The sequence below is a fragment of the Vulpes lagopus genome, chromosome 8 (assembly GCF_018345385.1).
Source record: "Vulpes lagopus strain Blue_001 chromosome 8, ASM1834538v1, whole genome shotgun sequence".
NCBI lineage: Eukaryota > Metazoa > Chordata > Mammalia > Carnivora > Canidae > Vulpes > Vulpes lagopus.
The window spans coordinates 54,358,859-54,503,037 of record NC_054831.1 but is presented as its reverse complement, the minus strand read 5'-3'; the positions used below and the strand labels follow the sequence as shown (position 1 = coordinate 54,503,037).

At 40.3% G+C, this 144,179-nt stretch overlaps 2 protein-coding genes across 8 annotated transcripts; one reads left to right on the top strand and one right to left on the bottom strand.

The window, feature by feature from the left end:
* Positions 1 to 58,123: 58,123 nt before the first annotated feature.
* Positions 58,124 to 81,518, bottom strand: MAP3K8 (mitogen-activated protein kinase kinase kinase 8). 7 transcript variants are annotated; one of them, XM_041767924.1, is made up of 9 exons: positions 80,329 to 81,517; positions 77,545 to 77,770; positions 75,711 to 76,069; positions 70,176 to 70,343; positions 67,633 to 67,894; positions 66,078 to 66,184; positions 61,307 to 61,459; positions 60,419 to 60,665; positions 58,124 to 59,266 (listed from the first exon to the last, which is right to left on the bottom strand). In XM_041767924.1, the coding sequence occupies exons 3-9, from the start codon at positions 76,044 to 76,046 to the stop codon at positions 59,136 to 59,138; spliced, it is 1,404 nt and encodes a 467-aa protein (XP_041623858.1). In that variant the 5' UTR covers positions 76,047 to 76,069; positions 77,545 to 77,770; positions 80,329 to 81,517; the 3' UTR covers positions 58,124 to 59,135. The 7 variants fall into 7 exon arrangements, with proteins under 7 accessions (XP_041623858.1, XP_041623855.1, XP_041623857.1 ...); XM_041767921.1 differs by lacking the exon at positions 80,329 to 81,517 and adding an exon at positions 79,767 to 80,272; XM_041767923.1 differs by lacking the exon at positions 80,329 to 81,517 and adding an exon at positions 80,131 to 80,265.
* Positions 81,519 to 102,376: 20,858 nt separating this feature from the next.
* Positions 102,377 to 132,194, top strand: LOC121497257 (mitochondrial poly(A) polymerase). Its single transcript, XM_041766645.1, has 9 exons — positions 102,377 to 102,571; positions 108,128 to 108,300; positions 109,192 to 109,425; positions 110,519 to 110,743; positions 116,789 to 117,000; positions 118,899 to 119,125; positions 129,540 to 129,632; positions 129,725 to 129,798; positions 131,427 to 132,194. Exons 1-9 carry the CDS (start codon positions 102,418 to 102,420, stop codon positions 131,787 to 131,789), a joined length of 1,755 nt encoding a protein of 584 aa, XP_041622579.1. The 5' UTR covers positions 102,377 to 102,417; the 3' UTR covers positions 131,790 to 132,194.
* The last annotated feature ends 11,985 nt before the right edge of the window (positions 132,195 to 144,179 follow it).

The window sequence follows — 144,179 nt, the reverse complement described above, 5'->3', positions numbered from 1 at the left end:
CCAAAGCTGCACGAAGGGAACATTCATGTGAGCTTACTAGAGAGAAGGCAGTGACTCACCGGCTTTTCAGATGAGCACGAACGCTTCTTAAGCCAACGTAGCTCTAACTTACTCATCAGGCTAAACCTGAATCATGGCAACCAATGTAATACTAAAGAAATGGAGAAATACAGAAGTACAGTGAGATGATGGAGCATTTCCTTCTGTCCAGGGCTGTTTGTGCAACTGGCAGTGGGCACATACAATGATTGATGTCATGAGTAGTTCAGATAGCAAGCAACCAAGAGCATTTAAATGACCGTGGTACTACATGAAGAAGTTGTGTACAGCTAGACATGGTAAACTAACACACGGACACACCCAAAGGTGGGAATGGAAAGGAAAAGTATATCCCTTTTGTGATTTGGACCTGACCTGGTCCTATGACATCAAGAACTAAATTCTCGTTGTGTCCAAAGGAAAAGGAATGGTCAATCAGGGCTTAAAATTCCAAGAAGAATGTGACAGTGCTCAGCTTGGATAAAAGAAGACTGAGGCAAGACAGAAGTCTTCAAATGTTTGAAGAACTGCCATGCGAAAGAGAATTTGACTATGCTCAGAAGAGGGGGCAGGGGCCACTGTGAAATGAAGCAGGAGGATGTTAGCTCCCCAAATTCTCCAACAATTAGACCTCTTTGATATGGAAGGAGCCACCTTAAGAAGAGACCTTTTCTGCTGGTGAATGTGTGCTAGCAGAAGCTGGACACACATCATGATGACTGCAAAGGCCCCATTCACCCCTAACTGAAGCTAGGATTGAGAATTTGGCCTTCTGCCCTCCGGGATGACAGGTATCAGACTAATAAAATAAAATAAATAGAACTCTCCAGGTCTGGATTTCATCATTCCTTCTATATTACAGATGAAGAAACCGAGGCTCAGTGAGGCTAAATAATCTGCCTGAAGTTGCCACTATTACAGACCTATACTCAAATGTTGCGTGCTTTCCATCACACTAAAAAAAAGCGTTAGTCTCTAAGCTCTTAAGGAAGCAGAGGTATTATTTTAAAATGTTATCAAAAACCTACATTTCTAGAGCGATAAATAAAATTCTCTCAAGTATAAAATATAAAGATTCCCCTTGGGGCACTTGGGTGGCTCAGTGGGTTAAGCTTCCAACTCTTGGTTTCAGCTCAGGTCATGATCTCAGCATCATGAGATCAAGACCTACATGGGGCTCCATGCTTAGTATGGAGTCTGCTTGAGATTCTTTCTCTCCCTTGCCCTTCCTCCCCTCATAGGCACTCTCTGTCTCTCTTGAATAAATAAATAAAAATTTTAAAACAAAACAAAACCCCCTAATGATTCCCCAAGCATCCAGTGGCATGCCAACAGGTCTCCCTGCTGGAAGTTCATTGGTTTCATAATTAACAAAAGGAAATAGAATGGTTCTTTCTGATAATTCTACTAGGGATCTCAGAAGTTAAATTTTGTGTTATTCATACCATAAAATCAATGCAACACTCTTTCTTAAAATAGTGGTTTATAAGTTTTTGTTTCTACCATACTTGTTTTATCTTGTGACCATGCTGGCTCTACATCATTCTCAAAGTATGGTCTATGGATTCTTGGGATCCTCGAGATTCTTTTAGGGGACCTGCAAGCTCAAAGCTATTTTCTTTTTTTTTTTTAATTTTTAAAAATTATTTTAAATTTAAATTCAATTAGCCAACATTTAATACACACTTAGTTTCAGATGTAGTGTTCAGTAATTCATCAGTTGTGTATAACACCCAGTGCTCATCACATCACATGCCCTTCTTAATGCCCATCACACAATTACTCCATCCCCCCACCCCCTCCCCTGTAGCAACCCTCAGTTTTTTTCCTATAGCTTAAGAGTATCTCATGGTTTTTCTCCCTCTCTGATGACTTCCCATTCAGTTTTCCCTTCCCTTCCCCTATGATCCTCTGCACTGTTTCTTATATTCCACATATGAGTGAAACCATATGATAATTGTCTTTCTCTGATTGACTTATCTCTGTCAGTATAATACCCTCCTGTTCCATCCACATTGATGTAAATGGTTAAGTATTCATCCTTTCTGATGGCTGAGTAATATTCCATTGTGTGTGTGTGTGTATATATATATATATGTATATACATATATATATATATATCTCACATTTTCTTCACCATTCATCAGTCAAAGGACACTTGGGCTGCTTCCATATCTTAGACATAGTGCAATCTCTGAGTCATAAGCTAGGTCTAATTTTAAGGTCTTGAGGAACCTCCATACTGTTTTTCCAGAGTGGCTGTACAAGCTTTCGTTCCCACCAACACTGTAAGAGGGCTCCCCTTTCTCTGCATCCTTGCCAACATCTGTTGTTTCCTGCCTTGTTAATTTTAGCCATTCTCACTGGTGTAAGGTGGTATCTCATTGTGGTTTTGATTTGCATTTCCCTGATGGCAAGTGATGTGGAACATTTTTTCATGTTTGTTGGCCATTTCTATGTCTTCTTTGGAGAGATGTCTGTTCATGTCTTCTACCCATTTGTTGACTGGATTATTTGTTTTTTGGGTGTTGAGTTTGAGAAGTTATTTGTAGATCTTGGATATGGTCCCTTTATCTGATAGGTCATTTGCAAATATTGTCTCCCATTCTGTAGGTTGCCTTTAAATTTTGTTGAGTGTTTCTTTTGCTTTACAGAAGTTTTTTATCTTGATAAAGCCCCAATAGTTCATTTTTGCTTGTTTCCCTTGCCTTTGGAGACATGTCTAGCAAGAAGTTGCTGTGGCCAAGGTCAAAGAGGTTGCTGCCTATGTTTTCCTCTAAGATTTTGATGGACTCCTGTCTCACATTTAGGCCTTTTATCCATTTTGTGTTTATCTTCATGTGCGGTGTAAGAAAATAGTCCAGTTTCAAAAAAAAAAAAAAAAAGAAAATAGTCCAGTTTCATTTCTCTACATGTGGCTGTCCAATTTTCCCAATACCACTTATTGAAGAGACTGTCCTTTTTCATTGGATATTCTTTCCTGCTTTGTCAAAGATTAGTTGACTACAGAGCTGGGTGTCCATTTCTGGACCCTATTTTGTTCCATTGATCCATGTTTCTGTTCTTGTGCCTGTATATACTGTCTTGATGATCACAGTTTATAATAGAGCTTGAAGTCTGGTATTGTGATGCCACCAGTTTTGGTTTTCTTTTTCAACATTCCTCTGGCTATTCAGAGAGATCATGACCAAACCAAGGAAATATAAACAATTTTAAGAACATGTTATGAGCATCTATATGCCAACAAATTAGGCTATCTGAAAGAAATGGCTGCTTTCCTGGAAACTTAAAAACTACCAAAACTGAAATAGGAATAAATAGAAAATCTGAACAGACCCATAACCAGCAAGGAAATTGAAGCAGTCCTCCAAATACTCCCAAAGAACAGGGCCATATGGTTTCCCAGGGGGAATTTTGCCAAAAATTTAAAGAAGAAATAATATCTATTCTTCTGATAGAAGTAATAGAACTAGAAGATATAAGATATAAGAAAGATATAAAAGAAATAGTAGATAATAGAAGATATATAAGATATATATATAAGATATATATATCTTATATAAGATATAAGAAATAGTAGATAATAGAAGTTTTCCAAACTTGTTCTATAAGGCCATTGTTATCTTGATTCCCAAAATCAGACAAAGACCCTATCAAAAAGAAGAATTACAGATTAATATTCCTGATGAACATGGAGGCTAAAATAGTCACCATGACACTAGCTAATAGGATCCAACAATAACTTAAAAGGATCATTCATCAAGAACAAGTGAGATTTATTTCTGGGATGCAAAGGCAATTCAACATTCACAAATCAATCAGCATGATACATTACATTAATAAAAGAAAAGACAAGAACCATATGATCCTCTCAACTGGTGCAGAAAAAAGCATTTGACAAAATACAGCATCCTTTCTTGATTAAAATTCTCCACAATGTAAGGATAAAGAGAGCAAACCTCAATATCATAAAAGCCATCTACAAAAAGCCCACAGTGTATATCATTCTCAATGGGGAAAAACTGAAACTTTCCCCCCAAGGTCAGGAGGGGAAGGGGATGCTCATTCTCACCACTATTGTTCAACATTGTACTAGAAGTCCTAGCCACAGCAATCAGACAACAAAAGAAATAAAAGGCATTCAAACATCTTCACAGATGACATGATACTTTATGTGGAAAACCAAAAGACTCCACCCCCAAATTGCTAAAACTCATACAGCAATTCAGCAATGTGGCAGGATATAAAAATCAATGCACAGAAATCAGTTTCATTTCTATATACTAACAATGAGACAGAAGAAAGAGAAATTAAGGTAAATTTATAATTGTGCCAAAAGCTATAAGATACCTAGGAATAAACCTAACCAAAGAGGTAATGGATCTTTATTCTAAAAACTACAAAACACTTATGAAAAAATTGAGGAAGATACAAACAAATGGAAAAACATTCTATGCTCATGGGTTGGAAAAGTAAATATTGTTAAAATGTCTATGCCACTCAGAGCTATCTACACATTCAGTGCAATCCCTAACAAAATACCATCAACATTTTTCACAGAGCTGGAACAAATAATCCTAAAATTTGTATGGAATCAGAAAAACACCTCAAATAGCCAGAGGAATGTTGAAAAAGAAAACCAAAGCTATTTTCAAACAAATTTGAATATATTGTTTGCCCTTTTGACTCTCATTCTTTTCGCTCTGTGGTGGCTTTTTGCAGAGGTTACATGACCTAAGATACCTCAACAGATCAAATAAAGAAGCAGATGTGAGAATCCAGATGTCTTATATGAAGCCAGACATAAAGAGATTTTCAAAATCATAAAATAATGCCACTTTTTGCAATGATTTCTGTTTTGAAAAATAGTTACTTTCTGAGAGGTTAATTATACCAACATGTAATTGTTTTATTATTTTAAATAAATTAATGAATAAATATTTTGAAATTTCTCAGTTTTACATTCTATTACTATAAATATCAATAGACACAATGACCATAAACAGCTTTCTGATATACTCAATGAATTTTTAAGAGTATAAATGCATATGTGACATATATTTACAAACTAAGAATCAGTTAAATTAACAACAATTTAACTTACTTTATTCTGAATTTCGCACACCATAAAATGCCTTTACCTGGCTTCTAACTATTGATATCTGCCTTATAGGCATCCCTCTAATGGCTTCTAGGAAACCGGAATTCTCCCTGTCTCCTGCCAGATAGGGCTCAGTCAAGGCACCCCAACAGAATGGCAACCCAAAGGCCTGGCTGTCTAGTAACTGTACTTTTATTTCTGTTTTATAGATTACACTAACACTGGAAGGTTGGAAGGTTGTAATTTGTTCCTTGAGAATTTATCCATCTCATCTCATTGATGCCTTCCTGTGACTTGGACTTCTTGGCCATCTGAAGAATATGTCATTTGAATCACCATGTCACTGATGTTTCTTGTTATTCTATATGCTATATTCAAGAACTTGAAGAGTTTGAGATTTTACCCTATTTGCAAGCTAACAATTTGATGGATACTGACAGATGACATGAGACTCCTAGCTCAGAAACAAAGACCTGCATTACTCACAGTAATAGCAATAACCTGAATGTCAGCATTTGTGCCACTTCTTCAAGTCCAAATTCCCACAAGGCAACAAAAAGAGGGCCAGGTGATGCCTGTACACACACTGTGTTAGTTGAGTTACAGAAGAGGGGCACTGAGCTTAATGAATCCAAAACTTTTATAATGGGCGGTAAACTAGCTGATTTTTGTCCCAGAAGAAGACATTATTTTTATTTTACTGGACAGTAAATAAAGCTGACCTTTACTCCAGGAGATACTATCTTAATCTTATGAGGCTGTTTACTATAATATAAACATCCTTGAATAGATAGTATAACACAGAAGCAGTTGGTGCCTCTGCAGATAAGACATAGAGAAAAAGGAGAATTGTCTCTCAACAACCCCTGCTTTCATTTATACACAGTCATCAAACTTGAGCCTATATTTGCACTATTTTCTTCTCTCCCCCTGCAATCTTACAAACAAGCCATAAGTCCTTCCCCTACACTTACTTGGGTATGATTATACTTCTAAAGAGTTTTCTAGATTCCCCATCACCACCCTTCCTACACAACTTAAGGTAGATATTTGGACACACTCTCTATCCTCATAACAAAATTCAGAAACAGATTTTTTTTTTAGATTTTATTTATATGAGAGAGAGAGAGAGCACAAGTAGGGAGAGGGACAGAGAGAGAAAGAGAAGTAAACTCCACACTGAGCAGGGAACCTGACACAGGGCTTGATCCCAGGACCCCAGGATCATGACCTAAGTCAAAGACAGAGACTCAAACAACTGAGCCACCCAGAAAACCCCAAAAACAAATTTACACAAGTATCAAAGTAAGATCTAAGGAGTAAAAGAGGGGAAGGGTGATTGCAAAGCAAACACCAAATGAAAAACTCATTCTAGAGGGGTCTGGGAGGATATGGATAAAATGGCTCCTTGTCCTTTCCAGAAGGGGCATACTTAATTTAGTGTAAAGAAACTTTCTCCTAGGCCAATAAATATGATATTCAACCCAACACTGACCTTTTAAAATCTACTTAAATTTCTGGAAGCATACCCAAGGAACTGATAATACAATTTCTTCTGGGAAAAACAACTCTGGTCAGAGGATGGAGGAGTACTATCACTTTATTGCATTTTATCCTGTTGACTTATATGATAATAATTTAACATTATTGTTTGATATTTGCTTTATTGCTCCCATTGTGTAGGCTATCTGGCCACAGGTTTCCCAAACTGAAAACTGTCCCTTCTCTGCATCTTGACCCAGCAACCTCTCCACATCTTCCACTTGGCCTAGCAATAAGCAAAGCAGTAGATATCAAGAATATTTAAGGTGAAGAACCCTAACACAACAAATCCATTGGAGCAAGCCTGCCACTCAAAGTCGGCTGAGAAATGTTTCAAACCAATTTGTCCTGGATACTCTTCTTAAGCAGTCTAAAAAATGCAGATAGACCTTGCCAATACCAGGGGAGTGGAAAGTGAAAATACTGGGCAAAGATCTTTGTATTTGAGACAGAAATACCATGAATTTCAAATTACCTCTTAGAGCAAAGGCAACTCCTTGAAAATTGAATGGGACACTTGTGAAAGTCAAGGCTAGTTTACCTTTATCTCCTGTAAATTAGCAGCACATTACAGTGGAAAGAAGCTAAGATAAAGAGTCATTAACAGCTGTGTTTGCAACCCAGATTCACTACTAATCAGCTGTGTGACCATGAGCAAGTTACTTGACATCTCTGAGTTTCAATTTCTCATCTGAAGAAACAAAAATAAGACCATCTCTCCCCATTTGATTGCTGTAAGTAAAGAGGTTGGCACAGAGCCTGGTACACAGTGGCTGTTCAGTAAGGTGTTGCTGTGTTGACAGGTGGGGATTGTAACTTATTTGTTCTCCAAAGTGTCGGTTACAATGTGAGACATCATGTTCCCTGCTCATGTTTGCTGACGAAAACTTTTGCCTCAACCCAGAGCTCAACATCCATTTAGAACAGGATGCAAAGTTGGATGTTAAGAATATGGATTCTGGAATCACACTGCCTAGGTTCAAATCCCAAGTCCACCATTTCCTAGTTGATAATCCTGGACATACTATAACTTCTCTTTGCTTTAGTTCCCTCGTCTGTGAAGTAGGGGAAAATCAGCTTCGTACAGTAAAATGTTAGCTTGCTTGCTGCTTAGACAACAAAAAATAATAATATAAATAACACTATTAATGTGTATTATTAGAAGGGCAAGTCCAGGAGTTGAGCAGAATCATTCCCCAAACCTGAAATTCAAAATGAAACAGGAAATGCAGATGTCATTTTTAGAAACAGAAGGGTCTCAATGATTCGGTGTTTGGAAGAACTTTCTGAAAAGAAGCAGCTGCCAGAACGGAAAGGCTGGACTCCAAACATTTCCTGTGTTCTTTTGTGTGTGTGGAAAAATAAACTAGTTGTCTTTACAGCAAGTTTTTAATAGTCCTACGTATGAGCCTCATATTTTACAGCAGGTACTAATCAATCAGAATTTTGATCTGTTTTTCAAAATGCAGCAGAAGAGTTTAACCCCTTATCTGGTAATGGGAAGAAGCCCTTGGGAGACATCACTAATTTAAATAGAATCTTTCATAATAATGATACAGTAGATTCTTGTCGTTCATGAGTAATATAATAATAAGATCCACAGATCCCCAAACTGATGACAACACAAACAACACTAAAGCAGACGACAAGCTTTTTCATGTATCACATTTCTTTGAGGGTTATGTTCTCTTTGCAAATCCTCAATCCACTTGGTAATGGCATTTTAAATTTTAAATAAGTTTTGTCACATTCAGTGGAGATTTTTCACAAAGAAACATATCCTTTTACAATTCACAGAGCTACTGAATGCACTGTGGACCTGCAGCCAGGCTGCCTGAACTCAATCCCAGCTCACACTTCCGGCAGAGGGACTGTGGGCATATTACCCATAGTCTTAGGACATCAAGTCCCACATCCCAACATAAAATAATAGCCCCTACTTCTCAGGCTTATTGTGGGATCAAAGCACATAGGTCTGTGGCCAGTGCCCCACCTGTGTAAAAGTCTCACCTCTTAGTGAGACTTAGTTTACCATATGATGCAATCTTTTGCCAGGTCATAAAAATAAAAAGATTGTAAATCTGCAAATTTCATACGCTAACTAATATCATCTATTAGAGTATCGCATATGTTCCAGGTGCTACATTATTAGTTCTAATCTCTGCAGCGCTGCTCTAAGATTATTATCTTCATTTCACACCGAAGGCAATTGAGGTGCAGAAAGATTAATTACCTGCTAAAGGTCACCCAACCAGAAACAGCTGAAGCAGGGCTGCCCCATTTCTACAGCCTGACACCCTTTTGTTAGGTCACGTGGTCTTTCCATAAGGCTTCACTGAACAACCTGCACAGAACGCCTGCTTTGTAACAGGCCCCAGGGCCACAGAGATGCACAGAGCCAGGCCCTGACCTGAAGGAACCTTGTCCCCTCAGTCACCATTTGCTTTTCTTTCCTAACAATTCACCGATGACACAGGTGATAGACTTTTTCCATATCCCTGATTCATATGCTTGAAGATTTGTTTGCCTCATTAGCTGTTGTCCTGCAAGATATGTCACCACCTGCCAGCATGAATTCACAATGTCACACAGTGTTTGATAGGGAATAGGCTTTGTTGGGGTAAGGGAAAATTAAATAGGTCAAGGGTCAGCAAGAGAGAAGGCATGAGGCTTTATTTCAGGAAATACATACCAAAAAATAGATCAAACACAAACAGATTTCATAGATAATATAAGAAAGCCAAAGGTTTTGGAGGTTGGGATTTCCAAGAGCTTATTAAACAATACAAATTATTAAATCCAGTGCACCTCCACATCAATTGTACTCCCCAGAAGTGCTCCAAATCAGTGATTTTTACCAATGGCACCAAGAATCAAGAATTCACTCCACATATGCAAGAGTAGTTTAATATTTGCAAAATAACAACATGATACATCACATCGATAAGGGAAAGGATAAAAGCCATATGATCATTTCAACAGACGTAGAGAAAGCATTTGGCAAAGCGCAACATCCTGCATAGTAGGTCTAGAAGGAACATATTTCAGCATAATAAACACCTTATATGAAAAACCCTCAGCTAACATCATCCTTAATGGTGAAAAACTGAGAGCTTTACCCCTGAAGTCAGGAACAAGACAGGGTGTCCACTCCCACCACTTTATTCACTATAGTACTAGAAATTCTAGCCTCAGCAATCTGACAACAAAAAGAAAAGAAGGCATTCAAATCAGTAAGGAAGAAGTAAAGCTTTTACTATTTGTAGATGACATGATGCTATATACAGAAAACCTGAAAGACTCCACCAAAAAACTACTAGAACGGATACATGAATTCAGGTAAGTCACAAGATACAAAAATCAATGTACAGAAATCTCTTGCATTCCTATACAATAATACTGAAGTAGCAGAAACAATCCAGTTTCTAATTGCAATTAAAACAGTAAGATATCTAGCAACAAACTTAACCAAAGAAGTGAAAGACCAGTACTCTGAAAATTTTTAAACATTGATTTAAAAAATTTAAGATGACATAAAGAAATGGAAAGACATTCCATGCTCATTGGTTGAAAGAACAAATATTGTTAAAATGTCTGTACTACCCAAAACATCTACAGATTTAATGCAATCCCTATGAAAATACCAACAACATTTTTCACATAACTAGAACAAACAATCCAAAAATCTGTATGAAACCACAAAAGACCCCAAAAAACAAAGTAATTTTGAAAAAGAAAAACAAAATTGGAGGTATCGCAATTCCAGATTTCAACTTATATTACAAAACAGTAGTAATTACAATAGCATTGTACTGGCATAAAAATAGACACATAGATCAACAGAATAGGACAGAAAACCCAGAAATAAACTCACAACTACATGGTCGATTGAACTTCCACAAAGCAGGAAGGAATATCCAGTGGGGAAAAGACAATCTTTTCAACAAATGGTGCTGGAAAACTGAAAGCTACATGCAAAAGAATAAATCTGGACCACCTCCTTACACACCTCCTTACACCTCCACACAAAAATAAACTCAAAATTAATTAAAGTCTTAAATATGACTCCTGAAACCATAAAAAATCCTTGAAGAGAACACAGGCAGTAATCTCTCTGACACTGGCTATACCAACATTTTTCTACATATGTTTCCTGAGGCAAGGGAAATGAAAACAAAAACTATTGGGACTATATCAAAATCAAAAAGCTTCTGCACAGTGACAGAAACCATCAATAAAACTAAAAGACAACCTACTAAATGAGAGAAGATATTTGCAAATGCAAATATCCAAAATACATAAAGAACTATACAACTCAATATAAAAAAAAAACCCAAATAATCCAATTTAAAAGTGGGCAGAAGACATGAACAGACATTTCTCTGAAGAAGATATCCAGATGGCTAACAGACACATGAAAAAATGTTCAACATCACTCATCATCAGGGAAATGTAACTCAAGACTGCAATGAGCTCTATCACCTCACACCTCACACCTCACACCTGCTAAACTCAACAACACAAGAAACAATGGATGTTGGCAAAAAAGGAACCCTTTTGCACTGTAGATGGGAATGCAAATTGGTGCAGCCACTGTAGAAGATAGTGTGGAGGTTCCTCAAAAGTTTAAAATAGAGCTGTCCTATAATCCAGTAATTGTACTACTGGGTATTTACCCTCAAAATGCAAAAAAAAAAACTAATTCAAAGAGATAGATGCACCCCAATGTCTATTGTAGCATTATTCACAATAGCCATTGACAGATACATGGCTAAAGATGTGGGGGATATATATGTATATGTGTGTGTGTGTGTGTGTGTGTGTGTGTGTGTGTGTGTGTGGATAGATAGATAGATAGATAGATAGATAGATAGACGATAGATATATAGAGAGATTATTCCACTATAAAAAAAAGAGTGAAGTCTTGCCATTTGGAACGACATGGATAGAGGATAGAGGTATAGAGCATTACGCTAAGCAAAGTAAGTCAGCTGGAGAAAGACAAATACCATATTATTTAACTCATATGTGGAATTTAAGAAACAAAACAAACAAGCAAAGGAAAAGAGAGACAAACTGAGAAAGACTTTTAACTATAGAAAACAAACTGATGGTTACCAGAGGGGAGGTGGGTGGTGAGATGGGGGAAATAGAGGAGGGGGGATTAGAATTTACTACACTTTGAATGCAAGGTGTCTCTGTGGAAATCACCTGACCCCCCCCCCCCCCCCCCACTGATGAGACCTGCTTCTACTGAGTTCTAACTCATTGGTGTGACTCAAAACAATCAGGTTTTCTCCTCAACCCATTGTCTTTGCCAAAAGTAAATCTATTTTACTGTTACTTTCTGTCCCCCTGACTTTCATGGGACTAACCATCGTGCTTTTGCTTTTTCCCCACAACCCTGCGAGAGATTATGCTTTTGCATTCTGTTCTACTTCTTTTTTTTCTATCACAACCCACTATATGCTTTCACAATCCACTCTGAAAAAAATGCATCTATGGCAAAAGCTCCACTAGAGCAGGGGCTACATCCTTTTCATTCTCCATCACATGTGCAGCCTGGGGGCAGGGGGTATGTGTGTGTTGAATAAATGAATGAAGTCACATGAGTGAAAACCACATAAGGTCCTCTTAAACTTTAAAAGCCAAAGAGAAGGCAAATTTCACCACTGCATGGATCAGAGTTGGGCTTTGGGGGCTCATTTTCTTTTTCATCTCTTGCAATAAAAATGAAGAAATAAAACTTGATTTTGGTTTTCCACTCCCTAATACCTTCCCACGCACCCACTTCCCTAAAAGAGTTTTTGGTGGAGAATTAGGATATTCAAGGTTAATAATCACAACCTTAGGGGCACCTGAGTGGCTCTGTCGGTTCAGTATCTGACTCTTGATCTCAGCTCAGGTCATGATTTCAGGGTCGTGAGATTGAGCCCTGCATCAGGCTATGTGCTGGGCATGGAGCTTGTTTAGGATGCTCTCTCTCCCTCTCCCCTAGCCCCTCCCCCCAAGTCTTTCCTTCTCTAAAAAAGAAAAATTCATAATAATGATTACAGCCTTAACCCATCTCAGAACAGAAGTATATCAATCAAGTTTTTAAGGTACCAAGTGAAACACAAAACAAATTAAGACCTCAAGTAAAACTCCCATGGATACTCATGTGCATGAGCTGGTTAAGATGTGGTCAGGCTATCAAACAGAGGAGTGTGCCATTTGACTTCTCCAGGGACTTCTGGTGCTCTGATGTTCTTTAGCACAGGTTGTGCATGGCTTTGGCTGAGGTGGCTCCCTATGTTCCTAGGCTTTCCGGGACTGTGCTGGAGAGAGAGACTGGGAAAGTATGACAGTGAGCCTGAATTTTGAAAATTCAGCACTAGATGGCATCACATATTTGTCAAGTCACTCAAGGAACTGGTTTCTCTCTGTTTGGAACTCATCTCTAATAAAATGCCATCAAAGTTTTTGGTGCAATATTTTTTTAATTTGTTGGTATCCTGTTGTGACTATTTTTTAAAGGCTGATTCTAAAATCAGCAACACTGAACCTGAAGCAGATGTATGAGAAGCTCGTGAGAGCCTGGTGTTGGAAATATGATGTCCAGGTATGTGACCAGGCCAAAAAGCAGCTCTCCCTAAACCATGGTTATCAAATTTCTATACAACCCACTTTCATATGCAGACTTCAAAGGCCAGGAGCAGAAAGATGCATACAAATAAAAAAGGAGACGAAATTCAGTTCAGGGTAACACCATTCAGTGTTCAGAGTTTGTGACATTTTCAATGTTGAGTCTCTGCATTTCTGACAATAGAAGAAAGTCAGGTTTTAATTGGATCACAATATAATACGTGGGTTATTGCTACTGTTGTGTTTTCTCCTCCTCCTCCTCCTCCTCCTCCTCCTCCTCCTCCTCCTCCTCCTCCTCCTTCTCCTCCTCTTCCTCCTCCTCCTCCCCCCCCCCCCGCCCGCCCCAGACCCTGCCTGAATGGTGAATTTTAAGTGCATGAGTCAAGTCTAAAGACATGAGTCTCTAGTGGCCAACCAGACTTGGCCCCTGTCATTTACTTTGGGTGCAAAGAATGATACTCACCAAATAAGTGTGTAGCCCAAACTATCTATAACTTTTCAAGTCTCTTGCATGAGCCCAAATGCTCTCCAAGCTACAAACAGTAATAGCTAACATTTACTGAACACCTACTGCTGCCTGGTAATGTTTAAGTGCTCTGAATGCATGTTTCATCCTACGAGAAGCCTTTGAAGAAAGTACTACTAATATCACACCCATTTTATGGAAAATGAAGAGAGGCTTACTTACATAATTCTTCCAAGATCACACAGCTAAGAAGTAGTAGATCTGGGTTCAAATCCAGGTTTAAGGGACACTTAGGTGACTCAATGATTGAGCTTCTGCCTTTGGCTCAGGGCATGATCCCAGGATCCTGGGATCAAGTCCCACATTGGGCTCCCTGAATGGAATCCTGCTTCTCCCTCTGCCTGTATCTCTGCCTCTCTCTCTCTGTGTCTCTCATGAATAAATAAATAAAATCTTTTTAAAAAATCCACGTTTAACTAACCACTACATTATGCTACCCCCCAAGGCCAATAAATTGCCAACAAATTAAAAAAAATTCTTCATGGAATTTTCCTATAACACAAGGGAGGTTTATGGGGGCTGATGGACAGGGCTGATCTTGGAGTTTTTGTACATCTGTCTGCTGTGTGACCTCCAAGGGGCCCACTCACAGGGCCCTTTAAAGAAACCGTTATGGCACCTTAGATAAAGCTGTTTCCATAGAGCTGGAAAATGGATATTTACCTTGGAATGTGGGGTCCCTTACACTTGCCTACATGTCACATGAAGCCAATGTGATATCAGATGTGAGAAATCACTTTTTTGGTATATTTTTTTATTGGAGTTCAATTTGCCAACACATAGCATAACACCCAGTGCTCATCCCATCAAGTGCTCCCTTCAGTGCCCATCACCCAGTCACCCCATCCCCCCGCCCACCTCCCCTTCCACTATTCCTGGTTCATTTCCCAAAGTTAGGAGTCTCTCATGTTCTGTCTCCCTTTCTGATATTTTTCACTCATTTTCTCTCCTTTCCCCTTTATTCCCTTTCACTATTTTTTATATTCCCCAAATGAATGAGACCATATAATGTTTGTCCTTCTCCAACTGACTTACTTCACTCAGCATAATACCCTCCAGTTCCATCCACGTTGAAGCAAATGGTGGGTATTGGTCGTTTCTAATGACTGAGTAATATTCCACTTTATACATAGACCACATCTTCTTTATCCATTCATCTTTCGATGGACACCGAGGCTCCTTCCACAGTTTGGCTATTGTGGACATTGCTGCTAGAAACATTGGGGTGCAGGTACCTTGGTTTTTCACTGCATCAGTATCCTTAGGGTCAATCTCCAGCAGTGCAATTGCAGGGTCATAGGGTAATTCTATTTTTAACTCTTCGAGGGGGCAGCCCGGGTGGCTCAGTGGTTTAGCGCCATCTTCAGCCCAGGGCGTGATCCTGGAGTCCCAGGATCCAGTCCCACGTCGGGCTCCCTGCCTGGAGCCTGCTTTGCCCTCTGCCTGTGTCTCTGCCTCTCTCTCTCTCTCTCTCTCTAATAAATAAGAATAAAATCTTAAAAAAAAAAAAAAACTCTTTGAGGAACCTCCACACAGTTTTCCAGAGTGGCTGCCCCAGTTCACATTCCCACCAACAGTGCAAGAGGGTTCTCTTTTCAGACTTAAGTAATGGAGTGTCTGATGTCTCTCTATATACTTAGAGAGAGGGAGGGAGAGAGCACCTTACACTTTTCAAAACACTTCCTCTCTCTCCTCATTTGGTTCTCACAACATAGCTGTGTGGTAGAGAGAGAGGTATTATTATATCCATGTGATATACAAGGTAACAGCCTGGTGCAGGGCAGGCTTGATTCGTGTGTAGCCAGTGTGGTCACCCAGGGCTCCACACTCGGGGTTTAGTTAATTCCTAACTGAAATTGTTGCTGGTTTGATCTTTGAATTTGTGTTTTCTAAAGGAAAGCAGGCAGGACAGTGAAATGTGAGCCGGGGCTAGAGTCTGGGCTCAGCCAGAGCCCTGCCCTCTACTGGCTCCTGGCCTGCAAATCCTTGACCACCCCTGGTGCTACGGTTGCCCACCTTCACCACCACCACTGCCCACCTCCACCACCACCACTGAGAGAGGCCTGGCAGGGACATGGAAAGGGCTGGGGTAGGACATACATAATTTACATACCAAGTCACAATAGTGGGGCCCTAGGCATCTGACAGGGTCTGGGCTCACCCTGAAAGTATCCCCATGCCCAAGGGAATGGGGTATTAAAGGGGAAATAAGAAGCACCATGACAGGTTCACAGACTACAGAAGAAAGGAAACAGCTTTTTTTTTTTTTCCTGCTTTGAACAAGAGGCCTCACATTTTCATTTTGCACCTTGCCCTGGCTCTCTGAGCTGCCTGAGGCTCCAAAAGCAATGCAGAGCCAGATGGGCCTCCAAATTGCTGGCCTACTATGCTTTCCGTTGCAGCAAGTTAGAAGAGAGCTGTTGTCTTACAAAAGAATCTGATCAGGTTCTCCCCAAGCAACTCTCTTGGGCCATTTAAAAACTGGATTCAGTTAAAAAATGTATTCGTGCACATTTAGAACCAATGTTTTCCCTGACAGGGATCTTAGCCCGGTCTGGTCCCTGTCATCTCCCAAAATCCCAAAATGCTGGCAGCAGTGCCTTCCCCATGGTTGGTGCTCAAAAAAAAAATAATAATAATAATAATAATAATAATAAATAAAAATAAAAAAAATTCATGGAATAAAGGAATGATACTATTCAGCAATCTGTCTACTGAGAGGCATTTTCCAGAAGGCTAGGTCTGTATCCTTGCTCCTCTTCCTCTTTGAGCTAAGCATGAAGCCCCAGCACTGCAGGGGACCCAGGTTCATTCTTGATGATGAATCAACTGGTCATCTAATCAGACAGGCAGAAGCCAACAGACAATCTTTTTATCCAGTGAAGTCTCATTTGCTGTGTCTTTCTAGAAGCTCCTGCACATCCAAGAGCTGGCAAGGGCCCCATATAACATTGTGCACATGCTCACCAATGAATGGCCATGAAATCAGTGGTAGGGGGGAAACCTCCTCAAGAAGGAACATAAATTGCTGGCTCTACCCTCAGCATCTGTCTGGTCAAGTTCCTATTTGCCTTGGGGTGGAGGACTCTGGGGCCAGGCGCACCCAGCCACGTGAGGGCTCAGAGCAGAGCAGCCCTGGGTAGGAAGACAGGAAGTTGCAGTGGTGAGCCAGGGTAGTTCCAGTCTGCAGCATTTCACAGATTTCACAGAACATGGACGCAGCCTCTCGTAAAGAGCTGACCACAGAGCCATAGAGGCTTGCGTGTTTGCCCCGGTTACCTGAAATGTTGTGCCCAGAGGTCAGTGACGCACAGAGGAGTTTCAGCAAGAATGTCTGCTGGGTAAGCCACCTGGGCAAGTAATCCACTTCTATTGGAATGCATTCAGTTCCACAGAACTGTCAGAATAAAACCTTTGCTGTGCCACACCCAACTCCATGCAGAAATTTATTTCCCCACCACTTGGGGAATGAGGTTACTTACTCAGGAAAAGAGATATTAAAGGACCATGCTAATGGCATTTAGGTATCTAAAAACTTAACTTTTCAAAATGAGAAAATTGCTATCAATTGTCTTCCATATTCACAAAAGGCAAAACAGAAGGAAATAAACATTTTTGAGAAGAGACTGGGTAGATTGAGCAGAGTAAAATGGAGATGTTTTCAGGGAAAAAAAATGAGTATGATTACCATGAACAGATCCTCAAAAGGAAACTCTTAAATAGACTTTCAGACAAAAGGTATCATCATAGAGAGAAGGTCTGAGATACAAAAGTTTTGCGAGTAAATAAAGTGTAGGAAAATTATGTGGGGGAAATCTCAACCACATGAGCCAATAGAATTTTTAATATGTGAAGTTCAAAATGACTGAATGACAGACATTAGCATGTGAAGCAAGAGTGGATAGATTGGTGCTAAAGCATTCTAAGATTCTTGGATTTGAGAGAATAAAATGTATTAACTAACTTTGGGTTTTGTGAAGTATTCATGTTAAACCATTAAAGGCAACCGATAAAAGAACAGGTAACTTACCAACAGAGGAGAGAAATAAATGAAGAAAAGCGCTACTCCACATGAATGAGTCTCAAAAACATAATTTTGTGCCAAACCAAGTTAACACAGAAGTCAATTAGTTAAAAAAATAAACAAAACTAAGTAATTGCTTGAGGATACATAAAAAATTGGTAAGACTATACAGAAAGACAAAGAAGTGATGAACAAAATTAAGATGATAGCTCTGGGAAAAGAATGTGAAAAGATATTTGGTAATGTTTATTTCTTAACTTGGGGTAATACATGCATGTCCTTTTATTATTTTTAGTGTATCCGCATTATTATTTAAAATATACCATCCTTATAGAGCTGGTTCCCAGATTTGAAATGTGTTAATTCTTAAATTAGCTTAACCATTGCTGAGAAACACACCACACCAAAACTCAGTGGTTTTAAACAAGAATCTTTTCTAATTGTTCATGCATCTGCAGATTTTATGGGGGTTAGCCAATCTAGGCCGAGTTTGACAAGGGAAGAGAAATATGCTCTGTTGCTTGGGAGGAACTGTAAAGTCAGATGGCAAAAGTTATTAATAAAGGGAGAAGTGAAAACTTGAGGTCAATAATGTACCATATCACAACTCTTAAGAAATTTAAGAAGTTCAATAGCTCAACACATTTATTTCCTTCTTTATGTAAAACACACATAAAACTTACCATCTTAACCATGGTTTAAGTACACAATTCAGCAATATTAAGCACACTTACATTGTGTGCAGCCATCACCACCCTCCATCCCTAGGACTCCTTTCATCTTGAAAGACTGAAACTTTCTACCCATTAAGCAATAATTCCGCATTCCTCCATTCCTCCAGTCCTTGGAGGCCACCATTCTACTTTCTGCCTTAACAAATTTGACTACTCTAGGTACCTCGTATAAGTGAATCATATGCTTGGGGTTTTTTTTCTTTATGTGACTGGCTCATTTCACTTAGCATAATGTCCTCAAGACTCATCTGTGTTGTAGAGTGTCAGAATTTACTTCATTTTTAAGGCTGAGTACGTACATGTTACATTTTGTTTCTCTTTTCATCCATGGATGGAGATTTAGGTAGCTTCCACTTTGGGCTATTGTGATAATAACGCCGCTATGGAGAAGGGTGTGCAAATATTTCTTCAAATCCTTGATTTTATTTTTTTGGAGTGTATACCCAGAAGTGGAAATGTTGGGTCAGATAGTAATGCTGTTTTCTATTTTTTGGAGGAATCACCTTTGTGCTTCAAGTTGTAGCTGCACCATTTTACATTCTCACCAAGGGTGCACAAAACTTCCAATTTCTCCCCATGCTCACCAACACTTGTTACTTTCTGGTCTTTGTTTTTTTTTTTTTGTTTTTTTGTTTGTTTGTTTGTTTTTATAGTTGCCATCATAGTGAGTGTGAGGTAGTATCTCAGGGTGGTTTTAATTTGCCTTTAGCCAATGATTAGTGATTTTGAGCATTTTTTCACTTGTTTATTGACCATTTGCATATTTCTTTGGAGAAATGTCTATTCAAGTCCTTTGTGCATTTTTAAATCAGGTTTTGATGGAGTCTTTTGTTGTTGAATGGTAAGAGTTCTTTATATATTCTAGATATTAATCCCTTATCGGATAAATAATTTCCAAATATTTTCTCCCATTCTCTAGGTTGCCTTTTCATTGTGCTGATTATGTTATTTAATGCACAGAAGTTTTTAATTATATAGTTAACTTATCTGTTTTTTTTATATTTTGTTGTCTATGCTTTTCATGTCATGTCAAAAAAATTATTACCAAATCTAATGCTGTGATTTGGTAATAATTTATTTTTGATCTAAGCTTTTCCACTGTTTTCTCCTAGGAGTTTTATAGTTTAATTCTCATGTTTAGGTCTTTAATTTTTCTATATAATATAAAGGTCCTATTTTATTCTTTTAAATGTAGATATCCAGTTTTCCTGACATTTGTTTTACTGTTTTACTTAGTCCTTGGCTATGGACTTCCCCAGCAGGGGGAGGTGGGAGGGAGAGTTTATTACATCTATTACATTACATATTTTCTTAGGCCAAAAGTAGTGCTACCTGTTGAGGACATTACATCACATAATGATCACTGGTGAAAGGTATATGTGTCCAGAAGTATAGTAATCTAGTCTGACAGAGTGTCCACACTAAGTTGGCACCTGCTACTCGCTTCTGAATGGCACAGAATACAGTAGGACCTAAAGTTGTGTGGTTATTGTCTATGCTCATCATCACACCTACTGTGCTGTAAAATGAATCCCTTAGTCCAGGACAATGTCAAAAAGAATCCCGTATCTATAGATCAGACACTCTGTGAAATCTTGGATAGTGGTTCTGGCCAAAGTTCTATAAGTAAGAAAGGCAACATGATGCCCCAAATACATGACAGTCCCAGTCAGGGTGAATTATTGGCCTTTCTGGGATTAAGGAGGTTGGTTAATCAACTTGCCACCAGTGACTGGTGGTCTTTTCAAAGGGGAAATTTGGGACTTGTGGGAAAAAATCCTCTAAATAGACAGAGCTTCAAGCAGTCCACCTGGTGGTGCATATCCAGACATGCATATCTTCAATTTTTTAACCATGGTCCTTCAAAGCCCCTGAGCAATTATCAAAACCACTCGGTCCACATGCACTCTTTCCTTTTCATTTTTCTCTCCTCACAAAATGTAGATTTTGGACTGTAGGTTAGATTAGAAGCTCCAGTCTAATCTAAAATGTAGATTAGTAGCTCTGTCTCTGTGACTGGCAGGTCAGACACTCACCAGCAGTAGTGGCTGGTGAGAGGGAGTCCATTCTGTTGTACTAACATATAACCGGCATTTCTCCACCATCTCTACTCTGAGCCCATTGTACCACACTGTTGTGTCAAGGACAGAAACTAGTTGGCATCTACTGGCTAAGTCATCCTGTCCATGTGGTAGTGTAGTGCGTTTTCTATGGGAGACGCTGTTTTGAGAGCATTAACAAGTGACACAGAAATTCTCACACTCGGTGTCCCCTGCCACACATTCATTCATCCACATGCCTCCTCTCCAGACATGCATATCTTCAATTTTTTAACCATGGTCCTTCAAAGCCCCTGAGCAATTATCAAAACCACTCGGTCCACATGCACTCTTTCCTTTTCATTTTTCTCTCCTCACAAATAGATGTCCAGGTGGACTGCTTGAAGCTCTGTCTATTCAGAGGATTTTTTCCCACAAGTCCTCAGCCGCACTCCTGAATGTTACTCCAGAACATCAGCAGCCCATTCTCCAGTTGCCTCATGTTACTGAGCCAATCCCTCTATGAACTGACCCTAGGCTTTCTACTATAAGCTGGACATAGGAAACATCCGCCCATGGTGAGTTCTACAGGTGTGAGCTGAAAAGGAGATGTTTGGACCAGCCCTTGAAATAATGAGTATGTTTAAAATGCAATGATCAGTCATAAACATATTTCTTATTAAAATATTAATTGGTAGATGACATGAAACTTGCATGTGCCTATGGACTTTCTCTACCTCATCCCAGATGTACTATGTCCAATTTACAGAGGGTTTCTGCTGGCTTGTCTGACCTTAAGACTTGATGGGCCTGACTATGCTCAACTCGAGATGGAAAGTTTTGGCTTCATGATCATTTGGTGTCACATTTTGGACTCCTGTCTATCCCAGGAACCAGAAGCACATCAGAACTTGCTTTTCAAATGAGTATAACATCCTCTGATCTAGCTAGCATGTTCTTGCTCCAGAACCCTAGGAACCTTTGACTTCCTAGTAATACTTGCTAGAGGATCCAAAAGATGTTTTGAACAGTGACAGAGATTTCTAGTATACCAAAGAGCTTCTGTCATTTGTCCTAAATTCCAGGGCTGTATATAATGCATCCTAGACCTACTACAGATTATTTTCTGTATCTGGACTTTATTCAAAACCAGCAGCATTCCACATCATGTGGGTTGGAACAGCATTCTCAAACATGGAAAATGCTGACTCTAAATTTGAAGAGAGCTACAAAAGCTTTGTGCTCCTTCTGAGATAGGAAGTGCAAGGCACAATAGGTGTCTGTAGATTTAGAATGAATGTCCTGCCATGTTCTGGACCACGAACCACTGAAAACTGCACCAGTGTGTTAGTCCTTTTTATTTTTTTTTTTGTAGGGTTTTTCTTCTACCCTCTAGAGCACATATCCTTACCAAAGCATTCAGAATGTCTGCCACCTCTTGCTCATATGATTAACATGATGTCATCAAAATAATGAACCAATGAGATTTTCTGTCCAAATGGTCCAGGTCCCTTATGACAGAAAGCAGAGGAATTAAAGTAGCCCTAAGGCAAGACTGTTAATGAATGTATCCTGTTGTCCATTCTTAAGTGAACACAAAGTATTTATGATCCTGTTTTCCAATACATATCAGGAAGGATGCTTTCACTAGATCAATAACTGCATACCAATATCTATTAATCTGCTTTAATAAAGATGTCACATTTGGCCCAACAACTGAAGTTGGGACTTAAACTTGGTAAAGTTTGCAGTAGGTGACTGTCATCCATCATAATCCGTCAATTTTTTTTAGGGACTGGACTGGCAACATAAAAGATATTATGAGGACCACTATTCCTGCATTCTATCTCTGAGGATGTCACTGATCACCATCCCCCTCATGATTTTAAGGGAAAGTAGTTGGCTTTTCCTGTTAAATAGCTCTTACTCTAAAAATCAAGAGTGTGAGAGTGAGAGTTCCAAATACTACTAGGTGCATTCAGGAATCTAGGAAGTAGCCATTGGGTGAGTCTGTGTACTTTGTGGACCTACTGTGAGATGGATCCGGGCTAGGACTCCACTACCACCTAATCTCAATGCACCCCTACTCTAACACAGGTTCAGGATGGTAGAAACCAGTTCAACTTGGGTCTCTATCCAATAGTCTTCAAAAGATGTGAGCATACCATTTTCCTCAGTATATGATTACCCAAGTAGATACTTTGGGGGAAGGACTAGGGAAATCACTACTTTGTGCAGTTATCATGATGCTTCAGGATCCTTTATGGTGATGTGACCTCTCCATCAACTGATAAATTTTAAGTCTAAGGACATTTCAAGTCTAGAAACAGAGCAAGGGGCCCTGACTTTCCATTGTGGTGACTGAGCTCAACCTTCTGTCCACCTATTTTTGAGGTCCTTTGATTTTATATATTGAATAACACCCATCTCTCTTGTCTGAGGATCAACATATGCTATTAAACATCTTTATAGGTTTCAGTGGCTGAGGGCCATTCCAATTCTGCTGTCCATTCTGGTCATTACACTCACCTGTTTTCTGAGAGTGAAATGCCACCACCTGGCATCACCTTGCCTCCAAGAAATCGCTATTCTGGAACAGTATCTCCTCCCATCCACCCTGGCCCAAGCAACTAACCTCCATTGAGCTTCTCTGCTATGTCCATGCTCCCCTAAACAGCACATTCCTTATTATCTTGGTAAACAAGGAGTCCTCCAGAGCCTCTCAAGGAACAGTGGAAGCTAGTGGTTTCCCTGTTGTAGTCAGCAAATCCACAGCAGCAGTCCTGCCCCTCTAAGCTTTTTTTGGTCCCTTCCTCCATAGTCTCTACTTTAGTTAGCACTTTTCCTGAGCAAAGCCATACACTCAAGTCTTTGCTCTTGGGCCCTCACCAGGGTTTTCACTCCTCTATACAGGAGAGTTTCTTTGTATTGACAAACACTCCCTTTTCCAGACTTCCACGGATCCACCTTGATCTTGCACCCACAAGAACTCTTTCACAAAGTGCACCAAGAAACATGAAAAGAATGTTCGTAGCAACGTTATTAAAAAATCAGAAGACCAAAGGCAACTCAATTTCCCCTTAATGGGAGAATAGATAAAGAAAGAACAGTCTTTTCTTTTTAAATTTTTAAAAAGATTAAAGATTTATTTATTTGCGAGAAAGAGAGAGAGATCATGAGCGGGGGGAGGGGCAGAGGCAGAGGGAGAAGCAGACTCACTGCTGAGCAGGGAGCCCCACACAGGGTTCATCCCAAGAGCCTGTGGTCATAACCTGAGCCAAAGGCAGATGCTTAACCGACTGAGCCACCCAGGTGCCCCAACAGTATTTATTAAAATGAAATACTATCCATCACCAGACCAATAACGAAAATGAATGAACTACAGGTACATCAATAAGAATGAGTCTTCAGGGAATCCCTGGGGGGCTCAGCAGTTTAGTGCCTGCCTTTGGGCCAGGGCATGGTCCTGGAGTCCCCAGATTGAGTCCGGGCATAGGGCTCCTGGCATGGAGCCTGCTTCTCCCTCTGCCTGTGTCTCCGACCATCTCTCTCTCTCTCTCTCTCTCTCTCTCTCTCTCTCTGTCTGTCTATCATGAATATATAAATTTTTTAAAAATCTAAAAAAAAAAAGAATGAATCTTCAAAATGTTAAAAACAGATTGCTGAAGAATACATTCATCATCACATTGTTTTTATAAAGTTTAAAATCAAACAAAAAGAAACAATGCTTAGGGATTCACACAAACATGATAAAAACTAGAAGGAAAGCAAGGAAATTCAGGAAAGCAGTTAAGTCTGGGTGGAGGAAAGAACATGGGGTCAGAGAGGACCACACAGGATGTTTAATAATATCAAGCCCATTAATAACATATGTGTTAGATTGTTTTATATATACATATAATAGTTCATAAGTTTTAAATAAAAACAAAACTTATTAGACATAACCTTTTGCCTCAAACTGATCATAATCTAAGAAGAGAAGTCAGATATATAAAAACAAACCCTAGTACAAAATGTATAAGAAAATTTCATCAGGGAAAAAAAAAAGTAATTATAACTGGGAAGATCAGGACAAGCCGGTGACATCTGAGATGAGCCTTGAGTAGATTTCTAAGGAGTAGAGAGAAAGAAGAGAGTTCTGTCCGGGGCACAAGCATATTAGCACATTCCCTGCAGAGGAAGCTGTGAAATGAAGGAGATGGTCCATGATTCCGTACTTTGCTGCTCCTTCCACCCCCTACCCCTTCGAACAACTCTTACCATGTCCAGGATATACTCATTTTCTCCAGTGAAACAGAAAAAGCACAGCTTTTGAGCATTGAGAATGGTGGTTTGAATTACAGTTCCATCATTCAGCAGCTCTCAGACTGTACCCTATTCTCCTGTGTAAAATGGAGATGTCATAGTTACCAAAGAGTTATTTCAAGGGATGAAGGACATAGGTGACCATTAACTCCTTATTCTCAGAACACATTTCTGTCAGTGACTCGATTTTTGTCACTTTATCTCTAAATTCTAGGTAGAACAAATATTGTTTCCTTGGCCTCAGAGAGCAGCTGACCTCAAAGCCTACACAGCCATGACATATAGCGCTGGAGGAAAGCTTTTTGACCTCCCTGAGCTCCAGTCTCCTCACTTGAAAAGCAAGAGGAAGACTGATCGGGGGTAGATAAACAGATCTCGTCTCACTTGCCATCCACAGGCAGTGGCTGCCTGGCCAGAGCAAGTAAGGTTACTTCTGTGGGAAAGTCCTAGCCAGTACGAGTCTGATCAATGGGCCTGTGAGCAAGGGTGGCAGTATGTCCTCCTCTAAATGGCTGTGAAGTCAGAGGCAAAGTAAAACAGCTAGTCAGCTGGCCAGACAGTCTAAATAATGAAGGTTATGATGAATTCCCTGCTCGCCCAGCATTTCTTTCATTTAAGTAAACAAGTCAATTTATGGTTTAGGCTGATTTCATCCCTAAAATGAATGTTACCAAAAAAGCTGAGTGTACTTTTAGGAAACGTCCCCGCTTAAAGAGTTCATATTTAAGGTGACATCATGCAGAGTCTTCCAGATGGAGAGGAATCTTTTCTGGAGGAAAGTTCTGACCTTTAAAGAGGAATATTAAATAGCCTCTCTTCATTTCAACCAGGCCTTTGGGTTCCAACTTTGATAATCAATGCCCATCACACTTAGATGTGAAACTCTGATTTGGTATATGAGTCACCGTACATCAGCCTGGGGCAGGGGAATACCCTGTCCACTAGAGAGAAACCTCACTACAGCAACACGGTGCAGGGGGTGAGTCAGACCACAGCTGCTCCTGAGACTCTGTGCTGATGTTTCCCTCGCGTATCTCAAGTAACTGGGGGGCTTTTTCCTTTAAAAAGCCAAAAAAGTCACCAACACACTAATTCAGGATTTCAGGAGCTAATTTCCAAGTTGTTCCATTCCAAATGACCTTAAAAGAAGCACGTGTTTCTTTGGATTAACTATCTATCATGGAACAGTTTTAAACTACACAGAATCAGAGAAAATAATAAAATAAACTGCCATGTACTGATCACTCAGTTTCAGCAGTTATGAATTCAAGGACAGTCTTGTTTTATCTCTCTACCCCCATTTGCTGTCCCACCCCACCCACTGGGTTATTTTGAAGTAAATCCCACCTATATCATCTTATCAGCCAATTCAGTGAGGTTTTTATATTTGTGCTTCACAAGTTGAGGAACTTAAGGCCAAGGACGTCAGCTCTGCCAGCATTAATTACTCATCTGTTCCTACTCCCTCTACTCTCTAGGGCCAGACAGCAACTTGCCCTGGATCACAGGGTCTCAAACTCTGACTACAAGAATAACTCTTCCAATACAGGTCCTGTGTCTCTATCAGCTAAAAATTAAAGCCGGGAAAAGCAAAACGCATTGTACAGACATGGGTTATATGTCTCCCTCTTTACCAAAAAAAGATCTACCAGAAAGAACACATAAACAGTGAGCAGTGTTTCCCGGAGAGTCAGTAGAGTATCAATTCCTGAACTCTCTACAAATGACTTGGGAGTATCTAAAGGACTCATCTTGTGGATGACTGTACCAGCAATTCATACTGTGGTAATAAACTTAAGTCTGAGCAGATGAGATGTGCTCTAGAGAAAATGAGAGCCCCTATGGGAAATTCTGAATGACTGAAAACCACTTCTCTCCAGCTTGGCCCTACCCCACCCCAAGCCACGGGGCCTGGCCCATCCCGTGGGAGGAATGGGTTTGTTTGGATGTTAGACATTACACAAAGCCATGTGGAGAATATCTGTCTGAGGAGTAGCCTTGAGAGGAAAGAAAAATGGCAATAGATAAAAAAAAAAATCTCAAGAGGCTACAGAAAAAAAAAAAAAAATATATATATATATATATATATATATATATATATATATATATACTGAAATTACATTTCCTGCAGTTTCAAGGAAAGCATGTGCTGTCATTCTATGAAAATTGTCCTCTATTCGCTTGTGGGCAGGGAATACAAGGAGAAGGCTGTGGTGTTTCCTGCCATCTTCACTCCTGTGAACACACAAAACCACCCACCCAAATCTCGTACTTTGACGTCTCTCAACCAAAATATTTAAGTCACCCTTTCTACAAAGTACTCTTTCTGCACCCTGAAAAGCAATGCATGTGTTTTTCAGAGTACCCAAAGGAAAGCATCTATACTTCACTTGTGCTACTTAAGATGTGCTTCTTTGAATTGCTTTTGCATGAAATACCTAAAATATATTTCTAAATGATCAAAAATCTACTACAGGCACATTTTAAAGCAATTTAAGGCATAGTATGTTCTAGTGAATTATTTCCTATACTGCAGATTTAACTAAAAGAGTCTTTTGAAAAGTCATGGTTATTTTTTTTTAAATAAGAGCTAAATAGTTTGCTGAGTAACTTTGGTTATGATTTTTAACATATATATTTTTTAATTTTGACCTAGTTTTTCCCCAGATATAAGGCAGAAAAATCTGCTTACTTGGAGATGCTTCTAAAGCTATGGTAAAATTTCCAGTTCTACTGAGACAGATAAAACATAGTTTCTCCTATAAGAAGCGTCTAAGTTAAGATGTGTATCTTCCAGGAAGAGACCACAGGATGGGTGGGAGAATCAAAGCAAAGACATTGCCGGAAAGTCTACAATGATAATGAATCTTAGGTATGAGTGGCATGACCTTGCATGCATCATTGATTTTTGCTTCCAGTCCTTAGAGGGTCATCACCTGCTGGTTTCCTTAAAATTTAATGTCCAAGCTATCCTTACCTCGATCCCACCCCCAAAAAACTAATAGCCTAAATTTCAGTTTTATTGTCTCCTGTTATTCCATAGGATCTAATCAGACTTTGCCCGGAGAAGACTAATCAGACTTTTTTTCTTTCCTTTTTTTTTTTTTTTTTTTTTTTTTGTCACTTGAGCTTAGTAGATATTTGCTTGCTGCTGTGTTCTGGTTCTCCTGAGCCGTGGAACCAGCTGGGGACTCACTGCCTTGTGGATGTATGAAGGGTAATAAACATTTAATGAGGATATGGAGTTCAGGTTCTTTCCTGAAGCAAATTTATTTTTTTATGGTGAAAAAGTTATATTTATATATAGCCAGCTGGACTCAGTTTACATGATCCCAATTTTGTTGGCAACATTCAAAGTGTCATAGTCAGGAACCAGTTGTCTTCTTCTCTCTCTCAGGTTTGATCAATGTGTTTACATTGGCCATGCCAATGTCATAGAGTTTCTTCACAGCTGTTTGATCTGTTGCTTGTTGGTCTTGATGTCCACAACAAACACAAGTGTGTTGTCTTCTATTTTCTTCATGGCTGAGTAGGCAGTCAGGGGGAACTTGATGACAGCATCATGGTCAAGCTTGTTTCTCATGGGGGCCGTCTTCCAAGGATATATGGGCTGCCTTTGGAGAAACAGCGTCTTGGGCCATCAGACTGTAGGTGACATGTGGATCTTGTTTTTGTGACTATGGACGCCTCTCAGCATTGCTGTCCGGGCCTTCAAAGTCTTCACTTTGACTTCAGCTTCGGGGGAGGCAGGGGCTTCCTTCTTTACCTTCAGCACCATCTTTGTGAAAAGTATCTTAAAGTTTAGACTCTGTGGACCACAAATTTATTTTTTGAATATACTCTTAAGTAACAATCCAGATATTGTTTGTTTTGAAGAACAGAGCTCTAATGACTAACAAAAACACATATACCAGATGTATCTCTGCTCCAAAGGAAGCAGAATAAATTTTCCAACCACATCTCCTTAAATCCCCAAACAATGGAATGAATGAGTGATCTGGTATCCTTATTTTCCATGTGAGAGTCTGATGTTCCAAGTTTCCTCAGAGAGTTAAGTCAATCTCTAAAGCTATATCTATCCCATTATAAAACCTGGGTCTTAACCAAAGTGTAGACTGCTATACACTCTACACACTGAGTTTTGTGTACTTTATATATCTAGGCAATCTAACACCATGCACATAGAAATTACAGCAACATTTGTCTGGTCTTACAAATACAACCAAGAACAGGTAGCATATGACGAAGAAGGGATTTGGAAATTTTACTTTTTCATAGCCATCAAGAAGGATTCCAGGCTGAGGATTAAATTGTTATGAATAGTTATTTGTTGAATTATTTGTGTGTTCAGCTAATGCTTAACATAAGGAGCCATCATTTAATGGCAAGCCTAGGTAACAAATACAGTATATTCTACATACTATAATTCAGGTGGTCTCTACCTTACACCAAATACCTCTTTTGCTATTGTGAAATGAACTTGATAGAAAACAAAACCTACACATATATTAAAAAAATAATGCATAAAGATTTTTGAGGACTTAAGAGAAGTTATACTTATGTTGTTATAACAAAGGAGAGATTAACTGTGCTGGAAGAGTATCGTACTGACTTCCATTTAAAGATGGTGAGCTGAGCACACATTTCAGTCTCCATGCTTTCCTGAAGCTCAACTAATATAATAGCAAAGGAATGTTTTAAAGCATAAGCCATAAAGACCAAAACAAATGGGGGGAGTTGGAAAGTTATACGGTAACAGACTTTGCAGAACCAAGAAATTGAATACTAACCCAGTATTGGGAAAAGTCAAGAAATAACCTAATATAAATGATAGACCTCCAAAATGCTGAAGAAATAGCATCATCTGATACTTCCAGAAAGACTTAAAACACCAGATATTTGGTTAAAAGTTTGTTGAAGTAGCAGTAAAATCTCCATATCTACTCCTTTACTCCTGAGACTGCCTCTCCCTTCCATGGTGCAAGCATGGAGGTATATTCTCTGGAAAGGGTAGAACAGGGGGAGTCTCGGTTGGAGGAAGCCAAGCATCATAGAAGGTGATGCTTGGGTTCCAAGGAAAGAAGGATTCAGTGAAGACATACAAAATATTGAAACCCTGACCGCACTTGTCTCCCAGAGGCTGACAGCCGGAATTAAACCACCCAGACAGTAGACCAGCTAATCCAAAATCCACTTCAAAAGGGAAGACATATAAATACTGGTACAGAGTGAGTTTTTCCCAATGAAACAGCATATCTGGATCGTAGTAAGATGTACCCCACAGTTAAAAAAAATGCCCAGATGCCCAGCACTGTCAATCAACCCTGAGTGCCCAAGTGCTAACTATGAGTGGACAGCCAAGGAGTGGAAGATATTTGGTTTTTGCTTTTGTATTTTGTAAAAGATTTTATTTATTTATTCATGAAGGGTACAGAGAAGGAGAGGCAGAGACATATGTAGAGAGAGAAGCAGGATCCATTCAGGGGGCCCGATGCGGGACTCAATCCCAGGAGCACAGGATCATGCCCTGAGCCAAAGGCAGACATCTCAACCACTGAGCCACCTAGGTGCCCCATACATAAAATCTTTAAAAATTTTTTTAAAAATCTTCACCTTTAATATTGAGGAATCAGTAGATAATGCCTACAAACAGGAAAATAAAGAAGCAGCAAGTATGTTACATAGTGAAATAAGGTTAATGTTACCAAAAAAAATCAGAATTGTTGGAAGTAGTTGCCCCTAGAGAGCAGATAATGGAAGGAGGTAGTTCAGAGAACTAGGTTTTGGGGGGGGGGGGGGTTAAAAACATAAAGAACAATTTAACTCTTAAACTATGTACAACTATAACTTTCATAAAAAATACAAAAAAAATAAATTTATTATTAAAAAATACATTGTAAAACCAAAGAATGCATTGCAAGGAAGCTAATTGTGAAGCAAGAAGAAGGACCTAAGCAGATGGTGAGAGGGAAGGGTTAGCCATGAAAGGTGGGTGGAAAAGGCCTGGGGACTGGAACCTACAACCCATAAGCTGTGTCTGAAATAGAGTGGACTAGATTTCAGTGTGGCTGGAGTGTGCTGAGCAGTGAGGAGAAAGGCACTCAAGGAGCCTGGATGCCCAGATGGCGCCACACTGGGTCTTGTCAGCCACATTAGCTCAGGCCCTTCACTCAGGAAGACCAAGTGGGAGATTCTGAAAGGTTTTCAGTGGGAGGGTGTCTCACATTCATGTTTAAGCTCACTGTTGAGGCTACCAAGAATGTGTTGGAGGGAGACGGGAGAGGAACAGGGTAAGGAAGAGGGGGCAGTCCGGCATGATAGCCAGCTGTCTTCCTTGAGGCCCTTGGGGGGATTGGCTTTGAGTTATTGGGAAAGCACAGGAGGCATATTACTGAGGGGCAGCAGATGTGGGATCAGAGATAAGTTCAATTTTAGTTATGACAGGTTTAAGTCGTCTGAATCTAAGATGTCAAATGAGCAATTGGAGTCAGAAGTCATGGGCTTAACAGAAAGATATGGCTGAGGGCCACCTGGGTGGCTCAGTCAGCTAAGTGTCTGCCTTTGGCTCAGGCCAGGATCTCAGATTCCTGGGATCAAGTCCTGTGTCAGGCTCCCTGCTCAGTGAGGAGTCTGCTTCTCCCTCTGTTCTCTCTCTCTTTTGCTTCCTCTCACTTTCTCTCAGGCAAATAAATAAAATCTTTAGGAAAAGAAAGATCTGACCTAGGTGTGAAGATTTGAGGGTCGTTAACATAATAGATTGATTGTGATTGAAATCCGTGGAAGAAGGAAGATGGTTTAGGAAGAAAGCCCAGAGTGAAACCCTTGAGTTGAGCTGAATGTTGCACCACGATATAAAGATTAAGTATTGGAGGAGCTGCCAAAGGAGGCAGAGAAAGAATTGCCAGGGAGGGAGGGAGGAAGCCTGTGGAGGGTACACTGGACGCACTCAGAGATCCACTGGGTTCACTTAGACACATAATTCAGACATTCAGGACTGGACATCAGCCACACAAAGACAACAGCCTCAAGAGTAGACAGAACAAAACTTGACCAGAGGGCTGCAGGCTGAGCACCATGGGTAGAAAAAGCAAGAGAGAGTCCCCACCAGCTGTGATGCTGGTGACAAAGGCTGGGGCACAAGAAGGTTCAAATGATGCCAATGAAGAAAAAGAACAAGAAAAAAAAAGACATTATGACAAACTGGAAATTAGCTAAACTTCTGAGAGTGTCAACACTTGACTTCATGGGTGCAAAACTGTTGTAACCAACTGGTTAATTTGTTTGATGCGTGAAAACTAAACTGTGTAATTTCTTTGGTTTTTGTCATTCATTTGGTCAGACTGATGCAAATTCTCACGTTGCTTTACCTTAGCCACTGACATGTGTCATTTCTGGATGGTTCCTCCCATCAGTGGGTGGCCTGGGACGTGTGTTGTAAGAACCTCCTATCCTGCCATGTGTACTTATCACACTCTGTGACTGAGGTCTTTCCAACTGCTGAAACCACTTCCTAAGTATGCGAAATGAGATGTTTTTCTACTCAGGTAAAACATAAAATATAAACACAGGCCCTCTTGAAAGGGTAACTGAATAGTATATTATGCCAAACTGGAATACCTAGCTTAAAAGTGTGAAAATAACAAGTCTTATATTGAAAAAATCTTATCAAATGCTGTTTTTTCTACACACTGTCTTAATAAAACAACATCAAAAAACCTGATTGGAAAGTGCTCTAACATTTTCCTTCGGGAAAAAAAAAAAAACCAACACTGCTAAGTGCGCAAGTTCCAGGCCTTTGGAAGGGCCATGGGGGTATCCTCTGCATATTGGGGGATCCCTGGGTGGCTCAGCGGTTTAGCACCTGCCTTCAGCCCAGGCTATGATCCTGGAGTTCCGGGACTGAGTCCCACATCAGGCTCCCTGCATGGAGCCTGCTTCTCCCTCTGCCTGTCTCTCTCTCTCTCTCTCTCTCTCTCTCTCTCTCTCTCTCTGTGTGTGTCTCTCATGAATAAGTAAATAAAATCTTTAAAAAAAATCCTGTGTATTGTCTGATTGGCATGGATAGTAAGTAAATAGTAAATGCTTCAGGGGAAGACTGCTTCATTCTAATAAATGCTAACTGGTGGGAGTAAAAAATATTAGAAAAATCAAAGAATAGTGGTTTCAACCACATGAGCCACGATATTTATGGTCATGTGCTGTAATTAAAAGGAAATGCTTACTTCTTTTATTTGCCCTTCTCAAGACAATGCTCATTAAATAATCCTTTGGAAAAAAATACAGGAATATATATATTTTTCTCTTCTCATCTATTTCTTTACTTCTTCATTTGTATTCCATTATTTGCGAGGCTTGAAAATGTAGGCTCAGGAGATGGGTGAGTTACATCCAACGTTCACCTACCTGGAAAAATCTATGTATTTTAATCACAGTTCTTAGCTGTAAATGATAAAAAGTGACTCCAGTAAATTTTTGCAAAACTTATTGGAAACATAGTGAATGACTTGGCATCAGAAAGCAGGCCGCTGCCATAGAAGTCCAGGTGGCTGAGCACACCACAGCTTAGAATGCTGCCATTGGCCTTTGCTACAGATCCCTGTCACTTTCCACCTTTGACTGGTCGTCCTTCTGCCACTCACCCCCATCCGGTCACAGTAGTAATCTCTAACTGCCCTGAGTCTCTGCTTCAACCCCTCAAAATTCAAGGTTTTAGGTAAGAATATCCAATTGTGCTAGCCTTGGTAATGAAATCTTACTCTGGACTCCAAGGAGAGAAGCTACAGAATCCATTTTTCCATTTTGGATTCTGTAGAGGAAGACAGGACTCTGTCTTTATCAGGAGTCATACAATTAGGCATTCCTCAATACCAGAGAGGGTGTTTCAATGCTGGGCAACCAAAATGTGACATGACCTCCAGAGCAAGCTTCAATCTTTTTTCTCTGCGTTCCTAATAAGAAACACATTTACACCACACATCAAAACACACACACACACACACACACACACACACACACACACACACACTCCTTCACATAAAGAAAAGTTTCATGTGATACTTATCATTGCTTATCAGACCCACCGCCTTATGACCTGTGGGTGGTGCACAAAAAACACTAGGTGTGTCATCCACATAAACTAAAATGCAAGTGACATTCTTAAAGTGTGCAGTGGCACAACTTGCACAACCATATCTAGCAGCCTTGTGTGCAGTGCCCTTTCTTCTCTTTTTTCTTATTTAAATTTTTGTAACTGTTTATTGCAAACCACTAAACTGACTTCATAACTCATGTTATGGACTGATCGTGGCCCCACCACCACCACCACACACACCAAAATTCAGACGTTCAAGCACTAACCTAAAATGGAAATGCCACTGTACTGAGAGATAAGGTATTCATATGGTAATTAAGGTTAATAAGGCCATCAGAGTTAGGTCCTAATTCGATAGGACTGCTGGCCTTACAAGAAGAGGAAGAGATCTCTCTCCCATCTTTACCCAACAAACACACACTTAGGAAAGGCCATGTGACCACACAGCTGGAAAGTGAGAACGCATCCCTCTGCAAGCCAGGAAGAAAGCTCTCACCACACACCAACACTGCTGTCACCCTGATCTCAGACTGCCAACCTCCAAAACAGAGAGAAAATAGATTTCTACTGTTTAAGCCACTCAGTCTGTGGTATTTTGTCATGGTCACCCTAGTAGACAAAACAACCTCGCGGTTACACCGCACTTAGAGCAATGCATTAGAAACATGGGGACTCCCTTAGCAATCCACTTCTAGCTGCAGAGGTTCCTCATCATCCAGGCTGCAGCTGTTCCTGAGGAGAGCCTACCTATTGTGCAATTTCTCTCCCCAAGGGCTTTTTCTCTCTTTTGCATCCCATTGGACCACTTCATTAACTCAACATGGGCAAACTAAACAGGTCATCTTCCTTCTTTCCTGGCTTGCTTGCTTGCTTGCTTGTTTTTTCTTTTCTTCTTCCATTCTTTGCTCCCTCTTCCTCCATTACTTCCTTTGATAAATGATTCCTTAAGATCTCCACTCTTCCTTAAGCTATGCTATCTCTTGAAAGCATGTTCATTAACTCAGAGCAGATTTCAAGTGCCTCTGGATCAAGACTGGATATATATCTGGCTTTGAAAGCTTTGTTAAGCTTCTCTTAGCATGAGCCTTCTCTTATCCTTATGAGCAAAATGGGAGCTTTTACAAATAAAGAAGAGAAAGGCCTATTTTTTTCTCATTTTAAAAACAAGCCTAGTCCTACTAACTGCATAAAAACAAATCTGAGGTAGTCTAGATTAGAACGTAGCCAAGACCAGTCTCTATCAAAAGGAATAATAAATTAAGGGAAGTTACCTTAAAAATTGTGCTGTCTCCCCTGTACTCTGTTCCTGCTTGTCTTATCTCTCTCCTTTCAGCACCTAGTATTGGCTTGCACTCCAGATAAGAATGTATTTTCAATTGCCTCTTTCATCCAATCTCTCCTTTGCCTTCTTCTACTCCTTAAAATGTTGAAAGGCTGGAGAATTATCTTGCATTGACATTTACTATATTCCAGTTCCTTTGTATGTATTGTTACCTTATCTTCACACCTGTGGGGTAAATACTCTGAACCTTGCTTTATAGATGAGAACTTGAAGATTCAGACGGTTCAAGTTCACACTGGAGGAAGTTGCCGATTCATGTTTGTCCAATTCCAAAGTTTGCAATCCTTTGTTCTATACAATATTGTCTTCCAACTACATCTTTTTATTCAAATCCAACCAGAGTGCTGTCTTTCAAAAAATTCTGTGTTTGGACATCGGAGTGTCATAGATGTGGATACCATTGGCCTACTCCTCTCTAGGAGCTCCTAAGTCCACGTTCTGATGGTGGGAACTGCATGCAACCCCTGTGGGTGATAGTGTTCATCCCAGAAGAATTTATATTCTCCAGACAAATTGAAAATTCTGTTAAACTTCGAAGAGAAATTCACCAGGCTGAAAGCTTCATGGCTTTCCTATTACCGACCACATTAAACTTCTTACATCTTACTTTGAAAAATATCTACCCAACCTCATCCTCACATTGTAAACCATGACATAATACGCTCTTCAGTCTTTTGGACCATGTAGGACTAGGACAGGACCAACAGTCAGAAAAACTGAGCCTTTCCTTCTGGTTTTGACTCCTGGAAGCTCTGAGTCTTCTAGGCCATCAGCTTGCCTTCTGGAAAGATTGTCTCAAGCAGCTCTGAATTAACAGAATTCAACCAAATCCTTTCCAATGTCACCTTTTGCTTTGGAATGCAGTGATCTTTTCATGTTATTTACTTTTCAGGTTTTTGTAGCCATAAAACTTTTTTTTTTAAATGGTGCTATTCTCTTTAGTTCTGAATACCTCTATTAGTTTCAAATAGCTAATTCTAAATCTGGCAGTTTAGAATCAACACTATTTTCTGGATTGGGAAAACTCATTTCTCCAAAGACTTAGGTACTAATACTGTAGTCTTTCTATTTTTTTAAAGATTTATTTATTTATTCATGAGAGAGGCAGAGACACAGGCAGAGGGAGAAGCAGGCTCCTCGCAGGGAGCCTGATGTGGAACTCAATCCCCGGATGCTGGGATCACGCCCTGAGCCAAAGGCAGACGCTCAACCGCTGAGCCACCCAGGCATCCCTACTGTAGTGTGTCTAGATTGGCAGGGAAAGCAAAGGGAAGGTGTGGGAAGGAAGTGGTGAAGGCAAGGTGTCTGTAGTGAGCTCAAGGAGATAAACAGTGGTCAGTGAAGTGTGGGGAAATTTCTCTCTCTGGCCCTGCAAATAGTCACACGCTCGAGTGATTCCCCAAGACATCTCTATCAGAAGTGCCCTGGGGTGCCCTCCTCTGAGAGCTGGCTGTGGGCCTTGACTGGACCAACTAGTTTACATCAAGTGGCCTGGGAGCTCCTCTCACTCTTTCTCTTCTTCTCTCCTTTTGAAATGGAATTTCAGCTTTTCAAGCAGTAAAACCTTGAACAAAATATGGTATGAATCCAAGAGATCATGTACTTTATAAACTTTCAACTTCATAAAAATGCACACAAATCAGAACAACAGTGCACCAACATGCTTACAAGCTTAGCACAGTGGGGCCACTGAGAGCTCAAGTGTTCCAGTGACCTTTTTATGTACTTTGGCTAATCAAGCAAAGCCATTGCCTAGGTTACACCCAAGTTCAACATTTTGCACTTTAGGGAAATTTGAGGACCTAGGCCAGTGAGGAAATTGAAGGCAAAGGAAATCCATACAACTCTGGGCACTGGGCCTCAAGCCAGTGTAGTGCTAGATCTCTATTAGGGGTATCTAGGTACCTAGGGGTCCTAAAGGTGACTGGTAGAGGTCTGAGGTGCAACAAGACCACACAACACCTCCTTGCAGGTGGACAAGTCTTGCTGGTGGGTGGGGATACAGTTGCCTACACAGTGTGCTTTGAAGGGCTTGGGAAGGGTAAACATTCCTCTCTTCTTCCTACACAATGGTCTTCTCTACAATGCCTGAAATTTTGCCACCTCACTGCCAGCTCTTCAGTTTTCATTAAAGTGATAAATGCTTTTGGGAAACAGATCACACTCTCTCCCTGGTGCTTTACTGCAAATAAGTCTAATATGTGGTACCAGGAAGCAAGGTAGGCCAGTGGAGACAGAGATCAGATAGGAGGGGAAGGTGGCGTCTCACTAGGGGAAAACCTACTAGCATCACAGATGTGCCGGGAACCAGCCCATCCCTCTGCCACACGCTTTCCTCCCACTGCAAGGGAAAATCTAAGATCATGGGTGTGTTTTCTCAAATCATTAAAGCCTCTCCCAAAGATGACCTAGACTTGAAAACAATATGGCAAAGGAAAGACACCAAATGAGAGGAACAGGAGAGCGTTCTCGCATGATGCCTGTCACTTCATAGGTGTTCAGCAAATAGATGTGCCTTCTTTTCCTGGTGCTTCAATGTCTCTACGGATTTGATTCTTCTTCCCATAGTTACAGTCCCACAAAGTGTAGCTCTCATATCCAAAATGACCAGAAATTCCAAATAAAATTTTGGAAACATCGACCTTTGAGAAGGAACTGTTGCCATGGGGGATCAGCAGGGCTCCACACTTGTTCCACATGGGCTTGGCTGCTCCCAGTTCTAGTAACTGGAGGTGGGAGTTAAATAAAGTCAGCGAAACAAGGAGGTGAAAATGGACGTCCTAGAGAAGGCACTGGGATGGTGCTCACTTCTCTCTGTATCATTTATTATTGCAAATATTTCTGGTGCCATTTCATGTGTAAGTGCTCTAACCATACAAGGCTGATGACAAAATGCAGTATGATCATAGACCGTTGCTTCTCCATAGCAGTTTGTGCATTGGAAGGAAACAGACCGGGCAGCCCGGGTGGCTCAGCAGTTTAGCGCCTCTTTCCACCCAGGGCGTGATCCTGGAGACCCGGGATCGAGTCCCACATTGGGTTCCCTGCATGGAGCCTGCTTCTGTCTCTGCCTGTGTCTCTGCCTCTCTCTCTCTCTCTCTCTCTCTCTCTCTCTCTCTGCGCCTCTCATGAAAATATAAATAAATCTTTAAAAAAATAGTGCAACCCTTTAAAAAAAAAGAAGAAACACACCTTTCCTGTTTCCTCTTACACACGTGGAATGAAGATGCCATCTTCACTAGCCCCACTGAAGTCTTCACCAACTGATGTGTTCTGATTCCCGCTGCTCAGTGAGCGACAGTGTTTCCCGTACTGTTTCTCACATCTGGATCCCTGCAGCTGTGCTTTTGGCCTCCACGGCCCATTCATGGTCCTCTTTCCACTTCCGTTCCTCTTTTTTTGAGGTCCTTGTTTGCTGTTTCTGTCCTTTCTTCTTTTCCCTGCATCAGCACCATGTCACACGTGTCTACTTCTCACTGCTGCTTTCTTCCCTTCATACGGAGACATTCATTTCTTTGTGAATTCTCTGAATGCACCTTATGTACTTGGCAGAGTAATAAATTTGGGGGAAACAGAAACGAAGGGTGCAGTCTTTCTTTAAGGGGCTCACAGTTGAGGGTAACGGATGCACAAACCCATCTTTGTCACATAACATGGCACAGGGGAGGGACTGAAGGTGGCAGGGACCCTTCCTGGAGAAGGTGACACTTGAGCTGATTCCCAAGAAGAGGCTGGAAAGTGGGGGGGACACACCCCCCACTCACAGGGCGGGTTGCTAGAATTATGGCTGGAATGGGAGGGCACGAGGAGGTGAGGAGGAAGTGGGCCGGGAGAAGGGCCAGGCCAAGGTCATTGTGCATTATGGGCAGGGTTAAGGAATTTTAGTTTTATGTGGAAAGAATGCAGAGCCCTCATGCCTAAGGAGCAGAGTGACACCCTGAGAGAGGCTGCGCTGGCAAAGCCCGCTCGCTCGGAGTCCCCAGGCAGGAGCAGGAGGTAGAGGGGCCTCTGAGGCTGGCTACAGAGGCTGCAGTCGAAGAGTGGGGGACACAATTCAGATGGAGAAGATACAAGATTCAATGAGTAAAGAGGGGACAGAGCAGAACGGCTCTCGGAATTTCCACAAAGGCAACGGGGTACACGGTAATGAGGGGCCCAAGGGCGTGGGAGGAGGAGCGGGTCTAGGAAAATAGGAGAAAAGTTTCGCACACGATGATGCAGGTGGGGGTGAGTAGAGTTTGGGAGGGAGTCTGGGCTGGAGGGACCCAGTGAGGGCTCCAGGATGGCTGGTGGCAGGTGGGCACAGGGAAGGTAAACCAAGGGCTCTTCTCCCTGGGCTGTGACCTGGCCCTCGCCCGCCCTCCCGACGGGACCACCGCCGGGGCTGCTGCCATTTCATTTTTGCCATGCGGGGGGCGGTGGGGAGGGGAGTGGGGGGCAGCAGCCCCAGCTCACCCAGCACATGGTCGGCGCCAGGAGTACCACGGCTGCCTGGGACTCCCAGCTGCCCCCCGCTGCCCCTCGACTCTGGCCTCTGTGCCTCTGTGTCGGGCCACGTGCACACGAAGAAGGTAGGTGAGCAGGCGCTTGATGTCCACACCGAGAACAGCAGCTTTTTGCTGAGTGGGTCTCCAACAAGGTGAGAACAGCTGTCTGTGACATCAGGCCCCGGGCGGCTAAAAATGACCCCCCCTTCATCAGCAAGAGCACAGCCATCCAGGAGCTATTGTCGCATCCAGAGCAGGTCAAGGCCACGCTCCGGGGCAGGGCCTGGGGGTGGGACATGGACCACATGGAGTCCTCGAGGCCCAAAGCGACAGGTGGCCAGGTCCCTGCGTCCCGTCGGCATGCGGAGGAGGGCAGGTGTGTGGAGGAGGCAGGGGAGAAGGTGGTCTAGCGCTGTCTGGTGCCCCATAAAGCGCAGAAGCCACATGAGGGCTTCTTCACTCACAACCTGTTCACACTGTGTGTGCACTTGCTCTTCTTCCTTCTGGGCACCACGTGCTGTGCAGGTGCCACCATTAAAGCTTCTTCATAGTGGAAAGCAAAACAAAACAACATGCCAAACACTCCAAACTCTCTCCTACCCAAAGACCTGGTGCTTATTATTTCTTCTGTCTGGAAAATTCTCCTTTGGTTTTCCACCACTTTGTTCTTCAGGTCTCTTCAGAGAGCTCTTCCCTGGCCTTCCTGGATAGATCGGTGTCTCTGTGTTCTCAGGAACAGCAGTGTGCTTATTTCTTTCCTAATCATCAGGGCAATATGGGTTTAGTCACGTACTTACTCCATTTTCTCTCCCTCACTAAGCTTCATGCTGGCAGGGATCTGCTCTGTCTCCTACACCATTGTATCCCTGTGTCCAGTGCAAAGCCTGACAAATTTAGCATTTGCCAAATACATGAATGAATAATGAATGCAAAACCTCCATGAAAGAGAACTGCATCAGCAAGGCCCTCACAGGAAAAGATGACAAACTTAAATTGAGGAGAGTTTAATAAAAGGACTGCTTTTTTTTTTTTTTTAAGATTTTATTATTTATTCATCAGAGAGAGAGAGAGGCAGAGACACGGGCAGAGGGAGAGGCAGGCTCCATGCAGGGAGCCCGATGTGGGACTCAATCCTAGGTCTCCAGGATTACAGCCTGGGCCGAAGGCAAGCACCAAACTGCTGAGCCACCCAGGCGTCCCAAGGGACTGCTTTTCAAGATGTGGGAAGTGTGTAGAGAAACCAGAAGGTTGAGTGAAGTCCGTTGGGCCAGGAGCAGCAGGTGCTCCATCACCATCACAAGGCCCAAGGGACATGGAGGAAGCCAGGAGAGAGCAAGTGAGGAGAATAGGGCCATATGGCAGCACCTGGGATCTTGTTACATGGAGGAGAACCAAGGAACTAAGTGCCTAACTTCAGGCTCCTCCTCATATCCTATTGGTTGTTTTCATCCAAATACAACTAGAAGCCGGGAAGGAGGGTGAAAGGGAGCCCAAGCACACTAATGTGGTTATACAGGTCAGTGGGCAGGGGAGAAGGAGGGAGTGGACCTGGAGTGGTGAATGGAGGTTGTGCAGCCTAAGGACCACAGAACCCAACAACACACACACATACGCACACACGTACCCTGACATTTCTTCCTGGAGACTCTCATTGACCAAAAGAGCACGGCTGTGTATTCACACCTGTATTGCAAAGGCTCCCGGAGGCAAAAAGGCACCGTCAGCCCCAGAGAAACTGGGTCTGTTCTAAGCAGTCATGGACTAGATGAATCTCACGTCCAAAGCATTTTCGTAGATGTGCGTCTCCAAAAGCAATTCTCCGATATAATTAAAAAATGGGTACTGTAGTCAAATAAGTCCAGAAAGTCCTGGGTTAAACTGATTTTTCACTGCCAGATTTGTGAAGCTCTGGACTTAACCTAGTGCACCTGGTTGATTTCCCAAAGAGACGGCTTCTTGGCGGCGTCCATGGGCCAGCGCGTCCTCTAAAGCACACCCGAGCGCTGCCTGAGAAGCTGGCCGTGGCAGCTCTGGCTCTTGAATTCAACTCTGGGGACGCTGCAGGCCGCTCAGCTCCGTCGGATCTCCCCTTCATTGCCTGCCCGGGTCAAGGGGTTGATCTTAGATGTTCACGTTTTTAGGATTCAACGTCTATCCCGGAGCCAGCGCCGCCCTCTAACCCTGGATGTCTCAAGTAAAAAGCATGAACCCTTTGGAGAACCTCCGAGCAACAGCCTCCTCGGACGGCTCACGGCTCACAGTGTCTGTATCCCCTTGACCTTAGTCTTGAACCGGTTTGTCATCAGCTCTGCTCTGGTCTCCTGCGGTGACAAACGCCAGTGACATAACGCCAAGCAGACTGCCTGCAGCAAATTACTCACCCCCGGGAGTCTGCTCCGTCTGGTTCTACCTCCGTGACTCATTCATCTCCAGCTGTGACACTTCAGTATTCTCCAAGGTCATTCCCGCTGTGACACTTCAGTATTCTCCAAGGTCATTCCCGCTGTGCTCGGCATCATGTGTCCCTGCGGTGCTGAGCTCATCACATCTCCTCAGCAGCTCCACCTGTTCTGTCCCCAACAATTTTCTTCTGGCTGCTGATTTTGTTACATATCAGTTCATTTTTTCTTTTTATCTTCCTCTTTTTTTCTTACCAACAGTGGGCAGCAGCTTCATTTTTCCCCCCTTTCTTCCCCAAGCTGCTGCTGTCCTCCTCCCCCGCCCTCTCGCTGCTCCCTGTGGCTTCCCTGCATTCCTCGGGGCAGAACTTAGCCACGTTGGGACCTTGAAACGCAACCCTCCCTTCCGTGGTGACACAGTGGCAAGTTAGCTGTTCGCTGGGGCTGCCGGAGAACTTACCATTCGAACCAGAATAGTTTTGAGTGTGAAAGAGGGTGCTGTCGGTCATCACGCCAAAACAACAGGTGTAAACCAGGACTGTCCCAAATGGGGTTTTATGGCCACCCCACTGTTTGCAGACATATGACCTGCTTACTATACTACTGAGATTTCGTATAATTTTCTACTATGAGATACATTTACGTCCTAATCCTGTAGTTTTGAGTCACCAGCCCTGACCGTATGGTTGGTTGAGTCATGTCTTGCATGTCTCAGACTGTCCTCCGGATCAGCCAGATTCCTCCTTTGAATGACAAGAGCCCTAAATGGGTGGCTAAACCTGCTGTCATATTCATGGTCATAGTCACTGAAGTTGCCAGTTCCAATAATAGCAGCATCTGCTGCCTGCCTGGCCTTCGCCACTTCCCCAGGTTTCTATGTCATTTCTGTTATCCACCCTGCCCCAACGTTCCAGGTACCTGCAGCAACACCTACCAGGACACTCCCAAAGTCACGAGCAAGAATTTGTGAGTCACGAATCCCCAGACTATAACAAGCCTGTGTCGACTCTGAGGATCATGCCCCTCTTCCTTAGCAGTTAGATACCTTCTGGCAAGTGCCATGCTGACTTCACTAGCCTCTGCATCAGGGGTAAGGGATATAGACTCCCAACTCAAATTGGTTTAGCCCCAAAGAGCAATTCATTGATTCAAGGATCTAAGTAAACTTTTGACAGTAGGAAGGACAGGGATACAGCCAGGCTTGAGGAAAAGACTAGAACCAGCAATCTGAGTGCCACCTGGACTCTCTTTGCATATCTGGCCCTATTTGGGAGTATCAGCTTGAATGTCTCTCCTTGATGGCTAGGAAATGTTTCTAGGCTCCCAAGATTTGCATCTTAGTGGTGATGGTGGTGGTGGTGGTGGTGGTGGTGGTGGTGGTGGTGGTGGTGGTGTGTGTGTGTGTGTGTGTGTGTGTGTGTGTGTGTGTGTGGCTACAGGTATATTTCCATCAATTCCTACATGTGAACTTGGGCATGCAGCCAGGATCCCCTGAAGTCACACGTGGCCCAGAAGACACGTGAGGTGTCTGGACTCACAGCAGGTGAGGCATATTGCCTCTCAGGAGAATCAATGAGCTCTCTGCTTGGATACAGGGGAGAGCTTTCCTAACTGTTTGGTTTTTAAGGTCTCTGCAAGAAATAGGTTTATTGGTGGTATATGTACACTGGTGATTTCGCTTCCATTCTCAGATTCTTCCGCCAATTTTTATTGATAACTGGGGAAGGAAGAACTAATTTTGTTTAACTGATATGCTCGGTGAATGTCTGACACATCTTAGTGCTTTGACCAGAGGTCAACACCTGAGATCATGGAATTGGGTCTCCAGTCCAAAGATCCAGATGGGAGGTGGCATGGATTTGATTTTCTATACCTAAGAGAATCAGCCAGAGCTGAAGCAAGAAGGGTGGGGTAGTTTCCAGGACAATGGATTTGCCAGGCAGAAAGGTAAGAGGCTCCTGGATGCTGAGTCTCCTGGACCCCTGGCACTGCCCACCTCAGCTGAGGAAGCCCTTCAGGCGGCCACACTTTTCATCACCCCCCCACACACACACTGAAGGCCCATTTTCTCCCATCCAGCATGAAACACACCATTGGGAAAATTCATGCTAGCTTCCTTTTGTGTTGTTGTTTTATTTTATTTGTTGTTGTCAGCTGCTTCTGAGGTTGTTATTTTAGGAAGATCCTCATAGGCTGTCATTACATGATTGCCCCAACCTGCTACCAAACAAGCCAGAAGTCGTCCCTGACGCTCACCTCACCCAGTCTCCTAGCACAACAAACAACCTCTGACTTCCATGCCCTCACTAGCTCCTCTAGTTCCTGCCCTCACCTGCCGGGTTCGTCAGCTGAGTGTCACCTCATGGTGATTTATTCATCTTCATTCAAGTCTCAAGTTTTCTTCACCTTTGACACCTTTCCTTCTGGCACCTTGCACTTTTTTTTTTTTTTAATAGATGAAATCTGATGTTTCTTTTTGTAGTGCCTACCTCCGCTTGAATTTCTCTTGGGGTCTTTTTTGAGGGCTTAGTTACTCATGCCTTGTGGTACAGACACAAGCTCCCCACCACACAAACACCACTGCCACCACAGCCACCACCACTCAACCTCCTTAGATTCCCCTCTGTCCCTCTCCCTCTTTCTCTTTATGGATCTACACAAAGCAAGGCCATCCTTGTCCTAGTGGGGACGATTGGCTCCAGGTGGTGCCCTGTGGCTTCTCCAGGTCATCCTCAGCATCCTTTCACATTTCCTCAGCATCCACCAGTATATCCCCCATTCCTGCCTAAAACATTTCTTGCAGGCTCTGCCCTTTGGCATCCATGAAGTGCCTGCCCTCTGGGCACATGCTAACAGCCCTGTGTTTCATTTCCCTTCTCACACTGGGCCCACCTCTGCTGCGGCCAACACATGTGTAGTTTATATAAGCGTAACTTCCCTCCACCCAAAGGTTACCCCAGGTTTTTTTTTTTTTTAATCAAATCGCAGTTGTTGGTACTATGCTTGAAACACTATTCTCAACTGCATGGTTGAATTCAGAGTTTCCTCTTCCTGTTGCATTTTAAAAATCGTGAAGTGCAATTATTTGTCATTGTAAAAGTAATACATACTTGCAATCAAAATTTAGCGATTAGAATATTAACATTTCGTTGTATGTTATGTCCTTCCTATTGCTTAAAAGACATAGTTTATAAACCACACTCGCAGTTATATCACACAGTGTGGATCCTTCCATTTTCACTCAATACAAAAATTGACTCATCAAATATTCATTAAGCATTTTTATGTGTGACTGATTATATCAAGATCCAGGGGATACAAGGTTCCTTATCCTCATGAGCCTACTGTCTTGTGTCAGAAGTAATGGGGCAGCTATGACACTGTGCAGAAAGCACGTTCTATGGCTGCCAATCTGGTGGTCAGGGATGGCTTTCCTGAGGGAGGTGAGGCCCAAGCCAGGGTCTGAAGAATTGCCTGGCCAACAGGAAGGACCATTCTAGGTGAAGAGAATAGTATGCGTGCAACACAGAAGGGAAGTGGACAGAGACGTTTTGAAGGTTGATTCTAGAGATAACAGACCATGTAAACTAGGTTATTGAGTTTGAATTTTATCCTAAGATCAATGAAGACTTCTTTTGAGCAGAATCAGATTTGCTGATCAGACATCTCTACCTATAGTAATGGAGCGTCAATCAATTTCTTTGTATAATTATTAACTCTTCACAATACATATTTCTGCTGATAACACAAGACCCTAAGTAACTGTACCATAATTTACTTCAGCATTTCCTTGCTATTACTAATATTTTAAAATTATAATGTTGCAGTATATGCATATTTCTCTTTGATTTTTACCTATACAGACTAAAACCCTTTTTCGATGCCAATTAAATGACCTCTTCTATGTAATTAACCCTATGTTTTCTTTGTTCCAATTCCAGTTCATGTGTTATGCCTCCAATTCAAGCCCTGCACTGGTCTACGAATTTAGCACGGCCTATTAGCAATAGCTGCTAGATAGGTAGTCCCACTGGGGCATGGCCATTGATGCCTACCTTCCTAATGACCGAACTTCCACTAGAGCACTCCATATCTCAGGGAGAGGCACTCAGTGCATTTCACATCAAAGAGAAAGCCCCAGGGACCAGATGGCATGAGTTTCTGAAAGGAGTCGGGAGTCGTAGTAGTAGGGAGAAAGCATAGTGATAAATTGCCGGCATGCACACTGACCAAAAATGTACAGAAAACTCATACCAGCCATGTTCACACACTTCCTCTTTTTTTTTTTTTTTGGACCTTTTTTTAGTTATTCCAGTTTAGTTCTTAATTACCAGTGAGTGTAGAAGGGGAAGGAAGCAAATACCACCCTTCTTGAGTAGCTGAGCTATTTTAAGTCAAACGTGAGGGACCCACAACTGAAGCTTTGAACTAAAAGTTTTATTAAGCTTCACACCAGTGTCATAAATTACTTAACCTCATTTCTCCAGTTTGGGTGTCAAAGAGCCAAAACATGTGTTGGCTATGACTATTTAGGTAAGGCGGTATCCCCCCTTTCCATGTCATTTCCTACTCATTGCAAGCTCTTTGTGTTATTTTGCCCTCTTTCTTGACCACTTAACTTCCTCTCAAATTAAATTTTATTCATTGAGGAAACACTCAATTTTTATGAGTGTAAGTTTTTGCTAGGTAGGCTGTGTACAACCAAGATATTAAGAGCCATGCCAAAGCTTGTAAAACTTCTGGAACCCCTTCACTAATAAACTATCTCATCCTTGGTATCTTTGTAGTATATTTTCAAATCCCTTCCAAGTCCTACATGCTCCTTTGTGCAGAACAGGGATTGCCAGATAGAAATGTCCTTCATTCACTTATTCATTCACTCATTTGTTCAAGAAATGCTTATAAGCACCTATGTATAAACTTTATAAAACATCCTCTCATCTACAAACAATATGGCTATAGTGAGACAGGATCCAAATTCCAGCCCTAGTCTCAAAATTCGATTAAGAGCTAGAAGTTAGGGGTTCCTGGGTGGCTCAGTCATTTGAGCATCCCACTCTCAATTTTGGCTTGGGTTGTGATCTCAGGACGAGGAGATCAGTCCCTACATGGAGTTGCATGCTCAGCAGGGAGTCTGCTTGAGGATTATCTTCTTCTGCCCCTCCCCTCACTCACACACACAAACACACACACACACACACACACACACACTCTTTTTATTTAAAGTAAATAAATTAAAAATGTTTTTTTTTTTTTAAGTTAAGAAGGTATTCCCTGAATACCTTGGCAAAAAAGGATCTCTTTGTACAACTTGCAAAGATGACTCTATCACAGTGGCAGACCTAACATAACGATTGGAGTAGATCACTTGTTAGTACTCACCTCCTCTGGAACACCTGGGTCACTGGGCTGGGGAGAGAAGCAATGGGAAATTTGTTTGAAGTTACTGTTAGTGGGGACCAAGTTTCAATGTTGCAAGATGAAAGTGAAACTTTACCACCATCCATCTCCAGAGTTTTACCACCATCCATCCTCAGACGGATGGTGGTAAAAGTAGCCCAACCATGCGAATGTTTAATGCCACAGACCTGTACTCTTAAATGTGGATAAAATGGAAAATTTTATATTTTATGTGGTATATTTTATCATAGTTTAAAAAAATAACTACCTTTAAAAGGGGGGGGGGCAGGTAACTAAAATGTACTAACTTTAAGGGAGTATGTGTTGTTAAAAGTCAACAGTAATCACAACAATTGTTTAGAATTTAGACCAATGAAAGAGTTCTTTTAGGAAGGAGCATTTCTTCACTGACCAGGGCATAATAAAACTCAAAAGCACATTGACTTCTAGTTGATTTCATGCTTGTCTGTGAGTTCTCTATAGATAATGCACTTCCTTGCCCCTGTGCCCTGGAGGACAGCTCCCACTGCCCTAGCCTTGGCGCGTCACTGCTCTGTCCTTTCATTGGTAACAACCTTGGTCACACATGTTAAGATGAAGAGATAAGTAGTGGGTTTCCCAATCTCAACACATTCCAGCTGAGCCGATCATCACCTCAGGCCCTACCCTTGCCCTAGAGGACCGCCCACCTCACCTTCCTCTCCTGGTCAAGCACCATGTCATTTCTGTCCTCTAGACTTAAACATTTATGATAACCAGCTCATTCCTCCCCTCCACCTCCACATCCAGCAATATGTGCAACTCCTACCAATTTTCCCTTTGAAGCACATCTTATGATTCTATCCTCTACCGTATTCAAATCCAGGCTTGCCTCACCTCCATTCTGTATTTATTTAACAGTTTCCTCACTAGACTCCCTGGATCCAATTCCCCTTTCTTTTAAAATGGATTTATTGTTCTGCCTCGGCTGAACAATACTCAGTGCTGCTTTCATCTCAAAATCTTCAATAGCAACCTCTTTCCGGCCACACCGAGGGGAAATGGACCTGCCTGTTTTCTGTGCCCTTCAAAGGATGATCCCACCCACTTACCAGTATTTCTCACAATCCTTCAACTTCTATTGGGTCAGGATGCCCCCACTGATGTTCCACGAATTTGTCTTGCTCATTCCCACCCAGGCATGTGTTCACTCCACTTTCCTTGCCTATGGCAAGGTTTCCTGTTCCCAGCCACAAAAGCCTCTCCCAGGGCTATAACCTCAAGCAAGCTACATCATCTTTCATCTCATTAAAAAAAAAAAAAAAGAAAGAAAAAGAAAAAGGCAAGAGTGAGAAAGGCCCAAACTAGGTCTCTCTGAAACACTATGCCAGAGATCTGCCAAATGCCCCTCCAGATCCGAACTTCTCATTCTCCAACCCCGTGGGCTATCTTAGTAAACTTTTACTCTCTGGCCTCTGATAGGAGCCGATACCTTCTAATTCCTTTGTGCTATCTATCATCCTGGAGTTGGCCGTGTCCATTGACCAAAAGTCATTGTTCCTTTCCAAATGACCTCTTCTACATGACCTCTTTTACTTCTGAGTTCAGTAGCTGCTCTCTCCCCTAAATACCTCCAGCCTGGAGTTGATAATAATTCTGCTGCTACTAGCCCAGAGCTATCAAATATCATCCCCTACCCCACACCCCCATGTTTCCTCCTCACTGCTATCTCTGGAGGAGTGTCACTGTGAATACATTTTCCTCAGATTACCTTATCTCTTGAGTAGGATATCCTAGAATATCCTATCTCTTGAATGTCCCATCTCTTATCTCTTGGAACTCTGTATCAGATACAATTTACACACCTCCTCAGATGTACTTGACCCCACTTGTCTCCAGGGCCCTTGGTTGCTTACTCATGGAGACATCCTTCCCCACCCGCCACTGCCCATTACCACAGCTCCCAGCACTGACCATCTCCAAGTCTCCACCAAAGTGCCCACATGGCCTCTACTGCTTCTGCTCCAGTGAGAGCCACAGCAGTTCTGATGCCCAGGCCAGACAATTCTGATGCCCAGGCCAGGAGGCTCTGGTCCCTCCCCTCACAGACAGAGCTGGATGAAGTAATAAGCTGCAGCACATGGAAACTGGCTTTCCAGCAACTGCCCAAAGGTGTCTGGAGACACAACCCAGACATTCAGGGAAGCCAACACTCATGTGGAAAGCTCAACCAATGAGACAGGAGAGAGGAAGGAGACAGAATGAGTCTCTTTTCCTTCATCCCTTCAGCGAGCTGTTCTGGGACATGGTGTTCTGTACAGTCCCTCTGAACATATTCCATACAACAAAGCACCCAGCCGTGTCTTTTCTGAAAGCTGTGGCCAGTTTGGTAATATTACTGTTCATTTGCTTCCTGTCCTTTCCTGTTTCACTTCCTTCTTCCTTCTCTTCCTTCTCCCTCACTCTAGGATTGTACATCCTATAAAACATCAGCATGTAAACTTGGCCTCATGCCCTTCTTTCTTTCTGAGAAAGATTCTAACTGAAGCAGACCCCTCCCCACTCTCACTACAGATCTTATTTCTCTAACTTTATGTCCTCTGTGTACTCATAAAACCCTCTGTGCCACACAGTCATGTTCTTCATTCCATGGAGTGACCTGGTTGCTTTGCATATGGGTTTTGGTCTTATTGGACAGTCAGATTGTACATCTTTTTGGAGCTAAGACCACATTCTATACAGAGCTGTTTGTTCTGGAGATAAGGATATGTCCCAGTAACAAATATTACAATAATTCAAGTATCTAGAGATAGGCATAACATAGGAGTCATAGGTTTTGGATTCTCACTGTAATGAGGTTTGGTAGGTAATTTCTTTTCCCTCTTCCTTCCAGTGACACAGGGAAGAGTTGAGTTTAGTGAGAAGGGCATGCATTTTGGAATCAGATGGCCCTGGGTTCAAATCTCAGGTCTGCCATGTACTAGGAATGTATCCTCACATTACTCACTCAACCTCCTAGAGTCTCAGTTCCCTGGTTTACTATTATACATAAATGTGGCTACTCAAATGTCAGCCACGATGCCAGCACTTAGAAAAGGTCAGTCTCATTTCTTCTGAGGTTGTTCCCTTGTTTAACAATGCGAAACCTCACATGGTAATGGCTCAGTGATAGTTTGGCCACTTCTAAATCAACATACTTTGGAAATCCTGAACGCAGCCTTCCCCTGCCCAGGCCTGGGTTCTGGCTTAAACAGAAGACAACTATGATTCGCCCTGGCCTCTGCTTTCTGAGTTGCAGCAACCAAATTACATGACAAAAGAGACTAGCACTCCCCAACATACCTGCCAACTCTAAGGTAGAGGTTAGTTTGGATGAGCTTTGCTTTTAGGTCATTAGGCATAACTTTCCTGAATTCACAATTGATTAATTCTGTGACTCTGTTGATTCTAAACAGAAATAAAATACTGTGATATTCCAATTTATAGTAAGAAATATATATTTGGTTTTTTCCCCATATCGCATCTAAAACCCTTGAAATTTATAAAAGTGATGAAAGTATCTTGATATTCATAACAAACTCCTCTTAACCACACCTGAGTTTATGTCAATGAGGTCACTTTTGGAAAGCACCTAGGGATAGAGAACAGATTTCAAGAGAATAGACCATGTGATTAGAGGGGTGGAAGTCTCAGTCCCACCCCGCACCCCGAACCTCCAGGAGGGGAGAGGGGCTGAAGGTTGAATGAATCATCAATGGCCAATGATTTAGTCAATTGAACTTCTGTAGTAAACCCTCTATAAAAACACAAAAGGATGGGGTGTACAGAGATTTCAGGTTGATGACCCACAACGTTTGAGGTGCCATTACTCCAGGCCCCAAACTCCATGAGGATAAAAGCTCCTTTGTTCAGAACTTTGCCCTATGTATCTCTTCCTCTCGCTGTTGATGCATATCCTTTAATATCCTTTGTAATAAACTGGTAATCTAGGAAGCAAAATGTTTCTCTGAATTTTTTTGAGCCACTTTTTAAATAAAACCCAAGGAGAAAGTCATGGGGACCTCTGATTTATAGCCAGTAAGTCAGTCAGAGCCTGGGTGACAACCTGAACTTGCAGTTGGCATCTGAAGTGTGTTTGCATGAGCAGCAGTTTTGTGAGACTGAACCCTTAATCCATGAGATCTGGCACTGTCTCCAAGAAAGTCGTGTCAGAATTAAGTTGAATTATGGGCACCTGCCAGGTGTCTGAGAATTGGTGGTGATAACAGGAAACCACCCTCTACATCGGAATTGGTGACTAGAATTTGTCAAAATGACAGTGTGATTTACATGGAAGGAGTTTGATTCCCACAGTTAGCTCACTAGAACATAATGATAGCCACAACTACATCCCCAGACCTTGAGCACCACAGCTGGCACTCAGCAACATTCATTATGATCGTTAACTTTAATGAACAGCTCTTGGCTTTGTTTTCTTTCCCTTTACTATTACCCTGAATCTCCTCCATGTGTAGAATCTTTTCTCCCCTGCATCCTTTACCCGAGAACCTATTCTCATCTACATAGATCACATGCCATGACATCAACTGGAGACAAGATCTAGCCTCTTGGTATCAGGAGAAAGGAAACTTGATCAGTCTAGCCAAATAGTTCCTATCAATTTCTACACCCCATGGTCAACATGAGTGTAAACTGCTGTCTTGCTTCTGCTCAAGGACTCTCAGAGCCATCAGCAGTCAGAAGGCAACAGTGAGTGGCAGACAGCAATATGCTCTGGTGGCAAGGTCTCGATGTATAAGTGAAGGGCTTGGATCCCATCCCCTCTGTGCACAATTAGATTCAGAACTTAAATCCATAAACTTGTTGCCATTCCACTTTATTTCCTATAAACTAAAAAAAAATTTTTGAGATAGAGTATGAGTTGGGGGTAGGGGTAGGCAGAGGGAGAGAGAAAATTCTGAGCAGGCTCCATGCCCAGTACAGAGCCTGATCTGGGGCTTGCCTCATGACCCTGAGATCATGACCTGAGCCAAAATCACACTTAACCGACTGAGTCCTCCAGGTGCCCCTAAACTAAATTTTAAATATTTCAAAGGCTGGAAGCAAATTGATAGATCATCTAGTTCCAACCCTCATTCCCAGAGGAGGAAAGAAAAGCGGGAGAGCCAGATTCAAGCCTCCCACCTTGTGGCAGAAGTGATTGGGAAAAGGCTTTGTCTGAGACATGCAAGACTCATGTTAGGCAAGATCACTCCTATCAAAATACTTCTTTCCATAATCTCTGGGAAATACTGTCAAAAAAACACCAAGACATAAAACTATGCATAAATTATGGTAGCAGGTGCACATTTTATTGTTGTTTTATAAAGAAGAGTGTTACATAATCACGTTTGTATATGCATAGAATATCTTTGCTAGCAGCAAGCACTTCTAGAAGCAGGACTGGGGAATTGGGAAGGGGTGTGAGGAGCTAGAGGCCAGGTTGAAATGGTAAGTGACAAAGGCATTTGCCAAATCTTTTCTGTTTGCTTTTGCCTGCTGGCCAGACAAAAAGGAAACTTTGGATTTCAGTGAGCAAATCTGAATTAATTACCTTGTTTGTCCTCTTTCTTTCCTATGTAACTTAATTAAGATAGGAACAATTGGGCCTTTTTGGCTCGCGGTCCCTGGCAAGGACTCACATGTGAGTCCACATGGGGAAGCTGAGAGCGCGGCACAGAGAGTCTCCTTGATCCCGAGTCGCCATCCAGCCCTCTGACTTATGGAGACCAAAACTTTGGCAAGACCGGAATTTCCGATCAGAAGAAATATCTGGGCGGAAACGGGGGGGGGGGGGTGGGCAGTGGTACAGGTGGGGGTAATGCCATTGCCTTTTCACCTTTTCACCAGCCGGGTGGTTAGCAGGGGATCTGGTTGGCTGAGTTGTTCCACAACCTCTCCATTATCGGCACTGCCTGGGCGCTCACAGCCACCCAGTCCCTGTAGGCACTTGGAGGGAAAAGTGATACTGAACCAGAACTCAACTCCATTCCTAGCTCCAAGCCTTCAGTAGTATCCATTAACCCTTTCTCCTGAGAATATTCTTCTTCCTTTTGATCTCCTTGATGCTTTGGAAGAATGTTTATTAGACTCAGAGGAGTCTGGTCTATTGGAATCTAGAAACGGACCACTACTTGTTTCCTGTGCCCATGATGCAAGCAAGACCACTCTTCCTCTTTGGAGTCCTATACGTGTGTGGGAAAATTTAGACCTGAGTACATTCAGCTTCATAGAGAGAAAATCTAGCATGAGTTAAAGAAAATAATAACAGGGAACACCTGGGTGGCTCAGCGGTTGAGTACCTGCCTTCAGCTCAGGGTGTGATCCTGGGGTCCGGGGATCGAGTCCCGCATCAGGCTGCCTGCAAGGACCCCGCTTCTCCCTCTGCCTGTGTCTCTGTGTCTATCATGAATAAGTAAATAAAATCTTAAAAAAAATAATAACAATAGCCAATTTTGTACAGCAATGTTGTAGTAACTCCTGTGAACTTTGATGGTATCCGTGTGATGATACAGTTGGGGGCAGGCTCAGGGCAGCTCCCCAAAGACTTGGAGCTGGCATGAAAGGATGCTGTGGTCCATGCTGTAGCTGATGCCTCACTGATCCGCATTTCCACTAGGCTCCCCTTGTCCGCTCACCAGAATGAGCAGGTTCTCCTGAAACCAGCTCTTGCATGCGGGGCAGCCAGATAACCAGCTTTGACCTCACTCTCATTGTTGATGCAACAGATGCCTCTGAATGGATTGAGTACCCAGAACTTTAACCCGACACTGAACATAAATGAAGCACGTGCTCTGTTCTCTGATGGGACAGCTCAGAGGGGTCTCGTCTAACTCTGGTTTTGGAGGGAGACAAGACAGATTTCCCACATCTAGGTAAACCTTGGGTGACATGGGAGGAGATTTCAGTCCGGGTGGAGGCACAAGCTAAGCTCCAGCCATCAAGGGGGCAGATGCTGCTCTTGGGCAGGAAGCCTTTGAGCAGCGGAGTAGGGAGCACGATTGTGGGCTGTGCCATGCTCTCTCCCTCTTCGCTCCATCCTGAACACCTTCCCAAGAGCCCAGCAAAAATGCTGGCGAGGCAGCATACAGATGAGTACAAAAGTGCTTTGTACGTAGCCACTTTGCATCTCTCCTCTCTGCCCCAAAGTGGGCTTTTGAAACCATGTTAGTGCAATCACAGTTTTCTTGTGCATTTGAGCATCCTTGTGCATTTGATCGTCGTTTAAAAATGTAGCTCAGGGGCAGTAAGGTAAAACTGCAAGTAAATGCTTGGCCAAAAAAGTCTTTGTTGAGACAGTGAGGATGTACATCAAAACAAAGAGTCTTCTAACAATTGCAGCAGCGTGGAAGACGCTTCCTTTCTGCAGGGACTGGATATGAAAGAGGCTGGGCCCTCTCTTACCTATGTTCCCTGAAGGGGCCAGCGCAGTTCTTTGCACAAAGTAGGTCCCCAATAAGGCTTCAGCTCTCCACTAGAGCTGGCCTGCACTCCACTAGATAGGTCTACTCTCCCCCTGGGTGCATTCCCTCCTGGCTGCCCTTAAGGGATTGGACCTAGACCCATGGTATTAAGCAATCTTTACTTCCAATCATACAGCAGACCTACAGAAAGTTCCCCCAGGCCCTTTAGAAAACACTAGTGTTTTGTTCAGGGTATATTAAGCTCAGAGACTGAGATTCGTTGCCAATAATTTTGTTGACACAGGTTCATTACAGGAATTAGAATTCATAATAATAATATTTTACAAGCCAATAGCATATAAGATCATGCCTCCTAATTAAGCCAATAAAGAAAAAAAAACATACTCCAACCAATGACAGATTAATTACACTATTATTCCAAGCAAAGAGGAGGTGGGAGAAATGAAGCCCAAATTCTGTTCAAAGGTGTGCCTTTCTACAAATTGGTTCTCAGTGGAGTGGTCAGTCCTTCTAACTAAAAGCTGGGTATCAGCTGCCAGCTTAGGTTCCTCACTCCTGGGGCATATAGCTGGCAGGCGATGGCATCATCATTTGAAGGCAAGGTGGCTTGTTCCAAAGGCTGTTCCAGTGACTGTTCCACAGCTTGCACCACAGCCACTGAGGAAGAGGCTCGCCAAGTAGGGATAGATGTCCCTCCTCTTCCTGAGATTCAGCACCACTAACCAAGAATACCCTGGCCATGGCCGGAGCCAAGTGTTTCAAGATCTTTGGAGAACTATTTAGATCAGCAAAGAGTGTCTTATCTCAACCGATCCCTCTCAAATTGCTAGTCAAATCTCTCGGTTTTGCAGTTTAAGAGTCCATTGAGTGAGGATAACATAATGGTCCTTTCCACTCCAGGTGTGAGAGTTCAAGAACACAGTCCTAATATCCAATTTCAGAACCATTTCATCAAAACAAGTTACTCAAAGCAAGTTCAAACCACAAACAACTTTGTCCATAATGAGCTTTCAAAACATGGATTTGAAATCACAGCAAGCCTGTACACAACAACTGGCTTTCTTAAGAAGTTACCCTACAGACATTTGCTATCAATTAAAGATCGATAGGCCTCAGTCTGTCTTGTCATGGGCATGCACTAGGGAGGAACATGGGGGCTGACTTCAAGTCCCACGGCAGTGCCTAGCACCATGGCAAACCCCTGGTGGAAACGTAGCTCCCCCAGATGGTGCCGGTCTGTCCACGGCCGGGCAAATCCCCACTAGGGCCAGCAAATTCCTGGCAGGCAGTCTTCATGATCTGTTTCAGGTTCTTCTACAGACCTCAAGGCACACGCAAGGTGGGGAGTGATAATCATGAGACATGGCTCCAGCATTTGCCATGTGACGACCGGCAGGTTTATCTATATACCAACTTACCTAACAATGATCTCCAGGACCCGAGCTAGAAAGGTCCGTTCTGCCTTCCATGAAGCATTCCAATGCCCCCACGAAATCAGAATCTTGTTGCCTGAAACCAGAATTGTCAAGGGGGCCAGAAGGAGGTTTTGGGGTGTGATTATTCTGTGCCAGCTACACTCAAGCCTGACAGCCACCGTTTGCCTGCCCAGGAAGCAAATGATGGATTCCCTCAGGACCAACTCAGGGCCTCTTCCTTCTCCTAAGCTCAGTCTGCTGGCCCATCCCAGGCTGCAACTCTTGGCTTCCCAGGCCAACAGCTCTGCAAGTGCTCCATGCACAGATTCCAGCCCTGAACTTGCCCTGCTAGCCTTCATGACCACTTTCTCAGCCACCACTGGCTCTGATCATCTTTTGGCAAACATCCTCAGATCTTTCCATGAAAGCTCGTTTGCTTAAAAGGTATTTTCTTTTTCCTCCAAATGGAATTTGTCAACTAAATAATCCACATTAACTGTTTTGGTTTTTCATGAAAATCATCAAAGGTTGTACACCTTGGCCCAGAGACAGGTCCAGGCATAAGCAGGCACAGAGCCATGGGGAGACAAGGCCCAGGCAAGTGAGGGGCCCTGAGGGTGAATCTTCATTAGCTCAGTGGTGAAGCCACCTCTGCCCTTATTTGGAGAACTGATTCCCAGCAGGAGCACAGGCTTTCTCTGTAGCAAGATAATCTGCAATGGTCTATCACCCACAAGCAGCACAATATGAAGAAGTGAAGGGAGGCAGAGAGGCCTGGCTTCCACGACCAGCTCTCTTGACTTGCTCTGTGATCTTAAGCATAAAGTTATCTAACCTCCCCATGGTTCAGTTCCCCCTCTAAAAAAAAAAAACCTGGAGATAATGGTCCATCTTTCATGTGCGTGCTATGAGGATTATAGGGATGGCTTTAAGTTTTACATAATACGCTTAAAAATGTGTCATACTGTTTGCTCAGTGAATGGTGATTCCGACTCCCATCCAACAGTTTCCATTAGAATTTGTGTATATGACTGAAATTTACCTTATACAGGCAAGTTAGGTTTCTTTTAATTTTTCTTTTATTATTTTAGAGAGAGAGTGCACAAGATGGGGTGGGGGCCAGAGGGAGAGCGAGAGAGAGAATCTTAATCTGGCTCCATGCTGAGTGTGGAATCTGATGAAGTACTTGATCTCACAACCTATGAGATCATGACCTGAGTCAAAATCAGTGAAATCGATTGTCCAGACAACCGACTGAGCCACCCAGGCACCTCCCAAGGCAATTTAGGTATTAATTTGACAAACAACAGACACAGAACAGGCAAGAATATATTCAAAGGTAGTATGAATGCATAAAAACCAGATGCAAAATAGAATCACATTTCGCCTGAACCAATGGCTGACAATTCTTTCTCTGCCCTGATGCACCGAAGGGGCACAATCCAGATGACAACAATGGCTTAACACTGCAGTAATAGAAGAGGAGCATATAAACAATTTGCAAAGCTCTCAGGTGTTTTTCCTTCCTCATAATACACATTCTCCTCTGACCTATATCCCAAACCCCATACTCACTCCCCAGTCCCCATTGAGAATTATACTCTTTAAAAGAATTGAGGCAAAATACTGAGTTTATTCAGTTGATTTGGCCAATTATTCTGGATAAAAGTGTTTGTTTCATTTGCATGATGTAAAAAACATACCTTAAGGAGGAATACTCACATAATCACAAAGTTAAAAATATATGCCTATACAAGAAAGATTCCTGGAGGCATTTGATATAAAACATACATGGTATGCTATTTTAATATACAAATGCATAGGAGAAAGTAGAGTCAGAAGAGTTACAAAAGTAGTATCATTAAGAATTTAGAAACATTTCCATTTTTCTTAAAGGTCACATTCTCATCCTTTGGGATGTACAGAAATTATGTGGTTTACACAGTTTTATCCACATTCAAAACATCATGTTTTAAATGTTTTAGGCATAGCATATACAGTACAAAATGTTTCCATAGGAACATAACAGAACCTGTCACTAGTGGCCTGCTGTCAGATGGCTCCTAAATAATCAGCCATTTTTAAGACACTAGTTCAGCTTATTGCTGTAATATTCAAGTTGTTCTATTTACCCAAAATATAATGACATTAATTTATACTACAATCTACCTACAGAGGCTCAAGAAGTTATATCATATTATATACACCAATATGTACAAAACAACTATACTGAGTTAAATGAAGTCCCCATACTTAAATCAGAACCAAGAATGCTAAGTTCAGGCTAATACATTATCCTCGTGATCGGTATTTTTAAAAATTTTGAGCAAAGTGCACAGTGAATGGAGTCAGTCACCAGAAATGATCCTTCTACGAACTCTCAGCTTCCTTGGAATCACACCACCTGAGAAATGAGAACCTTTAGACCTGGCAGCTCCCAGGGCAGCTTCATGCATCAAACCTAGGGGAGCCACATGGAGTCACATTCCTGAGTCACGGGAGCCCATATCCCCAGCTAATGGATGGCACATTTCACTAGCCACAGCCCCAGGATAGAGTCAGCAGAACCAGCTTCCAGGAGCCCAACGCCAAGTCTTAATCATCTAGAGCATACGATGCCATCAATCAGCCATATTCTAGGGTTGGTGGACCTCGTACAAGGTTGAAATAGCCAGCCAGGGCCCCAAGGTCTATGTAGAGGGAACGCTGTCTCTTCAGCATCTCAGATTCCTCAGTACTTCCTGTGCATGATGAATCTGGAAAGGGAAACATTGAAAAAGAAAATTAAACAAATGACCAGGTGACATGCTCAATAATAAATATTTCTTCTGGGGCGAAAAAAACAACCAACCTTGACTCTAGTCAAACATTATTCAAGCTATGGTTTTATTAAAAACCTACATACTTGGGCATCCCGGGTGACTCAGCGGTTTAGCGCCGCCTTCAGCCCAGGGCCTGATCCTGGAGACCCGGGATTGAGTCCCACATCAGGCTCCCTGCATGGAGCCTGCTTCTCCCTCTGCCTGTCTCTCTGTGTCTCTCATGAATAAATAAATAAAATCTTTTAAAAAAAAACAAAACAAAAAACCTACAGACTTAGAGCTGTAGATGATGGGCTAGTTTACGTCATATGGCCTACAAAAAAGGGTTCAAGAAAGAGTCAATGATGACAAGAAATTAGCTAGAGAGTGTGGCATATTTTCCAACACTCCAGATGGTTCTCTTTAAATATAGAAAAGTCAGACAAGAAGAGGAGGAAATGCAAGTAAACATTCCAGGCTTGACATCTGGGTTTGGACCTAAATGGATTAAGAATGCTACAGATTTTAATCATAAAAATAGAAACCCTCTCCTTGCATATTCAATGTTCCTGGAATGTGTACTGACTTTTCTAAGTGGGAAAAATTCATAGCTGGCAAAGAGATTTTAAGCAGAGGAAGACAAAAATGCAAGACTTCAAACTCAGTGTTTTATCAGTACAGAGCAGTGCCCTGATGTCTCCAACTCAGGACTGGTGTGGTTTACTGTAACTGAATGAAACAGAACCCTGTTCAGAACCAACAGGCAAAACTGCCAGGTTTGATTTTTTTGTTTTGTTTTGTTTTGTTTTTAAAGGCAAATGATACTCCCTGTTGCAAAAAAAAGCAAGCCAGAGGCAATTTTTAAGGACCGTTGTTACCTACATTTGCTCTGAAGCATGTTATGATTCCATGGTCAATTAGCCACATTTTTTTATTAAAAAAATAAATTAGCTTTTGCTAATTCTTGCTGAAATTTCTCAGACAACTTATGGCACTCAAGAAGTCACTGCATTTTCTTTCAAGTGCTTTCATGAATGACGTCAGAAGTTCGAGGTAGACAGGGAAAGAAGGGAAACAAGGGGCACTGCACCCAGCAGGTGTCCATACCCGCAATGTTCTCAGGAAGTTCCAGCTCCTTCCTACTCAGCAGCCTCTTCCGCTCAAAGAGGGCAGAGTCCAGACTCTGACAGCGTGGCTGATCCTCCCTGGGGGGATTTAGGGCATCATGTTTGAGTAGGTCCGCTGCCCTTGGGCGGTGATTGGGGTTCCTCTCCAAGGCGGCTTCTATCAGCAATCTCATGCCAGGACTGCAATCATCTGCAATATCTTCTAACGGAGGCGCTTGCTTGTGGATCTAGCAACAGATCAGCTCTCTTAGAACCAATGGTATAAAAGTACACCCTCCATAGTTAAAAGTGTTCTGGTGAACAAGACCTGGAAAGTCATTTGTTTCCCACTGCATGCCCTGCAGCAAATACAGTCATACCCGTAAGCAGGCTTCCCTTTCATTTCTTAGGTACCCTGAGTTAAACCTATCCTTTGGGTTAATGATGTTCAAGGGTCACTGTGCTATAATGGAGAAGCATATGCTCTCTGATCTCTCAATGGTAAAATGGAATTTGCATGTTTCATTGCATGCCAGGCTGGCTTGGGGATCTGTAATCTACTATCTCTTTTTCTAAAGTATTCAAGGAATATGTACAGCTTCTTTGGCTCAGAGATTTATGCTCCCCTGATTCCACTAAGTGGCATTTTATGAGTCACGAATAACAGAAGAGCGTATAATTTGTGCCCAGCACACATTTAGTAAATTCCTACTACAAGAGCAATGCCTTCTTTGCAGGAATGGGACTTTCCTCCATGTGGGAAGAACTTTCAGCTTCATGAGTCACTAGTTCACATCATCCCACTTGGGTGTGTTACAAGAGGGACAGCAGCTCTCCTGAGCAAGTGGAACCCCCCCTGCACCCTCAGCCCTGGCCGACCTCCACTTACTATGTACAGGTAGGAGGGATAGGCTGAACGAGGGTAGCGCTTCACCCAAGGCGGGGTGCCCGTCTGCATATGGATGAGCGTGGCCCCCAGGCTGTAGATGTCTGCTTTGGTTGAATGGCCTCTGCACAGGATCACCTCTGGGCTCATATAAATCTAAAAAAGAAGCAGAAAAAATCAGTCTGACTCTCCCCATTTGTCTGGGTGTTCATTTCCCTTAGCCAGTTCTGGAAGCTGGCTCATCGCCTTTACCACATTTATTGTACACTCCTGCCCTTTTAGGAGAGCATGTGATTGCTGTGTTCCCTGAAACTAGAGAGACACAGACACCCTTGCCGGGGGGGGGGGGGGGGGGGGGGGGGGACAGCTTTGGCCTAAGGCATCCCTGCAGCCTAAGGAAGAACACCGTTTTTTTCCACATACTAAACACACCTGGTAGCTGCAGGGCCTACAGCCGAGAACCCACCTGGCATATCCACTTATCCAGGTTCTGGAAGATACCAAATGAGGCTTAATTTTTCTATTAAAACAACTATTCCTTTTATATTTAAATGGACACTACAAATAAGCTTCCTCACTTCATGTTTGTCATTAAACTGCCAAACCTCTAATTATCTATAGTGATTAAAGGTGGCAGAGATCCTTTGGGTATTAACACTAATCACATGTGAGAAAAGCACTTACAGTGTAATGCTGTAATGTAAAGTGGTCCTCATCGGTCATTTTATACAAACTACTTCTTATTTCTACCTACCATGTAGCCCAGGGACTAAATATTTAAACGCATGCCATTTTAACATTGCAGAAGTTCTATTTAGTTTCATGCTGGAAAAGCAGGGCTAGTATCAGAAATAGTTTTAGTCTTTGCTTGTAAACTTAAAAAAGAAAGAAAAGTAAGCAAAGGCCAGTGACCAATGACCCATATTGATGGCTGGTACAGACATACAGGAGTTAATATCTTAATTATCAATCACTTTCATTTCTTAGGTACCCTGAGTTAAACCTATCCTTTGGGTTAATGATGTTCAAGGGTCACTGTGCTATAATGGAGAAGCATATGCTCTCTGATCTCTCAATGGTAAAATGGAATTTGCATGTTTCATTGCATGCCAGGCTGGCTTGGGGATCTGTAATCTACTATCTCTTTTAACATTAATTTAACATTAAGACATTTTTATGCTGTCCATCCTTTGAATATGAAAAAAGGGTAAATATTCCTGGAATATATTTCAGAGTCAATAAGTAAAAAAAAAAAAAAAAAAAACTGGCTTACAAAAACTGGGAAAATTTCCCAATTTCCCCATCCTAACCATACTCAACACCATTCTACAACACACTTCCTGGCTGGCTTGCTTTTTGTTCCCTTGCTCATTCTGTCTGTCTGTCTCACCAAACAGGCTAAACTAAGCTCCTTGTTCTCAAACATTTCCTGAAGTGAAGGCAGAGCATTTGGATCCCTATGACAGACTTTCTTACTAAATACTAAATATAATCAAAAAGTTAAACAACAAATGCAGCAGGAAGGATTAGTTGTCAGTAAAGGATGTTTATCTCCTCCCCCTTGCTTGCCCTCCTAAGCAAAAATCAGGCCAATTATTTACTGTTGGTGTAACCAACAGCAGTTCTGCACACAGGGCTCTGGAGGCTCTCAAACGAGTACACATTTGGGGATACAGCATCCTGTCCACCTGGTGACTTGGCTGCTGCCCCCCATCCCCCCAGGCAGATGCCCTAGCATTCCAAGGCTTAGAGCTCCTGCTCCCTCGGGCTCGACAGGAGCCAGAGCAGCAGGGCATGGTGTTCGAGAAGGCTTCAGGCTGGCTCACTGCAAGCACAAAACAGGCCTGGTGGGAACCATGCAAGGCTCTCTGACACCTGCACAGCCTCAGGCATGGGTACTGGAGCAAGGGAACCTCTATGACTAGGGGTCAAGGCCCTCACCTCTCAACACATTTATTAGAAAGATAAGATACTACGTAGGTGTGTGTGTTCACATGCACGTGGGTGTGCACATGTGATGGTTACATGTTTATTTAAATCAAGTAGGACCAAACACAGACTCAGAAGAAAATAAGAACTTTTACAAAAGAACCATGCTATAAAAGTAACTCTATGGGTGCCTGGGTGGCTCAGACAGTTAAGCGTCTGACTCTTGATTTCAGCTCAGGTCATGATCTTGGGGTCCTGGGATCAAGCCCCATGTTAGGCTCCACACTGGGCCTGGAATCTGCTTAAGATTCTCTCTTTCCTTCTTCCTCTGCCCCTTCATCCCCTACTAAGCTCACTCTCTCTCTCTAAAAAAAGCAAAAATAATTCTAATTGGCTATCTACATTCATTATTCTTTCTCTGTATCATATAATTGAAAACCAATAGATTAATAATATATGCCAGATCAATCCTGTGCTTCTATTTCATGGTTACAATGTAACATTCTGAATATGAATGCTGGGAGAGAGGTCAAACAGGGGAGTAGTGTTTGCAGTAGTGAGCTACATTGCAGGGATCAGAAATCATCTACAGAGATTCAGTAGCCAAGTGATCAAGTTCTAATGGAAAGTAAATCGACATGGCTGACATCAACTAATGACATCTTATTGGCTCTTTAAATCGGAAGACTAAAAACAACCTGCTAAAAGCTTTCCATGGTGATTTCACAACCTTGCTCATTATCAAACATTGACTTGTGAGTACTGTACAGATAATAAAAGCAGGCTGATTTGAAGAACATTTGTAACTCTCAATATCGGTTTAGCACTTTATAAAAAGCAATTTACACTTGCTGAAAATAATCCAAATACTATTTAGGAGAAAACAATGTTATTAACTCATACTCAAGCACAGACTCTCTTTCTGTTAGAGAATCCCAGGGAAGAAGTTTCCTTCTCCAGCCATTGCAAAATGTTCAATTTGATCACACTGCCGGGAAGAGAAGGTATTTTCTATCTTTAATACCATAAATAGTTTGTTTCTCAAACTGGCTCCAGGAAAAAGAATAGAATGTCACATATCTGAACTTCTGACTAATGCCAAAATATGCTGAGACATTTTCCAAAAAAAACATGTCATAAGCATTAAGTCTTATTAGATTTTGTGCTTCGCTGAAGTAGTCTTAAGATCTGACCACTAAAACATTCTTTTTAAGAAGTCTACGGTTTTTTCTTCTAAATATTATTCTGCTCAGAGGCAACTATCAAGGACCCTTCCTCAAGTCTTTTTCAGAATAATGCAGCAAGACCAGCAATTTCTTCTGCTTCCCAGGAGACTTTCTTCCTTGAGAGACTTAAGAAAAAGCTAACACAATCTTGGTTTTTAAGTGGTAGATTGTTTGTTTGCTTGGTTTTGCACTGCCTTTGGGTTCGGTGCAATATATCTACCAGCTAGACTAAGGGTTGTCATTTGGTTGAACACTAAGACTGACTTGGTAATTTTTTTTTTTTTTTTTAAGATTTTATTGATTTATCTGAGAGAGAGAGAGGGAGACAGTGAGAGAGAGAGAGCACGCACAAAACAGGTGGAGGGGCAGAAGGAGAAGCTGACTCCTAGCTGAGCAGGGAGCCGGACGCAGGGCTGGATGCCAGAACCCTAAGATCATGACCTGAACTGAATGTAGAGCTTAACCGACCAAGCCACCCAGGTGCCCCCTGACTGATAATCTTATGGCAAAGGCACAGCCAAGTGCCCTCTCTCCATTGGCTGGGGGCACTTAGAGCAGAGAGAAGGCATGGGGTTGGGGGGCTCTAATAGTTAAGCATGGGCCAGGGAGGTAGCTCTCATACCCATTTACCGTCCCCGTTGCATCCAACCACATGCCCATGATAATCTACTATGAACTAAACTCTTGCTTCGTTTAATAATACAGGTAAATTTAAAATAGGTCCTTTCACCAAAGAGTGGGGGCTGCCAGAGTACTGCCAAGGGCACCGTCCTTGTTGGATGCAGCCAGAGCTCTATTCCTGATGCCCACAGGAGCCCGACTCAGAGCGGCGCTCAACAGGTGCTTGCTCTAGAATCCACTATTCAGCCTAATCGTGTGCATGTTAAATTAAATATACTATTTGGAAGCCCATGAACACATTCCTCTGAATCTCATTTACATTCAGAAAAGTTTTTGGTTTGGTTTGGTTTCTGCTTCTCAAATGAATTAAATATTATAGCTAGTTTGTATCTTCAAATACAATCTATTTGTGCTGTAACAAATTTGAGGTTTATTATAGGCTACCTAGAATAAGCCTAAAATGTTGTTGGTCCTCAATATATATTAACGACCATGACAATTCTGACTATAATTGAACCAAAATAGTACTGCTTAGTGATACTAAGAATATATATATACACTAAGAATATATATATAAAGAATATATATATGTTATACTAAGAATATATACATTAGTTATATTAAAAAGTCACATAGTAGTTGACAGAATTTAGATTCTGAAAAAAAATTGGTTTAAGTGTCAGATATGTCACTAGCTGAGTAACTCTGGGCATTTTATTTTAACTTCTTCAAGTTTATTTCCTTATTATAAGTAATAGTATTTGCCTACAAAACAGTATCTACCAATAATAGGGTTGTTATATGGATTAAATAATTCATTTAAAATGCTAAAATTACTACTTGGCACAGAGCAAGTGCCCACTAAATATGTTTCAATGATAATAACATTTGATGCAATGGTTTTCCTCCCCTTCTTTGTCCTTTCTGCAATAACACCAGAATATTTTTAATTTTTACTCTTAAAAAGATATTGACCTTTCCTGTGAGAATAGAATTACCTCTGTTCCACGGAGGTCCTTAGGAAAATAGATATCCTCAGTCATTTGAACACTTAGGCCAAAATCCACCAAAACAGCTTTTGTAGACATGAAGACAATGTTGCTAGCTATAAAAAGAGGACATTTTTTTAAGTATAATATTGTCTGTGTACCCATAAATAAAATAAAAACAGCATCTAAAACAATGAATCCCGAATCAGAATAGATTGAAATGTGCCCCCTACCGAGATGACTGTATTATATTTAAAAGAGGAGGATCAATCTGGGTGAGAATTGAAGTGAAAATCACTTCAGATATGCCAAGAACACAGCCAATGTCAGTGTAAATGGTTGCACGCACTAATAATGCTCAAGATACAATGGCTACATCATGGAAATAACCTACAGGTCCATGATGGATGAGTGGATAAAGAAAATATGATGTGTATACGCATAAGAAACAGAATATTATTCAGCCACAAAAAAGGACGAAATTCTGCCTTTTGCAAAATGAATGAAGCCTTGAAGATCTAAGTGAGATAACTGAGATAAGTCGGACAGAGAAAGATGCATACTGTATGAATCTCACTAGTATGTGCAATCTAAAACAACTAAATTCATAGAAATAGAGAATAGATTGTGGCTGCCAGGGGCTGTGGGATGGGGGGAAATGGGTAAAGGTGGTCAAGCCGTACAAAATGCCAGTGGTAAGATGAACAAGTTTTGGGGATGCACTATAGCAGAGTGACTATAGTTAATAATGGCGTGTTAAATATTCAAAAGCTGCTGAAAGAGTAGATTTTAAAAGCACACACAATTCTAACTATGTGAGGTGATGGATATGTTAACTAACCTTATTGGAGTAATCTTTTTGCAATATACACATTCAGCAAATCATATTATATACCTTAGACTTATACAATGTTATGTCAGTTATATCTCAATAAAGCTGGAAAAATATGATAATGCTCATGAGCTTGACTTTCAAATTCTAAGATATATGCATATTATCATACCACTTTCCTAAAATGAAAAAGTAAAATACCCATGTTTTTAGAAGTAAAAATGTTGTTCATTCAATTTAGTATTAAATATTAAGGATTGATAGTAGGTCTTTGTTGTGCATTTCCCAGCATCTCTTCCTCCTAAAAAGCCATCAGTGAAGGTTTGTTTAATGAATTATTACTGAAATGGTGTTTAATTCTGAAATTAAAAAGCCATTTGTTTCTCAAAAACTATGTGACTCTGTGCATGTTTTAAAATAAATTAGAAAAAAAAAATAAAGTAAATTAGGATTTTTTAAAGCCTTATGAACAAGGACATGGCCAGTACTTAATAGATGTGTGGCCCTAATCCTCCACAATTGGATAATCATAATTCCTGATGACTTTGAAAGCTTTAGCACTCCCATTTGGTGCTAAAACATGTTTCAGGAGCACAGGAGAGGAAGATGAAAAGTTGTCCAGGAGAGTTGTCTTCCCTGCCACCAAGGAACTTTACAATGAAGAGGTAAACCCATTCACCTCCTCTAACTCATCTCTAAGCCAAAAAAGTTACATGTCCAATGGTAACTCACGTTTAATATCATGATGAATCACTTTCTTTGAGTGTAGAAAATCAAGTCCCTTGAGAACATGCTTTGTCACCCAAATAATTTCAAATTCTCTCATTGGTCCACAGCTCTCCAGTTTCTCTAGAACAGACCCTCCCTCTCCTGCTTCCATAAAGAGATGCACAGTTTCACCCCATAGCACTGCGCCATATAACTCAGCGATGTTCTCATGCCGGAAGCAAGCCTGGATTTCCACATCGGACGGCTTAAATTGATCTACTGGGATCTAGAAAACAAAAATACGAATAGGATTCTAAACAACTCTGGGGGAATGAAAAATATATTTGATATAGGTCAACTCACAAACCAGAGAGCAAATAAATGCCCTCAAGCATATTGTGATCTGCATAAAATTAGGCTGCCATATTAAGATAATATTCAAACCAGCTTTTACATCATGTGAGCTTTAGGTAAACAATTCAAAATAAAAAAATAAGAGCACAATATAAAATATTTTCATTTAGAATATAGCAATCCAACCAAAGAATTATTTATGACTGAATCAAAAAGAGAGATAATTTCCCATCTATTTTACATGTACTTTCTATGGCACCTAGATTTTAGGTTGTATTTTCAATATTTCCACTTGTCATGAAGTAATAGAATGTCTTCGGACCCACAGCTCATGCTCTAGCAATATGTTTGAAATAAACACTGGCTATCTTTTCTGGGGAAACTAAAAAGTCATTAATAAAGAAAGAAGTAGATTTTTCAGTGTAGATAGATATGGAATGTCTCCAAAATACAGTGTTAGATGATGAAAGTAAGATGCAGAAGTGTGTTTATATATATATATATATACACATACATATTACACTCCCATTTGTAAAAATCACTTAAGCTACACATACACATGTCCATAGAAATTTTCCAGAAAGATGTATAAGATTTCATTAACAGTAGTTGCCTCACAGAAAGGGATCTCATTCTTCAACCTACATTCTTTTGAATCTGCTAGGGGTTGTTAATCATCTTACATGTTTTTCTCCTTAAGAAAAAATATACAGCTTAAAAATTAAATATAAGTACTCTTAGGAAAACAAACCCACAAAGCTATTTTTTTGCCTTTTGTGGTAAAACTATAAAAATAGGAAATTTTGGTTCTAAGATCTTTCTAAACTGTCACTAGCTTCTTTTAAGAGAACCGGAACATGTCCCTTCGAAATGCAAGCTTTTTCAAATGGCCTATTATAATATCTCCTTCTTTTCTTTTGATAACAGATACTCTAGCAAATCCTTATGGAGGAATAAATGAGGCCAATGTATGGTTGATCTTTTAATTACAATAAGATAGAGTAAGGCCATATTTAGCAAATCAAAAGTGAGTTTATTTTATTATACTTTTTAAAAACTTTCCAAGTGAAACAGATATATTAAAAGGTATAAAACTGGTTAAGTATCAAATTCCCTGAATTTTCAACCGAACACACCCGTGTCACCACCATTTAGATCAAGAAGCAGAACTCTACCGATACCCCCAGAAACCCCTTCCTGACCTCTGCCAGTCACTGCCTCTCAAGGGCACCCACCACTATCCTGACTTCCAATGGCACGGATGTGTTTGGCCTATTTGGGGCCGTTCCATAAGTGGAATCTCACAGAGTAGATCTTACTTAGTATCTGGCTGTTTTGGCTTACCGTATGGCTATAAGATTCATCTACATTATTGAAGTTATAAATCATCTGTTCTCCTCACTGTATAGTATCCCATTGTATAAATATACCACATTGCAACATCTGGAAAATTTCCAGTTTGGGACTATTGCAAACAGTGCTATGATGAACATTCTAGTACATAGCTTGTGGTGACCATGTGTACACACCTATTGGGTGTGTGCCTATCGGAGTGGAACTGCTGGGCCACAGGGTGTGTACACGTCCAGCTTAGGCAGACACAGCCAGACAGTCCTCCCAAGCAAGGGCACCTTAGCAATAGCTACTTCATAAAAAGAGATGAGGCCTTTTTGATAATTGGTCTATTTACATTTAGTAAAAATTAGGCTTTAATCTGCAGGCTTGAGAAGCCTTGGAGCTTTCCCAGCTTCTGCTTCCCTGCCTGGCTCCCTCCCCAGTCAGTGGGATTAAAGGAGCAGCATGAAGATTTGCTCCTGGAGAATAGCTCCCCTCTACTCCACCCTATCACAAGATTTGCTCCTGCAGGATAGCTCCCCTCTATTCCACCCTATCACACCCTATCTCTTATACAAGTGTACAAGAGAGACAGTGTTATCCAAGCTGGTGCTAGGTATACTAGCAGTGTTTTCTTTTTTATCAAGGCAAAACAGATTAGAACCAACTATGCATTAGACAGACTTAGGGGCCATAGAGCCCCTGGTAGCAAGCAAATCCCACCTCCCCCCCCCCCCCCCAAAAAAAAGAAGGATGCATTTGGACAGGGCACCTTGCATAAGATTCAGTCAAATGGTAACAACCTTTGGGTAATGCAAACAAACAAGAGCCATAAGGCCAAACATAGGATGCAGGATGTCTGGTTATAAAGTACATACCAATTTACATGCCATTCTTTTCTTAGTCTTTATATCTTGTGCTAAGTACACTTTTCCAAAGGCCCCCCGAGGTATGAAATCAGAGCCAATATTCCTGTAAGTCAGCTTCCAAGGGATGAGAAGAACATCAGAGTCTATCTGATAGCGTCCATTCTGGGGAGTGATTACCTACAACAAAAACAAAAAGACGGGAGGTGAGAATTGCAGCAAACTCCTTTTCTAAGACACACCCTTTAGAAACCGGTTACTTTAGATCGAATTCCTCCACGCAGTGTTTGAAATTAATGTCACTGTTGTGCAATCTTAACAGTGTAGGGAGACTATATTTAGAGCTTCAGCAAGCTAGAGAAAGCATGTAACAGAAACACGTCCCTGGTCAGACCTGATCGAATTTCTACCTACCGGTGAGTAATTAATTGTCAAACAAAAATTTAAAAATTATTTATCTAAGGGAGCATGACTACTGTGACCAAAAGGCTGAAAATAAGGATTGCATAAACTATGCCTGCAAGTTGACTTGTTTCCAATTAAAATGTGCTAACCTGTTAGTCCACATAGCTATTACTCACACATGACGCATACAGAGAGAGCGTGGAAATACACTGATGATCGTAGAGGATGCTGGAAAATAATGTGTTATGCCAAAGCTATGGGTTGACAGCGCTGCATATATAAAGTAAAGGCAGAATTATTTCTCATCTACTTGCAACAGTTAATATTTACTGGGTGCATAAAAAGCACCAGGCATTGTGTTCAGTGCCAAGGAGGGCAACTATGAACAAGTGAGAGATGACCCTTAACCTCTGAGAGCTCCTGAACAGGTCAACATCAGAACAAGAGATTTCAAAACCAGTCAACTCAAAAATGAACAGAGATGTATCCTGATAGCAGGGTGGGTTACAAGGGCATGTGCTTTTGTCAAAACTCAACAGACTGGGCATTTAAGGTCTGTGTATTTTACTGCATATAAAGCAGATCTCAATTTCGGAAGAGTAAAAAAATTAAAGGATGAATAATTATAACTATAAATATGAAAACCAATTAATAAGATAGTCCACCAGAGTTATGACCTGGAGCACATGCCTAAAATATGTTGAAAATTGTTCTAAGAGTTAAGGATCTCAAAAATACAAGTTTTTCTTCAATGTCATTAGCAATATCCTGACTTCAGATTATGGATTCAGGAATTGTGAAACTGTCAAAGTGGCATTAAGTTATTTCAAGCGCAGAGGCTAAAAAGGGGAATGTGGACCACATGGGAAAAGAATGAACACCTGATTCATCTACAGATGCATGGGCCCCTCATAAGGCCACTGCCTGGGAATAGTTCTAATAGTCCCAGGGTTATTCATTCAGGCTTCATTACTGCTAATCTTAGCTGTACCCCACAAAGAGATGCATGCACTATTAGTCAGGGAACGAAGTGGAGGACGACTCCAATACTTAGAGATGTGAAGTCACTAAATTTAAAATGAAGCATTTACTGAGCACTCCCCTGAGCCAGCTCCTGTGTAGAGCCCTAGCAGGAAAATGAATAGGCACTCACTACAGTCCATGGTCTTGCCTTGTTTGAAATATGACCTCCTTTCAAGAAGTGTGTCACCTCAAGTTACTGGAGGCCTCATTTAACAGTATGCTAAGAACGTGATAAATTTAGTCCCTTGCCACATTTAGACAGAACCCTACCACGGCACTCACTGTACTTGCTTACTCTTTCTTGTTATTAAATATTTAAATTTTTACGTATCCCATGTCACTTAGGCTCCAGTTATCCACTTCAGTGTTTCATTTGCCTTTGTATAAGTTTTACTTTTGTCCAACTCAATTTGTGATAACCCAATGTGACCCAACAGATCACAACTAGTAATGGCAGCCCTATTTTGAGTGCTAATGATAAGGCAGGCACTATGCTAGCTCTCATCAAGATCTCCCGGCAATTCTGGGAGGTAAAGTACTATTTTTATCTCCACTTTGCAGGTGAGGAAACTGGTTTCCAGAGGTTAAGTAACTCACTAGGCCATGACAGAGTCAGGATTTGAACTCAGATCTGTCTGACCCCAAAGCCATAGCTCCTGTGTGCCTTCTCTCTTCCAGAAGACTGTCATGATCAAGCCATGATCAAAAGCCTGTTACACTTACAAGTCACTGAGCACCTCAGCCTTCGCCTCTTTAGATGGAATGCAGTGAGTTCCTTCATCTCTGTTCTACAACCCCCCACGTTCTGGGGACCCTCCTCTGAGGGCAAGTTCTCCTTTGACGATAGGCCCTGAAATGTGTGATATGCAAGCACACACCAGTCAGCAGTTCTGCAAAGTCCCCAGTTCTTCCTCTGGCCCAGACCTTTCTTCTTTGGGTCTGTGATGTTTTTTGCTTTCCCCTTCTTCTTCTTCTTCTTTTAGGGGCTCCTTCAAATAATTTGATGGAACTCTATGTTGCTCTTGTCTCCCAATTCTTCAGCTTACCAAAGCCACCATCAAGTGTAGACCTTATCAGCATGCTTTTAATTTCCTTATCCAGATGCTGGTCTGGTCACACAACAAATGAACTGCCACGTTCAAGTTTGGGGCTATAAGGCAGGCGCTGACCCAGGCTTGTGTTCAGAGAGTACAGCCCAGGTGAGGATGAAAGTTAACAGTCCAGTAAGTGACAAGTAGCAGACACAAGAAGAAGTGTTTGTGACAGAAGCGTGATGTGGGGAAAATGCAAGTCTTAAAATACTGGAAAGACTGTCGTAAGGAAGGACACCAACAATTGTTTACAACTACAGCTACCACAACAGCTTACATTCTTTCAACACTCACTATGCGTCAATAGGTCACGTGCATTCATTATTTGTCCCACACGACAGCCACTAAGAGTTAAGTGCTATGATGCGACCCATTTTACAAATGAGTACACTGAGCCATGGAGGAGAGACTAGCTCAAAAGCTACACAGTTGATCCATCTCAGAGCTGAAATACACACCCAGGTACTTTAATTCATGGGCCTGCATCCTTACACTAGTCAACATCCATACCTTTTTTATGGCTAAAGAGTAGGCTAAGGAGAATCAGAGATGGATTTTAGTGCTATACAAGGAAGGTCTTTCCTACAATCAGAATTGGCTAAATATTTCAGCTTAGGCATCATCCTTTTAGAAGCTGACATTCTCTCTCCCCTCGTGGCTATGTGAGGTGTCCTGTCTGAGCATCCCCACAGCAATCAGGGTGTAGTTGTACTGGGAAGAAGCATACCACATTATAATTGCCTGTTTCCTCATCTCTAGCATTCACCAGGCAGTGAGCTACAGGGAGCACAGACTCTTCCACGCTGGATCTGTAGCACCTGGAAAAGTGCCCGACACACTGTCCAAATCTGACCTATGTCTAGCAAATGAATGGATGAATACTTGACTGAAGGTATCTGGTCTGTACGCAGATATACTTTATAGATCAAATTTACCTTGGAACCAGTCTGTTAGATAATTAGCAATTGTTTTTTAAAGCAGAGAAACAGATAGCAACCAATGAAGCCCAGAATGGAAAAGTTTTGACAGGCTATTAGGGGAAGGGCCACAGGGAGACAAAGGTCTTGAACACAGGATGGTTCCAAGGAGAGCACCATGTGAGGATGAATGGGAGCCAAAAGCAAACTATGCCTCCTTCATCATCTTGTCTCTGACTGCCAAAGATCAAGCATGGTAAGTCATGATTCTGGGCCACTGTTTATAAAGCTCGGACCTGGCACAGGTTACTAGCAGGCATAGGATGTATCTGATTCTTAAGCTTAATGACAGAAGAGTCAACCACAACCCCGAGAGTCAGGGACCCCTGGCTGGATTGGCCCAGGGAGGCATGGTCTACACTACTGCAGATTTTGAGGTTCTCCTATTATTCCCCTCTGGTTTTAAATCTTGCTTTAATATTCTTGATCATTTTTAAACGAAAAAATCTTTTTAAAGTTTTAAAGATCCCTGCTTTTAGGATATGTCCTGTTCTTAAATTTTCTCCTGAATATTCATTTGTTTCCTTACAGAGCACAAACTCCATGGCAGGGAGAGACAACATTTTACTCCTATCCTTGACTGATAATATTTCCACTTCCCTGTAATGTCCTTGTTTCTCTCCTTTTCTGAATTGGCTTTTTCCCCCCACTCCAAACCTTTGGGAAGTTATTTCTTTGTATTTCTTATAATTTTCCTGAATTCTCTTCTGTACATTCCCTATGAAGTTCTACAGCCCATCTCTCATCAGTCTGATGGGTCAGGGGAAATATATGCAAGTTTCCACATATTTACAAGCAAAAATATTTTTGTTAACCTGCATGTGTTCCTTTAAAATACTCATTTTAACAAAATACATATGTGAAAAAGGAAACAAAAAAAAGAAAGAAAAATACATAAATAATTATTTCTCATTATAGGACATCTTTAACCAGAATTCTCCAGCTATATTTTACTTTAGAAAATCAGGTAGTGCTCCCAGTTCAATATTACTTTCACATGTAAGAAAAAATAATATTCTCAAGGTTAAGTACTTAGTCAACTATTAAACACAGTTACTCAGACCAAAGCAAGTCACACCACTATGCAAAACGTAGTCTTGCTCCAAACTGAGCTAGAGCTGAACACAACTGGCTTCTAACAAAACAATTCGCCACATAGCTGACCTAAATTACTGTGTTGTTTTCAACTGAACCAATGTAGTATGCAGGAAAAAAAATTAAGTACTTAGTCCAGACTCTAATCATTCAACACTGACCCTCCCCCCTACATTAGCCATTTTGCCACATAGATACACCAAGGAAAAGGGATCACTTTCCTCAATATGTACACTTTGCAAGTTACTACCTACTCCTTTGCAAACTGTCCTTTTTAAAGAATTAGATGACCTTTACCCAGCACCTACATTCACCTCTGACACACGGAGACTGCCAGAACCCCAGGCACACCCAAACACATCATCTGATCAATGATTTTGACAACGTGTTGTCACAATATTTTAGATTATTTGCATGGTTGGTATGGCTAAGGAAAAATCTCATTTGTCATTCATACTCTGCCAATTAAAGAGAGTGAATCCATGGATAGCTATTTACTGCCTGCAAACTACATTTCTGCAAAAACTGAAGTTAGCCAGTATTAATATTGTGACATTCCAAGACATGACAAGAGAGGAACAAAAAAAAAAAAAAAAATTCCAGCTTTCAAAAATATCAGAGAGGAAGTATTTATTCCCCTCTCAGATGAAGAATTCTTTTTCTTCTGCTTACTTGGTGAGTGAGATTTTTAATAAATTGTTAAGTTAAAATACATTCTTCTTGCCTATTTGTATGACTGCTACTGACATAAGGAAAAGATTCTTTAAGTGGGACTTTTAATGAAGACCTTTTTGGCATCTTTAACATAGAGGTGATTCTTACAGGTATCACATTTTTAAAAGTCACTGGCAGCCAGTCTAAGCCAAGTTTAACTGCCCCTCTGCATTAAATGAAGCTGCACGAGTAAAGCTGAACACAGCCCTCAACTGCTCAGGAAAAAAAAAAAAAATACATACCATATTTAATAAAATCCCAGATTCCTGTGGTCGGTGTCCATAAAAACGCTTTGCCGTGTTGGATATATGGTTTGCAAAGGCAAGCAAATCCTCCACGGTTCCGTATCTGACCGATGACAACCAAGGCACCTCTTGGCCACTGAGCAGCAGAGATTCTGAATGCTCCTCATTTTGATTACTGTCTTGACACATGGTCATTAGACTGGGTTCATAAACTGCTGGCTCTTCACTTGTGTAAAGATTTTCCATAATGTCTATTACATCGGACACGTTCAAGTGTTTAATTAAGAAATCAATTTCTTCCTTATTGTCACTTCCAGTGCTCATGTACTCCATCACTGTGATGCTTTCTAGAGAGTCTGCAAGAGAAAAGACAAGCACTTGGTTACTGTATTTGTATTTGCATTTGAGACCAAGGAGAAACTGATATCAAAGGGACTGGGGACAGGCTCCCCTATGCCTTAGTTTATAAAATGAAGGTTCTGTGTCAACAGTGTATGTAAATTCAAGTTGACAGACAATGAAGAAAGGGACCTTAGATAACCTCTTAGCCCAGCAATACACTTTGCAGAAGGGAAATCTGAGATCTAGAGAGCTTACTCCTTACTCACTCACTCACTGATCTGGAGGCATCAGCTATAGCCACTGAAAACAAACTTTCACTAAATGTAAACACAAATAGGAGCAACGCAGAAACCTGAGAAGCAGAGGCTCCTGGCCCTTAACACCTTCTGACCCCACTGCTTCCTCCCCCCGTCCCCAGGGGGCAACCCTCCCCGCCCAGACCTCTTGCCTTAGGTGACTTTAAAGAAAAAGAACTATTTTATCCAATTCAGGAGATCCCTTGGCAAAGAAAATTCAGGCCCTGGAACCTAAAGCCTGTAAAATGGATTCTAATCTATGCAAACAGATGATGAGAGAGAGAGAGAGAGAGGTCAAGTTTCAGGAATAATTCTGATGCAAATGAACGAAACAGCTCATTTAGACTGGAGACCACAAGCCTCAAATCTGCCGGCTGGAAACCTAGGAGAAATGGGAAGATTCTTTTAGCCTGTGAATCAGCTGTCTCCTCTTGAGACCTGAATTCTTTAATGGTACAAACATGTATCTCAATGGCCCAAGAAAGCTAATCTAATATTTAGATCAATCACCCTCTAGAAGTTGTGGTATTACAAAGAGGCCAGGAAAGCTGAACATATCCTACAAGACACAGGTAGGGCCAGAGCTAAGTACAGTAGCCAATACTGTTACTTTAGTTCTTATATGCAAATCAGGTGATTCATCTTGGGAGCTGTAAATGAGAAAAAGAAGGTAAACCCAGGGTAAAAGATGATGCTGTTACCTGTGACTTTAGAACAACTCCTTCCAGAGGAGTAAAGATAAAAGGATTTGGGACATCTAAGAAAATTCAAAGACATGAATGTCTGCTTAAACTATTGTGCTCCCAAAAGCCTCTCTGGAAGATGTTTCTGATTCCTGAAAGCACAAACCTTTAACACATTCAATATTCAATGCTCAGTGCTAAAAGCCACAGGCCTCCCTCAAACTGGAGCTCAGGAACAAAGCTCCAGGAAATGTTCCACCTGCAACTCAAGACTACACCACCCTACCTTGGGCCTTGAGTGAATTTCATTTGAGAAAAGACCCAGGCAATCTAGTGACACTATTCACTTACTTGATGGCCATTTTCTGATGTCCAAGTTGTATCTGCAGAAAGCACGCTATCTTGCATCCCAGGCCCTCCTTCACTGCCTACATGATCCTGGGTAGGCACCTTACCCACTCTGCACCTCTGCTTCCCCTAGATGTGAAATGGAAGTACAAGAGCACCTACCGCATAGGGGGGTTGTGAGGTTTAAAGAATTTCAGGTACGTAAGGTGTCTGGTGCATAGTCAAAAGGCTCTGCCACATGCAGTTGACGGTATGTGCACAAAAGAGAGCAGTACTGAGTCACACTCCTGGCTTTGCAGATACTGCTTAGGCCTCTTCTCTTATCTGCAAATGGGCTGTGGCTACTTGTTCCCTGGGCTTCTTCACAGTAAAGCTTTAAAGGCTGTATCTAGAATAAAAGACAAAGAAAATAAAGGCCAAAATCTCTGAGATGTTCTGAAAGCTGCTAATCACAGTTACATCTAGAGAGCACAGGAAGCTCCCCTCAGAGATCTCCTGCATCTTTGAGGGAACCTACAATTCAGGCTCCTGGAGTCTTGAGTTAGGAAAGGAATTTCTTAGGTTAACAGAGGAGCATTCACCTCTGATTTCGTTGGCCCATTCAGTTGCAGTTTCTGCTTATAGAATTTACTGAGAAAGGGAAGTTAAAACAAAAAAAAAAAACCAGCCTCGGAGGACCCCGCTGGCTGAAAAGTTCCAAGGCTCCTGGACTTAGCTAATGGCTGACTGGAGAGAAAATAAAGTTCTCAGTAGTAACATGACTCAAGAAAGAAAGAAAGAAAAAAAAAAAGTCCACACAGTTTACAAGTCAGTCAACTGATCCAGAGAGGAAAGATATGCCTTGATTTTAAAATTCTGCAGAAAGTCTGGAGCATTTATATGGGAAGCCTAAGAGGTCTGAACACATACACCCCTAAGTTGTGTGTGAGGGAGAGAGGAAGGAAGGGGGGGGGGGAGGAGGGGAGGGGCAAAGAAGGAAAGGGAGGGAAAAAGAGGGAAAGGGAGGAGAAAAGAGGGGGGGTGGAGAGGAGGGCGCCAGGGGAGGTGGAGGAGTATATGACAGGATGCCAGGGATAATTCCTTAGCAACAGCAGGGCTCCTGTCACACAAATCAGTGCACCCCAGCAACCCAGATGACCAGGCAGCCTGCTAAATGTCCCTGCAGAAAGCCTCAGCACTTCCAGCCTTAATTGAGTAGACAATATGCTAGTGATTTCTGATTTATACCCATCAGTACCCATCTAGAAAAACTGGGGACCGTGAAGGTATTCTACTTTACCAACAGACTCTTCCCTCCTAGTCTACAATAAAAATCCTCATCAAATCCCCACCTGTCAATGGAGTCAGACAACTACAACCATCTTAGAAATGGGCAGAGACTGTTAAAGTTATTTGCTTCGAATTATTTCAGAAATCAACAATAAGACCAAGAGGCAGGCAACCCTATTCCTAAAGATTAATGTTACACTCTTGGCTACTTCCATTTACATAAACAAAAGTGGAGAAATTCCTAGCAAGCGTGAACAAAAAAAAAGGCCAAGATTATAGATACAAACCTCTGCCTAACAAAGGATAATTATACCTCCTGTTGCTTCTCACTTAAAAGATTTTTCTGCCAAAACAGTACACTGTCCCCTCGGGGCCTACCTCTTAATACATTTTTTCTCCAAAAGCCCCAGAATTACACATTCTAGCTGTATAGGAACACAGTCGCTCTGCTTCAAAACTTCTAGACACCTCAACTATCCAACTTTCTTTATAAGAAAAAGTCCCCAGGGGCCAGCTAGCTGCCAGAAGTCCTGCATACAAACCTCGACCCCTCGGAGAGCTGGGGGCGTCTGCTGGATTCAGATAATAGTCCACTCGGCAAATACAGGAGACCTAATGCAACTACAGTGGGGTTTCTTTCCCTGTTTTCATTAGGAACAGTTCTTTATGCCGTGCCAAAACGTCTTCCACAAGTGAAATAGCCATTTCTCTTGAAGACAGCTCCTGCCTTCCTGGTGGACTTTTGGGGCAATCCCTGCGCACCCCGTTCTTCCTAAGCGCCGTCCCCCGCCCAGATCTGGAATTTCAGAGTCCTGATACCGTATCACCACCGAGAAACACCCGTGAAATAACCTTCTCCCCCCAACATTCCTTCCTAGACTGAAAGCCCAGCCCTCACGCTCTGCTAGAACGACCCCTGAGCGGCAGAAGAGCGCCCGGGTTACATAAGCACGAAATTAAGTTTCATCTCTTGGAAAGGTTCTCGGCTCCGCCACCCGCCACCCGCCACCCGCCACCCTCACTCCCCTCCTATTATTCTTTAAAGCAGAGAAGCCGACCAGGGCTTGTCAGCTGGCAAAGCCCCCACGATTTGGGTGGGCGGCGGCTGGGCTCACCGGCGTCCGCGGAGACGGTGCCACGGCCCGGGCGGTGCGCGCGGCGGGTCGCTCGCGGTCACGGCGGGTCTCGGGGCCCCGCGCACTGCCCGGCCCGGCGCTGCTCGCGCGCTAGGGATCCGGGAAGGAGGAGGAAGGGGGAGGAGCCGGAGCCTGCACCCCGTGAGACCCTTGCGCAAGGTGCTTTCCAGCTGTGCCGGCTGCGCCCGCGACGCGCGCCAGGCGCGGAAGCTCCGCAGCGCGGGCGGCGGGCACGCCCCCACCTCCCAGGGCCTGGGGGTTCGCCCCCCGGCCGGGGACCGCCGGGGCGCCCCGGAGGGCTGCGACCGCAGAGACACCCCGGAGCCCGGGAAGGGAGGGTTACCTGGCGGGCGGAGCGCTGCAGCCGCGGCCCCCCGGAGCCTGGCGCTCGGGGACGGCGAGGTCCGGCGGCTGCAGAAGCTGCAGCCAGGGCCACCGACCCCGGAGCGTGGCGCGTCGTCCCGACCCGAGCGCCCCAGTGAGCACCCGGCCTGCAGCCCGGACCTTCCGCCCAGGCCGCCCTCGTCCGCCCCTGACTCACGGCGTCTGAGCCGCTCGAGGGGCGGCGCAGCGGACGCCAGCCGCCGCCTCCCCGCCTTTTCCATTTCCCCTTTCACTCCGTAAACAGAAAGAGACTGCCGCGTTGCGGGGAAGCAGGAGCCCCCGCTCTGGGAAATTCCGTCCCCCCCCCACGCCCCCCCCCGTTTGTCCTCGGGGCGCCGGGGCGGAGCGGAAGGCGGGGCCCGGGCGGAGCCGAGCGCGGCGCGGGGAGGGGCGCGGGCCGAGCGCGGGAGCCGCGGGCTGGGGCCCCGGGGACGGCGGCCGTGGCTCCTCCTCGAGTCCCGGGCCTCGGACACCTAGGACGCCCCGGCGGTGTCAGGCGCCCGCACCCCTCCGAGTCCCGGGAAGAGGAGGTGTTCCCTAAGGAGCGCGCCCGCGCGTACTCGGGGGCCCCGGGGGGCGGGTGGCCAGCGCGGTGGGTGCCTCGGGCTGCGGTCGGCACGCGGGCGGCCTCCCCCTCACGGGCCCGCGAGAGGACGCCGCGAGGCGCTGAGCACCCGGCCGCCGGCAAGACCTGGTTTCGTTCCCTGCAGCCTGTCTCGGAGCGGGCTGTTTGGTGGCCCTGTCCCATTACGGAATGCACCTGTATGGACCTCCCCTCCCTAACCCCGGCTGCGAGTCTGGGGTTTTCTGCACCGCTTGGGAAGATCAAAGTTTGCTTTGTAGTACTCTTCCTTCTTGAGTGGAAATTGCTTCCTCCAGGTGAAACAAGAAGCGAGTTGTAGGGGGAAAGCGCCTCCGTTCACGAAATCCACTCTGCTGGGCAGTGCCAAGAGCGGACTTGCAACTCCCCACCCCCTCGCCCCTCAATACTTCCCTCGTATCCAACGCCTGCTGCAAGCCAGACATTTTGCAGGGCAGCCCGGAGAGCCCGACAGCCTCTGGGTCTCGCCGGCCGGACGGCGGGGCGTCCCAGGCTGAGCCTAGGTCCTGATGCCCCACAGCTCCGAGTCCGCGCCCAGCCCTTTCCAGTACCCGCTCTCATTCCGCCCCCGCGCTTTCCAAACGGCGTCGGGCCCGCTCTAGAGCTTTCCATGTCTCTGCTGTGGAAAGTGAGTTGCTGTTCCGAACCAAGGAAGGCCCATGAAAACTGCTCACAGACCAGGCTAGCTCCGGTGAAGCGCAGGGCCCTCCCCGTAGGACCCTAACGCCTGCCTGAGATTTCTTGGTGCTTCGGGTCGGGCGGGGATGGGGCGGATAAAGTGATTGACAAGTAGCCGAGCCCATCAGCAAAAGTGAGCCCCAACTAGCAAATAAAACGGCCCGCACGGACTGAGTCGGCGCTAAATTGCCACCCCCGGATGATTGTAGCTATTGGAGTGCTGTGACGTGAATGACGCGGGATGGGATGCATGCCAAGCCCTGGAACCGTCCAGGAGGTCTAGGGGGTGGCGGCGGTGAGGGCGTCCCCAGCAGCGGGAGGAGAGACCTTTCTGAGCGCCGGGGCTTTTCTGGTCTGGGAGGGAGGGACTAACTGCAGCTCCGACAGGGGAGAGGCGACGTGCGCAGAAAACTTTTTTTTTTTTTTTTAATCATAGTCACAGAGAGAGAGAGAGAGAGAGAGAGAGAGGCAGAGGGAGAAGCAGGCTCCACGCACCGAGAGCCCGACGTGGGATTCGATCCCGGGTCCCCAGGATCGCGCCCTGGGCCAAAGGCAGGCGCCAAACCGCTGCGCCACCCAGGGATCCCCGTGCGCAGAAAACTGAAGTCTGAAAGGCTCTAGCTTCTCTGGAAGCCGGGTTGTCGCCTTGTTGTCCCTAATGGTAACGTGAGAGACGTCTCTCCCTCATCTGTTGTCTTTGAGCAACAAGGGATGATCTTTATAAACATTTTAAAAATAGAAACATGGAACCAGTCCCGCCTCCACCCAGTAGAATGAGCTCATTACAACCACACCTCATCTTCTGGGAACTAAGTATTAGCCTTATTTCCTACAAAGAGGTCTCCTGAATACAGCTGCAGTTTAGGGAGCTGGTGAGATGGCTGCCTCGGCAGGGTTCTCTGGCTGTTCACGACGTACTCGATAGCAGATTTCATATGGGGTGGGAGGGAATTAAGAGGAAGTTTAATGTAAAAAAATTTTTTTATAAGTCCAACAAAAATTGGATCTGGTGTCCTGGAAGAGACAAGATGAACAACGGAGCAGAAAGAAAAAGGTTGCAGGCTAACGTTTTACTTGGTCGGGACTTTGTGTTGTAACAGACTTGCAAAAGCAATCCTGCTTTTTTTTAGGAGCTTGCTAGGAAAGTGAGGTTTCACCTTGCCAAGCAGAAACCACCTGAGCCAGTGTGGGCACAACCACAGGAGAGTTACTCAAGGAGCCATTATGAAGTGCATTACAAAACAGCTCCTTTGAAGCTGTTCTGCAGCCAACAAAATGCACTTTAAAACTGAGTTGCAACCAGTTGCAGTTTACTTGAAGTTTTCTCCACCTACAGGTTGGCATGATAATGGGTTCGTAAACTGTAGTTTGCAGATCAGATCTCATTTACTCATGGAAACGAAATGATTGACAGTGGGTAGGTCAGGGGGCAGAACACTGATCTTATGTAACCCCAAATGGGGCTCTATACTAATGAACAGAATATGAGACACTTCTTTCCAGTGTTTTTTGTAGTCATAAAATATAATGCTTAGAAAATACTGGAATAAGTTAAGGGACACCTATATGTAGCTTGGTGAAAAAAATTTGTTTCCTTTTCTTAAATTATAACCGTAAAATATGAAGTTTTGAAGGGCGATAATTAAATACTGAATTCGAATACAGCTTTAAATAAGTTCTGTTTTGTTTTTTAGAGGGAGAAAGCATGCATGATGTGGGGTTGGGGCCCAGCATGTAGCCCCCCCCCCACCCCCCCCCCCATGTGGGGCTCCAATTCACAACCCTGAGATCATGACCTGGGCCAAAATCAGGAGTTGGACACCTATCTGACTGGGCCACCCATGTGCCCCTAAATAAGATACTTTTAAAGTTAAGAGGAACTTGAGGGTGACTTCATGAGCATAACTTTTATCTGTAGGTGCTTGTTATAACAACTATACATATTTACCAATTAAGTTGTTTGAATAATGATTTGTACAAATTTCTGAGAAAAACCTTCAGATGAGACACTGTACAGGCAGACATGTGGGTAATAAATTTATTTTTTTGACTTTTTTTCTTTTTTTAGATTTTATTTATTTACTCATGAGAGACACACACAGAGAGGCAGAGATATAGGCAGAGAGAGAAGCAGGCTTCATGCAGGGAGCCTGATGTGGGACTCGATCCTGGGACTCCAGGATTATGCCCTGGGCCAAAGGCAGACGCTCAACCACTGAGCCACCCAGGCGTCCCAGGTAATAAATTTAGAATCATTATTATAAGGCGCCTGGGTGGCTCAGTTGGTTAAGCATCTGCCTTTGGCTCAAGTCTCCATCCCAGGGTCCTGAGATCCAGTCCCTCATCAGGCTCCCTGCTCAGTGGGGAGTCTGCTTCTCCCACTGCCCCTCCCCGCCCTTGTGCTCATTCTGTCTCATAAATAAATATAATCTTTAAAAATAAAAGAATGATTATAATCTTCAAAAATTTTAAAAGTTGAAATGCTGTTTAAAAAATCTAGTAGCTCGTTTTCTTTCTTGGGCATATGTAAGTTTCTTATGCTAATGTGTGTGGATTTCAATTATAATCGGACCTTTTCATAGTAAGGCTTTCAAAATGACAAAGCTTCTGTTAAAGGCAGTTAGCTTGGACAGCACTAAAAGGACACATCAACACAAAGGATGAAGTAGCCAGTGGAGGAGGAGATTCAGGGCTGACTCCCTCTGCTCAGGGACCACCAGGCCTACCTCTTGCCCTACCCCTAGCTGTCAGTGGCCTTTGGTCGTGCTCCTCTGGTACCTGAAACAAACCCTTTCCTGCAGTAGGGCATGAGTCAGGGCAGCTGCTGATTGACAGACCTGTTTGGCCGCACTCACCATCTGGAGGTGGATTAGGGATGTCCCTTCGACCTATAGAGAACACATGGCACAGCATTAAATTCTGCTCTGCCCCACCAGTACCCATCCCAGATGAAACTGCAGAGGCAACAGGCCCTGGAGTCCCTGGCCCACATCTGACTGCCTGAAGGAATAAGGAGTAAGTATCTATGATGCCCTCATGGCAAATCTGTGTGCCAGGCCATGCCCTCCACTCTGGCAGCCCTTTCCCCTGCAGATTCTCCCCCAGACTCTTGGCTGAGAAGTGCAGCCAAGGATGAAAGGGACAATTTCTCTGTCCTCCTCATTCCTTTTGCCTTTGCCTCACCTTTTGGGCCCCTGTGCTCATTGACTTTTGTCAGCACTATGCAAAGTGGGAACAGCAACTGAACAGGGGAAATGGGGCCTGAGGCTGAGATGGAGACCTCACGTGGGGGGAAGGGGAGAAAAATCCCCCAGCTGCCCTGGGAAGGGAGGGAAGTTCCGGAACACTCTCCGCTGTGGCCACTGTCTATGAGGGCTGTGTGTCAGTTGGGCCCGTGTGTGAATCAGCTCTCCTCTTGTGCAGAAAGCTAAAATTGAAGTCTTTCAAATGCTTGAATTGCATTGCTCTGTGTGATCTCTATGATGTTTTTATTAATTGCTTTGTGCTACGACTTCCTCAATTTTGAGGTCCTTGAACCACACTGAAAACAAAAACCACTCTATGCTTCTCTCTTCCACCTCCTGGATAGAAAGTCCTGGTACAGCATTTCTTAATCCTGGGCTTCCGAGATTGCCACATGGCTCAGGATGCCCCCCAGGAACTGTGCAGGCCTCTGGCTTTCATTTTTCACATTTTTAGAAGAGGAGAGAGGCTCATTAGGGCTGCTCCCCCAGACTGCCTGGAGCAGTCCCATGTGGATTTGTGGGGCTTATCCACTAGCAACCTCAGGTACCTCCTGTCACTCCTGGTAAACCTCAAGCCCCCACCTAGTACTCAATCACCTGCGAATGGTGCATGGAAAAGCTACTGCCCAGGATCAGAGGGAGGGAAGTGCTGGCAACGTACTGCTTGCTTAAGGGAGGCATTGCTGCAAAAAGTTAAGTTCAATGATGGGCACTGAGTAAAGTATAGAATTGCTGAGTCACTGTCATGTACACCTGACGCTAACGTAACACTATATTAATTATACTGGAATGAAAAATTTTAAAACTAAAATTAAAAAATAAAAAACGGGCACCTGGGTGGCTCATTCAGTTAGGCAGCTACCTTTGGCTTAGGTCATGATCCCAGGGTCCTAGGATAGAGCCCCACATTGGGCTCCCTGCTCTGCTCTGCTCTTTTCCATCTCCCTCTGCCTACCAATCCCCCTACTTGTGTTCTCTCTCTCTCAAAAAAATAAATAAAATCATAAAATTTATATAAATGAAATTTAAAAATTTATAAATGCAAATGTAAATGCATAGTAGGGAAAAACACATGCTAGAGTAGCACACCCTCCCCAATGGACTTAACTCTCCTCCTCTAAGGTGGTATTCACCCAACATGTGAGGAAACAGGTCACATTATTTTAGCAGCCTATAAAAGTTGTGGCATGCTTATCTTCATGTGATTTGCTTTAAATCAAGTGAGTTAAACACATTTTGTGGTTGTGTTAGAGCACTAGAAATAATTGCCAACAGATTCCATCTTTTTATTATTTTTTTAAAGGTTGTATTTATTTATTTGAGAGAGAGAGAAAGCAGAGAGAGAGAAAGAACATGCATGAGTAGAGGGGGGGAGTAGCAGGAGAGGGAACCTAACCCAGACACTTAACTAAGTCACCCAGGCACCCCCAGATTCCATATTTTTAGTATGTGTATGTTGGGGCAGGCGATAGCCTCTTTCCTTTATTAATTAAAGCCATGGATTACTGTTCATCACAACTTTTTTTTTAGTATCAAGATGCTCTGATGGGTGGATTTCATAATAAGCATCACTGTACACCTGACCATATTAAAATAACAACAATAGCTACATGTCTCAAAAATTTATGGTAACCCAAGTACTCCCCTTTGCTAGATTTCTTCACATGAGTCCTAAAGTGGGTGCTAGTGTCTCCTTTTGCATAGGAGGATTTGCATGTGTTTAAAGAGGTTAAGTATTGTGTCCAAGAAAACGAGATTCTAATCTATGCCTGTCTGACCCCAACCCCAGATAATAACTTCCTGCATCAAGCAGCACACGGGTGCCTCCATGGCAAAAGCACCTCAGTGCACAGCTGGCGCTTGTTCGTGCCAGCTGAAGGAAAACAAGACTGACCATAGGCCAGTCGTGAAATGCCCCAATTACTTTCCCATCCCAGCCTCTCCTCTCTCCTTTGGTCCCCTTTCTCTAGTCATGAATGGATTTCAGGCAGACCTCAATCAGGTGTTTATATTTTTAATCTTTTATCTCTAATTGTGAGGGGAGAGAGTCAAAGGAGTTTCAACTATAGTCCAGGAGTAGAGATGTGGCAGAGAGCTGAGCCCTAGGAAGCCTCAAGAGTAGGACATTAATTTTGCTTATCCTTAAGGCAAACCAGCTTTAATTCCTCTCGGGGTCTGCAGGAACCCAGAGGGTCTCACGCCATGCTGGGTGGGATGATAGGCTTGTGTAGATGCTGCTGGAGTCTAAGATGTTGTTAAGGTGTATGTGCAGCTGTTCTTACTTGCCCACCCAACTCTGGCACAGATACACAGTCCCCAGGCCAACACTGTCCCCCAAAATAAGAGTACTTTGCCAGGACCCCTACAGGCAGTGGCATGTTTGGAGTCCGTTTTCACCGACTCACAGAGCCAGTGTTAACTTCTGTAGGATCTGTGAGAGCTGGTTGTTAACAGTCATTAGTAAAAATGAAATGATATGAAATTACAAGTAAAATAGATATTAAAGATGAAAGTAATGAATACTAAATACTGAAAACTTATCTCTGATTATTTTGTTTGCATTCTATTGTTTCCCAGGCTCCTGAGGTTACTCGCATCTATTATATGTGTGTGGTGGAAATACAACACCATGAGGTGCTCCAGTGCCTGTCTTTGCAACTCTGCAGTTGGTGGCCTCACATTGGTAACTTAAAATAGGCCATGGTGTGAGTGTTCACACCACGGAAACCAGCAGATGCTACAAACCAGGGCTGGGTTTTGAGAAGGCTGGTTGTTAAATAGTTAGCAGCAGCACACCATTGCCTATTGATACATTTTATGTTTTTAGGCACTTTGACACTGTTAAGGTTATTAACTTTGTTTTTTACCCTACTCTCACATTTCTAATATTCCCTAGTACATATGAATATCTCATTTCAATCCAAGTAGCAAACTCTCCAACAGTGTAGGCTGACACTGGTCTCCACCTTCTGTTATTTGAAGCTTTCCTATATACTCAGCTCAGCTCCATCCCTATGCTAACAGCAGAGCCAGGCAGGGGAGAAGACCATGGAATACTGCTCTATATAGTTCCCATAAATACACTGTAATCAAATACAGTCATCTGCATCATCTTTTTCTTCCTGACGCAAGTCTGGGGTGAAAGAAAGAACATGTTTTAGTATTATGTGATGTCCAGATTCCTTTTTTTCCTCCTTTCACTTGCTGTGTGATTTGGAAAAGCTACTTAATCCTTATGAGTTGTAGTTGCCTTATTATGAAACCAAGATGCTTAATAAATATGGTTATTATTCCAATGTTTGAATGGAAAAGGTACTAAGAGAGTACAGGGGGAAAACGACACATAGAGTGATAAAATTTAACCTCTTCCATCAGGGAGAATAAAGTAGAACTTGGTGGTGGTTGGGTTTTTCTTTCACCTGAATAGGGCTCTGTTTAGGAACATAAACCCCGAGTCAGTGCGTGGAGATGGTAAAAGCCATCTTGCTGTGGTTTTTCTTTTTAACATGCTAAATCTTCCTGTTTTCTTTAGAGCTTCTTGTATTATACTTGATTTGTCCCTTCATAAACCTTGTGATAGTGGTTTCATTTTTACCATGTACACTGGATTATCCCACTGCAAATCTCCCTGGGGTTCTTGGAAAAATATCTAAAACTGATAAGAAACAGGACATTTTTAAGGAAAAACCCAACTAAGAAATCATTGAATGCTTACACAGTTTGTAGAGGTTTTCAGAAGGTCTTAACTGCCTCTTTGGAAAGGTCAATCAAAAGGCCTATTTTATGTCTCAGGGAACTGCATGGAGTATTTATCTTATTAGAACACTGAGAGAGACTGGCATAAGCCTAATTTTTGATGTCTTGGAGGCCTGAGCTATGAGACTTATCAGGCAGGTTTCTCTTTTTCTAACTCAGCTGGGTTGCCAGGGACCAAGCAAAAGTGGCTTGGTCCAGGAAGAAAATGTGCTCCATCCAGAAGGGTGAGATCACACTGTTTCCAGATATGGGTCTTCAACTAGAGGCTAGTTTCCTTTGCCTTGAAGCCCCAGGGGAAGCATTTCTGCCCATAAGAAGGCAGCCTTCCTGTGGCTTGGTGGCAGCAGCATTTCCAGAGGGGTGAGCAAAAGCCAGTGACAGATGTCTCCGAGAGGGAGTAACACACAGGAAAGAAACATGGCAAAGCAATCTCCCTTCCCTCTTGCCTTTTCAAAGGATCTTTTCTTTCTTCTTTCTTCCTTTCCTTTTCTAAATAAAAGAAGATATTAGTTAATATTAAGTGTGGCAAGAAAGGAAACAAGTATGTCTGCAGCCGTGACTATGTGTCTGAATGTGTAGGCTTGTTAGGATCTAAGTTCATAGAATGAAATATTAAAGTTGGCTTCACAGGACACCTGAGTGGCTCAGTGGCTGAGCATATGCCTTTGGCTCAGGGCGTGATCCCAGGGTCCTGGGTCCTGGGATTGAGTCGTGCATCAGGCTCCCAATGAATAGCCTGCTTCTCCCTCGGCCTATGTCTCTGCCAGTCTCTCTGCATCTCTCATGCATAAATTAATAAAATCTTAAAAAACAATAAAATTGGCTTTACAATCAAAATTCACATGCATGTGAATCCGTACAAATCAAATCCATACAAATCCATCTTTATAATCCAAGTAAAAAATTAGTATAAGCAAATATAGCTGTTATTATTGTTATCATTATTATTATTACTTTATTCTGAATATGGCAAAAAAGGACTAACCCATTCTCCAGGGAGAAAAGTACCTCCAGGAATAACTAGATCAACGCAGTGTTTTTCATGTAGTAAAACAACCTCTTCAGAAGAGTGTAGACTTCCTCTCTCTCTCTCTCTCTCTCTCACACACACACACACACACACACACACACACACACATAGTGATGGTCCTCAGTGGCAGTTCTCAAGTTTTAGCACACCTAACAACTTGTAAAAAATGCAGGTTCCTGAATCCTACCCCTAGAGAATCTGATTAAATAAATCTTCAGGTAAAGTCTGGAACTCTTATATTTTAATAAGCTTGCCAAATGCTTTTGAGGCAAGAATTGGGTCCCTGGACCAACTTTAGAAAGCCTAGCCTCCCAAAAAGGGAAAAAACACTTAGGCTGGAATATACAAAGTCAAACTGCAACCACACAGGTGTCACATTCCAAAAGCTGACATTCACGTTTTCAAAACACTTGTTTACAAGCACTTGTACATGAGGTTAAACCTAAATGACCGTTCATGTTCCCAAAACGGCAGTAATTGCTTAGGAAAAAAACCCTCAAATTTTACGGGAAAGAGAAAAGTTGTCAATACTACTCATTTACATACAGCATTTCCAAGGATGGTGAAGATACAGAGCTCTTTCAATTAAGGCAAACTTGTAGCTCAGAGCACTAGGTAATTCACTGAATAGAAGACATTCTCGTAATCCCAAATATTTCCTATGATTTCAGGCTTTTTCAAAAGTCCTCTGTGAATTTTGAGGTGCCTGAATTACTCTCTTTGAGGATCTTTGATAATTTTTTTTGGTTTTCTAAAAAATATTGTTAAAATACTACACATTTTACCTTCAGAAAAAGGAAGAGAGAGACACATAGAGATGGACCAAGCCGGGACTGTTGGTCACTCTGATCACCATTCTACCTTTGCTCTCAGCCTTTTTTTGATTAACCTTGGGCAAATTATTTAATTTTGCTGTGCCTCAATTTCCTCACCCAAAAACGAAACATGATAATAGCTTATTCCAAGATAATTCTAAGATAAACATTTTAGATAAATGTCTAAGATAAACATTTTCCCCCAATTTTAAAATCTCTGACGTCAAAGTGTATTTCACTATGATGATGAGAAAACATTGTATCTTAGATTAGTAGCATTTTTCTTAGTGGTACATAAATAATGGGTTGTTTAATAATGATGGTAGCTTAAACTAGATGAAATATAATAATAGCTCTATCCTAGGATTTTTTGGGGGGGTAACTGAGTCAAGAAACAAAATGCTTAGAAACTATGACTAGGGATCCCTGGGTGGCGCAGCGGTTTGGCGCCTGCCTTTGGCCCGGGGCGCGATCCTGGAGACCCAGGATCGAATCCCACGTCGGGCTCCCGGTGCATGGAGCCTGCTTCTCCCTCTGCCTATGTCTCTGCTTCTCTCTCTCTCTCACTGTGTGCCTATCATAAATAAATAAAATTAAAAAAAAAATAGTTTAAAAAAAAAAAAGAAACTATGACTAACTGATATTATTTACTTAATAAATTAATCTATTAGTATTCTAATCTGTGAATGGATTATAAATTAAGTAGTGTCTCCTTGTTGAAACTTTAAATTGTCTCCAATATCCCTACATCATGTACTGCATTGAATGTAAACCCTTGCATGTATCTCTAATCATAGAAGTGGAATTACTAGGTTAACAAGCATGAATATATTGAAGGGATGAACTTATAATAATGGAAGTCAGTCAAACCTGGGTTAGAGTTACTACTTGTAACCTTGGTCATTTTACTTAATCTTTTCACATCTGTTTTAGCATCCATAAAACAAGGATAATAATAATATCCAGAGGCATATTATAAGGTTTAAAAAAGATGATGCAATTAGACACAATACAGCACAGGCTCATAGAGAATTCCAAATCAGCATAAACTATTTTCATTAGGACCTTGGGCCACCAGTAGCACTGTATGGCCTCATGCTGGCTTTGGAGGAGCACTACTACGAGTTTTCAACAGTGTCCCCGTGTGGCCGTAATTGAAACAGCAGCAGCAGAAAATAGTGTGGAGTCAGAAATGATCAGTTTCTTCAGGACTTCTGGAGGTGGTGACAGGACTATTTGGAAGGCAGAAGACTGAGCCTAGGATTCATGTGTGATCTGAGACAGACAGACTCAGGAAATAATAAATGTTGCCAATCTGGGTATGAGGGTCTAAAGCGATTGCCTTAAAATACTGAAAGATGATCTCATTTAGATCTCATAGATTATATGAACTGGTGAAGAGTTCAACATCATTTCTATGGATACGCATGGGAACAGCTTATCTCTCTGCATAATATAACCATGAAAAATCACTTTGGCAACTTTATTTGGGCTATATAAATCCTGGCAAACTCTAAGAATTTTAGTAAATGGTTGGGATTGGCATGCTGATGCCCAACCTATTATTTATGAAAGGCCTCTTGGCTTGAACTTCTGGAAAAATGGGATGCTTAGAGATTAGAAAGACAACCAGAATTGATAATATAATGAGCATATTGAATATGTTCAATAGCTAGCTCATCAGGTAATGAAATTACATGTTTCATTAATTTTATTTCAGAGAATATCATGTCAATCTTAATTCTATAGAATTAAGTTTCAGTTAATTAAGTTTCTATAATTTACTCCGAAGGATCAAGCAAAACAAACATGATTTTAAAATACACTTCTACTATCTTAAGTATATGAATGTCTGGAGTATAGAGCTATATCTAACAATTTTGAAAAATTACTATCAGCAGCAAGTCCGCAAAACCTGTAAGATATGGATGTGGATGGTCAGTTTGAATTATAATAAAACTAGAAAATATAATTATAAAGGTTTATATGATTTTTAAGTTTAGTTTGTATTTAGGAATTTATATAATCACTCAATAAAGTTAGATTGAGGACCTAATGTGTTTAAAGGTACTTCTTTTTCCCCCCCTAAATATGGTACAAAATTTAAAAGGGGCAAAAATGTAGATGATGAAAAGTAAGTCTCCCTGGCTCTCCTGATAATTAGATATTCAATTTCTCTCCTTAGAAGCAAATGGAAGATCTGAAAGCACTTTTAATTAAGAAGTTTTTTAAATCTTTAAAATAAAATTCAGAATTACAACATTTTAAATATTTAAAAATTTAAAGGAACAAAAGGTATAAATAATCCCCTTCTCACACTTGATTTCATCTGCAAAGTCAATCAAAACGACTAGCTTTTTGTGTATCCTTCCAGAAATAGTTTGTACACATACAAGCCAAGTGTGTGTGTGTATGTGTGTAGTGTCCTACCCTTTGCTTTACTTAGCAATTTTCACAATGTATCTTGAAGATAATTTCAGATCAGTAAATAAAGTTCCTCTTCATTCATTTAGGGTTGTATATTAGGGTTGTTATCTCTCGATATAAAGCAGCTGCAATATCAAGCAAGTATATACATTTATTTATAAAAGTAGAATTGTTAGATCAAAGGTTTCATGCATTTGCAATTTTTTTGTTTTAAGATTTTATTTATGTATTTGACAGAGAGAGAGAGAGAGAGTGCACAAGCAGGGGGAGCAGAAGGCAGAGGGAGAGGGAGAAGCAGATTCCCTGCTGAGCAAGGAGCCAGACATGGGGCTCAACCCCAGGGCTCTGGGATCATGACCTGAGCCAAAGGCAGATGCTTCACGGACTGAGCCACCCACGTGCCCCTACATTTGCAATTCTAAATAAATATTGCCAAACAATCTGAAGGACACTTTTAAAAAGTTGTTCTTTAAGTAGCCCAAAGAAACTCAGATATAGTTACATTTAAGTTTTCATTGCAAATCCTGGTTTCATATAACAGAAGGGTAACTGTAGTCTAATCTCTGTCCAGACTACCTTATTTCCAAATTGGTAGAATATAAATAAATTCTTTGTTTTATTTTTTATTTTTTTAATTCTTTGTTTTAAAACATATGAAATTATTTAAAAATCTTTTTTCTTTAAGGGAGCAAGTTGAAGAAAAGGATAATCAGATTGATTGAAAGGGAAAGCGACAGGCAATCTTATGAATATATGTCCTATGCTAGCACAAGTATGCTTCAAATTTTTATGTTCATAATTCAATGAATTGTGAACCTACTCTGTTCTTACTGCTGGAGAAACAGGACGAATAAGTCACACTCCCTAATATCAAATTGCTCACAATCTTGAGTGTGCGTGTGTGTGAGGGGGTGTGTTTACCAGTATCATCAGTTATAGTGGCTCCCTCTTTCCCTCTTTGCTGCACCCTACCTTTGGGGGAATATCTACATTAATCTTTACCCCTCTTAGCATTTATCACTAGACCTAAGTAATCTCCTGATTAGTCTATTTTCCTCAGCAGAGAATGGAATCTATGAGGGCAGAATCACTTGCTGTGAGTTTGGTTTTTTTATTTTATTTTAATTTATTTATTTATTTTATTATTTATTTTCTTTTTGACAGCCAGAAAGTATGAGACCTCATGAGCAGGAGGAGGAGGCAGAGGGAGAGGAAGAGAGAATCTCAAGCAGGCTCCATGCCCAACACAGAGCTGGATGTGAGGCTCCATCTCAGGACCCTGAGATCATGACCTGAGTTGAAATCTAGAGTTGGACCCTTAACCAGCTGAGCCACCCAGGTGCCCCAAGAAACTCTTGATATAAGTTTTTTATAACCTTATAGTACTGGCACATAATTTTAAGAGAATAGGTCTTAACTGAATTCTAAGTCTTTATGTTATGATGAAACAGAAGATCTGGGGCAGGGCACCTGGGTGGCTGAGTCAATTAAGCGTCTGCCTTCCACTCAGGTCATGATCCCAGGGGCCTGGGATCGAGCCCCATATCAGGCTCCCCGCTCAGCAGGGAATCTGCTTCTCCCTCTCCCTCTGCCTGCCGCTCCCACTGTTTATGCTCTCTCTCTGTCAAATGAATAAATAAAATCCTTTAAAAAAGAAACAGAAGATCCTGTGTTCCTCTTTCTGCAGTTTAGCAGACACAAAGGACAAAAAGCAAGAGTTGAATTCCTTTCCTTAAGGACACCCAGAGCAGGTTCCTGGCAGGGGTGGGAAGAATCCAGCCTCCTGGCTCCCTAATAAGGGCCATTTACTCACAGGAGTCTCCCCTTAATAGATGATGTGATTGCACTAGAAAGCAGTGAAAATGTTCAGTTAGGCCTTCTGAACACCCAGGTATTTAATAAAGGAGCTCAAGAAGTCTGCAGCATTAGAGCTGTACCTCTCAGATGGAAGGGCAGCAATCTCAGGTTTTGGGGGTGGGGTGCGGGGGTGGGGACAGAGCACAAGAACCATAGACTGCCAATCCAATTTTACTCAGAGACGATTTGAAAGGAAAAGTAAAGTAATTCAACTCTATAGTGAGAAAAGCATTATTTTTCTACTGCTCCAAACATATAAATACACTAGTAAAGAATGCAAAATTTCCACGATCTTAAAGATAAAAGACACAATTTCACAGAAATTGAAAAAAAAAATTGCATTAGTTCATGCGTTTCAGAAGTCCCAGTGCTTCTCAGTTTCCTTTTTTCTGCTAGAAAATTTTTCCCTGGCACCTCTGCTTGCTGAGCTTTTCTTAGCTGATATATTTGTCTTTGAACAAGAAAGTCCTTCTTAGTGACTTTGAAAGGACATTAGTGAGGTAATCACATATTTTGTTATAAAACCTGGATCACTTTTGAGACTGAAAGAGAGTGTTTCAATAATTACATGGTATCAAACAATATATATGGTCTCTGAGCCCTAAATCACATACATTCACTTTTTTTAAAAAAAATTTATTTATTTAAGAAAGAGCACAAGTGGAGGGCAGAGGGAGAGGGAGAAGCAGGCTCCCCATTGAGCAGGGAGCTGATGTGGACTTGATCCCGGGACCCTGAAATCATGGCCTGAGCCGAAGGCAGAGGCTTACCTGACTGAGCCATCCAGGCAACCACATATTCACTTTTTATCAAAGATTAGCTTAATTTACAGTAAGTATTTTCATAACACGTGAAATGTACACACAATTTTTGCTTTTTTCCTATTGGCTTTCCAAGCTGCCTAGGATTCTTTTTTTCCTTTTAATGATGCAACAAATATCTGTTTGTTTTTTAAGATGGCAATGTTAAAAGTCCTTCATTTCTATGTGCCTGAGCCTCTGTTTTCCCTCCTCACAGGGAACTGTCGCTGCTGACAGTTTGGAGAGTGTCCTTCCAGACATTTCCAACGCTGTATTTCACAGGATCTCTCAAATGAGAGAAGGATCCCTTGGCTTTGTGGTGTGAAACACACTGAATCTGATTGAGGACTATGATCTGATGTCACAATAATATTGGTAATAATTATAAGTATAAGGCAGGCTTATTAGTTTCCTAGTCATGCTCTTATCAAAATACCACTATCTAGGTGGCTGGAATGACAGAAATGTATTATCTCACATCTGAAGGCTAGAAATCCAAAATCAAGTGTTCCCTCTGAAACCTGTAGGGGAATCCTTCCTTGTCTCTCCCTAGCATCTGTGGTTTGCCGGAGATCCTTGGCATTCTTTGGTTTGCAGTCACGCAACTACAGTCTCTGCCTTGTCAACATATGGCATTCTTTTTCTATGTCTCTATCTTCACATGGCTGTCTTCTTATAAGGACACCAGTTGCGTTGGATGAGGGGTCCACGCTACTCCATTATGATGTCATCTTAACTAATTACATCTACAACAACCCTATTTTCAGATAAGGTCATATTCTAAGGTGCAGAGGTCTAGGACTTCAACACATTTTTTTTTTTGGAGGATATAATTCTGTCCTTAACAGTAGATAAACTTTGTAAATAAAAAAGTTAAGGCTACTGTCTGCAACAGATATTCAGTAATACCTGGAAGTTTGGTTCTTTCTTCCCATGTTCCAAAGAATCTAGGGGGGCAATTCTTGATGACATAGAGAAACCTGAATGAACCGACCTCAGCTAACTAGAATCCTCAACTGTTTGACAAAGATGTATTTGCACTTGCCTTTTCAAAAGAGAAGTCATTAACAAAAAAATAATCAGATATCATGAGTATAACTTTTTAAAAATATTTTATTTATTTGAGAGAAAGCAGAGCACGAGAGAGACCATAAGTAGAGGGAGAGACAGAGGGAAAAGAAGACACCCCGCCAAGCAGACAGCCCAATGTGGGGATCCATCTCAGAACCCCAGGATCATGACCTGAGCTAAAGGCAGATGCTTAACTGACCAGGCCACTCTGGCACCCCTCAGGGGTATAATCTTTTTTTTTTTTTTTTTTAAGATTTTATTTATTTATCCACAGAGACAGAGAAAGACACACGCACACACACACACACAGAGGCAGAGGGAGAAGCAGGCCCAATGCAGGGAGCCCGACATGGGACTCGATCCCAGGTCTCCAGGATCACGCCCTGGGCTGAAGGCAGCGCTAAACCTCTGAGCCACCCGGGCTGCCTAAGGGATATAATCTTTTTATTAAATGTTAAGCAGGTACAAAATGGTATTTACAAATTATGTGTGTGGTTAAAAAATTCTAATACAATGAGCACCTGTGGCCCTACCGCACCGGTTTAAAAAATAAAACATTACCATATCTTTGAAGTGTCCTATATGAATTTTTTAATGGTAAAGTTACTATATTGACACATGCTTATTGAAAAAAAATTGTATGTAATTAGAATTCTATGATGTAAAAATTTGAAGTCTTCTCATGCCAGAGGTACCCCCTAGACAAAGTAACTCACTCTTTGTAATAAAGAAAGAGAACTTCATGTCTATACCCTAGTTGATGTAACCTATGATGGATGTTGGAGTTATTTTCATTTTTTGCTTTTACAATTAATGTTGCAGTGAACCTTGTCTAGATACCCTTGCACACTTGTGCAAGTCTATCTATAAGATAAATTCATAGAGTGTTGGGTAAAAGTCACAAATGTGTTTTTTAAACTTACGTGATTTGAGTTGGTTTTCTGATACATCCCATTAAAATGCTTCCAAGTAGAAGAATTGTTCCACCAGTCTTCAGAAAATGAGAACAAGTCAACACTTGAAACCCAAATTTAATATTGTAGACTATAACTTATACATAGATGATCTCAGTTCACAAAGGGGATCAGGGAAAGCCCCGTGATATAAAGCCACTTGTTGGAATTTGGAATTTCCTGGTGCGAGTACTTTACTATTATGATTAACAGTGAATCATTCATTTAACAAACATACCACCTGCTTACATCATCCCCATATAGTCCATATTCTTAAGTCTAATCTCTTTACTTGGGAGCTAGACTGTGTCCTCTTGCAAAAACTGCTAAAGGACATAGCTCAGCAATTTTCTCTTCTGTCTCCCATAAAACCTTCTTTGTATCTCTACTGGGATTGTTTGGGTCAACCTACAAGTATGCTATTTCTCCATACCTAATTTCTGTATTCACCTTCATAGTAAGATCCCTGAAATAATTTTCAGTACTGTCTGTTTTAATTTGCTCCTCTCATTCATACTTGCACCCATTCCAATTGGGTTTTCATATCCATCGTCCATTAAAACTGCTTTTACCAAGAATATTAGTAACCTCCATATTGCTTGCAAAATCTTCCTCTTTTGTACTCATCACCACAATTCCATATTTTAATTGTGTTTGTTTATTGAATATCTCTCCCTACTAAAAGATGAGCTCCATAAGGGCAGAGATTTTATCTGCTTTATTTTTTTTCAATTTGTCTCCAGCATGTAGAACATTGCCCATAGTAATAAATCAATAATACTCGCCCAACAAATATATACATATATTTATTTGAGCTTATGCTGTACGTGAGGAAAGACAGTAAGCAAAACAAGCATATAAACATATATAGTCAGATGGTAAAATATGCTATCAAGAAAGAGCTGGTTAAAAAAAAAAAAAAGAAAGAGCTGGTTAGGAGAATGGGGAATACTATGCCATTCTTGGGGGTAAAAGCATTGCTCTTTTATAAGATGATCAGAAGCTGCTTCTCTAATGAGGCAACATGTGAACAGAGAACTGAAGGAAGTAAGGGAGTAAGTCATATGGAAGAAGAACAACCTAAGAATAGAATACAGAAAGTGCTAATGTCCTGAGGTACAAATTTTCTTGGATTGCTGAGAAATATCAAGGAAACTAGCATAGGAAGAGCAGAGTAGATGAAACAGAGAGTCCCAGGATATGTGCTCTAGAAGAATTGGGAGGCTTGGTTAGATCAGATCTTGTGAGATTTTAGCATTTACTCTGGAGTGGGAAAGAAATCCCTGGATGGTTTTGAAAAGAGGAATGGCACAATACAACACTGTAGCCTGCAGGCTGAGAAAAGACTATATGGAGCCTGGTAGAAAGAGGCAAACCAGTTAAGAGGTTAGAGCAAAAATATAGGTAAGCTGAATGCAGCAACGTGTAAAAAGGATTATATACCATGACCAATTGGATTATTGCAAGAATAACAAGATTGGTTTAACACCTGAATATTAATTAATGTAATATACCATATTAAAAGAATGAAAGACAAGAGCATAAGGTCGTCTTGATGGATGTAGGAAAAAAACAAAACAAGACAATCCAACACCCTTTTATGATGAAAACGCTTAACAAACAGAAAGGGAAGGGAACTTCTTCAACCTAGTAAGGGTATCTACAAAACACCCACAGCTAACATCATAAACCATGAAGAAGACTGGATGCTTTTCCACTAAGAACAGTAACAATACAGGATGTGTATTCTCATCACCTCTATTCAACACTGTACTGGAGATTCTAGGCAGAGTAATCAGGCTTAGAAAATCTAATTAGATTTAGAAAAATCTAATGCAGCTACAGGAAAAACTATTAGAATAATAAAAGTGAGTTATCAAGGTTACTGGATACACTATCGACATACAAAAATCAACTGTGTATCTATTGCAATGAACATTTTATTGAATGTTCTGTCTTCTTGCAATGAAAAATCCATAAACAAAATTAAGAAAACAATTTCATTTATAGTAGCTTCATAATAAAATACTTAAAAATAAATTTAGGGATCCCTGGGTGGCGCAGCGGTTTGGCGCCTGCCTTTGGCCCAGGGCGCGATCCTGGAGACCCGGGATCGAATCCCACATCAGGCTCCCGGTGCATGGAGCCTGCTTCTCCCTCCGCCTGTGCCTCTGCCTCTCTCTCTCTCTCTGTGACTATCATAAATAAATAAAAATTAAAAAAAATAAATTTAATAAGTGTAAGACTCATATGTTGAAAAGTGGAAAACATTGGTGAAAGAAATTAAAGAAGACCTAAATAAATGGAAGGGGCTTCCATGTTCATTTTTTAGATTTAATGTTCTTAAGATGACAATACTCCTGAAATTGATCTACAGATTCAACATAATTCCTACCAAAACCTTAACTGCCTTTCTGTCAGCAACTGAGAAGCTGATAGTAAGTTCATATGAAAATTTAGAAATCTGAAATAGCCAAAACAATCTTGGAAAAGAATAACAAGGTTGGAAAACTTGTACTTCCCGATTTTAAGAAATTACTAGAAAGCTACATTGATCAAGATAGTGTGGTACTGGTGTAAGGATAAACATATAGATCAATGAAATGGAATTAATTGAGAATCCAGAAATATGCCCAGGTATCTATGACCAACTGACTTTAACAAATATGCCAATACCATTTAATGGGCAAAGCGGAGTCTTTTAAACAAGTAGCACTAGGGCATTTAAGTCTGTGATCAATTTTGATTAAATTTTATATATCATATGAGTAGGCATCCAGTTTCATGGTTTTGCTTGTGGATATTCAATCTGTCCGAGTGCTATTTGTTTAAGGATTCTACTTTGCCCATTATTATAAATAATGCTGCTATGAACATTCACGTATCAGTTTTTGTGTGAACATATGTTTTCACTTCTCTTGGGTGTATACCTATGAATGGAAGTCTGGGCCATGTGGTGGCTTTGTGTTAATCTTTCGAGGAAATGTCAGGCTATTTTCCAAACAGCTGCACCACTATAGTGTAAGAAGTTTCCAGTTTCTGCACATTCTTGCCAATACTTGTTATTTTCTGTTTTCATTTAATACCACAGTAATGCGTATGAGTAGTATCTCACTTTTGATTTGCATTTGATGAATTCTGAGCTCTCTTCATGTGATTATTGGCCATTTGCATATTTAAAGAAATATCTATTCAGATCCTTCATCCATTTTTTTATAAAGTATTTTTTGAGATTTTATTCATTTATTCATGAGAGACACAGGGAGAGAGGTGGAGACGCAAGCAGAGGGAGAAGAAGGCTCCCTGGGAGGAGTCCAACACAGGACTCAGTCCCAGGACCTGGGATCACAGCCTGAGCCAAAGGCAGATGCTCAACCACTGAATCACACAGGCATCCCTCCTTCACCCATTTTTAATTGGATTATTTTTAGTACTCTTTTAAGAGTTATTTATATATTCTGGATATATTCTGGATATAAATCCTTATCAGATATACGATTTGCAAACACTTAATCCTATTCTGTGGGTTGAACTTCACTTTTTTTGATGGTGTCCTTTGAAATATAAAGTTAATTTTGATGAAACCTAATTTACGTTTTTCCTTTTGTTGCTTGTTTAGTGTCATATCTAAGAATCATTGCCTTACCTGAGGTTGTGAAGATTTACCCCTCTGTTTGCTTCTAAGATTTTACAATAGCCAAAAGATAGAAACAGCAGAAATGGATAACCATATGTGGCATATGGTTATATGACAAGAATAAGAATAAGACAACAGGCCCAAAACAGAGTCACTTGTATAAGCCCTATGTACCCAAACCAAGACTTAATCAGTTTCAACTCTCCCGGAAACGGAATCTTAAGCCAGGGTATCACGAATCACCTGATCAGCATTAGTTAGTTATTTAGCCTGATAGAACTGGGACATCCCCTAGAGGAAAGTAACTTTGCAATAACCGATGCACCTTTTGCTTATTTTAACTTCCTTGTTCCTGCTCTCCTCTGCCTATAAAAGCCTTTTCTTGGTTTTTATTTTCAAGTCTTCCCTTCAGGCTCTAAGAGTCCTTTCTATCTGTTAGATTGGATGTTGCCCGCTTTGAATGGATTTTTTTGCTCAAATAATGTCTTAAAAATTTCTAACATGCCTCAATTTATCTTTTGACACCATGTGATGGAATGTTATTTCTGGCCAGAGAAAAGAATGAAGCACTGATAGATGTGACAACAAGGAAGAACCTTGGAAGCATTACCTTGAGTGAATGAAGCCAGTCACAAAAGCCACCTACTGCACGATCCAATTTATATGAAATGTCTAAAATAGGCCACAGCACGGACAAAAAGGAGATACGTGGCTATTTAGGGCTGGGGGAAGTGAGAGCTAGTGGGCAGGAGGTTGCTTTTGGGGGTGATGAAAATATCCTTAAAATGATAATAGAGACGTTGCGCGACGACCACCCAGAAGGGGTGGACTGTGCAGCGCACGAGCTTCAGCTCAGCTCAATGGCCTTGTTTCATGAAAAAAGGCAAACTCTGTACCAGGTATCCTGGGTTTAACTCCCATCTCTGCCCCTGACTGGCTGTGTAACTTCAGAAATGTTACTTCACTTCCGTATGTCCTCGTCTCCCCATAAATAAATAGAGATAACAGGTGTTCCCATCTCACGGGGCTGCTGTAAGGAGTAAGAGGGACTAGGACACTCCCTACAGGGTCTGTTGTCATTTATTATACTCTAGGTATAGATTCCCAGGTCAGAGCTGCTTCCTCATGTTCTATTTTCACCACTGCTTGTGGTGGTGGGCTCGTTCTATTGGGGGAGGAGGCTTTTTTTTTTTTTTTTTTTTTTTTAAGAGAACTGTGGGAGAGAAGAACAGAGACAGGTCTGAAGGAAAGCAAAGGCATTTTCCTCGGGGCAGCGTTCACCTAGTTTGACCCTCGAGGCTTCCCGTTCCTTTCGTCTCAGCGCGCATGCGCGGGAGCCCGTGCCCTTTCGTCCGCCTGCTTCTGCTGCTTTGGCAATGGCGGCCCGCCGCGTGGGGATGTCGGCGCGTTTACTCCTCTGTGCCCAGAGAAGTCAAGTCTTGCGTCCCACCCACAGGCTTCTCAGCTGCCCAGGAACTGTGGCCGCAGACGTTAAGAGAGAAGAGCAGTCTTCCAGGAGTGTGGAGACAGGTGATGGCGCCGCGTTCTCGGTTTGCTCTGTATCCGCGACCCACGGCGGGCGAGGGAAGGGGGAAGAGGCTGGGATCGCGGGCGAGCTCGTGGCTTGTGCTGATGGCCGTGGAGCCTTTGGCAGTAGGGTGAGGCAGCGTCCCGCCCTCTGACCTCATCAGGGGAACGCTCATTGCTCGTGGTAGTTGTGTGTGTGTGGGGGGGGGCGCGGGGAGGTTTCTTCTAGGACGTGTGTGCGCTGTAATGACACTACTTAAATGTTTAAGAAGTTCAGGCCAAGAGCACGGCTTGGCTTGCTGATATTTTCTGATTTGTCAAGCTGACGTTCCCGGTGACAGCAGTGATGCCGCACGTCAGTCCCTTGCTTCAGTTACAAATGCATCGGATTTTACAAGTTGACGGAGGACAGGTACAGCGAAGTGTTCATGAATAACAGTACTCGCGGCTCCCAAGTGGAGGCTTCCGCCTGTGGAAATTACTGCCGTTTGCTTTATTCTTTTGGTTATCTTGATGACCTAATAACAGATCTGCGTCCACCGGCTCAGGCTGCTGCCCCGCAGACGGTCGGAATTTATATGCTGCTTTGTGTATCGAGGAGCCTGCTGTTCCCGAAACCCGCTAGGGACCCAAGAGCTGCGCGTGTCTTATTTACAGTGTTTAAAACAATCTAGCAATGCGTGTGTCCACTGTCTCCACCTAACAGGTGCACAAAGAGGCTCAAAGAGCTAAGGTTATGTTGCTGAGTTTATTTAGACCACAGACCAAGTTAAGGAAAATGTTGATTTCTGTCATTTCTTGGGACGGTAGTTTTAAGAGATGAAATTATTCCTGGGAATATTTTTTATAGTAGGCTAAAAAGTAAAACGTCCCCCCCCCCCCTAAAATAAATGGTAGGCTTGATCTTCTCATCAGACTGTATAAATAAAGATTCATGTTGACAGGGAGTGAGAATTGTTACTTAATACGATATTTCATTAACCTCCTGATTGGACTGTATTTGGTAGAAGCTGCTTCTGTTAAAAATTCTCGAGTACCTGAAAATTTGAGTAAGGATTCTGCCAAAGAAGCTGTTGTAATTTAACATCCGTATAGTGGTTTAAATTTGGGAGTTTTTTCTTACGCTCTTTGAGAAATACAACTTTGTAAAGTTGGTATGGCAGGAGTTACTACTGCAGTTTATAGATGAGAAAGCAGGCTAGTCCAAGTGGCTAATTCGAACTTATCTAGTAAGTAGCAAAGGTAAGGGAAAAACCTGATTCCAAGGCTATACTCGTCATTTCATACAGTTTTGTTGTTTTTCTTAGGAAATATGTTTCATTTCATATCATAACTGGCTAAGTATTCAGACACTCTTGTGGTGCCTAACAAAATCTTTGTCCGAATTTCTTTTTCCTTTTTAAAAAGAGAAGAAGGTAACTGCACCTTATAGTCAGTGGCATAACATTTTGTAATTGGAAAGAACTTGAGAAATTTTCAATTGAGGTTTCCACTTAGTGTGAAAACTTGTTGGAGAACATTTCCAGTAATATTTTCTAGTAACAAGAAGCACACTATTTCATAAATCAGCCAATTCCATTTTTTGGTGCAGGCTCTAATGGTTGGAAAATGTTTGTAATGAGCTAAAATGAGCTTAGTTTTGACACAGCTTTCATTTCAGTAGTAGAAAAGAACCTTGATTCTAAGAGTAAGAATATACAGTATATTATTCAGGAATCTTTTGCGTGCAGGTGACAGAATTAGCTTGGATTAGCTTAAGTATGGGGGGAGGATATACCAACTCCACTCATTTAACCAAACTCCAGAGAGAGTTTAAGGTCAGCTGGATGGATATGGCCAATGTGCGATATTTTCCTCAGCTGTTGTTTGGTGGCCTCCTTATCTCACATGTACATGAAGGCCTGGCCGCCAGCAGCTTCCTGTTTACTTGCTTGTAGCCTTCTCCAGAAAGGAGAATAAAATATAATCTTTTACCTGAATTTGAAGAGTTCTAAGAAAGAGCTTTTGATTTATCACAAACTGCCCCATCTCCACCACCCCCCACCTTTTGGACCTAGAGGAGCTATCCAAAATAGTATGATAATGTTAGCCGCATCTAATGGGCTGAGGGTCAGTGCTAGAGGTAGGATACCCCTGCAACTTCACAGAGCAGTTTTCTACAAGCAGGGATACGCTGTTGCTAGAACAAAAGGGACAGATTAATTCTGTAAGAGGCTATCTAGACTATTGGAAAAAACTGGTGTAGTGTTTTCACCAATTATGAGACCCACTCTTTCAAAGATTATTGTGGGATTCGAAATAGAGTGTATACGTGAAGGTACTTGGAAAACTGAAGTCCTGCATGAGTGGAGGGTTCACTGTTATATTTGAAGACAGCATTTGGGTTCTCATTAGTTTATTTCCAGGCTGTAAATCCTACTTTATCTACAGTAATTCTCTGTCAGTTTCTAGACATCTTACTACTCCTCTCCAGGTGCTCTGGTTCTTTAGTGTGTTTATTCTCTCCCTATCCACAATGCAGAAGTTAAGACACGTCTTTGATTGATTTTGAGCTTTGATCAGATTGAACTTCTTCCCGGCCTCTTATATGCAACTACTACTAGGTTAATTTTCTCCCCCATTGTGTCATTGTATCTTTATGTTGTTTTTAATAAAAAATGCAGACCTGTATTAACTCTTATTTTTTGTGTTAAGTTTATGGTCACCAGGTTATGTCATAAAGACCATAAATTGAGTCTGTCATAATATATTAGCACTTACTACTTTTTACTCTCAACTTTGTGTCATTTGTAGATTTGATAAGCCTTTTGTGAGATAATAAACTACCTGAACTTTTTGTCCCTTCCTTTACAACTTTGTCTTGTCCCCATCACTCCTGCCTACTGTTCGGGCCAGAGAGCTGTCAATGCTTTGGGTTCTACCTCTCCACCTTCTCAAGCACATTTCTTCATCTTTTATCGAACTTCTCTAAATTCAGTCTCTTCTCTTCCTTAGTGATTAGCTGCAGGGATATACTTGCAAAAGTGCAAACACTGTATGCAGGTGATACTGCAGTATTATTTGTAATAGCGAAGAAAGGAAAGCCATCTCGATATTCATCAGCAGAGGATTGGCTAAACTATGATAAATTAACAATATACTACATTACATTTAAAAAATGAGGGAAATATACAGACACAGATATCCCCAATGTATTAAGTTTTTAGAAGCATATTGTAAAACAGAATGTATAGTATAATTTTGGTAATTTTTAATTGTGTAGAAAACGTTTATCTGTGGAGAAATACAAATGTATATGTTTACATATGCCTTAAAAATATCTGGAAATATAAGTACCAAACTTAATGGTTGGATGTAATTAGGGGCAGAGAATTGGGGAAAGATTTATACTTTTATTTAATAAAATTTAACAATTTGACTTTACTTTTACAATAAGCACTTGGACATCAGTAAAAACCAGAGACAAGAATATGTAGGTGGTAATTACATAGGGAAAAGTGGTTGAAGTAGTCCAGGCAGAGCCTGTATCAGAAGAAAAAAAAAAAAAAAAAAAAAAAGAAGGAACTAGGGACTAATTGGAAGGACTGTTAGTAGACTGAGATCAAAGTGAATAAGAGGAGTCCCTATCTTCAGTATGGAAGATGGATTTCCTTCCATATTATTAAGTAAATACAACACCGCGAATTACTTTCTTTCACAGATGTTGAAGGAAGGTAATACAGAGGTGGAGAAGGTCATGGGAAGTCAGAAGTCTTCACAGACCGGGGGAGGATGACTGGGAGTTTTCCAGGCAGAAAATGAGGAGGTGGGCGTTCCACTCAGAGACAGGAAGGCTTGAAAAGTTCATACTACAGTATGTGGTAGTATTGTATGGTATGTGGAGTACCTTAAGTGAACAACTGCAAAAGGAAGAAATGGTAGAAATTGACACTGAAGAGGAAGTGGGACAAGATGCCAGTAACTGTACCCACACTGTCGAATATAGACTTGATTTTGGAGGCAGTAGGGAAGCTCCTGAAGGGTTTGAAGCAGGGAGGTCAAAGACTTTTTAAAAAGGTTAATTTACAAAGATCGCTTTGGCAGCAAAGAGTGGCCTGAGAAGACGACTAGTGTAAGACCAGTTTAGGGATCAAGCCTTGAAATAGGAGATTGATGTTAAAGAGTTGGCATTCAGAATGGAGACGTAGACCCCTATTTAAGAGATGTGTTTTCAGCATCTGGTACAGTGAATGTAGGAAAGGTGTTCAGTATCTGTTTGATCACTTATTGGGAACGTGTACTCTGTCTGGAGCCAGAGTTCTGTGGTGTGCCATCAGAGACTGCCTCCAGGCCTGTGCTAATGAGCAGAGTTTACGATTCAGCAAGCCGTTAACTAGCATTAATGCACATTTGTCTGTCTGGTCTGTGAGGATGTCTTGGAGTTTGCTGAAATTAAGGTGTAGTGTGTTTGTAGTATTCTTGATCCATCAGTTATAAAATAAAGAAGAGGAGTCTAAAAGCATCTGCCAATTTCCATATATATCAGTTCTACTTTCTGTACTATTTAACTTCTTTGGAATTTCTTTAGGGCATTGATAATCAGACTTGGTGGTTTATAATTTCTAGAATCTACCATTTCAGACTTCTTTTTTTTTTTTTAATTTTTATTTATTTATTTATTTATTTTTTCCATTTCAGACTTCTAAAAGAATCATTTTTAAGCCACCCAACTAGAAGTTAAATATCTAGAGAAAAAAAAAATGAGTTGGTAAAATTCAGTATTTGGCTTGAATATGCTCTTAAGAATTTGAATGATTTTCCTTTTCCTTATACTTAGTTGTTCTTTCCTTTGTGGTCAATTATTAATATCTAATCTTGACTGTCACAGCTCTTGTCTTCATTTCCTGTGATTGTAAAACCCCCAGCCCCTGAAGTGGTTTTTAATGAGAAAAGAAATAACCCTGTATTTCATTAGTAAAATTATCATGAACTTTTTATGGGCAGCAACTGGATTTTAAATTCTTTGATTTCCCTGTGACACACAGCACATGATAATTGGTAACTCATTGTTAATTGTTGCAGCCAGACCAACACCTATGACAAAGAAAAACTATAATAACTTACTTTAATACATTAAAGTTATAAACTCATTCTCATTACACTTAGGCTTACAATAATTTCTTTTAGGCTTTGGAATGTTACAGCTTATACAGATTTTGTATGTGTATATTTGGGGAAGTGTTACATGAGTGACTACATTCCTGATTTTGCTTTTAAAATTTTGTGGATATCTCTCTTTGCAGCACTGTGCATTGAATACAGTAAATCAAAACTAGAAAAGTGGACATTGGTAATGATATTTACAAGAGAATGGTAAAATGAAAATCGAAAGTAGTATAGCGTTATTCTTATACAGGTAAAGAAGAAAGAAGATGAGATTTGGATAAAATTGTTTTAATCAGCTATAAAATCTTCATATACCCTTTTTTTAAAAAAAATCTTTATATACCTTATCAAAGTATGCTTTAAATTTTATATTTGTGTGTGTGTGTATTGGAAATGTTTTTGTCTCATTCATAGGCTCTGAAGGCAGGATTCCCAAAAAGAAATTCTCTGAGTTGCAGAAAGAAAGACGCGAACAGGCACAGCGAACTGTTTTAATACATTGCCCAAATAAAATCAGTGAAAAAAAATTTCTGAAATACTTATCCCAACATGGACCTATTAGTAATCATTTCTTCTATGAGAGCTTTGTAAGTATCTGAAAATCATCTAACATTTATGCTTCTGAAAGATAGATATGCATTTTTGCTATTTTGCTATTATTATAATATCATATCATATATCATTATGAAAATAACATTGGTTATTTGCAATATGGTAAAGTTAGATTCTCTTTTGATACCTTACATCTTTCTTTAAATTTCTTTTTTTTTTTTTGTTTTTGTTTTTGTTTAAAGATTTTATTTAATTATTTATTTATGAGAGACACAGAGAGAGAGAGGCAGAGACATAGGCAGAGGGAGAAGCAGGGTCCATGCAGGAAGCCCGATGCGGGACTCGATCCCGGGACTCTAGGATCATGAGTCAAAGGCAGACACTCAACCCCTGAGCCACCTAGGTGTCCGATTTCTTTAAATTTCTTTAATGATATTTTGTTCTGAGAATAGAAATCTTTATGGCATTGTTACAGAATTAGAAGTAGTTTATAACTGACTAATTCCATTATTTGAATAAGTAGTCTCTTATTTTAGGGGTAAAGGCGGGGGGGGGGGGTGGACACGGGGATTTTTGTTTTGCCTTTTGATTTTCTATTTAATCATTGTTTTCAGAGAGAAAGAGGCAGAGACACAGGCAGAGGGAGAAGCAGCCTCCATGCAGGGAGCCCCATGTGTGATTCCATCCCGGGTCTCCAGGATCATGCCCTGGGCTAAAGGCGGTGTTAAATTGCTTAGCCACCCAGGCTGCCGTATTGTTCCTTTTCTTAGTCCGCTTCTAATGATTAAAACCAGTGCTATGTTAGAAGTCTATTATTTGTAATCGTTTTTAGTATTATGATAATCATTTGGAAATTTGAACAGAAACACTATGTAAAATATATCCATCTGAGATGTCTTCTGTTTCTCCTTATGATTTTGGCATAGGGTCTTTATGCTGTTGTAGAATTTTGTCAGAAGGAAAGTGTCACTTCACTGCAGAATATAACTCGTACTCCAAGTATGGACACAGAGGCTGCAATTCCATTCAAGTCACGTTTCTTCAATTTAAAGATGAAAAATCCATCAAGTCAGACTTCAGAACAGTCCTGTATACAATGCAGTAATCATTCCCCTCCTTCAAGCAAGAAGCTTTCTGAATTACTTTGTTATGCAGAAAGTGTAAGTTTTTAGGTATACTTCCCAATCTCTAAAAATATGTGTGTGTATGATATTAGTTTGTATGTCATAGGTTCTTTTCATAAAATATTCATACTATAGAATGTGTCAAGTGAAAAGTGAAAGTGATCCTTCTCTGCTCCCCTCCCCCATGCCCTGCTTATACGCCTGAGTAACCGCATTCTTCCAGAGTTTTCAGTCTTTGGACTATGCAGATTTTCTTTCTCCGGTCAGCATAATGGCATACAGTTGTACTTGGCATTTTTCTATAAATTTAAAAATATCCCCCCCCCTCCAAAAAAAAATCTCATTTCTGATTTAATCTATTTTGCTGCCCTAACATTGTTCGTATTAGTTTTGGGTTTTCTTCCTGAGGCTTGTCAGAGATTTAGCTAGTTTGGTAGTCCTTTCAAAGAATCAGTTCATAATTTTTACCAAATGCTATTTTTGTTTGATTTTCTAATTTTAAAAAATTTATTTCTAACCTTATACATTTCTTTTGTTTTATTTATTTTTCTTGAGTTTTATAGTTCAATTTTTTTTTCCGTTATTTTCAATAGTATTTCCAAAAATGGGCATTTGAGGCTATGATTTTTATTGTAAATACTGCAGTTTCAAAATGTGCTTTTAAACCCCAGTTTTCTGGTGAAAATACAGGATTTTTATTCTGAGGAATTGAGGGATCTTGGGCCTTCGTTACCTGAGGTATTGCTTATTTCTAGTATTTCTTGCCTTTAACATGGTTCTTCCTTCCCCCCAACTTCATTTAAAATGTCTAGCTATGTGGTTGTTTTGATCTCTTCTGGAGCATTTTACTATTTTCATTTTCCTAAAACAATACTTTAGTTGTATTAAAGTAGTAGTGGTTTTAATTCTAGCCAACTTTGATTTTGCTAATGTTACCATTCTTCAGTTCTCTTTAAAAGAATAGTTAAAATCTTTTTAAAAATTTAATCAACTTTAATGGTCACAGGGAGAAAGTGTATGTTTTTAAGGTAAGTCTCCAAAGCCATCAAATCTCTAGAAGTAAAATGACAATTATTTTATATGACCTGTACATTTTCTGTATTTTGTTGGTTTTGTTTTGGTCAGCTAGATAGATGATCAGCTGAATACTCTCCTGAAGGAGTTCCAGTTAACAGAGGAGGACATTAAACTACGATATCTCACCTGTTCCCTTATTGAAGACATAGCAGCTGCATATTTTCTGGACTGTACAGTGAGACCCTTTGGGTCCTCAGTCAACAGTTTTGGGAAATTAGGATGTGATTTGGACATGTTTTTGGATCTAGATGAAATTGGAAAACTTAATACCAACAAGGTAATTATATTTCTTTAGATCACTAAAATTAAGATATTATAGAAGTAATCTTTGGGTGTAATAAAATTATAACTGTTGATTTATAAACTTTAATAAACATGGCTAAAGAATACCTACTTGATATTGATTATTTAGTTATAAAGTTTTTCTTTGTATTGGTGTAATAGATGATAATTTTTTTTGTGAAAATTCTACACATATGCAAATAAAAGGAGTATTTTTTTTCCCAAAGATTCTGAAGTTTTTCCATTAGGCCAGGGTTATTTATTGGGTTATTCATATTTCTGTATCTTAACTAATGTTTTTTTATATCTGTGTGATCTAGTTATTGAAATAACTAGTTATTTGAAATCTCATGATTTTTGGTTTTGTTAATCTCTCCTAGGAATTCTTTTGATTTTTGTTTTATTCAGAGGCTCTGTTAGCTACATGTAGGTATATAGGTATATGATTATTATGTCTTCTTACTGGGTTCATTTATTATTAAATTATGTCCTTTATATATGCTTTTTCCCTAAATTCTTGTTAAGATAACTACGTGTTATTTGCTTCACGTATCTTCTATATCTTCATTTTTGACCTTTACATATGTTTTGGGTATCTCTCTGATGAATACCAGATCACTGAATTTTGTGCTTTTACTCTGAGCTGTTTCTTTTCTTTTTTTTTTTTTTTTCTGAGCTGTTTCTTCATGTATTTGTTCATTGTTACTGATCATGTATTTATTCATTATTACTGATTATTTTTGGATTCATTTTTATTGTCTTTTTATTTATGCTTTTTTCTGTACTTTTTATTTGCTTTTCATTCCCTTTCCTTTCCTCCTACCGGATTACTGCTTTAAAAAAAAAAAAAAGCAAAACTGAAGTATAGTTGACACAGTGTTACATTAGTTTCAAGTGGATGTATTTGAAAAGTTTATATGTTATGCTATCCTCACCACAAGAGTCTATCTTGTCACATCGGTCCCTGTGCAATGCAGTTACAGTACCACTGACCAAATTCTCTATGTTGTACCTTTTATTCCTGTGGATTTTCCTCTTACAGTTTAGAAATTATATATTCCATTTAGTTCTTATTAATATGTTTTAATGGGTAAAGTTGACCAGTATCTCTGTCATTCTCCCAAACAACATAAAGGATGCTTTAATTTTTTTTAAAGATTTTATTTATTTATTTATTTGAGAGAGAGAGAGAGAGAGAGAGAGAGAGAGGGAGCACAAGCCTGGTGGAGAGGCAAAGGGGGAGAGAGAGAAGGAGTAGTAGACTCCTCCCTGAGAGGGGAGCCTGATGCAGGGCTAGATCCCAGGACCCTGGGATCATGACCTGAGCTAAAGGTAGGTACTTAACCGACTAAGCCATCCAGATGCCCTAAGGATGCTTTAATTTTTTTTTAAGATTTTATTTCTTCATAAGAGACACACACACACACACACACACACACACACACACACAGAGTCAGGGACACAGGCAGAGGGAGAAGCAGGTTCCTTGCAAGGAGCCCGATGTGGGACTCCATCCTAGATCCTGGGCTCATGCCCTGAGCCACTGAGCAGACGCTCAACCACTTAGCCTCCCACAGGCAGAGGGAGAAACAGGCATCCTGCAAGGAGCCCAATGTGGGACTCGATCCTGGATCCTGGGATCACAACCTGAACCAAAAGCAGACACTCAACCAGCCATCATCCCAGGATGCTTTAATTTTTTTTTTTTAAGATTTTATTTATGAGAGTCAGGGAGAGAGAGAGAAAGAGAGAAAGAGAGAGAGAGAGAGAGGCAGAGACACAGGCAGAGGGAGAAGCAGGCTCCATGCAGGGAGCCTGACGTGGGACTCAATCTCGGGTCTCGAGGATCACACCCTGGGCTGAAGGGGCCGCTGAACCACTGAGCCACCTGGGCTGCCCAGCTTTAATTTAATTACAACTTTGAAAAAGCTTCTGGGGCACCTGGGTGGCTCGGTGGTTGAGCGTCTGCCTTTGGCTCAGGTCGGGGTCTCGGGGTCCTGGGATCGAGTCCCACATCGGGCTCCCCATGGGGATCCTGCTTCTCCCTCCCACTGCCTGTGTCTCTGCCTCTCTCTCTGTGTCTCTCATGAAGAAATAAAGTCTTGAAAAAAGGGGGGGGGGCTTCTGTGTGTTTATAAAATGTAGGTTTTTATGACTCTATTTATTTATTTATTTATTTATTTATTTATTTATTTATTTATGATAGTCACAGAGAGAGAGAGAGAGGCAGAGACACAGGCAGAGGGAGAAGCAGGCTTCATGCACCGGGAGCCCGATGTGGGATTCGATCCCGGGTCTCCAGGATCGCGCCCTGGGCCAAAGGCAGGCGCCGAACCGCTGCGCCACCCAGGGATCCCCATGACTCTCTTTTTTATATCGCTAGTAATTCTCTATGTGGATGTCCAGGTGGCCCTTCAGCCTGCCATTTTGAAAATGAAACTTTTTTTTTTCATTTTTTGCAAATATTCTTTGGAAGTTTTTATAAAAGTTCTTATGTATGTTTCACATGTTAATTTAGTGGCATTTTAGTTTTCCTGACATTTGCTATCTTAATTCTGTTTCAAATTATCTTTGTATCTCCCCTTTTATGTATATCCTCAAAGCTATAGTCACACAGGTTCTTATAAACTCTCTCTGTGTCTTGCTTATATTTCTGTCTTTCTCCAAATTCCTTCTGTTATGTTTAGTTAGTGGCTGATATATTCCTTCTACTATAAGATAGGGTGGGGCAGCAACCATGTCTATTCATTTTCTTATCCCACCGAGTGCCTGGCATAACTTAATATACTTGTAATATACTTACTGAATTAAAACTGGCCAAGGAATGCAAAATACATCAAAATAAAATGAATCATTCCTCTAGTTAAACTAACATGTACTTGAAATTGTATTACATTCCTGGCAGGGACACTTAAATTGGGTTAGGTTATTTTTAATGGAGGTAAAAAGACTTTGCTAAATAATCAAGGTGCATAAAAATGTTTTGGGATGATTAAAACCTGTGCTCTGGAGCCAAACTACCGAAGAGTACTTCTTCTACTTACTAGTTGTGTGATCCTCAGGAAATTGTTTGTCTTCCCTGTGCCTACAGTTTTCTAGCTCTGAGATTGGGCTAGTACTAGAGCAGCTGTCACCTAGAGTGTTGGAGGGGCCTGATTGGGCTAATACACATGACATACATAGGATGGTGCTTGGCATGTAATAAGTGTTCAAATGTTGATCACAGCTGCAGTATTACTAGTTATTTAATTATTTTGTAAATAGGAAACAGTTTTTTCTTTGAAAGTAGAGGGAGGAGTTGGAAACTTTCAGTTAGGTCTTAGGTTTCTAAAATACAGAGGTATTCTGAAAAGATATTTTAAAAGACAGTGTTTCAGGGGCACCTGGGTAACTCACTCAGTTAAGTGTCTTACTTGGGCTTCGGTCATGATCTCAGGGTGCTGTTGTTCATCTCCTCACTCAGTGGGAAGTCTGCTTGGCCCTCTGCCCCTCCTCTTTCTCTCTGAAATAAATAAATAAATCTTTAAAAACAGATAAAAAACAGTGCTCCAGTCTCACTAAACAATTTGATGTTATTTGGTTTGTAGGTATGTGTTATAAACATATACTTTGAAATATGTGCTTGTTTAGGATTATAATAGCTTTGCTATTAGAAACATTAAAAATGAAATACAATGAAATACAATGTAAGAAATACAATCTTTAAAAAGATTATACTTATTTGAGAGCATGTGCGCTCACAGAAGTGGGGAGGTGGAGAGCAGAAGGAGAAGGACAAGCTGGATCTCAGGACCTTTGAGATCATGACTGGGGTCCTAAATCCAGCCAGGCACTTAACCAACTGAGCCACCAAGGGACCCACTTTTAAACTCACCAACTTTGGGGCAGCCCACATGGCTCAGCGGTTTAGCGCCTCCTTTGACCCAGGGCGTGATCCTGGAGACCCGGGATCGAGCCCATGTCAGGCTCCCTGCATGGAGCCTGCTTCTCCCTCTGCCTGTGTCTCTACCTGTCTCTCTCTCTCTCTCCCTCTCTCTCTCTCCCTCTCTCTCTCTCTCTCTCTCTCTCTGTCTCTATGAATAAATAAATAAAATCTTAAAAAAAAAAAACTCACCAACTTCATAAAAGAGTCTCTTTGCTTTGTGCAGTTGTGAACTCTCCTTCCTTTTGGTGTGTGTCTCCTTTGGCTAAGCCAGATTTTTGAAATTTTAATGTTTTTAAAGGGAAATCTGTCTGGATGACAGAATAGAGAAAACACAGCATACTTATTTGTGGAGATTATATACATGTATATATTTTTTAATGTATTTTTTTCTGATTATATGGTACTAGTTTAAAAAAATGTGTAATGTAAATATCTTTGATGGTCCCCCCCACCTCCAGAAGTAGCTACTGTGAATAGTTTTATATTTTGTCCTGGATTTTTTCCTTTGCATGTAGAAATTCTTTTTTATAACGAAATTTCCTTAATCTTCATAGATTGTAACTTGATCTTTTTTTTCCCTCCAGTTAATAGTATCTTGGCATTTCAGTCTACTGCATCCTTTTCAGTGGCTGCAGAGTATTCCATCAAGTGAATGGTGGAATACTTTATTTAACCAGTCCTTTATTTGTTAACATATTTTTTTAACCAGTCCTTTATTTGTTAGACATGGTGGTGTATTTTTCCCCTTTCTTTGTTGTCAACTGTATTAGTTAATACTCTTCAGTTATTCGCAGAAACCAACTCAAACCAGCTTAAACAAAACAAAAAAGAAGTAGAGGAATCATTATAGAACCCAGGGCCAGGAATGTGGATGATGAGTCTTAGGAAAAAAAACTAGAAGTAGGAAGTATAAATTATTAAAAGTCCATGAGGTTAGTTGCTGTTTTTCTTTCTCCCCTTCATTCCACCCTCTGTATCCCCACTGATTTTTTTTTTACATTTTTGTTCTTGTGATATAGAATGTGCCTGCAAAAAGCTTCTGAGTCATATATTTCAGCCACATGGTTGCCTCTGAACTTCAGTTCCAATTCTCAGAAGTCTCTGGATGAATATATGGTATAGTGTTCTGGTGCTTACATCAGCTGCTGTGCCTGGTCCACGCAGCTGGGAGTAAGAGGGTGGATTTCTATGATAAACATTGTTAGAGTGTGAATCCTTGTAGTAGGAATGGGTACTAGGAAATGGTTGGGGGTAGGGAGACTTATTAAGCTAAATAGAATTCCCGAAGGGTATATACCAAACAAATAATATTATAATGCATGAATGGCTTTGTAGATTGGCTCACTGATACAAGTGTTTCTTTAGGGTAATTTCCTAGAATTTTAGTAGCTGGTCCAAGTATACATTTAAAGTTCCAGTAGATACTGAAGTTGTCTACTAAGTATGTCCCAGTTTACACTCCCACTGACAGTATACATGTTTCCCTGCACTTAGTGATGGTGATCCTGGCAGCCTTTTGGTCTCTGGCAGACTGATAAATGAAAAATCCCAGTTTTGTTTTAATTTCTTCTTTGGTTTCTGGGAAATAAGAGCATCTTTTATTGTCTTTCTTAGCCATTTTTATTTCTTCTGTTAATTTCTTATTCAAAAAAATTTTTTTTGCCTGTTTTTAGAATTGGGTGAGTTTTTCTCCATTTCATTTATATATACCCTTCATAAATTAGGGAAATTAGCCCTGTATGTGACATATGTATTAATTATTATTATACCTTTGTCATTTTTTTCTAGCAGTGAATTTATGTTTTACCTTGAGATGGTTTTGGTTTTCATACAATCACATTTCTTGTTTTGTATCTTCTGGAATTTTGTGTCATGCTTAGAAAATCCTTTACTGCTTGTAAAAACATTCATCCATTGTCTTCTGATACTTTACTGATAAAACTTTGTATGTGTAAATCTTGATTTATGTTGAATTTACTTTTAGGACTAACGTCAGGATCTAGTTTATTTTTTCCACTGGCCACTTAACTTATTTGTTAGGTAGTAATTTTACCCCAGTGATTTTTTTTTTTTTTCTTATAAAAAGCTCCCATTTACACATGTTTTTATATTCAGACCTCAGGTAATTTTCTAATGGAATTTCAAGTGAAAAATGTTCCTTCAGAAAGAGTTGCAACTCAGAAGATCCTGTCTGTCATAGGAGAATGCCTTGACCACTTTGGCCCTGGCTGTGTGGGTGTACAAAAAATCTTAAATGCTCGATGTCCTCTTGTGAGGTTCTCACACCAGGCCTCTGGATTTCAGTGTGATTTGACTACTAACAATAGGTATGATCTCTTTAATTTTATAATCTTATATATGAATATTATAAAGTATTAGCATAGTTCTTGTACAGAAACAGTGGCTTTGGACTCTTACATATGCTTCAAAATAGTAACTTTTAAAAATTTTGAACACTTGGATTTAAAACTTGGAACTATTTTCTCTTATATGTATCTGTTGGTTTCTTTGGTCTTCATGAATAAAACGTTAGGAGAATGTGTTTAAAGTGTTATACCAAAAAAAAAAAAAAAAAAAAAAAATAAAGTGTTATACCTAACTAACATCATCTTCTGAGGAGAGCTGTTTCATTGTTCTTAACTTAGATTGATAACAACATGAAAGCAGCTCTAGTAGGTCTTCTGTATGTAGTCTTTTAAGTATATTTAAAAATTGCCTCCAGATATAGTCAGCTTTGGGTCTTTAGCAGATTTTCATTTTATTATCCTGGCAATCTGCTTCCTTAAAAAAAAAACAAAAAAACAATAGGGTATGAATGACAGGTTCTTTCATACTCTTGATTTCTTTTCTTTCATTCTCTGTCAGGAAAACTTCTCAATTGAGTTTATTTCATAACTAGTATTCTCCTTGCCTGCATTAGATTTCACTATATTATCCATTCGATAAATAATCATTACTAAAAACAGATTCAGAAAATCCATTCCAGAGCAGTTTTTTTGCTTCAACTTGTGTTCACTAACAAGTCAGTGCTGAGTACTTTGGAATTTCTCTCAAGTAGCTCAGGGAGTAAAAATAAAAAAATATATATATATAATGCACTTTCTATCAGTTTTTAAAAATTTATCTTAGTATCCTTCAGGTTTTTATACACCTGTATTGTTTCTTTATATCAAATACCTTGCACTGTTTGATAATTTATTTTCAGCTTAATGTAGATTCATTGACATAAAACATCTAATCACCTTGAATTTCTAATTTGTCATTTCTTTTCTCTTTAAAACTCAGGATGTAAATGCCATGCTGATACTTAAAGAGTTGAAGTTGATACTGTTAATGGTTTTGTGCCCTCTGTCGGTTCTTTGGGAAATTACAGGATGTATTTTGATCAGTAGGAGCTTAATTTCTAAATATTTCTGATTAATAATTTTTTGCATTGCAACATTATGACTAGGAAACATTGAAAATAAGTTCTGAAGTTTGATTTCTTTAAAAGGCATTTTATCTTCATGGATTTTGGTTTTTTAAATGTTAGATTTAACATAATTTTGGCTGAATCTTAAGACATATATATACTCATAATAAAATAAGTAGACTATTTTCCTTGCATGCTGAAGGACTAGATAACTAATGTGTGAAAGTGAGGTGTAGAGCCTCTTATTTACAAATGTGTCAGTGTCTTTACTGATAGTTACTAAAGAGCACATATATAGTGTGTTTCCCTTATTATTTAAATCATTTAGAAATTTCGATTTAAAAATTCTGAATTTGGGGATCCCTGGGTGGCGCAGTGGTTTGGCGCCTGCCTTTGGCCCAGGGCGCGATCCTGGAGACCCGGGATCGAATCCCACGTCGGGCTCCCGGTGCATGGAGCCTGCTTCTCCCTCTGCCTGTGTCTCTGCCTCTCTCTCTCTCTCTCTCTGTGCGACTATCATAAATAAATTAAAAAAAAAAAAAAAAAAAAAACATTAAAAATTCTGAATTTTACAACTACAATATGACTGTCAATATTTAAAAGAACATTTTAATGTTAGTGAATGTATTTGATATTTAACCATTCACATTAAATTTTATTTGCAAATATATAATGCTTTGATTATCTGATCATGGTATTCTGAATATGCTTAGTTATAGTAAGATATTTACATATGTTCCCTGGTATGTGTTTTATTCTTCTCTGGAACAGTAATTTGGGGGTTTGAAAATTCTTTTTCTTTTTCTTTTGAAGGATTGCCTTGAAAAGTTCTGAACTGCTTTATATATATGGTGCTCTCGATTCAAGAGTGAGAGCCATGGTGTTCAGTATTCGATGTTGGGCTCGAGCACATTCATTAACAAGTAGTATTCCTGGTTCTTGGATTACAAATTTCTCTCTTACAATGATGGTCATCTTTTTTCTCCAGAGGAGATCACCCCCTATTCTTCCAACACTTGACTACCTAAAAACCCTAGCAGGTAAGACTAGAAGCAGTTTATTTTCTCTTTCTGACGTTTTAAATGAATATAATTACCTACCATGTGTTATCAAAGACACGTGTGTTTTTTGGTCTGTAATTTGTTTTTATTTTTAAAGCTTTGTGAATCTAAAATTTATGTGCTTTTTATTTTTTTAATGCCCACTAGGGGTCATGAGAGCAGATGATTTGCAAAGCTGAGGCCTTGAGAGTTCTGTCCTATTTGTGTCAGTTGGCAAGGTTGTTTACAATTATCATGAGACAGTTGGAGCCTCTTATTTGACCAAGCCTGGAATGACCTTGAGGAAAAAAACATCCCAGATACAGCTTTTGAGTGGATCACAGTTTCAACAAGGACTTTCCAAATATGAATTTATTTCCAGATTTTTTTTGAAGACGCTAAAAATGGTTTCATAATGTTTTAAAGATCCTAAATGTTTTTTGATTAAAAGTTCACAAGCAATCTGAGATGAATTATTTTTAATTTAGTATATTTTAAAATTTATGTTGTAAATTGATATTTTGGTAGAGTGCTGGAGGGAGATATTAAAGTATTAATAGTTCTAAATCCTAAAAAGAAGATAAATCAGGGAAACACTCAAAATGTGTAGACACTGTATCTTTACCCATTCTGTATATTGCTGCCAAATAGTAATTTTTTTTTAAGGTTTTTATTTATTTATTCATGAGAGACGCAGGGAAAGAGAGACAAAGGCAGAGGGAGAAGAAGCAGGCTCCTTGCAGGGAGCCCAATGTAGGACTCGATCCCAGGACTGCAGGATCATGCCCTAAGCTGAAGGCAGATGCTCCACCACTGAGCGACCCAGGTGTCCCAAGTACTTTTAAAGTACATCTCTGAATCTTCCAGTTTGAAATAACCTTTAAAGGGATTTTTTTTTATTCTCTATAGATAAACCTCAGTTTCCTTAGCTAGATATTAAAGATCTTCACTTATTAGCTAGTCAGACCCAACTTCCTAGTCTCTTTTTCCCTTGTTCCACCTCTTGCGTTCCCACATTCACTCAATACCGTTAGGCCTCCCATCACATTCCATTTCAAATCTTTTGTTCACACTATTTGTTTTTCTGCCTGGCCTGTAACTTCTTTTCTCTCAGTTCTTTCTTCTGTGCCACCTTCTCTTATTATCCAAATTAGAAGTAGTTCCTTCCTATGAACACTGTTAAGTACTGATTTAGCTTGAAATTGAGCTTTATAAAACCTCTGTGTGTAGGAGGTTAATGGAAAGTAGGAAGTTTTCAGAAGATAGGATAGTGGTCATGGATCTCACTTTTGAGGTTGAAATAAAGGGGCACTATCCATGGCTGTGCTCATCTCATTGTTTGGTATCATTCACTCACTAAATATTTATTGGTTACTTACAGGTATTATGTTTAGTGCAGTGAGGATACAGATGATATTCTTAGGTAACTCACAGTCCGGTAGAGATGTAGGAGACACACATACAGACATACAGACATACATAAAATGTGGGTAGATCTTCATTATAAACCTGTACATAGCACTTCCTCTTCAACCTTTGCTGTGTGTGCTAACGCTTAAAACTGCCCTCATAGAGACCATTTTGGGGAAATATGGACCTTTCAGAGTTTAGAAGCTAAGGAAAGTAGAAGCTATAAGAAAGAGTAGAAGTTATAAGAAAGTAGAGCTATAATCAACTGAGGCAAGTTGATGTTGGGGACAAACTGTTCCTAACATCTTATTACTCTTTTCTAGTTTTACTTGTACTGTTACTTTTGCCAGAGTGGGGCTCTTACCATTCCCTTCCCTGGAACATTTATACTAACCTTCTCTCCTTACCTCCTTTTGTTACCCACCAGTATATTTGTAACTAGCAGAGCAGTTGTCAGAAATTCATGTCTAATTGTATTATTCTCTCTTGAAGTCTTTCAGTAACTTCCTAGTATCTTTAAAAAAAAAAATTCTCATTATTTTAGAAAAAATGTGCTTGATGGACAAACTGAAAATTACATGTTTTAATTTCAAATCTGTTTTTTAAAACAATTTAAATGTATTTGTATCTAATGGCATCAAAACAGAAAAAACTCGTTTTTGGAATCCTTTAATTTTCTATTTTAAAATACCAAATTGCTTGTTTAAAATTTTTCATGTTAGCTTTTAAACAGTGTAAGAGAAGTTTTCAGGTTTTTTTTTTTGCAATTATTTTTCTACACATAGCACATTGTGGATGTGAATGACAATAAATGAAGACGCAAATTTGATAGCATTATTGCTACTTTTTTATCTTTTATTTTTGAAGTTCTAGCAATATCTTGAATTTGTTATAAAAGAATTTTTCATAAATTAATGTATTTTAAGGATGTTGTGAAGATTATTTTAAGGAGATTTTATCAAAATATTTTTTTCTATTCATTTAGGTATTTTTCAAATACCATGTTTTTTGTACTTCCTGATTTTAACCAGCAGTCCCATGTTGGTATATATATCTAATATATGTATATCTAGAGTAAAAACAATGTTAAACTATGAAATAATCCAAACCATCTTGGGTGCTCTGTGATTGATTAGCTGAGTAAGTTAAGTCTTGTGTACATTTTGTTGTTTTTAAGTGTGCCTCTCACTGGATATTCATTCATATAGAGGCACTTGATTTGTCTTTAAAAAAAAAAAAAAAAGCTTGCTTCCTTGTTTGTTTATTAATAAAAGGTGGCATGAATTTCTGGAACACCTTCTAGGACTTGATAAACCTGTTTGGAACCGAGAATAAGTCCAGACATTGTAGAGTTGTATTTAGGGTCTCTTTGACCATTGTTTTCCTTGTCTTCTGTGTTCACTTCTGTGTGCAAATCTGGAGCCTCTGCAGTCTAAACTCCTTGCTGATCCTCAAATGCTTTGTTCTTTTTGGCATCTGTCTATTGAAATTGCCGCCTTCTCACTACCTTGTCTTTTCACATGGAGAGACCTCTTCTCTGTTATGCCAGGGAAGAGAGAAGACAGATCTAGTCCAGGATTTCATGTGTTGGGTCACTGGTGTCTGGCTCCCTCCTGCCTTCCTCCCAGGAGGTTGGCTTCCAAGCACCTGGTACACACGTGTAACAACTGCCACACTGCTGACTTCTTTTACCTGCCTGTGTTGGCCAAGCCTTTCTAGGGCAGGTGATCTTTGATTCATTTTTGCATTTTCTGTTCTTGGCATAGTATCGGGTCCCTAGGAGAAGTTCAGTAAATTTCAGGGAATTGGCTGAACGTTTTACAGTTGAAAGCTTTTTGTACGGTGCATGATGGCCATTTTCATATTTTGGTTACTCTTGAATTTCTGTTTCTTTGTGTTTTCTTAGAATCTCCACTCCTTTCCCCTCTATGTCTCTTACTGTGTGTTCTCTCCTAAATTGGTTTTGCTGCTTTTGTTATGTTTACTTCTGTACTTGGTGCTTTCTGTGGCATTTTCTTTTTATAAATACTTGTTTGATTGCAGTTTTTTGCTTAGGATCCCTGTGCTTACTTCCTGTGACGAATTAAAGATTTGAGGAAGAAATGACTGGGTATAGTATCTCTGGCAATGTTGATGCAGAAACCCCAGAATGGAAGAGAGTTTTAATTGGTAGCTCTGTGTGACCCAGTCACAATTTATTGGGTGGTAACTCTGTGCCAGGTACTTGGCTAAAAAGTCTTACACATCATCTTACTCAGTCCTCCCAGCAAATCTTATGAGACACAATTATTTTTTTCATTTTATAGATGAGAAAACTGAGGTTTTGAGTTTTTCCAAATTTTTTAAGTTAACTGAAATATACTATATCTAGAAGTACGTGTGTGTGTGTGTGTGTGTGTATCAGATTTCACAAACTGAACACACCCATGTGAATACCAGCCTGACTGAATGAATACCACAGAAGCACTAGTTGTATTTCCTTTTGGTCTCTACACCCTCCCTGACCTCCCTTTCAATAGTATGGATTCATTTTACTTGTTTATGTCTCTTAGATATAAAGGATCATATAGTGTGTATTGTTTTGTATCTGGTTTCTTCTCTTTCAACATGATGTTTAAGAGATTCAGTCCTACTGCTTGTGTATTAGTGGACCACTCATTTTCATTGTGATATAGTACTCTTCTATGTGAATATACCAAAAAATACTTATTTTTTGATGGGCATTTGAATAACTTGTAGTTAGGACTGTTACAGGTAATTGCTGATAACATTCTATTGTGTTTCTTTTGGTGAGCATAGGCACTCCTGTCGGTCAAATATAAACTGGTAATAGAATTTCTGAGTCTTGGAATTTGGGCATATCCAGCATTAGTAGACACTGCCAAACAATTTTCCAAAGTGTAAACTCCCACAGGCATTATGGACAAATTCTAATTGTGCTTTATCTTTGCCAACACGCGGTATTATCTTTTTTTATGGTAGCTGTTCTAAATGCATGATAGTGGCATCATGGTGTGTTTTGGTTTTCTTTTTCCTAATGACTAATGAAGTTGAGCACCTTCTCGGGCTATCTCAGCCATTTGGGTACTTCTTGTGATGTTTCTTTAAGTTGCCTATTGTTCTCTTGGCTTCTCTTTAAAAGATTCATCGGTAGGAATTCCTTACATATTCCACAGTTGAATCCTTTGTCACATGTTACAGATGTGTGTCTATATTTGAAATCTCAAATAAATACATACTATGGTTCCTTTTTCAGTCTCTTAATGGTGTTTGGTGAAAAGAACTAATTTTTAAAATTTAGTTTTGTCAAAGTTACAGATGCACTTGTTAAAGAGTAAAATATTCTACAAACATTGTAACAGTAACTCACACTCTGAACCTGTGCCTTCTATTCCTTTTCCTTGCTCTGTAGGCAGCTACTTTAACTCTTTTAGCTGATTTGTTTGCTATTATAAACTGTATTTCAAAATAAAGTGCTTTAATTTCTGTATTTATTGGGGAGTAGAATTGGCATATACATTGTATTAGTTTTAGGTATAGAGTTTGATGATTCAGTATTTGTATATGTTGCAAAATGATGACCATGTTTCTTGATTTTTAGTTTTAGGCATCAGGTATGATTTCCCTTTATGTTCTTCCATAAAGAGGAATTACCTTTTTTCCTCCTGTAGCCCTCACTATATACGTATCTCTTCTGCCCCTCATATTCTGAATATGGCTGTGGCTCAATTTTGCTATACACTCTTTATGATTATGTAAATGCTATTCCGGTCTAAACCATGGAGTAAACTAAAATTAATTTCCTTTCCTGCCCAACTTTTTCTATTATTTGGAGATAATAGTTTTTAATACTGCTTAATTTCTTGTTTGCTTAGTTTTGTATGTACTTAACACTACTTGAATCTCCAGCTTGCTACTGGTTGTAAATCTTTTGTCAGAACAGTCAGAATCATCACATACTCTAATTCTTCCTTATGTAGGCTCCATTTTTCTAAATAAATTATTTTTTTACCTTTTTTTTTTTTTTTTTTTTTTTTGAGTTTTTGTTACAAGTTTAGTGTCATGTTAGAAGCCTTCCTCGGGTATCTGATAATCTTTGATTTTCTGCTCATATTTGAGTTAGGAACTAATAAAAAGTTAATTTGAACCTCTGAGCTTAAGGGGAGGGGGCTTGTTGACCGAGAGCTTCATTGTAAGGTAATGTAGCTGTACTGTTCCATTGGCGGGTGCTTTTTATGTCACTATTTGTGGGTCATTCCTCTTGAGCTATTCAGATTCCCCAGACATGACTCTTTTAATATTTTTCTGGAAGAAAAGTTCTGGTTACTAGCATGCCATAACGTTGACACTAATTAGTGTTAGAGCTGTTGGCGTATCTCAGTGAGCCAGAGGATCCCGGCTGCCAGTCATGTTCTCCTGCAGCTGTTCCTTCAAAACATCCTGGGGTGATTACAGCTAAGGCCTTTAGGTTGCTCTACTACTGGCTTATTAAATGGAAATGGCACTAAAAATTTCTTGGGATCCTTTACTCTGTGCTTTCACCAGCATTCAACTCTGTTCATATACCTTAGCATTCTCCGCTGACTCTCTTTGAAATATAGTCTGTATGAGAGGCTCTGATCTTGGATCTTTACAAGATTTGGGATCATTGAGGTAGTATGGTTGGAAAAGCCTGCTTTGTTCCATCGTAGAATGACTATCCATTTTTTTAGCTGTTCTAATCAAATCCAGAACTTGGGGTACAGATTCCTCTGTGATGAGTATTTAAGATGTTCTTCACTCTTCAGTGTTTGGATCACAGCAGGGGCAAAAAAGCCTTTCGGTTCTATACTTTTCAATAGATAAGTGAGATGAACAGGGGGAAGGATCTTTAAATACTGTGCTATAAAGAAAATCAGTAAATTTCTACCAAAAGAAGGAGGCTATAGGAAAGGCTCCACTTGCCTGCCAGGGAGGTGTACCAGAAGGTGTGAGCAATATGACAGTGCCATGTGCATTTCATACAAAGTATTTCCATATGTTGGTCTGCTCTGCAATGATGGACACAAGCAAGGGCACACCTTCGAGAGAAAGGAGATGATGATGGAAACTTTTTTATAGAACTATTCTTGCAATGAGGGGATGAGTCTTTTTTCTGATTCTTGCTTTTGGGGGATCAGCAAATAAATTCTTTGTTAAAACTTGCTTTTAGGACAGTTTTCCTACCCTCAGTTCTGTCTGTCTCTCTGTGTAGATATCCTTTCTTTTACTCTTTCTAAAGTAAGCCTAAGGTTTTCTGTCAGGGAAGAAGAGATCTGGGGGAGTCTAACTGCTTCTTCAACCATCAGGTTCCAGTCTCAGTGCTTCCAGGTAGACCTAGTGCTTGCATTGCAGTTCCTGAGTTGTTGTTGGGAGCTCTGTCTTGTAAATTGGGTATTTTCTTGGCTTTCTTTACTCCTAGTTTAGAATTCAGTCTTTTCAGATCTCCTGAGTCTTTGCTACTTGTCTATCAGTTCTTTAACAGAAAAATTTTGGGTTGTTCTTATTTCTTCTGTTTTCCATGTTTAAGATTTTATGTCATTTTACTGTCATTTCATTGGTGTTTTGGGAGGGGATTAAGGTAGATGCTTGTGTTCATTTCATTATTTTTACCCCGTAGCATGTGCTCTTAACCAGTATATAGTCACCCTCCGTGAGGCTGGGTGTTATTGGAGCATATGGCATGGTTGGAGAAGCAGGTAGAACTTTACCCTGTCTGTTGATTAGCATAAGTGATTAATAGAGAAGAGTCTGTATTATAGATGTGCATATGTGAAGAATAGTATCTAAGTATCAGTCACATTCTGGAGTCGAGTGAGCTACAAGGCAGTAAAGCTCCTTTGAAACATGGATATAACCGTAACACTTAAATTCTTCACAAGATAAGATCTGTACTTGAGAGGCAGTTGCTTGGATGTGCATTTCAAAAAGCATTCTGGGTGAGTGGACTAGAAGGAAACAAAATGACGGTGTGTCTAAGTGAATATCACCCCACCCCCTAATATTAAATAGTTTGCATTGATTAGTACAGCAAAGATCACCTACTGCCTTCTCCCATTTAATTACTAATGACTCATGGTGTACTAGAAGCTTTCATTAGACCTGTTAATAGTTATAATAGAAGCAGAATATAGTTACATGATTCTTAGCTGTTCAAGCTTTGTTCCAGTAAGCTCCTCTTATGAAAGTAGGACATAAAAGATTTGTTATCAAAGAAAAAAAATACTAAGCCTTCATATGAACTTTATGCCTGTTCTGTCCCTTACATAAGTGCCCGTCAACTTTAAGTTACTTACTAGATATGCATGTGTGTAGCTGGCACAGTGTAGATTTTTCTCTTTTGACCGGAATGATTAACCTAAATAATTATACAACCCATAGACATGATTATCTGTACTGCAGCCTCTGAGTAATCTATAAAGAGTGCCAATAGTGATCTCTGTAACTAATTATGAGTTACTATAGTATGGATATTAGTTCCCTGAAAAAATGTTGGGTAAGTTATCAATCAGCTATGTCTGTGAAAACTTATTGAGTGAATTTCATTTGTCACGTATATTGTGCTAAAAGAAATAATGGATGTACCAATCCATGAGGCTCTAAGGTTTCCAAAGGAAGCAAGGAAATCAAATTTAGTAAATACATAACCTGACTTTTTCATAGTTTCTAAGTTCATGTAAGGTGAAAGTGAAGGAATCTGTCATCAAGCTCCTAATATGAGATAGTTAAGGTGCTTATTACCTGGCTCTTTTCCTCACGACTGCGAGTTTGTATTTACTTAAAAGTTTTGACATTGTTTCATATAATACCTTTAGGAAAAAAAGTATGGCAGGTTTAAACTAACAGTGATCGGGTTTCATATGTCTGAATAGGTTGAGAATCATTTTTCTGTTGTAGCACTATCCAATAGAACTTTCTATGATGATAGAAGTGTTCTATATCCATGTTGTACATAAGGTAAGCACTGGTCTCTTGTGGAGGCTGTTAGGCACTTGAAGTATGATTAGTGTGGTTGAGGAACTGAGTTTTTTATTTTAATAGCCACATGTGGCTGGTGGCGGTATATTAGACTGTGGGTGTTAAAAACAAATGGCGGAGAGAGGAAAGGAGGGAAAAGACCTGACAGGCAAGCTGCTAGGTGTGAATGTCTTAGAGATTTTGAAAAAACAAAGGTGGCCCTATCTTCAATCAGAGGATACTTTTTTCCTTAAAGTTTTAATACTTTCTGTTAAAAACCCTTTTAGTGAAGAGCAGCAGTCACAGAAATCTGTTTTTCTTTAAGTACATTCCTAGAAATATTTTAACATGGATCTCATTTTTCTGTGGTAGTAATGCTTTAGATGGAAGTACATTCCTGCAAAGACATAGTAGTTAAAATAACATCAATATATATGACTGGCATTGTGTCACAAGAAATATAACTTGATAATTTGAAAGAGTAAAACATGTGTCTGGGTCCTATGAAAAATAGATCTAAGTGTGGAGTACCTGGGTGGCTCAGTCAGTTAAGAGTCTGACTTAGGCTCAGGTCATGATCTTGGGATCCTGGGATCGAGCCCAGCATCAAACTCCATGCTCAGCATTCTCTCTTTCTCTCTCTCTCTCTCAAATAAATAAAATCTTTTAAGAAAAAAAAAAAAAATCTAAGTGTGTGTATAAGTTCTTCAGGGTACTATAACATATAATAGAGGACATAAAATTTGCTATTAAAATTAATATGTGGGGTGCCTGGGTGGTTCAGGTCATTAAGCATCCATCTCTTGGTTTTAGCTCAGGTCATGATCTCAAGGTCTTGGGATCGAGCCCCACATGGGGCTCTGCACTTAGCATAGATTCTGCTTCTCCTCTCCCTCTCCCCTTACCCCTTACCCTGCTTACATTCTCCACTCCTCCAATAAATCAATAAATCCTTAAAAAAATAAAATTAATATGTTAGGATCTAGAGTAATTTTTAAGAAATTATATTAGTAACCCAGGTCTTAATAAAAAATACCAAAACCACAAAAAAAGAGAGACAAAAATTTGAAAGACCCTTATTTGTCACTTTCTAATTTCTATATTTAATCCCCCTGTTGGGGATTATAGCATTCAAAATATTGATCATTCAGATTACTGGTTATGTGCCTGCTGTAAGCTAGACATGTGTTGTGGCTAGACTGGGTGTGTGGAGGGAGAGTAGTGAAGGGGACAGTGACATTTGTAATCCCAGCCTGAGGTAGGAGAGTAGGCAGTGTGTATACAGTCAAAATGCAGTCAGATAAGTGCTCATGGAACATGGAATAACTAACGGAGGATGGCCAACTTGGAATTAGCAGATGCTTTCAAGGTGAGGTGGCTGTTAGATTTTTGAAGAGTGGGAATTTGCTTATTGTACAGTGGAAGGTAGAATGGGCAAGGAATTTCATGCTGGCTGTATATTTATCATGAAGGGAAGGATTCCTTATGAAGATACAAATACTTTTAGACAAGGTGAATGCTTAAGCCCAGTGTGCTGTTTATTTTGTGGTAGTGAATTCTGGTTGCCTTTAGAAATTATCAGAAGTTCTTCAAAACTCTTAGAACATTCAGTTTGTGTCACAGATGAATTGTTGAAAAAATATGCACCAAGGGGTGATAAGGATGGAAATGGTGAGAAAATGAAATATTATTAAGATAGTGCTGAGATTTGAGTTGGTAAAAGATGGAAACTATCTACATTTTCATTTATAACTGAAAAACTAATGACCTCACAAGATAAAGAATCATTGCGTTGTTGATAGACAATTTTAGTATGCAAAAAAAGTAATGTTAATATCACTGTACTGTAATTAGTCTTAAATCTTTTTTGTAAGAAGTTTTAAATCCTAATAACTGTAAATATATATAACACTGACTAAGAAATAGAACACATTGATCTGTAACTTTGATTTACTTAATTGTAGATTCCTTTTCTTAAGTAGGCACTATCTTTGAAATGTGAAATGTTTTCCATTTCTGTTTATTGAAGATGCAGAAGATAAATGTATAATAGAAGGCCACAACTGTACATTTATTCGTGATTTGAATAGAATTAAACCTTCAGGAAACACAGAAACACTAGGTAGGTGTTTTGTATTTTTTCCCCCTCTTTCTTTGTTTGTTTTTAATTGAAACAGACCTTCCTCTTATTTTCCTTGTTTTACTTTCTTACAGAATCACTACTCAAAGAATTTTTTGAGTATTTTGGCAACTTCGCTTTCAATAAAAATTCCATAAATATTCGACAGGTAAATAATATTTTAATATTTGGTGATTAAATATCTGATTCTGCTGTACTAGTATTTAATTCGTTTTCAAAGCACTGTAATGTGTTAGTGTATTTTAATTCCACAGTGATAGATACTAAAAGAAATTGATGCCTGGAGGAGTTCCATAAGATCATTCATCTAGTTATTTGGAAGCCAGCTCTTTTAGTGTCTAATACTGTATCCTTTAAAATGTGTATTATAGTCTGAAAAACTTTCTAGAAAACATAATTTTATATACAGTTCTTTTTAAACTGCTTTTGTGTTCATAGAAGAAGTAGGATACACAGTCCTATAGATTTTAGTGATTCTCTCAATTTGAGCTCTAAATTTACTCAAGCAAATGAATTTATGATCTTGGTTCATCTGAATAGCTGGAATCATAGACATTTTTCTAAAAAAGATAACCCAGAGCAGAACCTTAGGCAAAATCTGTTCCGAAGCTGGGGATATTTGAGATAGCTCTCTCTTTAGATTTATTCTGTTTAGCATTTGAGTACTTGGTTACAACCATTATAAGATTGGCTACATAAGACACATAATCAGATACTCTTTTTGTTGTTTCTTCACATCTCCTTTGTTCATTCCTGCTTCTTATCCTGCTCATGGAGATTTTGTTTAACAACAACAACAACAAAAGTGTGGGGAAGGGAGAAGGAGGGGAGGGCTCTGGAATGCAAGCTACTATGGCAGTTAGATTCCATATGAGAAAAAAGTCGCTGATTGTATGAAGTTCTTTATCCTTTTTGTACCCTTACCCCTAGGTGACAGAGATGGTTGGACAGACATGACCCCTACTGGGTAGGGCATGAGAGAAGTTAGGGAATAGAGGTGCTACTCACATTGGAGAATCTTGGCCATTTGTTTTCTTAATATTTTAGTAGTACATGTGATCTCATTTGAAAGAGGAGAAGATTGTGTATGCCAATGCATCATTGCCATTCATATGAATCATATGAAAGCCTAAGCTTTTTTTTAAATCTCTGTGAGATGTGGTCTTACCTGTCAGAGCCTTATATAACTTGGTATTTTAGGAATATAATAGGAAACTTTCAGTGTTTTAAAATGAATAATGAATTATCCTTTGCTCCTTCTCTTCCTTTCCGACTTTATTCTTGGGAAACATTAATTACTGTATTTAATTTAAGGATTCTAATTTTGTATGCTTCTATTATGTTTTTGGCAAGGCTCAAAAATACGTCTGTCTTCATTTTATTTTCTATTTTTCTTTTTCATTTTTTTTTCCCTTCCTCAGCTTTATCCTCCTAGGTAAAAGCTGTTACTTTAAAAATACTTCTATTGATTGATTTAGTCTAGATACCTCTCATCTGAACATCATCATCCGTAGCTCATAATCCTGATTTATTTTTCTCTAGAGGATAATCACAGAACTATAGTGGTAAAAAAAAAAAAAAAGAAAGAAAGAAGTACATAGACACACAGACATATAATATGCATACATACCCAGTTCTCTTAGGAAAGCAATTCTTTACTCTGTAAAGTTAATGCTGGGATTTTACATGTTTCTGACATTTTATTAAACCAGATTGTTCTATCTGAGTCTTTCATATATTTATTATACATTTTTTCTTCCTTATAATAATCTATAGGGAAGGGAACAAAACAAACCTGAATCATCTCCACTGCACATTCAGAATCCTTTTGAAACTTCTCTCAACATCAGCAAAAATGTAAGTCAAAGCCAGCTACAAAAATTTGTAGATCTGGCCAGAGAAAGTGCCTGGATTTTAAGTCAGGAAGATAAAGATCGCCCTTCCCCATCAAGTAATCAGCCCTGGGGGTTGGCAGCCCTGCTGCTCCCTTCCGTGGTAAATAGTGTGTCTCTTGCCAAGAAGAAAAGGAAGAAGCCTGCAAGTGAAAGAATTAAAAATTTGCTGGAATCCATAAAAAGCAGCAGTCCAGAAAATGATACAAATACCAATGGGAAAAGAACAGTCAGTACTCAGGCATAATGGCTACTCCTTTGCTTTAAGAACTGGCTTTCTCTGAGAACATGCTCCTTGGACTGCCTGGAAGAACTGGTGTGAAATTTTCACAGATATCATAACCACTTTCATCTGATGTCTCTTTTCATGATCTTCGCTTTGGGCCTCTTTCTGGTCTGCGGTTCTGGGCTGTTTTCAGTCTGATAAGCCTCAGATCCACTGGCCCTTCAAAACATCAGCCACAAGGAATAAGTGAAAGAGGATTGGAATGTACTTTAAATAAACTATACAAAGCAAGTGGTAAAAATCAGTTTTAGAATCAAACCATTGTTGATATATACATCAGGCACTGGATGGAAATCATTGAAAAGGACTTCTGGGTATATACATATGTAGTCAGTGAACACAATAAAGCTTCAGAATTTGCTAGTACTCTTTAGTATGTATTTTTGTATTCTGCAAGCAAAGTATTCTTATTCACATAAAAATTAAAACAGAGTCCCAAAGATGTTCATGTTTTTAAAAGGTATAAATGCAGATACTTGATTCACTACATTCTAGGTATTTTACACCAGGTATATAAAAATATTGATACATTGTATTCTAGAATAATAGGTACTTTCTCTGTTTTCAAAAATAAAACCCTGTTTCTACTATATGATATTCCCAATATCCTTTTTCTTATCTTTTGAAACTTCCTTTCTTTCTGTTTGAAACAGATTCATATTGAAATATAATTTCCATACATTCCCTGTGGAGTAACTTTTGGTTTTAGAAGCCAATAGAGGAGTGCTTAAAAACTGGGGTCTTGAGCCAGACTGGCTTCCTGGCAAATTACTCCACCTCTCCAGGCGCCCATTGTGTTCTTTGTAAAAGGGGGCCTGATCCTAGTGCCTGCTTCACCGATTGTTGTGAAGATTATGTGAGCTGCATAGGAAAGTGCTAGGTCAAGAGTCTGGCATATGATAAGTGTTACTTTAGCTATTACTTTTTAGTTTTTGTAGTATATAAGAATTCTTGCTACTCAGAATTCAGATTTAGAGTTTATAATGGTTTTCAAAATAGTTTCCATCTAAATTTTAGGTCAGAAATCATAATGAGCTCTGCTTGGGATATTTTGGGGGACTCACTAGTAGAATTGTTATGAAGCAGCGAGTGCTGTGCATATGTGGCTCTGCTGTTTGGATTTCACATCTGAAACCAACAAACAGGTGTCTGTGTTCTTTCGTACATATACAGCGTTCTTTATACAGTTCTTTTAAAAGCCTTTTTTTTCATTTGTTTTTTCATTTGTTTTTTTCTATTCTGTTGGGATAGAAACCTATACTAAGAAGTAAAAAGAGATTTAAAAAGCATAATTACTTTAGAGTTTCTAAGTGAAGTGATTTTCTGTTCCCAGATATTTGATCAAATGTTTTCTTTTTTAGGTTGGTGTTAAGTCTAAAATGATCATTTAGGCACATAAGATAAGTGTTGGTGTTCTTTCTTTCTTTCTTTCTTTCTTTCTTTCTTTCTCTCTTTCTCTTTTGTAATCTATAGAACAACTTGGACGCTGTAGGTTTGTGTTACTTTTCAAGCTGAGATTAAATTATGTGATGAATTTTAATCTATAAAGGTTTTTTAATCCAAAATTTTAGTTCTGGTCAACTGAACATAGACTACAAACAAATTTAATGTTTTCCCTTAAGTTCTTTGTATCACCTCCCAAATTTTTAAAGGGTAGTTTAGTTTTTATTATATTTTAGGGATAATCTGCCTTTACTTGACCTTGCCAGTTCTTTCTTAAAACTGATTACAGCAATAAGGTCCGGAAAAAGGTTTTGTTCAAGGTGTTTCTTTTCTAGCTGTTTGTTACTAAGCTTCCATTCATTAGCTTTCAATGAGTTTTGCTCAGTCTGTGAAACAATTTGAATATGAGCCTACCTAGATCGGATCGATTTCACTTCTACATTGTTCTGGATTTTATGGCCCACTGGTATAATTCTGGAGTTACTACCCATCCTCAGGAAACTGGAGAATTGGTCAGAGACATTCTAGGAAAAAGTCTATAATCTTTCTCATTCACAAACCTCTAGTCATCATAGAGAAGAGAAAATATTCAAAGTAGGGCTACCTGCTGTCATTTACTATATGCCTCTTCCTTTTGCTCAGGGGCTGTAGTCAGGTAAGAACAGAATTGGATGGTTTCAAGTTATGTCATGTTCCTAGAAATCCCTTGGCATTTACAGTACAGTTCTAACAGTTCCTTACAGCCTGTTGGTGCCATTATAGGGAAAAGTTAACATTTGCATGTGCAGTTTAAACCAAGACAGGGAACATCTGCAGCAAAGCCAGCAGGAAGAGCAGCCAAGCAGCACAGCTTGTCCACATAGCATCTCTCCACTTTTCAAGAGTTTGGCATTCAGTTGATGAGTGGCTGTCAGCCGGTCTCCATTCACTCCCTTTAGGAAACATAGTGGGAGTGCAACATTCACAATGCCATAGACATGAATAAGTCATTTGCATGAGATGGTAGGAGAAAGCTTTATTGATGAATAGCATAGGTAGATCTGGAAAGGATAGGTAGACTGAGAGAGGGGCACAGGGCTTACCGTTCTGAAAAATAGGACAGCCTGAGAAAGAGTCGGGAAGAGGGAAGTGTAATTGGAGAACTGGCAGTTTGGATGGGTTGGGCTGTAGTTTTTTCTGTGGTTCTCAGAAGAGTTAAGGCGAAGTGAGGTAGTGAAGGAGTGCCAATAGCAAGTGAAGGAAGTTGAGTGTATTTTCAGTGGTAAGCTATTGAGGAATTGTATTGCAAGAGAATAATAAAAATTAAGGCAGTGCTTTTAGACAATTCATCTGTTCATACCAAGTAGTTTTAGATCACTGCTTCTGTTCTGCAAATTTTTAGTTCCATGGATCTCATTATTAAGTTAGATAAAATTTGGCTGTTAAATATTCCATAAAGCTGACTCTCATATACCTCAGAGGAGTCTTTCTTAATATTTATATTAACAAGGAAATAAGGTTTAAGTAGTTTAAAGTTATCATCAGGAAATATCAGGTCATGACACACAATTTCTTATAAAAGCCTTATTAATGAAAAATTCTTTGTAATATATACTTGGAATGAAAGCATAACCAAAAATCACTTTTCACCTTGAAATGATGTTGGAAAATTTATTTTAAATACTTGAAAGGCTTATTTTGGTTTCATGCAGAGTTCAGTTACTTGTGGATACATATCCCAAAGAATATAAACATTACAATGTTCTTCTGGAATTCCCAGGGAGCAACTCCCAGAAAAGTCTATTTTGGATAGAATTTTTAATCTGTTATATATATAATACAGGATGTATAAAATCACCACAAATTATTTAAAAATAGGCTATTTGTATGTTATCTGTGGTATGTGTATCCCACCCACTGTCTTAAGAACTCAGTGGAGTCAAAGCTAGATTAAAGGCATTACACACGCACTTTTTCTGTCTACTCTTATGTAAATGCATTTCAACTTAATTTCCCCCTGTGGTAAAGTTTTGAAGCTGTTAGCATGTAGTGCTGAAACATTTTAAAAGAAGCTATTGGAAAGATTCAACTTGAATAGTAAATGTTATGCTATGAAGACAATAAAGCATGGTAAAATACCTAATTTGGAAAGGCCAAAGCAGGATTAGTAAAATTATAAGTTATAGATGGTTATTTTTTCTGAGCTTATTTTGAATTATGGCATGTTAAAAACTTACTGTGGTGGATGCTGTCAAATAAAATGGCTCAAATTAATGAAGAGATTACAAATCAGGTCTGTATTATGTTCTGAATTACCAAAATTCTTTAACTCGTTAAATTGTTAGGTAGAATGAAATTCTTACATTCGTCTAAGCTTTTCCTGTTACAAGATTACTGGTATTTGGCTTAGATTCATGCAGCTTAGTGATTAGAGTTTTAATTAATCTTGACTGAGTTTACACATGGACTTGGAGAGTGCTGTAAAATAGCATATTGACATGTTCTCTCTCCCAAAGATTAACACTAAAAGGTAGATTATGAACCTGGCTGATGTCATGAGATGGAATTTGAAATTCAAAGCCTGTTTTTTGTTTTTTATTCCATCTAAACTATGTATTAAAATTCTGTAAGTACACATAGCTAAGTGCAGCATTTCAAATATAAAACTTGCACAGGCTTCACCTTGTTATTCTTCATTAATTTAGGTGATTTAGAAAGGGTTGTTTGTTAACAATTTATGTGATAATGCCCCTTCACATTGCACGCTCTCCCATTCTCTAATAGACCCAACAGTAAACTTCTTTGGGGTTTTCCTGCTTGATTTCTTGGCATTACTGGTTATAAAATTCAGTTATCAATATTGACTGGTTTCCTTTAACTTTATGTAATTAAATTTGTAAAATGAGAACCATAACACCTTTTGCATATTTTTATATTTGACTCATTCACTGTTTCCCAGCTGAGCCAGGAGCCCAGTGCGGGACTCTATCCCAAGACCCCGAGAGCATGACCTGAGTGAAGGCAGATGCTAACCAGCTGAGCCAGCCACCCAGGTGCCCCATCATTTGCCTTTTTTTTTTTTTTTTTTTAAAGTAACTACACTTAGAATAACGAGCACTGACACTTCATTTATCTTTTGTTAACTGGTAAGATGGCTTCAGATAAACAATATTGATTTCCACAACCTCATCCTCACTTCCTGGCATATGACTCAAATCACTGTCTTAGTCTCACCCTCTGGTACTTCAATTTCTTTTATGCACTGGACTTTGTGTCCTAAATATTGCTCCTCACCTCCAACTGAGCCTGCCTGCGTTGTTAAAATTATCTTCTTCCTTAAACTTGACTAACCTCATAATTTGCCTATTTCTGTGGTTAGTGCCATTATTATCTGCCACCACAGATCAAATGCTGGGATCCTTTTAGACTCTGGTTTTTCCCCTTTGTTGGGTTAATCTTTTTTTTCTGTTGCCATTAGCTTAATTCATGATTGATTATCTGTCTCCTAATTTAATGCAATAATCCATTAGCTTTTTTTTTTTTTTTAAGATTTTATTTATTTATTCATGAGAGACAGAGAGAGAGAGAGAGGCAGAGACATAGGCAGAGGAAGAAGCAGGCTCCATGTAGGGAGCCCAATGTGGGACTCAATCCCAGGACTCCAGGATCATGACCTGAGCCGAAGTCAGACACTGAACTGCTGAGCCACCCGGGCATTCCCATTAGCTTGTTTTTTAACCTAGCGATTTCCCTCTTCTATCTACCGATTTAAACCATTAATGTTCAAATGAGTCGATTTAAGAGTACATATTATGGTAAGTGAATATGAAATTACACATGTGTGTTTGTTTATTGTAATTCGAAAGATAACCTTGGAATTATGCAGACGTTAAGGTCATTCTGAAAATCCATGAAACTTTTGTACAGGTATGTGAAGAAGATACTGATTAAAGATTTTAATTAGTTAGGATTTTTTTCTGTAATATCTGAAAGGTATTCTGTTTATAAGCTCCACTGATCTCTTGAAGTTTTCAGATTTCTCTAATAATGACACTTAATCCCCGGATACTGGTTTGATAGAGTCATTCATTCAGTAACCATGTTTACTATGTACCAGACACCATAAATCAAGACACACTGCTTACTAAGTGATATGAGAGATTTGAATTGCAGGAAAAATGATTTTTGTTTTTGAATAGAAAGACTTAGTATAAGGGTAACAGTTTTACTCACATGTATTTATCAATTAATAATAGTGCCATGAATTAAAATCCTATAAGGATTTTTAAATTTTTTTTTTTTTAATTTTAATTTATTTATGATAGTCACACACAGAGAGAGAGAGAGAGATGCAGAGACATAGGCAGAGGGAGAAGCAGGCTCCATGCACCGGGAGCCCGACGTGGGATTCGATCCCGGGTCTCCAGGATCGCGCCCTGGGCCAAAGGCAGGCGCCAAACCGCTGCACCACCCAGGGATCCCTTTTTTTTAATTTTTTTTTTTTTTTTTTTTTTTCCTATAAGGATTTTTAAATGTGAAAGTCATCAGAAGTCTGTCTTGAAGAATAATCATACAAGAGTAGCTAGGAGAAATTTTTTAGTTTGGTAAATAACCTTAACATAAAATACAAAAGTGAAACAGAATGCTACTGGTTTGTGATAAACAAATCAATGAAACAGCCCAGAAATAGATTCAGGACATATGTAGGAATTCAGTAAGCTAAGTGCAGCATTTCAAATCAATAGAAACATGGATTATTTGATAATTTGTGTTGGGACAGCTGATAGCTATTGTTTAAAAAAAAAAGTTTGATCTCATTCTCTTATAAATTCCAGATGAATGGGAATTTAAGTGCCAGATGAGTTGGAATTTAAATGTGGAGGAGGAAAAGTGTAATCATAAAGTACTAAAATAAACTGAATGAACATTATAAATGTGAAGTAGGGAAGCCTGTCTTTTCAAGTATGACATGCACTGATAAAAGAATATATTGATAAGCTTGACTACTTTAAAATGGAAAGCTATGCCACAAAACAACCATAAACAAAATGAAGAATTCTGGCAACTAATGAACAAGGGCTAATTTTTCTAATAAAGATCTACAAATCTATAAGTAATAGGCAAAAACAAAGACGATCACAGAAGCAACTAAAATGTACATGGAAATAGTAAAGATCAAGTGTACCAATACATATATAAAACTTGATTATGGAGAATTTGAATAAAGTAAACTGAAAAGTATAATGAATTTGCATCAGTCTATCACTTGTTTCAACACTTAACTTATGACAGATTGTGTTTAATTTATAACCCTATTACTTGCCCCTTTTGTATTAAGTGAATTTCAGTCATCCTACTATTTCATCTGTAAATATGTATCTCCAAAGGATACTTTTTCTAACAATCATAAACCATTATTAAATCTTAATGAGACAAGGAAAAACAATGATTCTTTAATGTCATCACATCTGATTAGTGTTCAAGTTGTCTTACAGATCTCACAGTTTTGTTTTTTTTTCCAAGTGCATTTGTTTGAGTCAGGATCCAGTTACTGTGCACATATTATGGTTGGGCTGGTTCTGAAGTCTCTTTAATCTTTAGGTTTCTGTTTCATCTCCCTTCTTCCTTGCAATTTATTGAAGATAATAGGTTGTCTTAAGGAGTTTCCCACATTGTGGATTGTGTGGATTATGTCAGCACATATGATTATGTGCTATGGAGTTGTTCAGCGTTAACTTAATAACCTAAAAAGAATTTTTATCTGTTTTAGAAAATTTTCAACCATATTTTGTTGTATTTTCTGTCCTTTTCCCCATCTTCATTTCTGAAACTCTGTTAGTTTACTAATTTTTTTTTTAAAGCACTCTTTTTTTTTTTTAATTCATTCATTCAGAGAGAGGCAGAGACAAAGGCAGAGGAAGAAGCAGAGAAGCAGGCTCCATGCAGGGAGCCCGACTTGGGACTCGATCCCTGATCTCCAGGATCATTCCCCAGGCTGCAAGCAGTGCTAAACCGCTGCGCCACTGGGGCTGCCCTAATTTTTTTTTTCCCTTAAGCTGTGTTTAGTTTCTTAAACCCATTTGCTGAATTATCATCTTTAGTAGTTTTTTTTTTTCCAGTTTTAGAATTTCCACTTGATACTTTGAATTTTTTTTTCTAATTTTCTGACAAAATTCTCAGTCTTATATGATTTTCTTACATTAAACAGTCACTTTAAAGTCTGTATGTAATCACTAGATACCTGCTCCCCTGTAGTTCTGTTTTTCATGATGTTGAGTTCTCTCCTAGTACACCTGGTTGTTACTTTGCCCAATTGACATTGTCTGTGAGAGAGAGCAGAGATTATTTTGGGGAGGATGGTGTCAGTCTTCCTTCAGAATTGATTCAGTTTTGCTCTCAGAAGGCAGGTAGGGGTACTTAGGATCATAAATCACCTTAATCAAGAAAGGGCTTGAGATTTTGAAGTTGGATTCAATTCCTGATTTAGTTACTCTTGACTCTCAGAGTGTGTCCCCATCCAAAGTCAGAAGCCTTTGCCAAGGTTCTTTCTCTTTGGTAAGCCCTGAACTTCAGGGCTTTGTCTCCTTTCCTATGAGTGTTTTGAAAGCTCTGCTCAGCTTGCCTCATCAGCAGGTGTTTCTATGGGAATAGCAGTCCCAGATGCTGGGTGTACCTGTGTCCTCTAAGTTTTCACTGCCTTGTTGGCATTTGGATGCTTTCAAGTAACTGCCCTTGGTTTTGCCCACATTTTCTAGTGTTCAGAGTTGGTGTTTATTACCTAGTCTGCCATTAGTGGGAACCGTTGAGTTCTTTGTGATTCCACACAGATACGTGTGTGCGTGTGTGTGTGTGTGTGTGTGTATTTTTAACCCTATAGAAATGGTATATACTATTCATTTCATTTGCTTCCTTGTAAGGAGTTTGAGATGCTATTTCCCTTACCGGCATGTGTTGAGATGGGCTTTGGGTAACAGTGTGAGCACCTGGCTGCAGTGAATGCCTAATTCACCACCAAGGAAACAGGGCACTGCAAATGTTTTGTGCTCTGTTTCAGAGATCAGAAATTGCTTTTATTTATGGACTGTGATTATTTCTGGGCTGTGATTTCCTCATACAGGATTTTTGTACGTGCCAGTTCAAAGTTTAAATTTATGCCATGTGTGAATGTGTGCAAAATACCCAAATAGGAATGGGGAAAATATCTGCTTTTTCCAACCATTTTGAGACACCTCAGACAACAATGAAATACAGTTTTTCTTCCAGTTTTCCAAAATATTTCTCTGGGTTGAGACCAGGAATGAGGCATTTTTGGCTAAAATGCTTCTTAGAATTTTTATGATTTTATAAGAAGAAATTTTCCTTTGAACTTCAAGCATATGTTATTATCATGATATTCATGAATGCAAACATTTCATGCATTTTTACATCAGTGAAATAATTTAGATTTTCTATATTATTATGAGTCGGTTATTTCTCTGATGTTTGGCCATTTCATATTTGTTGTTTTTTAGCTCTGCCTATGTTTGTGTACGTAACAGAGAACTTAGGAATTAAAAATAGCTATCATTATTTTGAGCTGGTTTTTAACTTGTGTTTATGTTTTGCTACATATATTCTAATATTACTATTGCTAGAGATTTTCATTCAGGTCTTTAAATATTTAATAAAACCATTTTAAAAACTGAAATTATTTGATGTTTTTATCTTGATTGCTCTGAACAAAGACAATACTTCAAACTTCCCCTTGATGCTTCAGGATGAAAGTCGGGTTAAGCAATATTTGAATTTAGATGTGGTTTAAAATGATTCTTAATTCTGAAGTCCTTTGTAGTTTTTATTTTCCAAGCAATATTAGCTGTATTTGATCTTCTAGATGAAGAAAGATTTGACTATGATTAAATATGTGCAGTGCCATCCTGGAGTAAATTTTATTCATAGATTAATAAAATCTGTCCAGCATGATTTAGGAGAAGATATTTTAGGCCATTAAATTCAGTTACATAAGCTACAGTCTGTTTTAAATTCTGTGCAACTAAAATCTGTTTTGCTTTTAAAAAAAGTTCATTACGCTGGGAAATGTGGAGTATTTGTTTTCCAAAACCATCAAAAGCATGCTCAGTCACTCATTTAGGAAAATTTGGAAGTACTAGTTTTAGCCTTTCAACTTAATGACAGTTACTATCATTGTCTAATTTTCTTCTCTGTACTTAAAAGCCTTAAGAACATGATAATAATTGATTTGACTACATGCTTTTTTTTAGTGGTTTTTTTTCTGTGGTTCAACTGCTGTTCTTTTCTCAGATAGGAAGTTAACTATATAAAGTAAAGGAGTCTAGCATGGTACCCAGCATGTATGTGGTAATCGGTAAATTACTTTCTCCCTCCCGACCGCCACCACACATACATCTTAGCCCATGGTTTTAAGTGTATGAAGATATAAAAATAGTACCAAGAAAACTTAATGAGCTCAGCTTCCATTTAAATCTTCAAACTACTTTTTCTAAAAGAAAGATTCAGAATTAATACATGATGTTGTAGGCAGAATTCTGTTGTGGCTCCCTGGATTCCCACCCCCTTGGAGTATATACCCTATATAACCCCATGTCCTGAGTGTGATCAGACCTGTGAATAGAATGTAATAGTCGTTCTTGTGGTGGGGTTGCATTAAATGCCAAAGTCAATGGTTACAGCATTCCTGTGATTATATGATCTAAGATCCTCTAGTCACCTAGAGAGAGAATCCTGCTGGCTTTGCAGAAGTAAGTGCTGTGTTATGGGGGGCCACATGGCTAGGGCTTAAGAATGACTTCTGAGAGCTGAAAGCTGTCCCTGCCAGCAACCAGCAGGAAATCCAGGGACCTCAGGTCCAAACAAGAAGAGACTGTGAGATAATAAATGAATAAACTAAGAGGACCCCCAAGCCTCAGGTGAGACTACATCCTGGCCAACATCTTGATTTTACTGAGCCTTCTCAGACCCAGGGCAGAAGGGTGAAATCAGTCTCTGACCCCAGAGTCACAGACACTGAGAAAATAAATACATTGTCTTAAACAGCTAAATTGGTGGTAATTTGTTACTTAGTAAGAGAAAAAGAATACATTTGGGAAAATTTTCTTTTTTCATGAAAGATCATTATCTTATTTTGTAAATATGTTCAGGATCAGCAGTGAAAGGATGAAGATTGAATAGGTGAACTCATCAGTAAACAGGTCACTGTATGTGATAGGCCAAATAATGTTGCCAACTGTGTCTACAATTTAATCTCCTTTACATGGTAAAGGACTTGCTGATGTGGTTAAATTAAAGGTCTTGAGATAGGAAGATTATTCTGGATTATCTTGGTGGGCCCAATATAATCACAAGGTTGACCCAATATACTCACTTATTAGAAGGGCCAGAGGGAGGGAAGAAGATGTGATGATGCAGTCAGAGATATTTGAAGATGATAAGATGATACACTGCCGACTTTGAAGATGGAGGATGGGACTGTGAGCCAAGGAGTGTAAGTATCATCTAGAAGCTGAAAAATACAAGGAAACAGATTTTCTTCTAGAGTGGAGGCTGAAGGAATGCAACCCTGCTGACACCCTGGTTTTAGGACTTCTGGCCTCCACAATCGTATGCTGTTTTAAGCCACTAAATTTGTGGTCATTTGTTTAGCAATAGGAAAATAATACACAAGGTACCTGAGAAATGCTTCTTACGTGGTAGAAACCCAAATAGTGATTTATAGAACATACTCATATCCAGGAGGAAGGACACCACAAAGATAGAAACTTTCCCTGACATGCTTTAGAAACAAGTGAATGTATGCATCCATGAAAGAACAGAATGGTACATATACATATAAACACTCAAAATCTTAAAAATTGAAATATAATAGAATTTTAGAACTCAATATAAGGGTTGGTAGAGTTAAGGAAATTGCTCAAGAAAGATTAAAAAGAAAAAAAAAAGGTAAGAAAATCAACGGAGCAAAAGCAGTAGGTCCGACTGAAACCTGAAGAGTTGATCTTCCATTGAGAGAAAGGAAAAAAAAGAGGGAAAACTCATTGAGAAAATTTGTCAAAGTTAAAGGATAATGAGTTTTCAGGTTGAAGATGTTTGCTGAGAGACTAGCAAAATGGATAAATAAACTCATCCTAAAGCACATCATCATAAACTTTGATGGCAGCAATTAGAAAATCCTACAGACCCCCAGAGAGATTGAAGGGAGTGAAGAAAAGGAAAGATCATGTACAAAAAACAATGTCTATGTACAAAGGAATATTATCAGGAATAATAGCTTTTGATCTTTTTGACAGCAACAAGGGAAACATGGCAATAGCCAAGCCCTTCCAGGTTCTAATGGAAAAGGAATTCTGACCTGAAATTCTGTGCCTAGCCAAGGTATCCTATAAATACTGTTCAGGTAATTTTACAGAAATGCCCTTTCTCATACTACCCCTGAAGGGTGTCTTGCATAACATGAGGGTGCAAACCAAGAAAGAGGAAGACAGGATTCAGAAAAGGAATGAAAATGGGAAAATTGAAGAGAATACCCAGAATGACCTTTGGGGGAAATCCGAGACACATTGTGCCTCGGATCACAATCCTTAGTATTTATTCTTCTGTCAACAAATATTCAAGGTGAAATTATCCAATCTTTAAAAGAAAAAATTCAAAGTACAATTTCCATATAAAACATGAAGTGTAAAATTTCATGTTTTGACCTAGGCATACACCCATCACCAAAATCAAGATACTGGATACATTTGATACATTTATCATTTCCAAAATTTCCATGTTGCATCCTTTTAATCCTTTACTCCTGCTCCCCACCTCCCCACCCCTACCAGCACCTTTGTTCCATTCCTAACCTGGTCTCCAGACAACCATTTACTGCTTTCTGTCATTGTAGATATTTGCAAGTAGAAATTATATAAATGG

What these genes read in the sequence shown, in the direction of transcription:
- LOC121497257 (XM_041766645.1), top strand. Translation starts at nt 102,418, where the DNA reads ATGGCGGCCCGCCGCGTGGGGATGTCGGCGCGTTTACTCCTCTGTGCC. An exon ending in ATTTCTTCTATGAGAGCTTT is followed by an intron (nt 108,301 to 109,191) that starts GTAAGTATCTGA and finishes ATTTTGGCATAG; the next exon opens with GGTCTTTATGCTGTTGTAGA. An exon ending in TACTTTGTTATGCAGAAAGT is followed by an intron (nt 109,426 to 110,518) that starts GTAAGTTTTTAG and finishes TTGGTCAGCTAG; the next exon opens with ATAGATGATCAGCTGAATAC.
- MAP3K8 (XM_041767919.1), bottom strand. Translation starts at nt 80,392, where the DNA reads ATGGAAAAGGCGGGGAGGCGGCGGCTGGCGTCCGCTGCGCCGCCCCTC. An exon ending in CTGGGATTTTATTAAATATG is followed by an intron (nt 70,344 to 75,710) that starts GTATGTATTTTT and finishes TTTTTGTTGTAG; the next exon opens with GTAATCACTCCCCAGAATGG. An exon ending in AAAGAATGGCATGTAAATTG is followed by an intron (nt 67,895 to 70,175) that starts GTATGTACTTTA and finishes TTTGTTTTCTAG; the next exon opens with ATCCCAGTAGATCAATTTAA.